This window comes from Haemaphysalis longicornis, unplaced genomic scaffold (genome assembly GCF_048455015.1).
Source record: "Haemaphysalis longicornis isolate Haplotype H1 unplaced genomic scaffold, Haemaphysalis longicornis Haplotype H1 scaffold_6, whole genome shotgun sequence".
Taxonomy (NCBI): Eukaryota; Metazoa; Arthropoda; class Arachnida; order Ixodida; family Ixodidae; genus Haemaphysalis; species Haemaphysalis longicornis.
This window is the reverse complement of record NW_027526407.1, coordinates 30336038-30480216: the sequence shown is the minus strand read 5'-3', so window position 1 is coordinate 30480216 and position 144179 is coordinate 30336038. Positions and strand designations below refer to the sequence as shown.

The following is a 144179-nucleotide window of genomic DNA, read 5'->3' as shown; positions in this document are numbered from 1 at the left end:
AGTTGGTAACTAAGAAGTTGTTGCTGTTGTGATGGCGTCAGGTTGCGGTTTATGTCAACTTGCGTAGCTTTTCCGGCTTAGTTCGGTGCAGACAACAGTGCTAGGTCTGGTGCCGTGTTCTTGTCACTTACTGCTTCCAGGAATCGCCGGCTGTTGTGTCCGTCAAACGCTGGTGTTCTGTGTTCGTTATGAGTATTTTCGATCTCCCGTTGCGGACGTGAACAAGTCCCTGCGTTACACAGATTTGTCGGGCAAGCAGCAAGGGGGGGGGGGGGTGGGGGGGGGTTGTTTGGCGATACCCTGAGTAAAATTGATCGCTCACACTCGGCAGTAACAAACTTGCGAGACGAGAAGGTAGGGTAACCCTGTCGCGCAAATACATAACGCAGGTATAGACGTCCAGTCCATCTCGTTGACAGGACGCGGGGTCGAAAATGTAACAAGCAGTTCCGGTAACTTGATAACAGCTCCGTATTCCCGAAGGAAGTCCAAATCAAGTATTAGCGGTTTTGAGCATTCCCGCAGCACAACAAAACAACCGGGGATGGTCGCATCTATAATTCTGATTCGGGTGGTACTGACGCCAGTTGGTGCAACAAGGTTGCCACCACCTGTGCGTATCTGGGGCCCACACCACGCCGTCGTGCCTTTGCGTAGCTTGCTTGTGAGTGACCAGCTTACGTCGGAATACTCAGCGCCGGTATCGACGAGAGCATTTGCCCGCTGATTGCCGAGCAGGACTGGAATATCGGCGGAAATCAGTTCTTTTTTTCCAAAAGCGGTTTGAATCCAATGATCGTGCGGGTGTCGTGTCGGTGGAGGACCTTCAACTAGCTCCGCACCGGCCTTACCTACGCAGGTCGCTGGTCTCAGTTTCCCCGGCGCTGGCTCGGGGGCCGGTTCCCTGGGGGTGGAGGAGAGAGGTTACGGCTAGGCGAAGAGCACCTGCGGGGTGAAGACGATCTGGGCTAATAAGTTACGGGAGAATGCGGCGACAGCTCCTCGATTTCTTGGGGTCCTTCCCAGTGGCGCGGTCGAGGAGGTGCATCGGACGGCAAGCCACGATGCCCCATCCGGAGGTAGGGATAGTGACGGATCCCGTGACAGGGGGCCCGCAATCGTAGCAGGGGAGATTGTCAGACGTGCGTTACACAGTCGCTCTGTGGTCGAGGCGTCTTGGCTCATACCGCGTGGCCGAGTTCAAGGTGCGTCTGAACGGCCGCGTCGTAGCAGGCGGAGGCTGGGGCGGCACCGAAACCGGAGTTCGGCGCACATGTGTACAAACTGGGGAATTCTTCTGTAGTAGCCGGAATGTGAGGTACATCCGTGTACGTTGGTACAAGGTGCTAAACCGTGTGGTACCAAGGCAGTTTGTATTCGTCGAACTTTGTCACGGATGCCGTTGGTAACGGCAGCGAATGTTGGTCGGTTGTCGCCCTGATAGATCATCCGTAGTTCTTCGCGCACGACGCTTCGCGCAAGCTCCCGAAAGGCCGTTTCGTCGTTTAGTGCGGAAGAACAACTAGGCAAAATGGCTCGACCTATGTACTGCATAGTGCACTGGTGCAGTTTCTGTTCCATTGCTGTCGCTTCCCGAATGAAGTCAGAAACCGTGGTTGCTGGGCTATTAACACGACCAGCAAAGACCTGCTCTTCCAAACCTCCCATTATGTGGCACACTTTTTTCCTTCACTCATACCACGATCAGCTCCCCCAAAACAAGTGCAACAGGTCCGCGGCGAGCACTGAGGCGCTCTCATTCAGTTTTTGATCCCTGGATTGCAGAGAATCTTCGGTTTTTTTCTTCCGCTCGCTGCTTTTGAAGGTGTCGAGCAGTGACCGCCGTAACTCTGGCCAGCTTGTCATGGATCTCTCGTGGTTTTCGAACCACGGTCTTAGGAAACCTTCGACTTAGAAGTTGACATTCTGTAGCATCCGTCCATCATCCCAGTCGTTGAACACAGCTACGCGGCCAAAATGATCGAGCCAGCCCTCAACGTCGTCGAAAGAACCACCGTGGAGTGACCACGGTGTACGTGGAGAATGAAGGACCAGCTGCGAGCTATTCACTGCACTGGTTGGTTTGGAAAGGTGTAGTGTTTGTCGTGATGCGTTGAGATGCCACTAGCAGTCCAAATTCTGGTTGCAGACCTCGAAGGTGGCGACTTCACTTGTGCACTGGTGTTGTCCCCAGATTGCAATCGCGTTGGTCGACATGTTCGCCTGCTTTGAAGTGCATGGGATAACCCCATATCTCCACCAGAAATACCACTAATGAATTCACAAAAAAGAGTATTTACTGGGGCAGCAGGTGTTGTGGACGACACACAAGCTGACATTGGAACCTAAGCACCAAAAGCTGAATCGCTAGCTCGTCAACCTCTTCTTCTCTGACCCCCATTGTTGTACAATCGTGCATACCCGGATAGGCAAAACGGGCTGTGCCACAGTTCAATAATCAGGAAAACCGGCGGCAATATTACCTAAGGGTCAAACTGTCACGCACGGCGAATCTGGACTGGGCGAATCTGGCGAATCGTTGTGACCCTAAAAAGGTCATAACAATTGCCTGGATCATGATACGCTGGCATGTGCCCCCAGGCTGGAATCGGGATGTGCGTTGATTGTTGTCGCCTTTATTCAATTGTATAAATGCATTTCATACTGCTTATAACGAGCGTAAATTCGCCGTCCACTGCAGCTGCTGTTGAGTCATAGCCTCCTCTAAACCTTGAAGTTGTAGAGGAGAATATAAACCAGTATGCTGGACGCTGGTGCGTTCCACGTTTCGACATGTGGTGTGCCATCCTCGCGTCACCACACAGTCATCTAGACGATGTTGCACTCTTGTTTGTTATTGGTAGGTTTGGTGATGATTGCTGCCGGTCGGACGTTATTTAAAGGGAGTGTATAAAGTTCAGGACAAATGGTTAACGCGCCCCACACTCCCAATGTTGCGCGACGCCTGCGTTAGATTCTGGCCCGTTGTGCCTTTTTATTCGTGGTCGTCCACGTATGCACGTCGCCACAATACGCACCACCAAAAGGTAGGCCTTCCTTGCGCAGCTGGCGACGAACTGCGCAGGTGGAGACAAACACCGACTGGAACCGAACTTCCAGTCGATGTTCCACTCTTGCTTTCAGTCTTGATATGGGCAGTTGAGAGTAATGCGAGAAAAGTTCTGTAAAGGCATTGCGAAATGCTTACAACAGCCGATATGCGCGTAGTCCACTGCAGCTGCTATGTGAGTAGGTGTAGAGGCCTCTATAGATTCAAGGTCATAGAGGAGGCTGTGGACCATTATGCTTCCTGCTGCTTCAGGCAAACTACTATTTCCTATGGGTCTGGCGCCGGCACGTTTGAGAAAGGAACCCCCCCCCCCCCGTTAGGTGGCACAGAACTGTGTCGAGCCATCAAGACGTTGTTCCACTATGATGTGGCCTCCAAAAGCACTCTTCATGCGGTATGTAATGTTTAACACGAACGGTAAACACGTCATGGCCTGCATCTGCGGTGCGACTGCCTGAAGCTCCATTTGAAACAATGCAAATTTTATGGGTGCATGGTGGCCATTCTGGGGTTAAACTCGTCCTTCCTATGAGCGAAAATTTGTTTGCAAAAGCAAAGCGACACACAAACGAATGGCATTCTTAGAAGCAAAAAAAAACATCGCGTGCTACTCGTATTTGTTATGTGTACGTGCACTGATTAGATTTCTAAATGATACACAATATGGCTGTGAAATCGGGGCACTTTTACGCTTTTTAAACCAGGAGTGCATTGTCATCACCGCTCATAGAGTGCTAATAAACTTCGACTACTGGTTGCTGAAGTGAACGCCGCTACGTATGATTGGACATAAATCTCAGCAAACGCAAATATTCTGGCGAAAAGGTAACTACACAGCAGCAACTTTGTATAACAGGTATACACAAAAACCGTATACAAAAGACAAATGAACTTTTCAATGAAATGTATTCACTGGAAAAACAAAAACTGCCGATGTCTCTGCTTGTTTTGCAGCAAATGTCAACGCTGCTGCCAGTGCACGTAAACCTTCCTCCGCTCTCCGCTGCCACCCCCTACGCTCTCCTCCATCAAGAGCTTGTTGGGTGGCTAATATGTGCGATAATATCAAACGAATAATATGCAAATATCATCCGTTTATTAAACACTTTCTCTATCACTTCATACATCACGCTCCCCTCTAGACGAATTGAATGGGGCTTGTTCAATGCAATTCACTTGTTTATCTTCGCCAAGCTCGCGTGACATCTGTTGGGACAGGGCACGTTTTTAAAGAAAAGCTTTTTAGCTCCCGCAGCCAACGGTTCTTTTGTGGCATCCGGGGCAACAAACGCCAACACGGTGGAGGTAGCGGCGGGGGGACGGGAGGCGGAGGGTTTTATTGATGAAGCACACTGTAGATGGCGCAGCGAATTTATCCAGCGTAAGTAATCCAGCGTTCCCGCGCGGAAGTGCCTGCTCGCCGGCGCAGGCGGTGGTGGTATATGGCTTTGTTGTCTGCTTTAGCGACGGTTGTGTTTTGCCTTTTTTGGCGCAGCTTCGCGTCCATTGCGCGCTGCCTTCGCACGGCTTGATGAATGTGTTCGACACCACCTCCAGGGTAACCCGCACCCGACGGAATTAAGTGGTCGTACGGCAAACATACGTTAAGGATTGGTTTACAGGGCGGGAAAAAATGTACAAACTACATACAGACAGCTGGTCGCTGGAGAAAGGCTACCTTTTGCGCACTGCTGGCCACGAATGGGACTCCGTTTTCTAAATTAGTGAATGCCAATTGCTTCTGTATTAAGAAATATTACGAAATTCGGAAGTAGCAAGTAGTCGTCATAAATAGCGATTATAAAATCTCCCTCCTTCCTCGCAAATCTCAAACTTGCTAAACTAACTAGTTTAAATCGGTATAAATGGGAATCACTAAGCTCACAAGCCGAATTGTTTCGGTGCCTGCGCTTGTGTCGCACGGTGGTGTAGCCCCAAGCTACCACATCAGGATGGCTGCGTTCCGCTGTCTCCCCCTTCGAAAGACGCTCCTCTACGTTTTCTTTCTTACCGCGCACGGCCGGGCTACAGCGGCCGCGTCCGCCGCTCTAGCCCCGGCCGTAGCCGACGCCGCTCCCACGAAGTGCAAGCAATGGCTGGCAGAATCTCTAATTTCACCCTTTGTAGAGCCACGCGTGTAAATTCAAGTTACGTCGCATGGGCAATTATTGTGGGTGTCGTTTAAAGCTCCGATTTCCAACTTTGTTTTGCTGTCTAGAGCGGCCAACGCCGCCGCTGTAGCACGGCCGTCAGTTGGGAGAAAGAAAACGTTGAAGAGCGTCTTTCGAAGGGTGAGAAAGCGGAACCTAGGCATCCTGATGTGCTAGCTTAGGGCTACACCACCGCGCGACACAAGCGCAGACACCGAAACAAATCGGCTGGTGAGCGTAGTGATTCCAATTTATACCGATTTAAAATAGTTTAGTAAGCTTCAGAATTGCGAGAAAGCTGAGAGAACTTTTATAATCGCTATTTATCATTACCAGTGGCTACTTTCGGCTTTTGTAGTACCACTTAAAACAAAACCGAATTGGAGCCCTATTCGGGGCAAGCAGTACGCAAAAGGTAGCGTTTTTCTAGCGACCAGATGTGTGTACGTGGTTTGTACATTTTGTTTTCCCTCCCTTCAAACAAATCCTTAACTTATGTTTGTCGTACGACCACTTAATTCCGTCGGGTGCGGGTTACCCTGGAGGTGCTGTCGAACAAAGCCGTGTGAAGGCAGCGCGCAATGGGCTCGAAGCTGCACCGAAACATGCCCAAAACAACCGTCACTAAAGCACATGATAAAGCCGCACCGCCGACGCCGCCTGCGAGCAGGCACTTCCGCGCGGGGAATGCTGGGTAAGTTCGCCGCGCCATCTACAGTGTGTTCCGTGAATGAAAACCTCCGCCCCTCCTCCCCCCGCCACCGCCTCCGCACCATTGGGAGTTTGTTGTCCCGCAAGCCGCGAAAGAACTTTTGGTTGGTACAGCTGGAAAGCTTTGCTTTAAAACTATCGTGTTCAAATAGCTTGAATGCAAAGCTCCCGCTTAGGAAAGGAGAGTGTATCAAGTGGAGTAGAACCCCAATTATACGAACCTTCTCGAGACTGTGAAAGACCATCGTAAAATGCGTGCGTCTTAAAATTCGAATAAGAACAACTTTGCGTATAGACAGAGTTTAGTGCGACAGATTTGCAAGAAACCTTAACGTAAGCTACAAACTAATGCTTCGCAGGGCTGAAAACGTGAATTACAAACAAAGTAAATGCGAAAGGAATAATGCAGTACCGGCGCAAATAATGCTGTATGAAATCAACACTTGAAGCCCATACCACTCCCGCGATTCCCGCCAGCCATTGCCAATGGCGAAGACAAGAAGAGGAAGACAAACACATCTGGAAGCCTGAATGCGCGTTTATACCCCAACACAGAGTAGGCGCGCGCGGACGCGTGACATGGTAACGCTGGGTGTAGGAAAAAATGGTCCCGGAAAAAATGTCCCCGGAAAAAATGGTCCTGGAAAAAATGGTTCCGGAAGAAATGGTCCCGGAAAAAAATGGTCCCAAATCCAAGGTAGGAAAAAATGGTCCCGGCAAAATTGGTCCCGAAGCCAAGGCAGGAAAAAGTAGTCTTGTTCGAGTAAATCCGGTTAATCGCACCAAGAACGTTTTACCCAAATTCAGGTTGGGCTGCTTTCATGGCCTCTCCCATATTAATTTTCTAATTTGCCGTTACGCTAGCTTAATGCACAGATGTTTCGCATTGATGACGTCTCAACCACATGTAGCATGCATAAATCTCAGCACATCTCTGTTTTGAACCCGCACGTTGTGAGGAGGGTAAACCTCTTCCACACAGCCTCGACAGGTGAAGGTACCGACACGAAAAACAGGATCCTGGTATGTGTAGTGAAAGGAACGAGCGTCAGAGGGGCCTGCCCAGGGAGCTAATCAGGAGTAGACGGGGCTTTCGTACAAACTTTCGTAAAGTTCGCACGGAAGTTCAAGGCATATCAACAGAAAATTTCGCCTTCACATTCTCAGAGTTGTAAGCACCCCCTGCAATTTTTACATGTTTTTTCCCTTAACTTTTCTTTACACTTTTTGTTGCTATTTGTTTCTCTTGAATGCTTTTTTCTTTTGTTTAATCATGCTTTGGAGTTAAAGATTGTATGTTTTAATTGTATTTACATTCACATCTCGGTGGCCGGACATTTCGGTGCACGGAAATTTCGGTGCACGGACTTTTCAGCGCACGGACGTTTCAGCGCACGGACGTTTCGGTGCACGATGTCTCGGTGCGATCATTTTGGTGCATGGGATGTCCCAGACATTAACTTAAAGCTTTAGCTTTAATATTTTAATTTCGATATGACTTTACGTTCGAAAGTTGGGTTTGGGCCGCACTGCGCAGAAACGAAGGCTAAACCAAGGCGGAACATCAGCGTTGAAATCCCCGTTTCAATTTACACCGATTCTGACGAAACCTCGCAGCGTAGAGCTTTAATGACCTTCCAGACACTGAGATAGTTGTGTCTGACTAAGCTTCTAAACCGGCGGTTCCAGGCCTCGCAGTTATTTATGCGGTTTTAATCCATTTACTTGCACTAAATTTTTAATCGATGCTCAGCCCTACCATCCATTCATCCATCCATCCATCCATCCATCTGTACATACATCGCCCACCCATCCATCCAGATTTTAGCCTCCACAGGGGTTAATTTCTGTCCCTCGTAGGAATATTAAAGCATTCCATCTCTTTCACAACCCTTTAACTAAAACGCAAACGCACAAAAGCAAAGCCGCAAAAAAGTTCAGATCTGAATAACTTGAAGGGAAACACGTCGACTGGAGCATAGGACCATTTTTTCCTAGATGGTCACTGGGACCATTTTTTCCGGGACCATTTTTTCCGTTTCCGGATAACGCTACGTAGCCAAATTCTGGGAGTCCTATACCCCAACGTCACATAAGTGAGGGCCGATTCGCCAGAGCTCGGCACACTTCGCCGGCACGGGCGTTCAGATAGGACATGCCTCTTTTCGCCGCGGACCGCGTCAGGCACGTCTTACAGTGAGCGCACGCAACCACTCGCTCGCCCACGGCCGGGCTAGAGTAGAGGCTCGACCATTTCTTGAATTTTACTATAGTCGGCGCACTGGTACCAAAATCTTCGGCGCATGCGCTATCTGGAGTGCACACTGGCTACCCTAGGGCTACGCCCTGCTACGCGGCGTCGGCCTTGTTGGAGTGTACAGGGGTATAAATTGCCGCTGGTGCAGCCTGGGCTACGTGCCATCGCCGACCGGGTGGAAGCGCGCCTCTGCGGGCGTAAACGTCCGACTAAACTCATTGGCGATTGCTGTGTGGAAGAAAGAAACACCTGCACACCGCCCCGCGACCCCTGCGCAACAAGAGGAGACGCCAGCAAAGAGAGGGAGGAAGCAATTGTTCAAAGGAGCAGGCGGCTGCTGGAGGTGAAAAAAACGAAAGATAAGACGGATAAGGAAGCTGTGCCGTGGAGAACCAATTAAGTGGGCTCAATGTCAGCAGAACAAGCTCTCGGCGCTTTCCTTTTGTCCGTCGATCGATCGCGAGCTTGGGTGGGTCGTCGATAAGGAGCTGGGGTAAGAAACCACGTTGGATAACGGAGGTTCCTAACACATTATTAAAGCGGATAGTTTCAAAGACGATAGTCTTTCTTGGGCTACTTAAACCCGGAAATTTTTGTCTGTCTGTATGTCTGTCTGTCCGTCTGTCTGTCTGTACCCCGCACGGGGCACCTTGAGTAATCTTGGTGACGGTACTGGCGATACCGCGGACCCCGAGCCCCCCAACATAAGCTGTGACCTACCATGGTGATGTGTTTTTAAGGTGAAGGGTAGAAACCTCTAACGGTGGCCGTCGGAGCCTTGGTCAAGCTCCGGCCGATGGGCTCCCTGCCTGTCTACCAGGCAGGGAGCTCCGGAACCTCTTTGACTACCAGGGTAAGGTCAAAGAAATTTGTACCCCCGTCTCCCTGCTTTTTCCTATGCCATATGGATAATTCAACCCCCCCCAGACGTGATCGGCCCCCGAAAAGGGGCCAAACCGAAGTTTCCTTTTCATCCCTTCAAACAATCCACATTCGGAAACCTGACAACTATCCTCGATTCTTGGTTATCGAGGCAGTTGACAAAACAAACCCTGTTTCTTCCATGTCCATATTCTTGATCACTAAGTTCCTTGAAGGCATCCTCGGAAAATCGTTCGATGCTAAGAAACTCCGTACCGGTGAAGTCCTAGTCAATGTCAAGACGCAGCAACAAGCCACTAACCTCCTGTCGCAAACCTGCATGGCAGATCTGGCCATCAGAGTCACTCCCCATCGTAGCCTCAACAGCTCTCAGGGTGTTATTTCGGAGACCGATTTGTTGAATGAGACCGAAGCTGATCTGTTGGAAGGCCTGAAAGATCAGGGTGTAACTGCAGTGAGGCGTATCACCATCAGACGAGACAAGCACGAAATCCCCACAAAGCATATAATCTTGACTTTCAACCACTCCACACTTCCTGAATCCATTAAAGCAGGCTTCATCTCGTGCTCCGTCCGAGCGTACATCCCGAATCCGCGTCGCTGCTACAAGTACCACCGGTTCGGGCACGGTACTAACTCGTGCCGGGGCCAGCCAACCTGCGCTAAATGTGCCCAAAACCATCTCACTGATGACTGTTCATCCAATCAATTGCTCTCTGTCAATTGCCAAGGACTTCACGCTGCATATTCGCGAACCTGCGAGCGGTTCAAGCTTGAGAAAAAAATAAACATCAAGGTCACTGAAAACATCACATTCCCAGAGGCGCGAAAGAGGTTCGCCTCTTTCCCCCTGGGGAGGTACGCCGACGCGGCTCGCCGGGGGGCGGAGCAGCGTCTGGTTTCGGCGGGGACCCAGCACCGCGAGTCGGACTTGGTCCCGCCCCCGCCCCCTCCTGGGTTGCCTCTGGCAGCCCAACCCGCCTCCGCACCGCTCGCTGAGCCAGCAGCGGTTGTGGTGGCAACCTCTTCCGTCGGGACCGCTGCCGCTCCCGTCCCTGCCTCACCATCGTCCAGTGCGTTGGAGGGTGCCGTGGACACCACGGGCCCCGAACCGGCTCCCACCGCCACTGCACCGCCCGTGCCACTTCTGGTGTCTCCGATACCTGCGGCAGTGGCGGGTCAAACGAAGGGCCCTCGAAGGGGGGCCAAGTCCGGGGGGCCCGGTTCGACGGGCACACCCAGGAAATCGGACGACGAGATGGACGTCGTGCCATTCTTGCCTGCAACGCAGCGCAAGGATCGGCCTCCGACGTCCAAGCCTACAGAAAGGCCCAGAAAGCCCAATACAAGAGTCACAGCCCCGAAAGACAACACATAACACATACACTCCAGTAGCTCTCACACTAAATAATGGGAAGAGAAAATATTGTTCAATGGAACTGCAGAGGCCTTCTGAGTAATCTTGACGACGTGTATGAGATTCTGCATACCAATCAGCCAAGTGTAATGTGTGTTCAGGAAACACATTTGAATTCTAAACACACAAATTTCTTGAATAGTTACCTCGTATACAGGAAAGACAGGGATGGCTGCACACACTCTTCTGGCGGTGTGGCCATAATCGCCCGAAAATCCTTAGCATGCCACGCTGTCACCTTGAATACCGTCCTTGAGGCTGTAGCAATACGCCTAATAATATTTAATAGGTTGATAACGGTATGCTCCATATACATTCCTCCTGATGTCACACTTTTGAGCTCTGACTTCGAGGCGCTGGTTGACCAGCTGCCCGAACCGTGCATTCTAACAGGCGACCTTAATGCTCACAATTCTCTTTGGCGCTCTTCTCGTACGGATGCCCGGGGTCGCCTAATAGAGAGGCTTCTTACATCCTCTGGAGCATGTCTTTTCAACAATAAACAGCCTACATATCATAACATAGGACACAACACATACTCATGTCTTGACTTGGCTATTGGCTCCGCAGTTCTCTTTCCTCTTCTCGAGTGGGGTGTGGGAACTGACCCATATGGCAGTGACCACTTCCCCACCTCACTTACATATATAGGTAAAGGCCCAAGTAGTTCATCTTCCCATAATAGGTTCAATGACGCACGAGCTAACTGGAATACATTTACAGAGACATCCAAACTACATCACACATCTATAGGAGACCTACACGTTGAAGAAGCTACCCAACTCCTCACGGCGCACATCCTCGACGCCGCCGAAAAGTCCATTCCCCACGCCTCTGGTGCCCCGCGCAACCAGCGGAGGCCGTGGTGGAATGAGGACTGTAGGCGGGCGCGAGAGGCCCAGAACAAGGCGTGGGGTATCCTTCGTTGGTACCCCACGTCGGGAAACCTCCTCTTGTTTAACGGGCCAAGGCATTAGGAAAACGTGTGCGCCGTGAGGCAAAACGAGAGAGTTGGTGTACATTTATAACATCAATAAACTGCTACACAGACACACGGAAAGTATGGACACGTATACGCAAACTCAAAGGACAACAGACACACAGCTTGCCCCTCGTCAGTACAACAGGGAACACTCTGGAAGACCATGCTGACACACTCGCACAACACTTCCAACACGTGTCCAGTTCAGCACACTACACGAACACTTTCCTGAAACATAAAGCCTCTTGTGAAAAGTCCCTACACGACAACAACAAATCACAGACTTCTTACAACTCCCTGTTTTCACCACATGAGCTGAGGGCTGGTCTGAGCACGTGTAAACCCTCAGCTCCAGGCCCAGACAACATTACATACACAATGATACAACACCTACACGCAGACACACTTGAAGCACTTCTACATCTATATAATAAAATATGGCTTTCGGGGCACATTCCACACTCTTGGAGGGAGGCCATTGTAGTGGCTTTCTTGAAGGAGGGAAAGGACCCGTCGTCCCCCTCAAGTTACCGTCCGATAGCCCTGACGAGCTGCCTGTGCAAGCTCTTCGAGAAGATGATCAATCGCAGGCTCGTGTACTTCTTCGAGTACAATGGTCTTCTCGAGAGCTGCCAGGCAGGCTTTAGGGTGGGGCGATCGACAAACGATCAGCTGGTTGCACTTGACTCATACATCAAGGATGCCTTCGTGCATTTAGCAGTACTGTTTAACTGTCTTTTTCGATCTCGAGAAGGCCTACGACACCGCTTAGCGTTATGTGATACTTAGTGACCTCAGGTCATTCGGTGTTTAGGGTAATATGTTGAACACCCTTGTAAGTGTTTTGTCGGAGAGAACGTTCAGAGTAAGAGTTGGTTGTGCACTTTCAAAGGTTCACGTCCAAGAAAATGGCGTGCCGAAAGGTGGCGTGTTGAGTTGCACTCTCTTTATAGTAAAGATGAACTCTCTTGGAAAGGGACTGCCACCAACAATCTCTTATTCTATGTATGTAGACGACGTGCAAATATCTTTTAAATCATGTAATATGTCAATATGCGAACGTCAAGTCCAGCTTGGTGTCACGAAGCTTGCCGGCTGGGCAGAAAACAATGGGTTTAATGGGTTTAAATTGAATCATGCAAAAACCTCCTGCGTTGTGTTCTCCAGGAAGCGCGGGGTCCATCCGGACCCAGACATTATTCTGAATGGCGTGTCGCTTCCTAAGGAGCACAAGTTCTTAGGTGTTGTGTTTGACCAGAAACTCACATTCATTCCACACATCAAGGAACTTAAACATAAATGTCTAAAAACAATGAATATACTTAAGGTTCTCTCCCACCAGTCGTATGGTTCCGACAAAGAACTCCTACTACGGCTCTATACTGCTTTGGTTGGGTCTCGTTTAGACTATGGCAGTGTGGTATATGGGTCGGCGACTAAAACAGCGTTGCGAATGCTTGACCCAGTGCTATACTGGGGCTACGGCTTGCGTCAGGTGCTTTTCGCAATAGCCCTGTCGAGAGTCTGTATGCCGAGTGTAATAAGTGGAGCCTTGAGTACCAACGGACGTACACGGACTTACTTTATGCTTTTAAATTTTCATCGCTGAATAACCATCTTTTTTATCCTGTCTTTAACGACACATCCCCATCTGTGCTTTTTGTAAATCGCCCATCCGTTCCGCTGCCCTTTTCACTTAGAGTGAAAGAGCGAGCCTCGGATCTGAGCGCTTCGTTTTTAGATGTGTACCGATCATCCTTTTCAGACATTTTACCGCCGTGGAAAGTTCGTCCTGTGTCCTCGGACCTTTCTTTTATGAAACTTGACAAAAATCGGGTACCGCGAGCTGCAATACTGCAGCACTTTCTTTCTTTGCAATTTAAATACCCACGTGCAGAATTCTACAGTGACGCTTCTAAAACCTACACTATGGTGTCGTGCGCTCCTCATGGTCCGAATTTCAATGCAGCCAGAACCATGAGCGTGCACGCAACAATTTTTTCGGCAGAAGCGTATGGAATTTTACTTATTGTACGACACATTCTTGAGAACCAGATTCCCAATTCCATCATCTATACAGATTCTTTGAGTGTTGTTCGCGCACTGGCATCGCACAAGCCCTCCAAAAACCACATAGTTAATGTTGTATTCAACACTATTATGTCCGCGTATGCACAAAAGCATGAGATGCTCCTCTGCTGGGTCCCAGGACACGCAGGGATCGCTGGGAACGAGTTGGGAGACGAGAGGGCCGCTGCTGCTGCACTCAGGAACACTGTAGACATTACAACGATACCCTACACAGACCTCAAGCCACACATAAGACAACACCTGCGCAGAACATAGCAAACACACTGGGATGAACAGACAGACAACAAACTACATGTAATAAAGCCACACTTGGGACGGTACACAGATGACTCACACAACAGACACACGGAAGTCGCCTTGGGTAGGCTGCGGATAGGGCACACCCATGCAACGCACTCGTATCTGCTGACGGGATCTTCTAGACCCCAGTGCAGCAGGTGCGGAGAGGCCCTATCCATAGTGCACATACTAATCACATGCAAGGCACTTCACACAACACGACACAAACACTTCAGAGAACTCTACAGACAACATATCCCACTACATCCATCGCTGTTTATAGGTGACGATGCCATAGTTTCCGTGAAACGTGTGTTTGAGTATTTATCAGACGTAAAGTTTTTAAACCTCATTTCCTATCACGCATAATCAAATCTGGCCCTAAACACCAGCCATCACCATTGCCGTTAATTGATTTTATTGTTGTTCTGACTTTAGTAGCCATTTTTTTAAGATACTTTTGTTTGGCGCTCTTTGCCCCAGCTGGCCTTGCGCCAAAAAACTCCAAGCATCATCCTCATCTGTCTGTCTGTAACTCGATTCAGCCACCCGGCCAAAGTAAAATACTTACTGCACAATAGTCTTATATACTCACAGCCAAATGTAAACGTCTAAGCCCCGTTTATGTGTTCACACTTGTAAACTTTGTTGAACAAGAACAATGCCTTACGCAAATATAAGACAGCAAGTTAGCACACAAGGGATATATACAGTGTTGCTTTATTAAAAAATTCCTGGATGTTTGGTTTTTCGATAGCAAATGATATTCTACATCTACTGCAGAACAACGCGTACCGCCTGCTGTTGCCCGCGCCACCTCCGGGCGGCATTTGAGAAATCACGCGGCAACAGCAAAGAAATGTACCACTAGCTAGGTTTCACGTTCTGCTTGGAACGCATGTGGAGTACGGCCACGCGGCTCTGTAAACCTTGTAGTCGGCCGCACGCGTCTCCGCCGTACTGCAGCGCTGGCATCGAGGAACCCAGCCTGTAGCAGTGGAACGAGGTAAATTCCAATCGCCTTGAGCAAACCTTTAGTGTGTTTACCTTGGGATGAGCGCGACGGAACAGGAACAGCATGAGAGGTGCGCGGGAAAGTGAAGGAAGGCATTTCCTTGGCAAATTTCTGCAAAGGCTATCGTCTTTTGACGACATTTGCAACGGAAGGAGCAGATACGCGGTTAATTTTTTCTACGGGGACTTCGCAGATACTCGAGAAGTCTTCCGTGAAACACGGGTTGGCCAAAAACCCGAGAACGTATAACCGGTGTTTCACTGTAAATTTATTAAGACTGAAGGGAACATAAAATATTGCTGTCTTTTATTATATACAAAAATAAAACTTGCAGCAAAATTCCAAAGTTTTAATTTTTTGTTTATCATTGCTGTTGTTTCTTCTCTGTAGGTTATTTACATTGCTCCATTTGTAAATGGCAGCAACAGATATGTTGTTTTAGACGCTTAAAAGTATAGTTAAAAACCGGAATTTTTAATAAGCATCGCCGTAGAAAAACCATTCATAAAATTTATTCTAACAGAAAGTCCGATGGAAGCCTTTTTTTCTAGTCTCTGCATTACAGCTGTATGTATATAAACGTAAAATAGACCGCATAGGGTACGAGAAAAAATTACATTAGCTTCCCGTAGGGGAACCCTGAATAGTATGCGAAGCAGCCGTGGGATCGACTAAAGTTCCCATCAGTTTTCAGTTCGTCGTTTCCGTTGACGTTCAGCTTCTCGTGCCTTCGTTGTATCAGTAGCTTCTTGACGTCGTTTGAATGAGTTAAGGACATAAGGCGCGTTCGTAGCACATGCTCCCGTCTCGGTTTGTAGCGCAGTGGGAAGAGCGCCACGTACCTCCCGTTGCGGCCAGAGAGGCGTAGGATCGAAACCGAGCGCCGCCTAACTACTTCTTTTTATAGTAGACTGCGTTGACGTCATCCCAAATGCTGACGGCGCTGAAGAGACGCGCATGCGCAGTAGAGTGCGGACAGCGACAACGATGGAGGGAGGGACACAGCCCCGAGCATGAGATGCTTCGCTTATACAATCTCCTGTGTGCTACTAAATAAGCCTCAATAGTTAGTCATACGCCTCACTTCTCCCATAAATGATGTGCCATATAAAGCATTTAACTGAAATAAGTAAACCACCATATATGGGTGTCACATAATTCGTAAGGTTCATGTGAAGGCCTTGCACAATGGACATCATTTGCGGGTCAATTTCTTTCGAGAAGAAATATTTTTCATACCCCTGTATTTTTACTTTACAGATAATAAAAAATCCTGGTGTGAACTATGGTCAACATCTTTCGAAAAAACCGATGGAAAATGTTTGGAGGCCTTCGCAGGGCCGACTTGCAACGGCACAATTGTTATGGAAATCGATGAGACTTCGTGCAAAACGGCAGCTTGATGTTGTCAAACGAGGAAAGGGAAGCCCATGATAAAGTATAGTTAATATATTTGTAAGTATAGAGTAGACTAGGCTAACTGTGGAATCTTTGCAGAAAGATAACCATGCTTTCTGAGAAGAAAAAAGCATTACTATTTTAGTCAAACTGTATGTAGGGCTTCTTGTGTCACTGAAGGTAGCCAAGGGTGAAACCGCTCGCAGTATTACGTAATTCAATATGGAAATAAAGTATTTGTTATTGTTCACCCGTGTACTCTGAATGCTTTTCGGCGCAGCTTTTTGATAAGTATTTCTTCGAACTGTAATTTCTCTGCAGTTCAGGTCACCATGGCCGGCGGTTTCCAAATTTGGGACCGTTCGTTGTATTTTCGGAAACAAGCTTTGACTCCTTACACGTTGAGACGTCTAGCACTTTTTGTATTCATTTACACTAACGGCCCTTAGCGTTTTACATAGTGGTGGGAGTGAAAAAGAAAACACATTGTAACATTAAAAACAGCAACACTCATGGAAATGCAATTACATATACGTTCATTTCGTGATGCATACTTACAAAATAAGGGTACACAAATAGAACAACAAAAATAATAGAATTGCAAAAGATGACAAGGTTAAAAATGACACAAATTCAAAATGATACAAACATTGAAGATTGAACAAATCGAAAAGCTTAAAAAATTACACCAACATTGATAAAAGACTGATACACTGAGGAATAATTGTAACTCCTTGATTAATGAGTCATGGTTAAGGAGGGTGACGGTGTTACCTGGGAGCTCATTCCAGTGACGAATAGCAAGCAAGAGAGGGGAGAAAAAATGGGTTGGTACGTGCGAATTTTGGCTGGACTTTGAATGCATGATGTAAACGGGAAAAACACGACCAGCGGGTTTTAAAGTGGGAGACAGCGAAAGAAGACTGGCTGCGGTACAGCCTGTAGAAAACCGATAAAAGATTATGAAGCCGGCAATGTTGTAAAAGTGGTGAGTTCAGGGATTTTGATCAGCCATTCACGAGGGCAGAACTTGATGCTGCACTGGCCAAGCTTACCAGAAACACCTCCCTGGGAAAAGACAGAATAACAAACAAGATGCTACGCAATACCAGCGAAAAGATGAAGGTTGATCTCTTGGGGAAAATAAACCTGATTTGGGACCGCGGCAGGCTTCCGGCTATGTGGAAACACGCAGATGTCACCATGCTTCCAAACCCAACAAACCCTTGGGCATATCCAACCTTAGGCCGATATCTCTGACTTCGTGCGCGGGCAAAATAATGGAACACTTGGTGGTAGACAGGCTTAAATCTCACATGGAGGAAACAGCAGAGGGACGAAAAGGATTCCCTGACACCTTGTATGGATTCCGCCCCAACTTGTCCACTCAGGAAATCCTCTTACAAATTAAAGAAGAGGTTATCGACAATCTAAACACCTCACAAACAAGCGCCATCCTCGCTTTGGACGTCAAAGGGGCTTTTGACAACGTGTCGCACGCGGCCATACTTGAAACCCTGAGGACTACCCATTGCGAAGAGAAAGCCTATAATTACATCAGGGATTTCCCCTCGCATTGCACGGCAACCGTGGGACTTGGCAAATTACGGAGCGACAAATTTGACGTCACCGCGAAGGACACTACGCAGGGCTCCGTCATCTCGCCATTACTATTCAATTTATCAATGATGCACCTACCTGATCAGCTAAATGCTATCCCAGGTCTCAGGCATGCCATCTACGCCGACGACCTGACCTTTTGGACTACCAAAGGTCCAGCAGGCATACAACAGGACGCCCTGCAGGAAGCCGTTAACTGTACGGAAACCTCTATGAAAAGATGTGGGCTCTCTATTGCACCGGAAAAATCTGAACTTCTCATACTCAAGAAGTGAACAAGACGTAGACCCCCCGCCGAGACCACAGACCCAGAAGTGACGCTTCATGGCGCTACACTCCGAGTATTGGCTCTGACGTTTCAAAAAAACGGGGCAGGGGCTGCCACCCTCCAGAAACTACAAAACACTGTCACCCAGTTAACCCATTTAATCAGGCGAGTAACAAGAAAAAAAAAACGGGTTGAAAGAAGAGGACACAATCAGAAAAGTACAAGCCCTGGTAATTAGCAGAATCACCTACGGTACCCCTTACTTGGGGCTCAAAATTGCTGAAATAAAAAAACTCGACATTGTAATTCGTCAAATCTACAAATTAGCACTGGGACTGCCAGCCAAGACCTCCACAGAGAAACTTTTTCAGTTAGGAATTCACAACACATGGAAAGAACTCACCGAGGCGCATAAAGCCAGCCAAATGGAGCGACTCAAGCTTACCCCGACCGACCGAGCTACCTTGTACCGCCTCGGTTACGAGCCAAGCATGGGACCTCAAAACCAAAAACGACGCATCCCCCATGCCTTGAGGGAATACGTCATGGTTGAAAACATCCCACGCAACATGCACCCGGTTCACCACAAGGGGCGAAGGGAAGCCAGGGTTAAGGCCTTGCGAAAAGCCTACAGCAAGGACAGCTCAACAAGATACGTCGACGCTGCGAGGTACCCGGCACGAACCAAGTAGGCATACGCGGTTAGTGTGACAAGCAGTAAAGGAAATGAGTTGTGCTCAGAAACAGTCAATACAAATGACATTGACTCTGCGGAGGAGACAGCTGTCGTGCTTGCCACCACCACAGTACCAGATGCCCAACGCCAGGTGACCGTCATCACCGACTCGCAAGCGGCCTGCCGTAATTTTCAAAAGGGCCGTATCTCAGCGATGGCACTTGATCTACTACATAAGGCTTTAAAACCACGAAAAACTCCACTGGACATTTATGTCATTTGGACACCAGGTCACGAGTCCTTAGAGGGTAATGAAGCGGCAGATACCGCAGCCCGAGGCCACTCACACCGGGCTTCAACCCTCATAGGCACTCACCACTCTGCCGACAACCACCCGTCCATCCCCAAGCGCAGCAGAGACATATTAGAGCACTACAGGCTATCAAGAAGACGATACCCGCCACCCCACCCGAAGCTAACCAAAGAAGAAGCCACACAATTCCGGATACTGCAGACAAATTCATTTCCGCACGCCACACAGCTGTCCAAAATATACCCCACGCTCTTCATCTACCACTGCAACTTCTGCTCTGGGACGCCCAACACCCTGTGCCACATGGTGTGGGAGTGCAAAGGCGTCACCGAACTACCTGAAGTCATCGCACCGACACAGGAGCAGTGGGAGATCCTGCTAAGTAGCGATGCCCTGTAACACCCAGCGTGGCCTGGTGACCACGGCCATTCGAGCTGCAGCTGGCGATGGCATCCCGGACTAGGGACGCCACCCGCCATAGATGACCGACAACCATCCCGCGCTCCTTTCTTCCCGTTCAATGGGAGCAATAAACGTTTTTTTCCTCCTCCTCCTTCTTATACTTGATGTTCGTGAGTAGTTCCTACGAATGAATCGAGCATCTAGCGGCTTTGTTTAGAGTGCTTTAAGTTTGCTTACGAGATACAACTGATGGGGGTTACCGATTAGTGCTGCATATTCTATTTTTGATCCAACTAATGATTGGAAGACCAGAAGCTTGCTGGATTTGTGAACTGGATGCAGATTGCGCTAAGTAAATACGAGTGATTTAAATGCTTTGCTCCTTATTGTACCGATAGGATGGTCCCAGGTTATATCAGACGTTATCTGGGACCCAAATATTCTACCATGTGTACAGTTTGTACAGGCATACTATTGAGAAATAGTGACAGGGCTATGACCTGCTAGTTATGGTAAACAATATGACATTAGGTTTGAGCGCATTTACTTCTACCTGTAAATCCCTACACCATTTCGTCAACTGATTAAGGTGTGCGTGCATGGATAAGGAATCTCAAAGTTCTTTTATTGCGCCTTTAAATTACGCTGCCACTCGCACATAACCGGATAGTAAAACTGATGTTACTATGAAAGTCGTTGATATACATCAAAAATAAGATAGGGCCAAAGACTGAGTCTTGTTGGACACCGGACATTATTCGACCTAAGGGGAGGAAATGTTGTGAATAGTACTGATTCCGATGAAGCAGGAAGTTATTAATCCACCTGTTAACCATAGTGTTACATGTTTTCATTAGGCGGATGTCCGGAACCTTCTCGAAGGCCTTGGCGACATATACGAATATAGCATCGTTTTGTGCGGACGAATGTAATGCATTATGGAAATCAGTAATTGATTCGAATAACTGAGGTTCCCAAGAACGGCCTGTACAAAAACCATGATAATTGAAAAAAAAGAAGCTGTGTTTTGTTAGGTAGCTCATTACGGCAGATGATATTAAGTGTTCACGAAGCTTGCAAAATAAGCTGGTTAAAGAAATCGGTCTGCAATTAACAGACACATATGGGTCACCTGACTTGAAGATGGGGACGACACGGGCTATTTTCCACGCAAATGGTACGAATCTAGTGCCTATCGGGGATATGGCCACTAAGGTTGGGGATATGGCCTTTTTAGTGATTCCTAGTAGTTGAATGCACATTTCATCTGGGCGTGGGGCTTAAAGGATATCTATGGCTGCAGCAACACTCTCATGAGGTATACGCAAGTCATACATTCTGCGGGCCTAATGCTATGAGCGGGTGGTGGTTGGCTTTTATTCGTAAACTCAGAACAAAAAACAGATTTGAATTCCTCTGCGGCGTCTGACAAAAAACAGAGTGAACCTTCTTTGGATAATGATATGGGCGATGATGATAAGTATTTTCGAGTTATATCTTTGAAACGTTTGTCCTGTTTCTCCACAGCAAGTTTGATATATCGTTGTTGAATATTTTTTTTCGCCGACTAGACTTGTCATTTGCCCAGTTTAGATTGTTCTTCATAGCGCTTCCAGTCACCGGCTCAGTCAGATCTTTTGGCCTTTGAATGAAGACGTTTTTTCTTATTGATTTAGGGTTTAACACCGGTCGTAAGCTACGTACTTTACGTCAATGGCATGATACTGATTTTTAGAAAGTAATTTCCCTCAGTTCCAGAAGCTTAGGACGCTGAATTTGTAATTTATCGTTTACATTTCCTCACAAAGCTGTTCCGGCGTAAGAATTTACACCATGCGGTAAATACACTAGCTTGTCAATGCCTTTGGAAGAATTAAACTCCATTACGGATCTTCCATCAGGAGAAACATGTCCTGCCTACTGCTGCGCTGGAGGGATATCAACGGCGTACCACTAGGTTCATTTACCACTATATACCATTAACGTCATCATATAACTAGTAGATATAAAAGTTGCATTCCAGTACTCTTTTCCACGGCAATGCCACCCTTTCCTTGCTTCATTAGCACTTTAACACTTCACTTCAAAAATGACCATATCCCCTCGGCCCCATTTTGCCCAGAGGCTACACAAAGTGAACAGTCTTCCTCCGCCATCGCAAGCTTGCTTTTTTCGGGTACCCTAGCATGGAATCTACGTTTGCAAAACTTAACAGCGCAGCTCTGATAGGTAACGCTGTGTTGACAACCCGGCGAGACAGTCCTTTGCGGACAATTTCCACGTTCTAATTGTCTTGATGAAAGCGCCACTGACTTATTCGTCCACGCATTTATTCACAAGGGTGCACATCTGCCATTGCCACTCATACCTGCCGATGGTTCGATAAAGACCCCACCACTGCGCCCTCCGGTTGTCGTGTGGGTGGCCGATGGGGGCACGCTTTCCGTTTTAGCATGCGTGCCACAGGAGTACACTCGTCCACAGGCCTACCTGGAGAATCACATTTATTTTAGCGTGAAATATATCAAAACTGTATAGTAAAAACTGTTCAAACAAATGTGAAGGCCTTAACAGATCCCCTAAACATGGAAAAAGTTCAGCAGTTTTGGCTAAATTAAGTTACACCAAAGCAGCACGAGACGATAAGTGGGTAAAGCGTTGCTCCAGATGATCCTGTGGACGACCGTACCAACGCAGATTATCAGCTTTCCTGCTGCGGTTTGCTAAGATCCTTTTTTGGGAACAATGCCTTTACCAAAGCTTCTAATTTTATGATGTTTCAGGGACTAAGTGTATTAAACTTGAACTATAACCCCCATGTCACTGAAAAGTGCAATGATACCTCTTCCAGAGAAGGTCTTTCACTTGCCCAAAAAGTATGATGCAATTTGCTTTTGGTTTCTGCTGTTTAATCAGATTCACTACTGCAGGTTTTGACTTCTTTTGGTTACACGAAGGGATCTTTCCTCATCCTTACATCACTGTTATCGAAAGTCAAGCAAAACATTTTAATTTTGAGTTTTGGCTCACCCCTACCGCTTTTCACGGGAAAACTCTTGGTGGCCCCCACGCCTTTTCCCGACACCTGCCAAATTGTCACCTCATGAACGGCTGAGTGCTCTGATGGTTTATTATTATGAGCAACCACAACACCAATTCCACTAAAATCGTCTTAACGATGAAGCGTAACCGCTGCGCAACCTCAAGATCTCGGGCGCTTTTAACTCGCTTACAAAATTTTGCACTTCGACAACCACCACTTACGAGAAATAACATTGGTCGAATATCGCATCAGTGGCGTTAACGCGAACCCTCGGAAATACTTGAGGGAACCTTGCACTCACGCGGAAGACTTGAATGCCTAAGCCGTTGTAGGTGAGCATTGCCAGGCACATGGTTACGTTTCAGTGTCGTTGTTTATTTGCATGGTTGCGGTGCGAGTAGCCGTCGTCATATGCATCGAAGGTGTCATCGTCTCCTTCACTGCGAGTGGAGGATGCAAACTCCTTCTTAGCATTGCAGACTTCCACCAGCTCTTCGTCATCGACTCGATGCAGCTGTGGTGGGATTTTGGAAGTCATCTCGGGAAGGATTTACACACGTGTAGCCATGTCTCCAATTATTCATAATGGCTTATAGAAAAAGCGGCGGCCGCGGGGACGACTACCATGCAGGGTGTCCTTTCACGTTAGCATTAGCGCCCGAGTCTTTTTTTATATGCGTGTTTGCGCTTTACAACAGCGGCGGAGTTTTTTTTTCTTGCTAGAGCCAGTGCGAGCCGTGGACTCGGTGGCTGCCGCAAGACACGCGCTCACAAGCACTGGGCATTTTCTTTGTAATTTTGCATGCAACGGTAAACTTGCGGTTTGCACAGCAGCTCCGCTGTAATAGGCGACGATGCCGCATTTCTGGCACTGCAAACCGATATTCCGGAAGAGGGGAGAAAAATCTTTCAAAAAGTTGCAAGATCGTCTTCTTCTAGGCGTAGGGCATCGTAAATACTATTTATAAAACAGAAAAAATACACATGAAGATTCTGGGTCGGCTACCCCCAACAAAACAGCATTACGAAAACCACGTCTACCCACATGCGTGAACGATCCAATCGACTGCCTTCATCTACAGAATTCTTTATACTGATAGCTTTTTCTTACCAGTGTGCTCATTACCTCGTGCTTAATTTTACGAATGTATAGTTTTGCCACGCAGCTTTCATATTCCTCACGCAAATTTAAACACATGATAGGCCCGCTCCTCCCCTCTCATGTTGGTTCACGGGACTGTTTTAAAGGGTCTATATGTCACCGTTTTCTTATCTGCGTTTGTTACTTTTAATGCTAGAACTTCCCACCATCCCCACAATTTTCGCGGAACCCGACTGTCACCTTAGGCCTTAGAACTAAGAGTTCTATGTCCGCCAATCCACGCCCAGCTTCCCACCTTAAGATCAACTAATGCTGGGCGAGAGGGCCAGTCGAGCCAAGACGGCGCACGGATTCCTGAAATAAGAGACTACATACACGCGCACGCACACACACACACACACACACACACACACACAGAGAGAGAGAGAGAGAGAGAGAGAGAGAGAGAGAGACTCACACCTACAGCCTAATAAAACGTTTTCTCTGTATCTCTTTCTTCGCGACCACAATATCAACGTGTACGCATAAGGACTTCCTACATCACAAATATGAAGTCAGAAAAAAATAGTTCATTAGGGCGGACACTAGGACACACTGGGCACTGGCTGCCATGTATCCCCTGAACAAGAGAGCTTTATTGATCACCATGATTTACGGTTCAAGTAAAGACAATAACGTAAAGTTTGTATTGCATTAATTCGTGATAACCACAAAATTGCATAATTTTGATTATCTGTCTACTTCATTGAGCCACCCTGGCTCAATGCTGGTTGGCACGCGTACACAATATTTTTGGTGCACGAAAGTACGTGCTGCCTTCTGCCCTCTCTTCTTTAAATTTTAAAGGTCCGGCATCGTTTGTGTGTCGATAGATGGTGTTAAATGTCCAAAAAAACACAAAGGGCAAGAGAACAAGAAGATTGTTTGGGTTGTTGCTCCTGAGCTGCACTTGGCATTAAAGGGTTAACAACGCCTTACGTTTTTCAAGCATGAAAATAACGTGGAGCGTGTCTATTTTGTGCTCCGAACCTATACCCGCACTGCTGCTTGTGGCCGTGGCACCGGACTGGTTGGTGCAGCGCCATGTCACATATATTGGACCGGCTCTGCAAGTCGCTCAATATCTTACCGAACAGCGAAACAATTCCCTTACCAATCGCGAGCTTCTTGTTCTGATACCAGCTTTTTCCGTACCTCTTCGTTCCGCCTCCTCCGCGAGCACAGAGCACAGCGCTATATGGTGGCCTTGTGGTTTAACTGGTTTATTGATTGGAGAGATTGGGAGCGAATGTGCACCCGACTACTCTGTTTCATCAATAAAGGCTCATAGACCCGGCTATACAAATCAGCTGTGCACGACAATTTCGTGAGTTCTAATAGTCGTCTATAAAATGTACTCCTAGGTTCACAGATTCACGGTAAAAAGCTAACACGCCACCTAATACTTTGACGCTATTTCTGTCGAGGTATAAAACACATTCAAGAAACGAATATCCTTATTTTGAAGACTCGCATTAGGCCTTGGTCCTAGTAAAGATGCTAAACACATCACACGACGGTTATCTAAATCTAACGGCAGTTTGTTGAAGAGTGCGCGTCTTTGCGGAGTTCGCGTCTGACCATGCCTATAATGGGAAGTCTAACGTCACGTGGAAAACATCTTCTTCGGGCAAATTTTGAATAGAAAGGAATCGGTATAGTTTACGCCCAGTCGCATACGAGGGAACCGAGTTTCCACTTTTCGGGGCACCTCCATATTCAGTCGGACCTGTAAGGCTGGCCCAGGCGGCACAGAAGGTGTGCCATAAGACCGGCCCGTCTATGGCTGCTTTCTGGCATATCCGGCCAGCACCCAGGTTGTGGCAGCCACGGTTCATACGTTAAATAGCCAATATTCGGCAACCAGCGCTTCAGTATTTCTCCGGCCGCACGTGTTCAGACACACAATGACAGGTACCCGGCTGCCAGATATTCAGTTTACTTTCGGCTGCAAATGTTCACAAAGATAACGGCCGAAGTACGGCCTTAGGGCATCCGTTCTTCCTTTGGTGAACGGTGTTCAGCCGAAGCACGGCAAGTGACTGACCACAGAATATTCGTATTCTTGTGGCAGTTGGTGTTCGGAAGGAGACCGGCCGTAGTGCGGCTGCCGCGCATTCACACTTTCAACGATGAACCGCGCGTCCGGCGGCAGAATATTCGTTTTGTTCTGGCAACCGGCGTTATGAATAAGACCGGCCGACGTACGGCCCTAGTATGTACGTCTTTCATTCGGTTAACGGTCTTCGGCCAAATTACGACAAGCGAACGGCCGCAGAATATTTAGCAACCGGTGCTCAGGAGGATACCAGCCGACGTAAGGTCTCAGGGTATACGTCATTCTGTCCGTAAGCGGTGTACAGCCCAATAATGGCATGCGTCTGCGCGTCCGAGCTCATTCACTATTGGTGGGGAGGAGATCGGCCCGTGTACGACCGGTTTATCCCTGTGGGAAGAAAAAGCCCTTAGGGAGCCAAACGACGCCGACGCATTTTTCATCCGCTCCGTGTTTCTACGTTCTAAATGAACGAACTTCGCTTGTCAAACAGTGTCACAAACGCTTGGCCAGAATACCAGTATATATTTGTTGGCGTTCCCGCCATTACGACTGCCTTTTCCCGGTGTCCATATTTGGATGGCTTCTTCCTTGCCGCGAGAACACGGGGAACCATGTTTGGGTGATTAGTGACGCGTCGCTCAATTCGCCTCGCGAAGGACATAGGATCGCCTGAGAGGTTCTCGATCGGATCCCACGTGCTTGGGAACCCGTGTCGCGCGCGGGCTGGTGCGCCAGGTGTTCGGATGAGTCAGGGAACTTGAGAACTTGTTGAAACCAGCCGAGAATTGCCACCCCCTCGTCGGCCAAAAGGGACAGAAAGGGAAGCGCCTCAGGGTCGTCTCCATCCAGTCGTTCTGGGGGTCTCACATCTCGTCGCAGGGGTCACCGGGAAGGGGGCATCGTCTTTAGTGGAGTTCGCATCGGTAGGCTCGTCATCCACCTTCACAACTGCAAGCGTTCCTGATCGTCTTCGTCAGCCACAGGCGATTTCGTCCCGCACCTCTCTGGGCCCCAAATGCGTAAGCGAACTGCACGGCGAAGAAGACACGTCTTCGTCGAAGGTTGGTCTTGAAAGCCAGCCGGGATACGTTTGAGGACGCTTTGTTTGTTGTTTTGGTTTGAGGATGGGGATTACGTAGAGCAGAGTTGCTTGTCGTAGAGTCCTCTAAAACATGTCGTGAGTGTGTTAGGTGCGCCAAAGGTACGTCAGCGTATATCCCGCGTTGGGCTAGAGCTCCGGGTGAGCATTTGGTTTGTATCGAGCTGAACCGAGAGTAGGTCAGACGGTAGTACGTGTAGGGTGAGAGCTCCAAGGTGAGCGTTTGAGTCGTACTCGTACAGCCGTGTAGAGACCTGAGTGTCCGTTTAAGTTGTGCGGCGTCAGCGAGCGGCGACCGTGAGAATTCCTGTATGGAATTGCCTGTTCATGTGCGCTCGTGTAGAGCCTTAGTAGTGCGTTGTGTGCTGTTTGTTTCGACCTGTTGTCAGTTGAGGCTTAGTGGGCACGTATTATTCCTCTGTCGTGCGCCCCGCCCTAAGCGTCTGCGCAAGCAAGCCGTCGTGCGGTTGTCCTTTGTTAGAATCTCTGGTCCATTTGTTTTGTTTTTTTGTTCCTTGCCAGTCAATTAAATGCTATTTTTTCTGTAACACCGTCTTACGTGTGAACTCTCTCGTCTCCAAAGCTTAGGTACACGTGCAAACGCACGGGCCTACCGAACTCCATATAAATAACTGTTGCCGCGCCTCCTGGTTGCGCAAGCGGGCAGGGGGTTGTGACAAACAGTAATGAGTGGTTTTAGGTGAACGGGCAAGGTGCAAGGACTCACTGGACATTACCAGGTAACATTTTAGGTCATCGGAATGCCATTTACTGCCCAACAGGATTGTACCACATCGACGGGTGAGCTAGCCTCGCAAGTCACAAAGCTACCACGCTACCACTCCTTGCCCACCGGCTTCGTCGACGTATCAGCTCGAGGCTATTCACCCCTTGAGAATTGGAGAGCATTGAAAACGTCGACCCGGCAGATATGACCGACCGAGATGCCGCTGGTTCACCGAAAACTACTGGCCTTAAAGGGCGTCGAGCAAGCGGCCACCACGCAGGAGCTCAACCGGTGCCGTATCAAGGACTCAATAAAATTGACAGTTGGGCTAGTTGGTTTTGATTCATCGTAAGTAGCGCAAGAGACGGGACACAGAAGAGGAGACACACACGACGGCGCTAACTCGCAACTGACTTTATTAGGCGAAAACACAAATATATACCCAAAAGAAAGAACACGTGCCCAGGTCAAACCCGAAAATGCAGTTTGATAAACACAAAGGTCACAGGATTACGATTCGAAAAAACACACAAGATTACACTGCACATAGTCAATAACCAACCAGCGAAACATCTAAGTTAATGCATTTGACAAGAACAGAAATTCCTTTTCATGAAGTGCTACCGACGCGTGGCTGATACACTTATCCTCGTGTATTCTTATATAAAAAGCTTCGATTACCTCGCGTGTCAATTGGTGCCTGTGTCGCCATAACACACTGGTGTTTTCAAAAAGTGGACAGCATTGCGCCTGGGTCTTATCTTTGTGGGTCGCGCAATGTCGAGTGATATGTGCATGAGAGTTGTTTTTGAGCGAACTCCGGTGTTCCATCAGACGAACATTGATGCATCTGCCTGATTGGCCGATATAAACGTTGTCACATGATAATGGCAATGAGTACACAATTCCTGTCTTGCACGGGACAAAAGGCGAAGCATGCTTAACATTGCAATATCTGTCAGACTTCTGACCGGACAACCTTCTTTCCACCATGTTACACAACTTACCAAGTTTATTCGGAGCGGAAAAAAGGACTCTAACCCCGAAACGCCCGGCAACATTCTTCAAACCATGTGATAAACGGTGGATATATGGAATCACAGCAGTTTTCATTTTTCTGCCCCGAGCCCATCTTTTCTACATTGTGCTGCCGCACCCACTACTTTAATTAACTTCTGGACAGTCTTGTGCATTATGTGCACCGGAAAACCGGAGGCGTCCAGCCTGGCAATTTGCGCCTCGAAACTATTTTCAGTTTTATGCAAACAGGACTTCAACACCGCAGCCATTAACACAGAAAAGGCTATTCCACTTTTTACCAATTTGGAGTGCCCTGACCTGAAATTTAGAAGTGGTTTCGCAGATCTAGGGCCATACTCCCAGCAGACATGCCGAGGTTTCAAATGTAAGCGCAAATCAAGGAATTGTGGCACCCCTTTGTCGGAAGCTCACACGTGAAATTAAGTCCAAGACTGTACTCTTTAAACAATTTAAGCACATCAACGGCTTGGCGCGAAACATTACAGTTCTCCACAAACACAAGAAAGTCATCCACGTATCTCACTATTTTGAAAGCCAATCCGCACAGGTTTTGCTGTATATGTCTGTCAATTGCACTCAGGAAAATATTGCTGAGGACGGGAGCCACCCTGGAACCTATACATATTCCAGTTTTCTGCAAATGCAACCCCCCGTTCCACTCTACAAAGGTGGACTGTAAGTAAAAAGACAGGATTTCGAGAAAACCACTTATAGGAACACCGCAATTACTCGCAAACCGCATTTCATCATTTTCCTCGGTAATGCACCTTTTCACACTGTCCATCAGTTCATCGTGAGGAATAGAGTAATACAAATCTTCAACATCTATGCTGAACATTTGGCACGTGCCGGGGTTGTTCGAACTCAAAAATTCTACAAGGCTGCCCGAATTCTGGATCAAAAACGGATCATCAAACCGTAGGCAGTTCAAGTGCTTTTGCAAATACCCCGACACTAACATCTGCCGGGAGCTCCGCTCAGAAACAATGGCTCGAAAAGGCACATCGGGCTTATGCGTTTTAGCGGAAAAGAACAAATCTAGCGTCAGACATTTTTCATGCCTTACTTTGCCCGCAAGACGCTCAAGGTTGTGCGTATTTAGTAGGGAAATCGCCCTTTCTTTTACCTTTGAGGCTTTAACATTTACGGGGCGAAAATTCTTACGAACGGCGTCTAAAGCTTTCTTGGAAAACATTTTGTCTGGAACGATGACAAAACACCCTTCCTTATCAGAGGTCATCACGTGCAACCGGTTACTCACAGCAAACTCGACACACTCGCGTACCGGCTGGGGCTTGCGCCGTGCGCCTTGAGCCCTGTAGATGACATCAACGGTTTCCGCGATGAATCGTCGACGGTCTTCTTCCGGAACGCACCTCGAAATAGACCTGTTAAGGGCAATCTTCTCAGCTGGGCCATATGTAAGTTCGACGCAGAACTTCGGGCCGAGTCCCAAGAGCTTCTTGTGGCGGTCGGGTAGTATCTGGTCCCCGAGGACGATGACTCTGCCTTCCGCAGCTTTAGCCCTGTCTGGCCGAGGAAGGTGCGGTAAGGCGTTATTCCAAAGCCAATCAACTGTTTTCTCCGACGTTTTGCACCAGTCCAAGAAGAGCTTCCTACCGCACCCATCTCCTTGGATTTGAGCGCAGGTCACCCTCAAGCAGTCCTTGAAATGTCGGGCCTGACTCCACAGCTCCCCTCTCAAAATGAGGCATAACCGTCTGCAGTGTCCTCTGGAAGGCGTCATGAAACCGCACAAGGCCTGAACTTCTTGGGGGCATACGCCGTACCTCAAGTGCCACGAAACAATCCTCGCTTTAAACTCGCAAACTGCGGTCAACGAGGCAAGAACACTGGGGTTACGTAGTTCATGATTGTTAGCACACAGAAAAGGGCCCGATGTAATAGAAATGTAGTTCAATAAAACTGACAGTTGGGCTAGTTGGTTTTGATTCATCGTAAGTAGCGCAAGAGACGGGACACAGAAGAGGAGACACACAAGACGGCGCTAACTCGCAACTGACTTTATTAGGCGAAAACACAAATATATACCCAAAAGAAGGAACACGTGCCTAGGTCAAACCCGAAAATGCAGTTTGATAAACACAAAGGTCACAGGAATACGATTCGAAAAAACACACAAGATTACACTGCACATAGTCAACAACCAACCAGCGAAACATCTAAGTTAATGCATTTGACAAGAACAGAAATTCTTTTTCATTTTCAGTAATTGCGGTGTTCCTATAAGTGGTTTTCTCGAAATCCTGTCTTTTTACTTACAGTCCACCTTTGTAGAGTGGAACGGGGGGTTGCATTTGCAGAAAACTGGAATATGTATACGTTCCAGGGTGGCTCCCGTCCTCAGCAATATTTTCCTGACTGCAATTGACAGACATATACAGCAAAACCTGTGCGGATTGGCTTTCAAAATAGTGAGATACATGGATGACTTTCTTGTGTTTGTGGAGAACTGTAATGTTTCGCGCCAAGCCGTTGATGTGCTTAAATTGTTTAAAGAGTACAGTCTTGGACTTAATTTCACGTGTGAGCTTCCGACAAAGGGGTGTCTACAATTCCTTGATTTGCGCTTACATTTGAAACCTGGGCATGTCTGCTGGGAGTATTGCCCTAGATCTGCGAAACCACTTCTAAATTTCAGTTCAGGGCACTCCAAATTGGTAAAAAGTGGAATAGCATTTTCTTTGTTAAGGTCTGCGGTGTTGAAGTCCTGTTTGCATAAAACTGATAATAGTTTCCAGGCGCAAATTACCAGGCTGGACGCCTGCGGTTTTCCGGTGCACATAATGCACAAGACTGTCCAGAAGTTAATTAAAGTAGTGGGTGCGGCAGCGCACTCTAGAAAAGATGGGCTCGGGGCAGAAAAATGAAAACTGCTGTGATTCCATATATCCACCGTTTATCACATGGTTTGAAGAATGTTGCCGGGCGTTTCGGGGTTAGAGTCCTTTTTTCCGCTCCGAATAAACTTGGTAAGTTGTGTAACATGGTGGAAAGAAGGTTGTCCGGTCAGAAGTCTGACAGATATTGCAATGTTAAGCATGCTTCGCCTTTTGTCCCGTGCAAGACAGGAATTGTGTACTCATTGCCATTATCATGTGACAACGTTTATATCGGCCAATCAGGCAGATGCATCAATGTTCGTCTGATGGAACACCGGAGTTCGCTCAAAAACAACTCTCATGCACATATCACTCGACATTGCGCGACCCACAAAGATAAGACCCAGGCGCAATGCTGTCCACTTTTTGAAAACACCAGTGTGTTATGGCGACACAGGCACCAATTGACACGCGAGGTAATCGAAGCTTTTTATATAAGAATACACGAGGATATGTGTATCAGCCACGCGTCGGTAGCACTTCATGAAAAGGAATTTCTGTTCTTGTCAAATGCATTAACTTAGATGTTTCGCTGGTTGGTTGTTGACTATGTGCAGTGTAATCTTGTGTGTTTTTTCGAATCGTAATCCTGTGACCTTTGTGTTTATCAAACTGCATTTTCGGGCTTGACCTGGGCAAGTGTTCTTTCTTTTGGGTATATATTTGTGTTTTCGCCTAATAAAGTCAGTTGCGAGTTAGTGCCGTCGTGTGTGTCTCCTCTTCTGTGTCCCGTCTCTTGCGCTACTTACGATGTATCAAGGACTCCCCACCAAACAAAAGCGAGGGCGCGCAAAAGCACAAGTTTGCGGCTATTCTTCTGACAATAATACTGCAAAAAACAATGTTCCTATATTTTGTTTGTGATGAACGTAGAAGAGCCTAAGCTTGTGCATTTCTAGGCTCAACTTCGTTCCCGGCACTATGTTACTTTATCGGATTTTATGACTGCCTATTTAGAAACAAGTGTTATTTTAAATTTGCGATAACAAGAGAGCATTGTCAATGTCGAAGTCTGAATGTAATTTATTTTTGGTGTGCCAATGTGAGCTTAGCTACACTTGGGATACGACTCATTTGGTTAAACATAATCGCCAGCATCCTAGCAAACACGGATTTCGTCAGGTTTTTCTTTCTCAACGCAGCTTGTTGAGTTAACGCATGATTTGGCTCAAGCAATGTATAAGCTCAAAGTAGTTGAAAGTATTCTATTGGACTGCAAAAAAGCATTTGACAGTGTTCTATATTACCTTCCTGTTAGTACATTGCGCGCTATAAACTGATTAATCGGTTATTTTATGGATAGCCCAGTATCTCTCTCTAAGAGAGCAGTCGGTCGCTCTTAATTGTTGTTCTTCCGAATATGTTCCCGTGATCTCCGGAATTCCCCAAGGTATAACCGTGTGCCCTCTTTTGTTTCAGTTATGCATAAATGTTATTCCTATTGGCCCCAAATCTTTGTTGAAAATGTTCGCGAATGACTGTGTAGTTTACAGGACTAAACAGGATGAACGTGATTCGGAATGAACGTAATTCGAATTTAATGACATCCTGGTGTGCTGATTTTGAAAAGTCGTTGAATGCTAAAAAGTGTGTTAACGTCACCTTTACAAGAAAATATTCATACATATAAATACGTATATCGTAAATTGCGCTGCTTTAAGAATGGCCGGGGAATATAAATAAATAGGAGTTTATTTAACGACTGGTTAGGGGTGACCTAGGCACGTTCACAACATAACAGTTACGGCTGCACGTGTTTTTGGCTTTCTGAAAAAAAATTTCAGCGAACGTCACCTAACTTAAAAGAACAACCGTATTTCATTCATGTGCGCTCAATGTTGCAGTACGCATGTGTTTGCTGGAATTCCTACACCGAAGAGCTGGTTGATACACTCAAAAACGTACAGAATAGGGCAGTGCGATTTGTTTTAGGTAATTGGGACCATCGAATTAGCATGAGGGAAAGAAAGAGTAAACTAAATGGTAATAATTAAGACCTGAAAGATCACTGACGAAACCTCGGGTTGAAATTTTTTCGTAATATCTATCATTCGAAGCCTGGAATCGAAGAGGAGAAATATATCCAAGTGCCATTCCCCATATGCCAAAGTGGGACCGCAATCTCAAAGCAAATTAACTTTCCTTTAAAGGTGACGCCTTGCGCAATTCATTTTATCTTAGATCAATACGAGAGTGTAATTATCTTCCACGTATGATAGTATCTGTTGTTTATAATGACTATTTTCACCACGCTTTGTAGAACTATTTTGTTATTCTGTCTCAAATTTGATGCTTAGTGATGCATTTCCCTGCTGTAAGGCATGCAATTGCGAAGCTGGTATCAAATAAATAAATAAATAAATAAATAAATAAATAAATAAATAAATAAATAAATAAAGACCCGTTGAAAATTTCGTCTTTAGGGCATCGTTTAGCAAATGGGAATAGCAGGGTAGAAAAATTGTTTTCCCTGAGGATCAAGTGCGGTAACAAAGAAGGACTAACACGTAGCCATTGACGCTGCTGAAAGTGCGAAAACATGGTCACTGGAACGGTTAGAGTGCAAAGCACGGCTGGTGCTGTTTTCGAAGGGCGTGCTAGAAATGCCATGTTAGGCTCGAAAGCTGGAGGAAGGTGTCTATACAAAGGGCCGAGCCGCAAGTTCTACTCCGAGTGCTTGAGAGCCTTACACATTCAAGCTCGACCAATGACATATTTATCATGCTTTATTTGTTGCAGTATGCAAGGTTTGCTCTATGCATACTACCATCGCTATGTTATTAGTTTTTAACAGGTTATGAAACTCTAGTCTTGCGCCTTTCCTTGCGTGAACACAGAAGGATACAACTGCAGCCACCAGAAGCAGGGCGTCATTCGCAACGCCTCTAGCATGCTTTAACGATGTACGACATTAGAGAAAGATTAAGTTCTTTCGGACTATTAAGCTGTGTGCACGTAACTAATGAAATCAACATGAAAAATGGATTCAAAATGAAAGTCCATGTTCGATCTCTCCTAGGACCACCCTTGTGAAAGATGATCAGAAAAGATGATCGAGTAGAACATTTATTTGAAAAGAATAATGGTCAACAACTAGACGAAATTATGTTGAATGCTCCTGAGTGTTTTCTGGACTGCCAAAACGCTTCCTAAAGGCATTCGCGCCGGTTTTATATAAGCTAAACTGGTCAAGCAGCTGTTGTAAATATAGTTGATTTAGTCAGAGCATGGGAGTGTTCGGGAAGATTGTCCTAAAAGAAATTGGCTAAAAGCGGCACTTTCATCTTTGTGAAATTCAATCCACTAATGTAAGCGTCCTCCTCCTCCCCCCCCTCTCTTCCCTATTTATTACAGGTGAGCCGCCCACAGAAGATAGGAGGACCTGCACAATTCAACAATTCCAGCTCTGTAAAGTGAATATTTTCTGCATCCGACAATAAAAGAGACACAGCATTTATAGGAACACCCATTTGTGAGCAGTGTTTAATAAATTAAATTTGCTGTCAACTGACGCTAATATTAAGCAAGGCTGGGCTGAAGCCTGGACGGCTGGTGGTTGCGCGCGGGCTCACTTTGATGTGGGTGCAGTGGACCCAAAATGGCGGGTATGTGCTGCTGCACAGCGCGACTGGGTCATCTGCTTGCGCTGCATGCAGTGGTCGTCCACCGGCCTCAGTACAGTTAACGTATTGTGGCTGAATTCCAATGCTCGTAGCATGGCCGAACTTCCAGCAGCTTTAGACCGGAGACCGACGACCGACGACCGCATCTCGGCTGTCCTCCGGTGGCCGTACTTCGGCCGTACACGGGTGGCTTTGGAATGTCCGGAGCCCTACGGCTGGAATCTGACCGTATAAACGTAAGCCGGTCAACTGGCCGACGGGCACTGGCCGTTGGATGGCCATGGTAGTACGGCCGTACACGGCCAAAAGGCCCACATTTGGACACGGGCCGAGCACGTCTGCCGGAAAAGGTCATACTGAAAATCACTGGGTAAAGTACAGCGGCTTGAGTTAGGCCAACCAGTCCTGCGCTTCCTTGGAGGTTTATTGCGTACAGCAATGACCGCTTCGTGTCCTGATCAAACCCCGCCTCTCAGTTTTCTTATGATAAACCTTATGTCATCGGCGAGTAGAGGAACGGTGAACTCGTCGCCGTAGTCGTGCCCCTGTTTTGCTGATCTGTCTGCTCTTTCCCTTTAGGCCGCCCTGGGTCGGTACCCATTGGAAGTCTACGGCATGGCCTTTATCACGGGCTGGCCTTCATATTTGAAAAACTGAACAGGGTGGATTGGCCGCTGGACTAACTCTGAACTGGCACTCCTTATGTGTTGTCAAAAACACCAAATGAGTCTATTTTTAAATGAACGAGTCTGTGACATTTTGTTAACGGTGTGAAATTTATTAAATCCAGCGGAACACCGTTGCTTGCATGAGCCCGAAAAAAGCAACAGGCATTTATCAGCGGCACTAAGATATCTTCACTTGGCTTGCCCTCCACCAACAAAATTTAACTTTGCGCTATCCGTGCTTACAGCTTGAAGCGTCAGAACTCTTGCAATCTACTCCTAATTGAAACTGTGCAGGTCTCCTAGGTGAATACGCTTCTATTGTGAAAGCAACTGTTCCAAAAAACATCATTCCTCTCACATCAGCCCCAGCCCCTTCACACACAAAATATCTGTGTCAAATATAGCTATTTAACATGTACCGTTCAGAACCGGAATCCAATGCCTGTCAGCGGTTCCTTTATAAACTTATAGCATTTTACAACGGCGATTGAATCCTCGAGTTGCACCTTCACGCGTAATTTAAAGGGCTTTGACCATATAGAATGCACAAACCGTGACTACAGAAATAAAGAAGAACGGGGTTCCACCTATCTAGATGCTGCGTGTCTTCTTTTACCGCTTGTCTGGGAAGGATTAAGCGTGGACAACACGGGCGGATGCCGTTTCCTTGGAATCCAGAACTTCCACTTTCGTTAATAATGCCGTTTGCAATTACATTGGAGAGGAATTGGTAGGGACTGGTCCCCTCCTGAAGCGAAGCTTTAGAGTCCTCACTGATGCCGTTGTCCGCACAATGCGCCCTGCAGAAAAGCGAACTTTCTTTGGCAATGACCAAGAATGATCGTGCTGAAATGAAAGAAAAAGCGCTTCGCGTGGCCGGAATTCAACCTGGGTTCTTCGCGTTACGAAGCCGGCGTTTATCCGATTTCTTTAAACAAACAACCAAATATTTAAATACAGGGTAGTTTGTTGCTTCACAGTGCATAAGTACAACCTACTGCGAAATCATTTTTGTCAACCTTTTTCTGTGGTTCATTGCATGCAGTGTACCATTGTATTGCGATGAAACTTTCGAAATGTCCGCAGGGAAAGAAATTTGTACCAAGTAGCGCAGTTCCAAAGCCGCACACAAAGCCAGTGAACGAATAGGAATAGAATAGAGGACAGAAGACAGAAGCTATGAATCTGCTTCACTATGCAGCCAGATGGCGGAAACGCCCTGTATATTCTCTGCGCAGCCGTCGACTTTTGCTAGTAATCTGCCCAACATGTCGGCGGAAATTAAAACCTGTACATCACTTCCAAAAGTCGAAAAAGCTGACCACCTCGCAACAAAAACAGAAAGCTTCACACATCTGGCTGCACAGTGCAGCAACTTCATGGATATGCACCTTGTCGCACTTGCGTCGTCTATTCCAGTCCTCGTACTTTCCAATACTGTGGCTGCCAATTTCAAGTCCTCGTACTTCCCAACCACCTGAGAATCCTGAGAATCGGGCTGGAGTTGCGTAATAAGTCTTCTTTCATCTTTCTCTCTATCATGTAAAACATTAAAGTACGAACTGGAAATGGCACATGTAGCCTTGAATCTGCATAAGGTGACTAGTAAGTTCTAAACAGGACTGTGCTTAGATATATTAAACCCGCGTAATCTGCTTTCTTGCCTTCCCGAACATTTAGGCCCGCTCCACAGCGTCGGCAATGGATTACCTGGGACTGCAAACTGCAATTTTTTCTGCATAGCTTGTACATTTATTTTAGGAGCATAGGGTAGGAAATCGCCCTTGTTTGTAACTGGTTTCAGTAAATCAAGTAAAGACGTCCTAAATTTCAAATCCGTTTAAATTAGGAAAACGTAATGTGCCTAGCAAGACTGAAAAAAATGTCAAGCTGTGGCTCCTAAAACACTTCCAAAACCCAGCAATTATGCCGGTAATGTTTACTCCCGTAGTTTCCGCAGCATTTTTATAACAAAGATGAAGCCGTTGACAAAACCTTGTGCATCGAATAAAGTAATCATTTTACATTTGCACTTCAGAGCTAGAGATGTCCCTGGTATTGTTGCATCAAGTTTCCTACAATCCGTAATTTATCACAACGTTGAAGCCGACGAAAAACGTGGAATATATATATAATTTTTGTCGCAACCAAGCACGCTTCATCAATAACCAAATATGGGGCACCTTTACTTCGCTGCTTCCCAACGCATTGGGACAATAGATCGCGAAATTTGTTTTGTTAATTTTCGCCCGCCGTTCTATGTACCGAATCTCCCATTGTTTTCGATCTCGACAAAAGCAATGGCACTCAGAAAAAAAACTATTTTTGAGTACACTGGTGCTAGATTGTTTTCGGATATTTTTATAGATCACTACGCAAATGGGAGCCGTCCTCCCATATGCCCTCCTGTTTACAGTGGAACACCTGTTGGTGTCCCGCATATAATCAGCTGCAAAATTTTAAGCAATTCTGGCATATTCAGTGCATGCTTAGCAGTACTGTTCACTTCAACCGCGCCTTCAGGGGCTTTCTATACCGCCTCCTTTAAGCCTGCACAAATTCCTATTCTTGAGGGCTCTGCAGAACTATGCGCCCAGTTTTTCAGAAGTCTTGCGCTGTATTGACTACCTTTGCACAAAATAATATAAGTTTCAAAGAAGAATTTTCTTCTAACAACAGATGCAGCTGATTGGCTATAGGCTTTTTGCCTGTGGCCTGTTGATTCAAATAACGCAATTACAGCGTAACGGCTGCTAAAAATGCTTCTGTTTCTTATCTCTTCTACGTTATTTGATTATAGTAGATTTTTCATTGCAATGTAATAAAACTCAACGCCGCTCCGGTGAATCCTACAAAGCTTAAACGTGAATATAACTGATGTGACCAGCTGTGTGTGGCCACAGTGTTTGTCAAGGGAAAAAATTGAAATATTGCTGCTTTTATAAACCCGCCGATCAATATTTTGATTCTCTTTTTCTAGCATAAACGGCTGTACCGAATCGCAGCAAATCTGCAATTTCCACGCGCAAAAGTCCGTGGGTTTAAATCTCAACGGCGGGATCAAAATTCCTCCATTAGTGAACTCTAGGACACCAATGCATGTGCACATTTCATGACTGTACTGCATTCATGGTCAGTACATCATTTATTTTTTTCTTTAGTAATCCGTACTTACAAGTAATTATACATTTTTGATACGAACCACTTTTAAACCGTGCTTTTTGGTACGTAAACTACAATTTGGTCAGCCAGAGCGTTTTTTAAATTAGTCAGAGAAATTACCAAATGACGTTTGGAAGGCGGTCAATCCCCAAAGTATGCTGAGCCCCGATATATATAAAGATCCGCTCTGAAGTCACCACGTTTCTCGTAACCTTTTTTTGGGCTAATTAAGATTTGAATATGAATGAACTTCGAGACTAGTCGTTCAAGGCGCATGACAAACATGCGAATTTTAGGTGGTTCAATTTAGGCGGCTAAAAAAAAGAAAAAAAGTATTATCTGGGAATCGCTAGCCCGTGAGAAAAGAAATTTCGGTTAAAAATATGTGACGTGCGTATATTAAAGGGACACTGAAGTGAATTTGTCAAGCTCCTGTTTTTGCTTGCACTGCATAGACTGGCTCAAATTAGCACACTTTTCATCGTTTATCCGGTTGACAAATCGGTAATTATTTTACAAAGCGCGAAAGAAGAAAAACTATCATGCGCGGTTTGCGACGGCCGCACCAACTAAGCTGTGACGTTGGGAGGAGGGGGCACCGTGATTGGACGATGCCCAAGGTTAGCAATCAAACAAATTTCGGCTTCGGTTTCGGTTCTGTAAAACAACATGTTTTACATCCCATGGCGTCGTTGGATGGGCACTCTCAATATCCTAGTAATCGTAATACCGCACTTCTGTCATGTTGTCGGCTGTAAAATGCATAAGATAAGCCTCCCACGACGACTTGAAATCGTAGCATTCACTAGCCGAGGCCTACGCAGTGCATGAATGCCCTCCGCGTCCCCGCAGACGCACAAATGCATGCGCTTTTCCCCCATATTTGGAGCTTGCCTCACTCATGCCTGTATCGTAAAAAGCGTGGTCGCACCAGGCCAAAGGTCTGTTGATTATGGCCTGTGCCCACTGCCCGCAAGCAGTCGGTGCCTAGGCAACAGCACGCCAACGAGAACTCGCTAGCGCGCCAGTGCCAGGCTGCGCGAGTTCTGCGAACTAGTTTGTGGAGCAGTGAACGTTGCGGCCCAAAAATGGTGAACTCAGTATAGAAAACATCGACGAAAAACTAAAGTTACCTTATAAAAAAAAAGCTTGCACCCGCGGGGATTCGAACTTGTGACGGGCAACAAAACACTTGCGATAATAAACCTAGCGCTCCACACCTTCCGGCCAGGGTCAAGAGCGCTGCCGGCAATGGAAATATAAGGTTTATAATGTATAACCCGTTTACACTTTTATTTAGTTTTAGTATTTCAAGCAGCTTAGGTGACTATTTGTTGTATTGCGCTCGTGCAGTAAGCGTCCCCCGAGTTTCCACAATAGCTCACGTCGAGCAATTGTATTTCTTAGACGGAAAAGCGTTCGCAGATGCGTAGTCGTGCTGCTGACCGCTGTGCTCGTTCGCCCAGCGCAAAAAAAGTTCTTCCCCAACCCTAGTTTACGCTGTACGGTAAAAATATCAGTTGATTTTATTTCCTCAGCACCTATATTGACTTCGCTGACTCTTTTACCCCTTCAAGAGGCCTTATATTTTCCTACTGGATTACCAGTCAGCGAAGCGTCACATGTGCGCTTGTTCAGCGCTTGTGTGAAGCGACCTTGACTTGGAGCTAGATATAGAGTACAAACTAACGAAGTAAAGAAAGGCACATTCTTCCATTCACAAACGTATTGTGGCTTGGTTTCAACTAATCGAGCGAATTGCGCCATGACCCGTCGGCGGCCGGAGGACTAAACGTTGGGCCGACTGACTCGGTCGCGGAAGGTCGGGGAGCCGTGCGGTAGCGCAGCCAATTGCCAGCTCCTCTCCTGCTGACTTCACACGAAAACGCCAAAGAAAATGGGCGAGAGTGCAGAGAGGAGGACAGCATTTTCGAATTGATTTTTCTACTAAATAAATTCGCGTAAACATGCTCAGAGTGGTCGAAACAGGGGCTAGGGACTCCGGACTACAATTTCCGCACGTAATACCACATTGTTTACAAATCACTTCAGTGTCCCTTTAAGGGGTGATTTCCCGTCAAGGCCAATAAAAATTTGTGCATCAGTTATGAGGCTCAAGCTGCTGCTGTAAAAGAAAAGCCACAAGCGCGCTTCCTCACTGCAATTCAAACTCAAGTGGCCAGGTCGCATGGAATTATTGAAAAAAATGCGCTAAAAAGGACAAGACTAACACAAAGAAGACGCACTACACAGAGCAGTGGAATGAGACTTCTTTCGGCTCGTCCTGTCCTTTTTAGCGCTATTTGTTTCCATGATGTCACACCAATTAGCCCGTCAGATTCCTTTCGAGCGCCTTGAAGGTTGGTGGATCCTATATGGGCATATATAATGCATGCATGCTACAAGGCCTGTATTTACGAGATGCCACAACGGAATGCAGTGCGGCTCCACCTTGGAACGTGCACGGTAACTGGCTGCCACCAAAACAAGCCACCCACAATGTTAACAGGAACAAGTAACACAGAACGGCGTGGCGTATATCTGCGGTGCTGGTTGAGAAGGTATTCCCGCCGCGATGCTTCGTAGTATCTGGAACAGTAGACAAGAGCGTGAAATTCTCGGCACCATTTATTATGCACGTATTTATGATTAACAACTGCATCTGTCGTTGACTGAAGACATCGTCATGGTGTTCGCACAAAATAACTTCCCTGAACGCTATTGCCTGTGTTGCTACAATACCAATAACCCTCAGAAGCTGCGTGCAATAAAAGGCAAAAGCAGATTTTGGCGATGAAATTCATCCCACACAATAAAACATGCAGCAAGAATTTTTCTCCCCTTAATTATTCGAATTATCTTGGTTGAAATGAACCCGGTGGGTGATGCTGCTTAGAAAAAAGAACTGAAGAAATATATGAACAATAGTCGTGTGCGGTCATAAGCGCGGCCTGCTAACCCACGCAGTGTATACTCTGCGCGGGACCAATTCAGGTAAACAATCAATTTTATTGCATCGAAGCAGGTCTATGGGCTGCGCCATTTGTGCGACAGCTGGGACCAGCGGTAGTGGCCCGCATAATTAAACGGGCTCGAAAAAGAAATCAAGGATAACACAAATTCTACTGAGAGAAAGTATGCAGGTGTCACAGCTGATGTTCGTAAGAGCACGCCTAGCCTGTTTGATCAGATTTACGCGAACATTGGGGACAGAAGTGAACTAGGTATTTGCTATTTTCAAGCCGTGCCAACCAAAGCCGGCTTAACCACTCCAGAATGTGCATTCTCGTAATATAACTACTTCATTAGGAATCTCTTATTTCCATACCTCTCTGAGGTGGTTAACGCGAAGGGTAACAAGTACACGTGAAACAGATTTGATCACACATTACCTGGTAAATTCGATGGTTCCTCAATTACGAAGAAAGCTGGGATATGTTTATATTGAATAAAATACTGATAATTTCATTCATTACATATATAATAAATAATTGCAAAATATAAATTAAATAATTTTGTATTGAAATAACAATAATCTACATTGCATACAGATCGATCCACAGGCGCACGTGGGAGTCTAAAATATTCACACCTACTCACTACATCCCGAAGCTGAGACCGCATAATACTGATATTGTCTCCGAAATTGACCAATGGATGAGCTTTGCCTCCATACCGAAGATAAAAACTCACAAAATAAAATTCCTCGGGGGAATCGGTAACAATGTTGCCACAATAGGTTTGTTTTAGAAATTATTATCGAAAGAAAGTAAATCCCACAACCGTCTCTCTTTGTGCCTGGCCAGCGAAGCTCTTTCGTGGATATCAGAATTATTACACCATACAGACACCCCTACATTCAAGATCTTAGTCCCATTTCCCCTCGCTAGACCGAGGCATACCGACCCCAACACGTTCTGCCCTTTGCGTACACCGCCACTCTACCTCATTGCGTCCGCGTTTTTGCCACGAGAGATTCCGCTGTAACGGTCGACGCGAAGCAATGGATTTTCTACCTTTGTGAAAGATCGAGAATAAGTATCTCTCAATTCACGGCATAGTGAGCCAGCTCGACACCATGACAACTATCCATCATCCCGCCATGCACATAATGCGAACAGCTGCAAAACCTTTTAATGAAGGATACGCAATAACTTGCTTGCTCTTTTTACTATAAGGATTGTTGTGGAGACATTCCACGACAACCAATGCCAGTACAGCTTCGTTGTAATAGCCTAACTGCAACGGCGGTTTTATTTTTGTCCTACTGACTGACAACACAAAATTTGATTCATTTAAATCACACCTAACTGTCAACTGCTAAGTAGCCTGATAGTTTAACAATGTCCCTTCAACGTTCAAATAAAAATATTATCGCTTCCAAAAATATTATGTCTGTTGAATTCGCTCCAGCGTAACCAAAAAGCTCATTGTTTGCCTCCAGCAAAGTTTAAAATAGCACCACTTTCTATATTGGAAAACCATATGAAAAACAACATACATAGCCACATATGCATCTGTACAAGCGTCCAAGGCATCTGCACTGACAATGGGCAGGTGCTACCGGTATTGTTAAAATTATTCATCGCCACACCTCCAAGGCCCGTTCCCCCTTTGTATCACTGCGTTATATATAAGGGAAACTTTTCACTGTCGTTGTAACAAAGTATGGCATGTTTGGCACTTCAATATGTACTCGCCGTTTCCTGCGTGTTTCTGGCTTCAGAAGTGCGCTCGGAAGAGTATAAAATCCGAAGAGTACGTAAGCCTTCTTTCTTGGCAATTTTTGATAGGGAAAATTAGGTGGCTCTAAACATTTAAACTAGCATTCAGTAAAAGGTTTAATTGACTTGAGGTTGAAAAATGTTTGTAACTAGATATTTCAAGCATGTTTTCTTGTATATGGGCTGCTGCGGGCACGAGTGTTGTCATCTGTAACTCCGACAAGCCGCGTTTGTGAGTTTCGGTATCTTTCGAAGATACCCGTGCAAATATACTTGTTTTGCTCCAACTCTAATGATATGGCCGCCTTCAAGAATAGCTGCGCGACAACGCACCTACTATCGGAGACACAAAGACAAACACTCTGCAAAAATATTGAAGGCAATCAAGCCAATACGTTTATTTTGAGCAGTTTAAACGTGCATTAGTCGATTTACAACCACTCGAGTCACCATCCAGGTGACCCACATTCATAGAAGTAGCCTACCATGGTAAAACTACATCAATACACAGCGTGCATTCAACGCTGGATCATATAGCTAAGGCTGAGTACCTTCACTTTACTGGAGCTTTTAATGTCGGAAAAATGGCTGCCCTTCATCTTCCAAAGTAGGCGAACGTCCGCCAACTCACTAGACTGTTGTGAAGATTGGTATGTTACTATCCTTCACAGTTTCTTCGTAATCGCATCAGCGCCCATTCATTCGAGATGAAAGAAAAACTGCGCCTTTAAGGTCTTCACTTAATGCCCGCCGGGACAGAGTGGGAAACATATGGGCTACCCTGCCTCCATCAGAAAAGCGGCCACCGCGGCCGGGAATCGAGCGCGCGCCCTCATGCTCAGCAGCGCAACGCCTTAGCCACTGAGTCACCGCGGCGGGTAATAATTTGGGCTTAACCACGGTGATCACTTTTACCAAAAAGTGAAGCACCGTTTTATTTTACGAACATTTCCAACGATAACAAACTACTGAAGTTTCAGGAATTTAAATATCTTGGGGCGAGCCCGCTAGGGGACGCGGGTGGTGTAAGGTGTGTTGGTTTAAGATGGTGGTGTGTGGTCGTCGAAGGAAGCAAAGACATACTTACCCGGTGCCGGGGGCTTTTTGATCACCAAGGAAGAGCCCCAATAGGAGGCGCGGGAATTGCACTGCACTCGCGATGACCCCTGCCATTAACCCAAACATGAGCAGATGGGCTATGCAAATTGCTTAAATCCGGCTCAGACCAAAAGGGTGCGCCACCAGCTCAGCAAGCGTGTGATTGCTCCTTCCCTGGCGCTTCTCGGGCGCCCAATCAGCGCCCGCTGTGTTGTAAGAGAGGGACTTACAATGAATACACTTATACACCGCATGCTTCGCCTCATTCCAGCTTTCTCGTTAGTAGAGATGGCCTGTTTTTTTTTTCCTTTTTGTCAAAATATGTCTGTTTCTTTATTGCCAGTTCCTTCTACGCCCTTTACAGTGCTGTTGAGCCAGAATATTGGCTCTGCTTTTGTATAAATGGCTTTAAATTAATACTGGTTTTACAGCTGATGTTAACTGTCTTTTTTTGACTCCAACTATACCTGCCCAGGGGCTGAAGCATGTCGTAACAAAAATGTTTATGCCCTTTAAAAACAAGCAATATTTTTCTGCCTAGTTTTTCTCAGTACTTTGCAGCGAACACAGTACCAAATAGGCAGGTGATACGGCAAGATAGAAATAGCATTGCGTTTTTAAGATTTCTGCGACGCAATGCGAGGAGATTTTGGGGCTCGTTTCTAGACTTTTATGCTTGTTGGAAAAACTTGGGCCTTTAGGGAGATAACCGCGAAGGCATTGCTGTTGCACTACCACCTTTTCCTGCTACATGCAGCTGAGCGACTGGGAGGCTTCCTGGAGGCTTGCAAAAAGTAGCCAGATGGAAAAGTTTTTTCTTCGCTGTTTGGTCAACAAAAAAATGGTAATATGAAATTCTTTCTTTTAATTTTCAGTTTGTAACCGTTCCTGCAAAATTTCGAGTACTGCTCTCAACTGAGCAGCCCCCTCCTGGCAAGTGCCTGCGCTACAGAACCTTTGATCTTGTCGGCAACGCGTTTAACATCAATCGAATACACGGAAACAGAACGTGAGTGTCGAAAGATTTTTTGTTTTAAAAGGCGACTTTTTTATCATGTCAAACACTTATATTCTCCCCTCATTTTCTTGAATCCAGTTTTTAGGTAGAGCTATGTCCTTTTCTGAATAAAAGCGCATTGAATGACCATATTTTCAGTCATTTATTACATTGAATTCATTGAGTTGAAAACAAACAGTAAGCGCAGGACAATATGTACACTGTGAAGGTTTTATTGTTGCGGGTTGCAAGGTGCGTGCAGCACTCAGAGGTTCACTTAACCAAGAACGCCTGCCAAGCTAGCAGACGATGACTGAACCAATGATGAAGCCGAGCTAGTTTTACTGGAAATGTACCATTGGATGCGTTGCAAGCATACACATTTCTGAAGTAAAAGGGCAGTAGTGTGGGGCACCACTTGACCTTGCTGCCCTACTTAAGTATGGTGATGTCCGTGTCATTGTTTATTCCCGCTGGGAAAATAGCCCGACAACGGCAAAATGTTATAGTGAAATGTTTTGTTATTCAGGTTTTGTCGCGAGCAAAGCCGGGCGTAATTTCTGTCCTGTTAGTAGAGAATTAGCGGTGCACTTTCTCTGCGTCACCCCACGTCATGAACCACAGTATTGTATCGCAATAATATAATTCAAACATCGGTAAAAATGGTGATGGCGTTGACGGTCACTATGACAAAAAAGCTGACAGCCTGACAGTGCCAGAGCGCTCGGTCAGCTGCGGGAACGTGGCTCGCAAACGACATATTGGACAATTTCGCTAATAGCAGATAATTATATTAATTTACAGAAACAATCGGATGTCTTACTTTAAAAGAAAAATTTACAACTACTGAATAATGGCTATAAAGTATAAAGGACTTTATAAAAATCATACAGATGTGCAAGAAAACATTTTTACCAAATGAATACTTTAAGCATTGCCTAAATACACACCGCCCTATTATTTGTTAAATATTTATGACGCAGTTGCTCGCGAGTAATCATGTTACATCCAGGGATATGTTGGTGCAGTGGGTGACGTATCACGGGTATGAGGGAGTTGAGCTGATACACGAGGCTACAGTTCGAAGCTTCCTGAAGTTGATTATGTTGTGTTGCTGCAATACCAGTTTGGTGGAATGCATAAAGCGTCATTTATAATGCCGACAATGGTTTTTATTCAAGGAGTAGGAGTATAATACTGTTTTTTTAGTTGCGAAGCAGCTTATGGTCGAGCCTGTTCCCTCCGCCGTTGTGTGGGCGCCGTTGTGCGGCGTCCACACCCCCACTGCGCATGCCTGGCCAGGCACCGCTGATGATGATTGTGGCAGGATGCCCCCCCTGTCGGAAAACCCCGCGTTTTCCAGCATTTTGAGAGCGATGGAATACGCCGGAAAGAACGGAAAACACTAGAAAACGCCGAACCGAACGACAGTAACGCGGGGACCGCATTTTCCAGCGTTAGGAGAGCGATGTAATACGCCGGAAAGAACGGAAAGCACTGGAAAACGCCGCGCTGGAAGACATCAACGCGGGGAGGTTGCTGGAAAGCATCGAATAACACGGGGACGTTGCCTTTGGAGACTGGGATTCAGACATGGCGAACGGGTCAGTACGTTCTCACGGCGCCACTGCTTGGCTGGACACAGCAATGCCTCGCGCCGGTTACGTGGTCGACTGACTGTAATCCAGCGCCGCGATCGACGCAAGTGCTCCGAAACTTGGCGTTTGCGGCCCGTGCGGTGCCACAAAATCCCACTTTTTTAGCCTGCCCTTCGCGGAAACAATGCTCCGTACGAGCGACGATCATGTCGTTCAATTGCGTTGCAAGCGTCTGTCATAATGAAAGTTTCTTGTATTGCTGCCATTAGCATTCCGGTCGTGTTTAAAAAAACCTTCGATACAAATTTGCAGTTAAAACCGCAACTTATCGCAGATCCCGGTAATGTTGGAAAATCTAAGCGCAGCCAGATAACCAAACTAATGGATAAATAAAGCCCTTCACAAATTCGTGGGGTTGTTTGAGTGAATTGCAATTGCATATATTGTACCTTGAACAACCTTTGATGAAAGAATCAGGCAATAAGGGTAGCCCGTTGGCAAAGCGGACGCATAAAGGGCAAGCAAGACTTGCTTTTTGAGGACGTGGTGTAATTATGGCAGTTCACATTCTGACATGTATTTTTCGGTCTTTGAGAGCCCCATTTTCTCAATCTGTGCTGTTGTATTATTTTTTTAGCAAGCAAACTGTTTATTTTAACGCGAACCGTGTGTCCAGTCAAGCTTACATAGAGAAAAAAAAGATTTTAAAACCAGCTAACCAGTTGCCGCTACCGTGTTAAAAGGAAAAAAAATGGCGCCAGTGAACCCATTACAATACAAAGATGTGTTAAAAAAGAATAAATGTAGAAAGAAAGAAAACGCCCGCCTTTGCTCCAGCAGGGCCGCTCTGAAGAAAGTCCGGGGATGCACCGTCACTGACGAAAACCTGTCGCGCGACAGCACTCGCGGGGCGGGGTGAGCCCACAATACGGAGAATCGAGAGGGGTGCGGAGGGGTCGCGGCGCGGAACAAGCTCTCGTGATCGGCCGAGGGGCACTTCGTTCCTCCCTGCTTGTCGTCTTTCGGTCAAAATTCGTATGTGGCTGCGTGGCTGAGTGGCCCGTCCACATTTCACACCGGTGCTGTGCCATGTTGAAGTTACGCGTAACGTTTTTGCAAAAACGTGCATCTTATGTCTCCGGGAAGTGCCAGCAGCAACATGTGAAGCTACGAAAGCTGTGGTAGAAGCAAGAACAGCGGTCCGGATTCCAAGCACCTCGAAGTGACGACTCCTCTAGCGACGATACACCGTGGTGCTTGGGATTATTGGCACTTTGATGCGAGTGAATACGACGACTCTCGGAGGCAGCGTGATTTGGAATACATGCGATGTGCTTCGACAATCGACTGAAATTGCAAAGACCCCTGCATGACTTGGGCAGGTATCGTGCGCGCGTACTCTTCGTGATAGTGCTGCTCCACGGAGACGTGCGCTTTTCGTCACAGGATACCCTTCCAAGCCTTGCTGTACGAATGCATTGTCAACGGATCAAGGTTCACCAAGTCAAGGAATCCAGCTAAGGATTGACTTTCAATTTTAATTCTCACGTTTTGCTGTTAAAATAAAAGAGGTTCAAGAAATATGTGTTTGCTTGTGTTTTAATGGCCCTAAAATTATAAGGAACGAATTTTCGAACGGTTACTGTCGATGCTCGTTTAATATTTTTTTTTTATCCGGGAGAATAAATTTGTTTTTATGAACAGATTGAGCGCTACTGACGGAACGCGATGATGAGACAATGCATTCAGCAAGGAGAAATCAGCTGAAAAGTGCCCAAGTGAGTCTAGCTAAATTTTGTAGCGCTACTTACGTTTCCCCGAAGGAAGGAATTCTGTATGTCTCGTTAACAGCCATGCGGGTTTGTAATTACACGGCTATTAACGAAAAAAGGCCTAGCGCGAGCACCGCTGGAGACGGCGTAGTCTCCGGCGTGTTCCTGCGTCACGTGCCAGCGCGCGCCGGATCCACGCGTTTCCGCGTCCGGAGTGTTCCAGCGGCCAGGGTCCGGCGCGCTCCAGCGTTTCCGCGTCCGGCGTATTTCAGCGTTAGGTAGTCCCATAATCAGGCATTCGGTGGAAGCGGAGCTCCAGCGCCGCTGGGTTTTCCGATAGGGCCTAGGGATTGGCTAACCAAAGAATCCATCACGAGATAGCTTCGCGTTCAACCACCATCGTCATCTTCCCGTAAGGGAACCCTGAGTAGTATGCCAGGCATTCCTCCGCTCCTCTCCGACGCTCCTCTTCTCTCCGGCATTCCTCCTCTCCTCTACGAAGCTCCTCTCCTATCAGGGATTGCAGAACGAACGGCAACACCTGCGGCTCCGCGGGCGATAATGCGAAGCAGCTTAGGGTTAGAGACGCGACGGTGGCCGCTGCATACTCCGCTGGGGGCGCCACTGTAGCTCCGCGGTATAAATGACGCGCGCGCGCGCTCCGCTCCCCTCATTCTCCTCCCGCAACGCCGCCAGCGAAGTGAAAACTAAAGGAAACTTGACTCGACCCCATGGCTGCTTCGCATACTACTCAGGGTTTCCCTGCAAGAAGATGGTGAAATTTTTTTCTACGTTATACATCTCCAACTCACCCGAAAAAAAAATAAAACGATTTGTTGAAATACATGAATATTCTCAGCCTACCACTCACTGAAAAATTTCCTGACAACGACATTCCGCGCCAACAGAAAAGATAACGGTTGCACTAACAATTCACCGTTGCTATACGTTGTCACGATGTGGGATAATACCACTTGTGAAATCTTATGCATTTCTATTATATTGACGAGCCTCTCTCTGCAAACGCTTACAACCACCATTCGACGCAAAGTATTTTACAAACTTTTTTGCTGTTAACGCTGTTGATCATAGCACAAGTCGGGTTTTCTTAAGAAAACGAAATTTTGCGAGTGAATTGCAGTACCTTATGTCATCCTCAAAAAAAAATATCGTTGCATTCAAATAAGGAAGTAATACCAGAAAGTATCCAGCCGCCGAATGCCTTAAGTGTCCTGTTCCTGTTTCTATATCGACCTCATGACAGGGGTCGTAGGTATTCCGCATGGAATGAACGACAACCCCGACTAGCTATTCGCAGCGGCTCAGGACATATTCTCGAACCTTGTAATTAGGTGGGGCGTTTTCCGCAATTTTCGCGGATGCAAGACTCTCAAAAATGCTGTGCGACACCCTTTCCACAAACTCGCCTGCCAATTCTGCGCACGCCGCAAACTGCCGCCAGTGCACATTGCTAATTGTGGCCTCGCCAACCTACAAGCTTGTAGCTCTAAGTACCGTCATCACGACTGCCATGGGTGTAGCTATAACTTGTTTTTCTCAATCAGAAAAGACAGGAACTGGAGGCCTTGCGTTTACAACAGCCGAGGCACCTCTCATGGTTGGTACAGGGGAACCATGGGTCACTTTTATGATTAAGCATATCCAGCACCTGCCTCTAAACGATAAAAACATGAGTCAAAGTTTCAGACAGAGAAAACAGCCGTATGATGGACCTGGTACCAAACTAAATGCACTAAAGCTTTCTTCAATAAATGAAAGAGTACACTAACAATGAAATTGAAACGGCTGGTTTACCAAGGAGAGTAAGAACACTACCTCCTTAAATGCAGAGAATAATCGGTGTCCAATCTTGCACATGCCGTGCAAGTAATGTGTAGTTGCGGTTTCGTTGCTTTTTAACGACTGATCATCTCAAGAACTTTTGCCTTCCTGGGGCCATAAAGTGCTTCAACCTTCCTGTTCCGCAAGGCTTCAACATTCCTGCGCCATCGGTTCGTTGCTGCAGTCAGCGGAGAACCGATTCCCCTTTCTGAACGCATTGTTTTCGTTCGGTGGGATACCCAGGCAGGCCTCGGAGTGCCCCAAACACCACGAACACCACACTACACCCCAAACACCACAGTACACGCGACTCGTTGCCATTTCGTCTCCTCTGAGGAATGTCATCAGCGTGTCCCCAACGCCTAGGCGAATGCACCCCATCCACTATAAGGAACGCCGTGAGGCAAGAACGAAGGCTATTGCCAAACAACACCCAACCGGGGTCTCCTGTGGTATACACCGATGCCGCCTCATATCAAGACAGGAACGCATCGGTACTAGCGGTGGTCGACTCCAAGGGGAGCCCCATCGCTACAGCATCTGTAAGCTGCACTTCCTGCACAAAGGCAGAGGAAATGACAATCGGTCTAGCCATAGCCCACAGCCGGTCTCCGCATCTTAACATCATAACCGATTCTAAATCGGCCATACTAAATTTTTTAAACGGCAGGGTATCATCTAGAACCTTGGCAACCCTCTCGCAAGGGCCCACACCTCGTAGCCGGACCTTCCGCATCATCTGGTCACGGGCACATTCTGGCCTCTGGGAGTCTCATTGGCTCTCTGGGGAATGAGAGAGCCAATGAGACTGCTCGAGATATGGTTCGCTGAGAGCCTCATAGGATCCCTCAAGATATCCCGCAACCTTTCGGCTATAAGGAGCGCCTCCATATTTTCGGCGATGTCCTTGACCATTTCCGCCATGATCGGTCAATTTTTCCAAAACCGCATCCATCGCTCAGTCGAAGGATGCAGTCCTTCTCAGGCAGCTCCAAACATTATCATTCCCCGCTCCACATCTCATGTCCATCATAAATCCTGGCGAATATAAGGACGCTTGCCCCTTTTGTTCTATGGAAAGAGCATCACTTCACCACATCATTTGGTCATGTCCATTAATACCCGCATCACGTAGAAGAAATCATCCCATCCTTCATAACATATCATCCTTAACATAATGGGAGGCTGCCATATCTAGCCCGGCTGCCCACGTGCAAGAAGCCCTCGCCCAGTTGGCTGAAGACACCGAGCTCCCAAAAAACCGGGAGCCCCGCTGTCTAGGTGACTGAGCGAACAGCTCAGTGGTGCAATCACCACAACTTTTGGGCAAAATAAAGCTACTACTATTACTACTACTCGAAGCGCCCCGGATCAACTGGATCTACTTTGGATGCAACTTCCAAGGAAACCCTCCTGCGCATTCGGACCATCTGCAGGAGCTTTCCTGAGTTTTGCCAAGCATCGTTGTCATTCCCGGGTGCCATCTTCACGAGTAGAAGCCCCGCGACATCTGCCAGAGCCTATGTATACGACATCGGATCTACGCTTTTAAATGCAGCGCATTTCTTTAACTCACGATGTCACCCGGCGTTGTCGGCGTGCCTCGGCGTCCGCAACAGCCGTTCCAGGTGCGCCCTCTCCCCCACTCCTCCTCTCCCGCATCACGCTACCCTCCTCGCTCTCAACAACAGGTCCGCACCCCTCCCCCTACACTATATAAAAAATAATACTTACCGGCGCCTGGTTTCGATCCCACGACCATGGGGGCGGAACGCAAGGTACATGGTGCTCTACCCACTGCGCCACAAAGCCGACACAGAATGGAAGGCTACGAACCCGCCTTATATCCTTGACTCATTCAAACTACGTCAAGAAGCTGCTGATACAACGCATTCACTACCTGTGGGCGGAACGCGAGGTACATGGTGCTCATCCCACTGCGCCACAAAACCGACCCAGAATGAAAGGCTACGAACGCGCCTTATATCCTTGACTCATTCAAACTACGTCAAGAAGCTGCTGATACAACGCATTCACTACCACCAACTCCCCAAACACTAAACGTTAACGCAATACACCCACCCCCTATGCGACGCATTTACTCCAGTCCCCCTCGCGGGGAGATGGGCCCTTTTGTCATTTTTTCTGCGGTCATCGGCGAACCGATTCCTGTTTTGTAACGCATTGTTTTCACTCGGCAAGATTCCCAAGCGGGCCAGGGGGCACCCCGGATCAAGTGGACATACTTTGTATTCCACTTTCAAGGAAACCCTTCTGGGCATGCGGACCTTCTTCAGGCGCTTTCTTGAGCTTGCCCAAGTACCGTCTTCATTCCTGGGTGCCAGTTCACCAGTACAAGCCACGTGATACCTGACTGCGCCTGCCGAAACGGCATCTGATCTACGCTTCTACGCAGTACCGGCAAACGGATTCCCGGTTCTGAACGTATTGTTTTCTCTAGGCAGGTGAAACCGTCTAACCAATGCCTGTATCTTTATGGTTATGGCCGCTGGCTCTATCTCAGTGCATTACAATGTCTTCCTTGTGCCTTGTATGCTCGCAGTGCTTAAATGCAAAGTTCCGTAATGGTTGAGCTTGCAAAAAAGGTTATCATATTGCTAAAAACCGCTCGAGCGTTACCGGTGCTGGTGCTGCGTATAACAAGATGTCCCCATCCAAACGCGATACTTGGATTTGCCAAGCTTGTGGGTCTAACACAGATGGTTCATCAACTTCAGCACCTACCCTGGATGAGCCATCGTGTACGCATCTATCGAGTGTCATGGCTAAGTTGGATCAACTGTCCGCCACTGCCGCGACATCCGCGGAGAAGAACGGAAGTGATGATAGTCTTTAAGCTGACAAGTGAAAAGCTTGTGTAATAAGTGAGGTTTCTCTCGGACAAGTACGACAACGTCCTTGAAACAGCTACCACCAACAAGGCAGAATTGACTGAGTTAAAGGCAGACGTTGCTTCCCTTTTTTTGACTGTAGCGTGGAAAACGACGCCATTCATAAGATAACCACAGAAATCAATGACAGAAAAATAAACAAGGCACGCCAACTTCGAAATACGTGGTTTTCCGGTCACAGGGCGAAGATCTAATTGCATTTATGACTGACCTTGCCACCAAAGTCAACACTGCCGACTTCCAGCAAGTTTCTATGGCAACAGTGCATCGCTTGCGAGAGAGAAAATATGCCATTCCGTCCATCCTTGTCCAGATGAAAACTGCTGCTAGGAAGCAAGGGAGGATGAACATCCGAGAGGGCCTTGCAGCTCAAGAGACAGCTACCTTCCCAGGGCTCTTCAATGAGAAACTGACACGGACTGGCCGCGAGCTATATTGATCAGCTCGATTTTGAGGCAAAGAAAAACGCTTCAAGTTTATCGGAAAGGGAAACTGGAAGGTTCTGGCAGAAAAAGATGTGAAGGTGCTCCTGTCATTCGCATCGACACGTTTTCTGACATTGAAAAGATCGCTTAAAGGAGTACTTACACTAAATTGCTCGCTTTCGGTTTTTATGCTGTAAAGAATACCTAGTGGTCCAGTAATTACAAAAATCGAACCAAAAGCGGTCAGCCACGCGCGAAGAATTATAACGGATTTATTCCAGTCAGTTTCACATTCGGTCGTCGCTCGCAAAACCGCCGTTCAAATGCAGGACGGAGAATGTGACCTCACGTTTTCTGTGACGTCAGGGACGTTTGCCGCATCGTCTGCTACGTCTGCACATGGTCCGAACTCGCCCGCGCAGTCGACATGTCGTCTGAATCGTCAGACACGGATGAGTCGTTGCCACCGGACAGACAGACACATAGATAACAACTTTATTTGGCCGGGCGATAAGGCCGGCGACGTCTTCGCCGTCGTCCGTTTTAAAATAAAGCTTTTTACCTCTACACCCCCCCCCCCCAAGGGTTGTTTCGCAACCGTTGGTGTCATCAGAAAACTCCCGCGACCAAATAAAATAAGCCGCTGGCACCGCCAGGAATCGAACCCGGAACTAATATAGTAACGAAACGTAGCCCGTTCTCTTACCGATTGAGCTATGAGCCCCCCCTTTTTTTCTTTATTGCCAGTTTCAGACAAAATCCAGAAACAGCGCTACATATAATAAAAGCGCTGACTTCACTTAAGCCAGCCTAACATGTCTAAAAACGGGGCATAGATTTCAAATTCATGAAACCATTCAGTAGTACTTTGTTGACTCCCCCACATTTCTGCAATACGTTGAACCCTCTCGCAGAAATACTGCCTTGCCGGCCTTCCATCGACGTCACAGTGCCGAGCCGCCATTCGTGACCCCCATATTCCATGGAGGACGAGCAACATCACTAGGTCATAAGGCACTCCCTTATCGTTTTCCACCGCTAAAAACAGGATGCCATAAGGGCTCAATGGAAACTCCTTTTTAAAGGTTCGCTGAAGAACGTCCCAGAAAAACACTCCATCCGAAAAATCCAAAAAGACATGTTCCACCGTCTCGGGCTTTTTGCACAAAGAACAGTCCGCACCCCATGGCACAAACAGACCCTTCTCCGACATCTATGTTATAACTGGTAACACTCCAGCATGCAGTTTAAAGAAAAAAGTTTTTACACCAGGGGGAATGGCCATAGCTTTTACCCGTTTCAAAACGTTATGCCCGGGGCCCACCGGAAACATGGATCGGTATAAAGGAACCGGAAAACAGATATCAGCTAGGTCTTTGTACAACTTTTTCTTCGACACGGCACTCAAGTATTCCATCGAGAACCGTACGCAAAGAAATTGTGTCGCTTGTACCACTTCTTTTAAATACCCGTGAATTCCTCCGTTGTAGCTTTGTCACGACGTAACAATGAATTGGGGCAATAGTCGGCCTAACTTGACTTGAAGAACAGTGCGCAGGAAGGAGTCCTTTACCTCGCGCAAGAAATAAAAACGATTCACAACTTGTCTCAAAAAAAGATGCGAGAGCGATAACCCTCCTTCGCGTACTCTTCGGAAAAGATTCGTTCTACTCGTCCTTTCCCAGGACGAGCCCCAAACAAAAACCGCACAAACGCGTAGCAGCCGCTAAACATTGGCGCGAGAACAGTTGATCACTTGCAAAACGTACCAAAGTTTTCCGAACAAAAACATGTTGCACACCGTTGCGCGCGCAAACATCGACAGCGCACGTCCCTTCCCTTCTCACTTTTCCGCTTTATCACGCATCGCAGCCGTCTGGCTTCGCCAGTACGGGTCGCAATCTCTGCAGTTTTCAAGTGGAACGCCTAAGTATTTGACCGGCACAACCGGCAGTTAATACCTTCAAAGACACTAGCGGTTACGTCCCAATTGCCGTGCTTCTGTGTACAGGCTTCTGTGTTCTTCTGTGTACAGGCTTCTGTGTACAGGCTTCTGTGTACAGGTCACATAAAACTGGACTTAGGTCATTGCGGAAAACTTTGTAGAACGCCGTGCACAACCCGTCAGGGCCTGGAGACTTTCCCAGACTTAATTCGTCGATAGCCTTTTTAACCTCTTCCACTGAAATTGGTACGTCTAAATTTTGTTTTACCGCTTCATCTATCGTCGACAAGAATCTTAAAAAATTGTCCTTAAATCCCTCTAGGCTGACAGGATGGCACGAAAACAAACCATCATAAAAATCACAAAAAGCATAGCTAACTGCTTGTTGTTCATCAAGAACCTGACCTTTATACTCTATTTCCGCAATAGAGTTGCGGGTCGCGTATCTCTTTTCAGAGCTAAGTGCTCTCTTTGTAGGGGCTTCCCCTAACATGAACTTTTCCGTACGGGCTCGCACTATCGCACCATGATAATTCTCTTGTTCTATAGCTTCTAACTGATGTTTCAAAGTTTTAATATCGTCCTTGACCTGTCCGGGTGACTTGCACTCTAGTGCAGAAAGAGTCTCCAGGTTTCCTCTAAGAAGAACTTCCTTTTTTCTTCTATCATAATTTAAGGCAGTTGACCTTTCGAATGCTGTCATCTTAATATCTGCTGTCAAAATCTCCCACTTAGAGGCACAGTCACATGTATCCTGTTCAAGGTTCCTAATCTTTTTCGTTACTTCTTTTACAAATTCTTCATCCTTAAACAATAAGCTGTTTATTTTCCATAAATCCCAGTTAAACGTATTTTTATCTTTGCGCTTTCCAATCAAGAACGACACTAGGCAATGGTCGCTGAACTACAGAGGTGTAACACTGTACTCAGAGCACTCCGGCACAAGTTCTAACAAAACATAAGCTCGGTATAATCTAGCGTGGCTCGTTCCTTGAAAGTGGGTGTCCTGAGTGAAAGAAGACGAAAACAAAGAAGACGCAAGGCACGCGGCTCGAAGGTCATCGAAACCGGCTACGGCGCCGAAGGCTCGCGACCCCGGTACGAGCTTCCGCCGGCGACCAGCCAATGGGACGCGGCCAGCGAGAGCAGCTGGCGGGAGAAGCGGCCGAAGAAGAACACCGAGAGAGAGCTCAGGGAGGCTTGAGTGTAGAGCGAGACAGGGATGCGCGGCGGTCGGGCGACCGGACCCGTGTCGTGCCCCAAGAGGTCCTCCTCAACTGCAACCCCCAGAACTTCACCACCGCAAGAAAGTCGTCTCGCCGTGCGTCGGTAGGAGACCGCGACGCCCCAAGAGAGCTGCGTTCCCCACAACGGTGCAACGGGAGCTCGGTGCGCGCGCTACCACCCCGGCATTGACACGCCACCTCGACCTTTCAACACCGAAGCATCACGACGGCGCCTCCGCAACGAGAGGTAGGGCAACTCCGTTCAGCAGCGGACACGTGTTGTGGACTTTTCATTACCGTGCTTTGCCCTCGCCCGTCATTACAGGACTTTGACTGTTCCCTGTATGCTTGAACTTATTACTGTGTTCTATACCACTTTGTTGCCGTTCCCCAGTGTTTAGAAGTTCCCCACCATTCTTTAGTTTCCCTACTTCGCTATGTATTTCCTTTGGGGTTTTGGGTATAACATCATAAACTAGTCTCGTTTTCAAAGCTTCCTCTTCTATGTATTATTGTCCACCGAACCTGACAATAATTGGCGTCCACGGCAGGACGAGGCTAGTTCGTTTGGCATACCCCTAAAAAACAAACTCATAATGGACACGACAGAGTTACATGAACTAGGGAAGAGGATAGGCTTGAGCGGCGACGAACTTAAACTGTGGGTGCTCGAGCAGCAAATTATCTGGCTCGAGGGAACAGTTCTAGAGCTCGAGGCGGCCAAAGAGCTAGCCGAGATAAAAAAAGAGATTGCCGCAAAACAGAAAGAAACTTTTCAGCTGCGGTTACGGCTCGCGGAACTAGAAACGACGCGAAAGGCAGCATCTCAATCAGATGAAATTCGAGAAGAAACTGATCTAATCCAACCTGTCGTACCTTCTAGCTTTAGCTCAGAGCAATTTCTGCCACTTTTTGAAGAGACACAAGATGCCAAACAACAGTGGAAGCCTGATCTACTAGCGAAACGTCAGATGGTTCTTCAATCAGACCATACAAGCGAAACATATTTTCAACCCCATGCAGCAACATCAAACTTGATTGTTTGCAGGCCCCTGGAAACTAAGTTTGATAATGAAGGCAATCCGGAGACGCAGGACATCACGCCTCCGAAGCACCACTCTGTAGTAAAAAAGACACCGACTAAAGACACAGATGTCAAAGGCCCCCCTACTTTAATCCGACCAGACCGCGTAGTGTCCCGAATGAAGCAACAGCCACGTAAGCAAAGGAGGTGCTACTCCAGTCGGACTAAGGAGTGGAAATTGAAATCCAAGAGAAGCTATAGGACCGCACAGAGGGCTACATGTAAAGGCACTGGTAGTTTGCCAAGGTCTAAAACCACTAAAAGAAATGTTGCTCGGTATGTGCCATGCTCACAGCCTGGCCGAGAGTTAGCGTGTGCGTGCGTAGTTTGTGATGTAACGGGAAAACTGTATGACTATGCTGCACGACGTGTTTACGTTAGAGGCAGAGAGTGGCATCGGAGCCACTGTTGGAAAAGGAAAGAAATATCTGCCCGATTGCCTGTTTGGACGATTCTGGACTGGCTGTTCCACTTGGACCTGGCGTATATAGTATAGATTAACTTGGTGTGTCGGTTTATGATATACTTTGATCGGTTTTTAGGGGCGAAGCTCCTTAAGGCGTGGGTCTGTCCATCCTCGACGTATGTATGTAGCCACCTCTAGTTTAGTTCTTGGATTGTTTACTAGATGGCGTGGCTACCTCTAGTTTAGTTCTTGGATTGTTTACTAGATGGCGGGGAGCAATGTAAAAAAAATCCGTTCGCTGTTGGCGCGCGCTCGGAGTCGCCCGATGGATAAGGCTGCAGATGTGCGAGCCCGCGAGGCAGAAGCGCTCCGTGAAGCTGCGTGACGCCGCCGCCAAGATCCCAGCGTTCGAGAACGAGAGGCCCAAGCGTCACGGCAACGGCGCGAGGACCCTGCCGTACGCGAAGCGGCACGGCTGCGGCGCGAAGAGGATCTCCAAAACGTCAGAGAACGGGAAGCGGCGAGAAAGCGCGCGTATCGGCAGGCAGACCCCGATGCAGTGAGAGCTCGTGAGGCGTCTGCAAAACGCATCAGGCGAGCTCAGCCCCAAGGTGCCGACGCGCGGTTTAAGCGAGACTTTCTAGACTTTACGTTCGGACACAGATGTAGTGGGCGAACTTTCACTGAAGAGTCACGGTTTTACCGATGATGTCCCCTCAGGAGCTTCGCCCACTCATCATCATTCACCCCGTGGATATGCTGTGAATTTTTGTGCAGTTGTGCTTTTTCACGGGGAGGTTTCAGGTGCAGTGATGAGGACTAAATAGTGTGTGACAATTCATCTCCAGCACTATGTGTTCGGTGGGGTGTAGGACTGTGAAGAGACATTTTTCAGAGAAAAATGCTTAAGTGGGGGGATATTGTCACGAGTGAAAGAAGACGAAAACAAAGAAGACGCAAGGCACGCGGCTCGAAGGTCATCGAAACCGGCTACGGCGCCGAAGGCTCGCGACCCCGGCACGAGCTTGCCACGGCGACCAGCCAATGGGACGCGGCCAGCGAGAGCAGCTGGCGGGAGAAGCGGCCGAAGAACACCGAGAGAGAGCTCAGGGAGGCTTGAGTGTAGAGCGAGACAGGGATGCGCGGCGGTCGGGCGACCGGACCCGTGTCGTGCCCCAAGAGGTCCTCCTCAACTGCAACCCCCAGAACTTCACCACCGCAAGAAAGTCGTCTCGCCGTGCGTCGGTAGGAGACCGCGACGCCCCAAGAGAGCTGCGTTCCCCACAACGGTGCAACGGGAGCTCGGTGCGCGCGCTACCACCCCGGCATTGACACGCCACCTCGACCTTTCAACACCGAAGCATCACGACGGCGCCTCCGCAACGAGAGGTAGGGCAACTCCGTTCAGCAGCGGACACGTGTGGTGGACTTTTCATTACCGTGCTTTGCCCTCGCCCGTCATTACAGGACTTTGACTGTTCCCTGTATGCTTGAACTTATTACCGTGTTCTATACCACTTTGTTGCCGTTCCCCAGTGTTTAGAAGTTCCCCAACATTCTTTAGTTTCCCTACTTCGCTATGTATTTCTTTTGGGGTTTTGGGTATAACATCATAAACTAGTCTCGTTTTCAAAGCGTCCTCTTCTATGTATTATTGTCCACCGAACCTGACAGTGGGTGAACTGGATATGCGTCTTGCATTCCAACATATCCCCCACATCTTCCAAACCAAAATCTGCCGTGATACCATTCAATGCAATCGTGCTTCCGTCGCAATAAGGAGTGCCGCTTGATTTATCGTGAGCCGAGCACACACAATTAAAATCTCCCAATATCACAAGAGTCCGTTCTGTGTCAAGCAACGCCCGAAACTCTGCAAAAACACTTTTCTTTCGTCGCTCTTTGTAGGCGCGTACACACAAACAATCCGCCATTCTTTGAGGCTAAAATAAAATCACAAATAACAAAGCGCCCAGTTAAACTAGACGTCACGTGTTGCACTACTACGCCGCAGCTCCGACGTATTAAAATCAGACAACCAGCCGATAATCCCACCGCATGGCTGACACAGACTTCATAACTAGGACTGAACACACCCACCATCTTTTCCGTGCTTTGCTCGGTCTCTACTTTCATCTCCTGGGAGGCTACGACGTCTAACTCCCTCTTCTTGATGAGTCTCTACAATTGACTCTGTTGTTTACGCTCGGAAAGGCCGCGCACATTAAGGGTGGCACAACGCAGATGATGATATGAACACCGCATCAATGGAAGATGAAGGCAAGTAACACACTCTTAACACACGTTTCAGCAACACTAGCCCCGCCCCCTTCTCTACCCCTCGAAAAAAATAAAAAAATGTTGTGCGTGCCTTAACGCTCATTGGAAGACCTCGCCAAAAAAGCTGCAAACGTTTCGCTTACGGAGGCTTCCCCGCCGCATGTCCTCTGTCGTAGGGCTTGGTGTTGGGCTTGCTTGGGCGCCTCACCATAACCCCACCCACAGTTGTCTTGACGTTGCCGGATTCAGCAGTGTCCTCCTGCTTGTCTTCTCCCTCACGCGTCCTCTTGGCGGTGGCTTCTGCGTCGTCGCCGTCGCCGGCTTCACGGACTTCACGAGTTTCGGCGGTGTACGTCGAACCCGTCCCAACACACACCTCACTTTTCGCGTCCAGCGCAGCTACCACCCGCGCTGAGTCGTTTTTGGAGGTAGCCTGCTGCTCCGCGGGACCAGCATTTACGTCCTTCGCTTGCACGCCGGGTTCCACCAAAGGGTCCCTTGGTTCGGCCGCACCACCTCCTCCGGCCGCAGCCGCTTCTGCCTTCTTCTCGTCCATACGGTTTTCGGCCACGTCCACGTCTCCGACAGGTCCGGTGACATGTGCATACGTCAGCACGCACTGTGTCGCTTCGTGGCCGAAGCGGCGGCACACAGTGCAGCGCGGCACATTGCAGTCGCGCCTAGTGTGCCCCGTCGCCGAGCAGCGGAGGCACTGCGGGGCCTTGCCTGGCACGACCACGAGCGCCTGGCCACCCTCAACCCGGAGCTCATACGGAAGGTCGTCGATCCTCACGCCGGCGTTGAGCTTGAGGGTCACCCACCGCGTCGTCAAACCTTTCTCGTTCATGCCCTTGACCCGCCACCTGTCGTGTCCGATGTAGACGATGCGCCCGTACGGCAGCCAGCGCCGCACGCACCTCGTCATCCGGCACGTTGTACAGAATCCAGTGAAGTTTCATCCGCACATCCTGGTTCGCCGGATCGATGACGAGGCACCGGCGCTCCTTCACCTTCAAGTCGGTGGCCGCGAGCATGCGCTTTACGCCGCTTTCGTCCCTGAATGTCAGGGCCACGGAGCAAGTGGTCAGGTCCCATACGTGGTTCATTTGATACGCCCCCAAGGCAAGCACCTCGGGGAGCAGTTCCAAACGAGCCAAAGTGTCCCTGAAATCATCGACGCGATAAGGCCTCGCACGAACGTCCGCTTGAAAAAAAAAATGGTGTTTAAAACACACCGACCTGTTGGCAGAACTGGTAAACTGACGGGGTAATCTCCTGAATCCTGGCCAAAAAACATGTTTCTGCGGCCAAACATGGCCGCATTCACCGCTCCTGAGGAGCCAAGCATCCTGCGTCCGCACACTAGCGCGGGTGGAAGCAGAGATTGAGCTACGAGCCCACGTGGAAACGGGCAAGACAGGCTGTGCACTCACCAAGTACATCTGCGAGTTTACCCCCCCACCCCGCGTTCTCGCTGAAGGCCACGTGATAGCGTGACATGACCTCTCGCGCCGCTGTGCGCTCCGCCCACTGCATGTGTAGCGGCGGTGTGCGCACCTTGATTCATGCGTTAGGACTTACAAAAATTAAAGGAAGCTCACATCAACGTATCCGCAACCTCACTTCTAGTACGCGAATGAGCTCAATCCTGTGGGCTCCAGTGCTCACGTAAAAAAATCACAGCTCCTTGTTGTCTGTCCTCACGCCAAACGACACATCAAGGAACACATTCAAATACTGCTTGATTGTCAGACCATCACTCCAAGCCCCAGCATCCAGATACTGGGCCTACATCTCCAGTCCGCCACCAAGAGTGACGATCCTTGCAGCGCCTCAAACACTGCATCAATCAAATCATACACATGATCAGGCGAGTTTCCAACAACAAGCGAGGCCTCAAGGAAGCAAATGCCCTTCGATTAATTCAAGCTTTTGTCCTTTAAACAATCGCTTACGTCACACCCTATCTTCTTCTCGGCAAGGAAAACAAAGATGCTTGATATAATGATTATAAATTTGGTTAAGCGGGCTATTGGTCCTCGCTAGAGTGTGTCCACGGAAAAGCTGCTTAGGATGGGGCTCCACAACACGGTAGAAGAGCTGATAGAGGGCCACCTTTCTGACTAAAAGCTACGATTTAGCGGACCTGCAGTGAGTCGCCGAATCTTTGAACAGATTAGCTGGGCAGCACAAAATGTCACTCCGCGTGATGTGCTCCCGAACTCTTGAGGACAAGAACTAAGATGCTCCCCCCTTTACCTAGAAATATGATCCCCTCACACCGCGAGGGTCGCCGACAAGCGCGGGTTCAAGCGCTCAGACCACCCTCCGCGGGGATCATGCAGCTATCTACACAGACGCCTCCCAACATCGAGGGCTGCAGTGCGCCATCATTGCGGTTACCATTACAATCAACCTCCTTGCGTGTGCCTCACTCAAGACCTAAGATATGACGGAAGCAGAAGAGGCAGCCATCGCCTTGGCTCTAGCTCAGCCATGGGTTCAGAAGGTAGCCACCGATTACCAACATGCCTAGAAGAATTACTAGTTAGGGTGGGTGCTTCGAGCTGCACTGCGTGTGCCAAAGAAACACTGCCCTAGCAGTTCCATTCAGCTCATCTTGACGCCTGCTCACGCTTCCATGAAGGGGAACGAATACGCGCACCAACAGGCCTGCGCTAGTACCCCGCCCCCCTATGCTATGGAGCTGCGCAAGGACAGTCACCCGCTTGTCGCGCTCAGGGACATAACCCAGCATTATCGACTTCAGAGACGGACCCTACCCTCGCCGCCCCTGAACTTGCGACGGAACAACTACACTACGGGTAGTGCTATATCACGCGTCTTCCATCAATGAATCCGAATCGCTAGGACGCTAAATATAAATTTTACTCAGAAATAGAAACACTCCGCCACATAATCGGGGTGTGCGACTTTACCCCTGAGCACCCTCCCCTCTTCCCGTCAATTACCCAACAACAGCAATGGGAGATTCTGCTGTCCAGCTCTCTCTGCCTAACCAGCTTCAGCTTGTGGACAGATCACAGGCGCGCGGAATGCATATGGGCTCCAATGAAGGAACCGCTCTATTTCCTCCTGGTCGTCCTCCTCCATCTCTCCCCGATTTAGTCGCCTCTGTCGAGAGCGGCAGAGACGCAGAAGTGAGATCGTCTAACTGCGGGTTTGAGCTTCCTTGAATTTTATAAAAAATACAAGTTTCCACTCATGTGCTTCCCCAATACAACTCAACAAAACACCGTTCGTGAATCACGCATTCAGTTAACCTCAGCCAAGAATATCTCTTTGAAGTAATAAACGGTGTGGTTAAGTGCATTTCACTTGTCCCTTATTTCACTATTTGTAGAGCCACGTGAGTGAATTTAAGCGATGTCGCATTAGTAATTGTTGTGGGTGCCGCTTACAGCTTTGCTTTCCAAGCACGTTCACAGGGTGGATTGGCGCGAATTTTTTTTAATATCGCTGCGGCTCGAACCGGCGCAGACAGTGATAGCATTAGCTTGTCTCCACTCTTCTTATCAATCTGATCGCGAAAAAGAAGTTCCACATCCAAGAAAGTAGATGTTAGTATGGTAATAAATTGTGCTAGAGGTTGTTATCAGCGCTGAATTTAAAAGCGGCGATCAGATATTTGCGCGATGGTAAGCCTACGCTGACCGGCAGCGGAGGTTCGGCGCTCCGACCCAGCACTACCGGCACCGCGGTGCGGCGAGCGGCCGACTGATGGCGCCACCTGCTCGGTAGAATCAAAACAGGTCACGGCAGATTTCTTGGTCACCGGTCGCTCAAACGGCAATTATCGCCAAAATATCTCCACGTGCGAAAAAGAGGATGATAGTGTGGTGAAAAGTTGTGGAAGGGATGGTCATTCGCAATTGTACAGATAGCGGCGATCAAATATTCAACAGGATACCAAGGGCCCTATTCTCGACTGCACAAATTGCCGGCAATTCGGCCATGTTTTTAGCGTAAGCACGACGTAAGCAATCAGTGACGTGCTGCACCTATAGCTCTGACGACATGCAGTGTAATTTGACGATTCACTCATAAAGATCGCAACCAAGGTATCAAATATTGTGCAAGAAAGATGTAAAAACACTTGGCGTGTACTATAAAAATTCAGACGGTAGCTGACGGTGATAAGAAAAACAAATTTCTGAAGGTCAAATTTGGCGTCAACACCACAAGGCGATCGAGTAACGTTGATCCAAAAGCGAGCGAAAGGCGGATGTCGAGCTAAAGAACATCACACAATTCTTTTACCGTATCTATTTATTTCTTTCAATCACTTTTAGTAACATAGCTGGGCTCTCTGCTTCAATGCAAGCTTTGTTGCGTTATCACCTTCCCTGCCGCCACCGCCGCCACGCCATCCTCTACTGCTATGTTACAAGTTTATGGCGTGATCACAGAAAAAGACGGCCGCGACCATCGCTTGTATGACACATTAGAGCAGCGAAGCGCTACGCCTGATAACCGCGGAGCGCACGGATGTCGCCCATTCACTCATTCGTCAAGCTCGACTTGAATCAGCGCTGTAATGAACCAAATAGTCACTTTTCTTTGTTATTTTTCTCTTGAGTTCGATCATGTGACCCAACAGCTTACTAGGATGAGTGTGGACAAATGCCATGCATTGGGTTCTCTTTGTCATGGAAAGGCTTGTACTGCCCTCTTATGTTACGGTTACGCCAAACAAACAATTTTTATTTTATTGCCAAACATAAAAGCAAAATACTGCACGTTATTTGTATGCTCCATGATTGCTGACTTGGAAGCAGTTGAAACTATAATTTGTTTCGGTAGGAAACATGCTTTAAACAGCGCGCATGTGAAACTGCGCCTGCTGCAAATTGCCGCACATTTCGCGGCGCCGTAAGCCGGGGCAATTTTTTGCCCTAATTTGCTTGTATTTTGTGACAAAAACAGCCGCCATTTTCAAGCTGTACGTAGCATTACGTCACTTTTACGCAAGCTGAAGTTGCCAATGCATGACGTAATCGTTCCCGCCAACTGTTTAAAATACGTCACGCCTTCTCAGCCAATCACAGAGGGGGTGTGTATTACAAGTAGTATTGTTGTTGAATAGCAAAGACAGGCTTACGTTGTCATGTCCGGTGCATTTAGTCTGGTTTTTCATTGCCGACCAAGAATTATGTGCCTTTAGTACGAGAAATAAGGTAAACTTTAGAGCTGGCGTCGGTAAACGACATGAAACGTCAAAATGACGACAGCACACACAACCGCTTTATGAACCGGAAGCACGTGACAGAAATTGAAAGTTAATCAGAAAAGACCTCCGGCAAATTGCCAGAATTGCCGGCAATTTGTGCAGTTGAGAATAGGGCCCCAAGCCTAAAGTTCCCAACACCCAAGCTGACCCGAGCTACGCCGAGCTCGCTGGCTTAGGGGACAGTTCTTGCTCACAGAGGTACACCTACTCTCCTGCCCAAACGAAGACCACCGACAACCGCAGCGCAGGCTATCGTTTTCGGTTCCGAAAACGACTATATAACGTCACCTTGAACCGGCCAGACACGACGACCAATGTGTCGTCACGCGGCCTATAGCGATTTTGATAGCGCTGCCGATTTGTGGAAGCTCGCGGCCGGGACAGTCAAAATCGATTTTCGAAGTGATTCCAGTCTCGGATCGCTGCAAAAATTTCTGTGAGGCATCTGTACAAACTACTGAAGCCAATTATATCATTTTTAGGCGTCCAAATTTGGTATCAGTACTCCTTTGAAGCGACGACCCTTGCAGGAGCTAAACAGTTGTTTATTTTTTCGGCCACTTGCGGCACTGCTTTTAGGGCTTGATGTGGAAGCATCCGAGTCTGCACAACACCTCTGATCCATTCGGACTACTAACCTCGGCGTTCCAGATATTCTACGACCGTTTTATCGTGACAGAGAATATTTTAGTTCAGATGGCAGGTCACAATTTGTCTTCCCGTGTTACCAAGTGCTGGCCTACATCCATCCAGTGGGGAGAGGAGGAGGAATTGCTGTGTTCGCTAAACAGACTTGAGCTGTAGCAGAACAAGCTCTGTCATTTACTAAGGCCAAAAAAGTTGCGTTGTGATTAAGCACGTCCACGTTTTCTTCAACTGTTTTCTCTCTGCCGCCGACCCTGCTGCAATGGGCGAATTTTTTGTCGGAGCTTGATTCAGCTCTATCAGAGCAGTCCCTCGAAAAAAATGTAATTATGACAGGTGATGTTATTGACCTCCTTCGTCCAACTCTCGGCTTGGATTCCGATTATATCTTGACGTCATTTCTAAATGAGGGCTGCGTAAATTACTCAAAAAGTAACTCGTTCTCAGTCCCTGTGTGGCCTCGTGGAATCGTGCCTTCATCATATCAACGTTCGAACTCAGAGGTGTTCTCTCCCATGTGCAATCTCCAATGTGCAGTCAGTCATCGTCATTATAATCAAGAGCCTACTGAAGTCCACTGCAGGACAAAGGCCTCAACCCAATTTTGTTCCCTGACTCAGAAAGCTCGTTTTCTGTCCCTAAGTGTTACTCCTATCATTCTTCGTTCCATAGCCCGTTGAGCCGACCGAAGTTTGCTTTCGAGTTGTTTAGTAAGCAGCCAAGTTTCGGCGTCATACGTGGTCACCGGGAGTATGTATTGGTTATATATTCATTTTTTAGTAGAGGGGTAGCTCAATTTTTTAGTGCTTGCCGATTGCAGCCACGTCCATTGCTGATTCTGCGCCGGATTTCTCTCTCGTGCTTGGGGTCAGCACTGACCACCTGTCCGAGGTAGTTATATTGAACTTGTTCTACCGTTTCAGTACTTATGCTTGAAAAGCGGCTTACTGCATGTTTGTTCATCATTATTTTGGAGTTATACATACCTATTTTTAGACCCACCAACGTACTTTCTTATTGCAGTTACTCAAGGACTTTCGCAGGTGTTCTGCAGTCTCAATTAGTAAGGCTATGGCTTCTTACAGTGAGATATGCCATGGACCCCAAAGCATGCTACACGGACGCCGCAAGCTACCCCTTACGACATGCACATGCGGCTGCAGTGTCAGGGCGGTTGGTAGCACACCGGAAACAGCAACATTTTATAAAAGCTCTCCAATTACAGCTGAAGAAGCGGCCATCGCATTAGCGTTGGTGCACGCCCTGACGTCCAGCATTACCGAGCTCACCGACTCGCAAACAGCCTGCCGTCGGTTTGCAACAGGGAACATCACCGGCCTTTATGCTGCCATCCTCCAACAATGACAACTGCCAGGGACCCGCATTGTATGTATTCCAGCCCATACGTCCCTAACTGGGAATGAGGTGGCGCATGCCACTGCCTGCAACCTTACCCACCGGGCATTCCCAGAAGGGTAAGAAGACGAGCCACTTCGCGGCCCTCCGGTCCGGCACCCACTCTCACAGAATTACTCCAACATCCTTAATCACTACAGAGCTTCCCGCAGGGCTCTACCGCCCCCACATTCATACCTGGGCTGGCCGACTCACACATTCGGTGACGACTCCAGACCGAGACTTACCACAACCACACCTTCCTCCATTGGATTTCCCCAACAGCATACCCCCTACTGCTCATACTACCCCGGCACCCCAAATACAACTCAGTTGGTTTGGATGTGCCTTGATAACCCTTCACTCCCACAACCACACACCCTTGAGCAGTGGGAGGGCTTGCTGCGCAGTGGCCACCTCGCGGATCAGGAGTTTCTTGTGACGCCTGTTCGGGCCACCGCAGCACAGCGAGGACTACCGGACGTCCACCCACCGCCTACGTTTGCACTGTTTTGCACTGTTGCACTGTTTGCACTCCACTGTCGCCTGGAAAGCTGAAATGGCGCAAGTATTGTCCGTTTATTATTAGTGCTCTGTTTTGCCACTCAAGCTTTCTGAATACCCCCTCCAGACATCCCGTGAACAGTTTTGGCGAGGTTGTATCTAGATGTCTTAGTCGCTTCTGGATCGGGAATTTCTCTTTTCGAATTTCGCTTTTCTTTTGAAGCATCATCGTGCCTGTACATCTTTCTTATGTGTCGTTTAGAACACTTGTGCAGGTCTCGCCTATTCCTTGGTCTCTGAATGCTTCCCGCACGGCTCAGACGTGTGCTGAGTGAAATGATTTCTCATAGTCTGGGAATTCCATGTAAAAGGGTTAAAGTTATACTGACACCAATTTTTGGTGTTAGTGTCATTGCACTCAACAGAATACGCTGACTGAAATATGAGCGGCCTGCCACACGTGGAACATAGTTCAATTTGGTCTGATTTATCGCGCCTACGGAAAGGCACGCGAAGCGGTGCGCAGGAAATGGACCTCAGCGTGACATCACCACGTGAAAGGGAAAAGAAGAGACGGAGCCGTCTTCCTCCAACGCTCGTCAGAAATTCGTGACGTCACTTCACGCACGAGGCCCGACGAGCGGCGATTGAACGCTGGCGCATTCACGAAGTGATACATGTAGCCAGATCTAGAGGCATAAACGCTGCCCAGAAAGCCACTCTCGCCAAATATAAAGTTCCACACGCGGGAAAGGGACCGATAATAAATTCCAAAATCACAACAAAAGCTGCCATCAGGCGTTTTATTGAAAGCGGTCATCAAATATCCACCGCAATGCTAGGTATAACGCCTTCAGGCATGTCATACGCTCAGCTCCGGCGGCGGGGTGGTCGAAACAACGCCTCCTCCTACCATTGCGGTGTTTTGACGTCCGCACAAAACGGTGCGGTTATTCCGTGATTCTGTCAAACGCACCCTCCGGGCTGGAAGCGCGGTAAACCAAAACGGACGATGTTCAGGCCGTTCAATGTAATTAATTATCGCGCGCTCAAGTATCTACGTGCTGTGTCGGGTTCGCCAGGCCATTAAGCATTGATAAAATTAATAAAAAAGAAACAAAATTATGGTGTCAATACTCGGCAATACAATGCCGAGCTTCCTGCGTCCGTCACACCAAAAAACCTCGAAGCCCCCAGGAAAAAAGGGTAGTTAAGGAGCTTCCGGAAATCCAACCCAGCACCACTACGCCGCGAAGCTGGCAACCTAACAACTGGCCCACCTTATACGCCCGAGGGGCGCGGTTGGGAACAATTGAATCTGCAGCCAATTGCAAAGAGAAAAGAACGCTTCCCGTGGCGGGAACTGAACCTTGGTCTCTTGTGTTGTGAACAGCACTTCCTTTGCATTCGTAGCGCAGGCATTGGCCTTGGATGCTCCCGCGGGATCCGGCGGTGGCTAACGCGGTACGCTTTGGGAGGGATGGGAAATCCTGCGCACAAAACGATCCGCGCCCACGAGTCATACAGATATTTCAGGGACAAGTTGGGAAATCACTGTGAGGTGCAACAGCCAGGTCTCCGACGAAGGGAGAGGGGCCGCTAGCTTTGCTGTTTCTACAGCCTTGCACCACTAGTTCAAAGTGCGCGACTTTTTTTCTAATATTTGACTGACGAAACGGATGTGGTTCATTAGTAAGTACTGTTTCCTAAACTCGCCTGCTCCTTTCACTGTCGGTAATCTTGGCTGTCTGGATTTTAAGCAGTTAGCATTTACTTCGCTAAAGAGCTTGTAGGCGACTGCGAGTAGGCTGAGGCGTCGGCCTACTTCTGAATCAGAATTATGGTTTAGTTTGTTCAGGCCATGGGCACGTTAAAGTCCTTAATCATTCTGAAAATAGCAAAGAAAGCTTTTCTAGCTCAGTATTTCCCCGTGTGTTTAAAATATTCGTCGTTATGTTATTGTTACCTACAGGGTCGCCTGTTTTCTTGCCATAAAAAGCCCTGTCCCACTTCCTCTTTTGTTACTAGTGCGACATCTCTAGCTAAGCTTCAACACTCAGTAGTTTCCCCTGGTCCAACGTCGGGAAAGCCAGCATTGCGTAGGCATCGTGCATGGAGCTGAAAGCTACACGCAACCTGATGGCCACGGAACGTTTTTGAGAGCAGCGCGATTGCAGTTTTTGATGATACTCTTTTGCCAAGCTTTGAATGGGCCGGATCTTAGCTAAGGTTTGGTTTTGGAGACCGGGGATGGTATCTCCCGCACACGCGACCCTCATGAAAAAATACGCTTATCTCGAGGAAATTAGCTACGATCTGTTCTATTCCCAAGCTGTGAAAAGGGGTATCGCAGAAAACTGCATGGGCACTGCTCTGAAAAAGTCCTGTGACCCTAAAGTTGCGTATAGCCTTCAGATCCAAGCAGCTCGTCTGTACAGTGCTCGCTTTCCCGACGAATTGTTGCCTTTCATGGCAAGAAGCATGATTAAAGATTCAAATTGAAAGAACCAGGCAAGCTTGAATCAGCCTCAACGCAAGAAGGCTGGCCCTGTGGTTGTGCCATACGCACAGAATCAGCTGTCCCACCATCTAAAAAAAGTGCCGGGAAGATGCGGCATCCACGTTGTTTTTTCGGTGTCAGTCAAGCTTGGACAGACGCGCAGAATTCTCAACAGCGAAGTTGAAACGGCTGGCTGCACAACAAAGGAATCTGTGCATTTCGTGGAATGTAAGGTCTCTGTGGTGTACAGCATTCTACTATATTGTGGAAAATGTTACGTCGGACAGACCGGACGCTGCGTTAATGAGCGATTAAGAGATCATGGCGCTGCGGTAAATTCAGTGTCGGGGGGTGGACATTTAGCAGATCATTGCCGGTGTGCTTTTGCACGCCTGACTTTCAGGACACACGCATCCTGCACAGCAATGGGAGGCAGCAGCGACGAGAAATCTTCGAGGCGTTTTGTGTATACACAGAAAATATTGAATGCGTGAGCACACCCTCTCTGGCCTTGCACACAAATTAAAAATCTAATCTACAGAAACAATCCCATTATATGTGAAAGTTGCACCATCCGCGTCATTTCACAGCGTTTTCGCCCATTTTTATGTATGCTTCCTTTTTTCGTCAATAAAGTGTAAGTGTGTCTTTTTGTGTCCCACTCTTGTCACGATTTTTACCGTGGTGAAGTTTTGCCTTCTCTGGGTGGCATCCTGCGTACGCTTGCAGACCTGCTTTCACGTCCATCTACCTTCTCGGATCCTCCATCATTACAGTTTGTCACGGACTTGGTGCTGGTTGAGCCGAATGAGCTAGTGTCGGACGTGTAACTGTGGTCTTGCCTATTGGTATTCCTTCACATCTTGACGAAGTACGGAATCCTATTCCTAGGTATTGCCTTTTCCCTTTTCCTTGCGTTCACTTTGTCCTGTGCCATTTCTTCGTCTTCTGCCCCAATGGATAGCCGCGTGTGTGGTGGTTTGCCTGTCACCCTCTAAACCAGGAATAAACGCCAGGAGAAAAGAAAAGGAACAACAAGAAAAACATAACGAAAAGAAAAAAGAGAAACAAAGAGAAGAAAAAAAAGGGCGCAAAAGGGGGGCCGATGCAGACTAGGCTACAACTAGAACAAGGGGCCTGATGTAGACTAGACTAGACTACAACTAGAACTAGACCAGAATGGCACGAGGCCTGGTTGCGTGAGGCAAGATTGTGAGGGGTTGGGTCTAGATCACTGTGGAAGCCTCGCAGATAAAACTCCACAGTGAGAGAAGTCTCTTTTTGGCATCAGTTCGTGGCCGTATCCGTTGTTCGTAGCACACCACCGACACGGGCCGCTGGTTGTTGCGGATAGACTTGAGACCGTGTAACTTCTAAACCAGGTGCAGCCCGTCAGGGGACACTTCCCTGGCACATCGGTAGCGCTTTATTGGCATTGGTAATAGCGGGCTATCGGAGACGCTTCGTTTCCGTCGGCATTCCCACAAAGCGATCAGATCATCTGTTGTGGCGTAGCCAGAGAGGGGTTTATTCATGAACACCTGGGCTACCCGAGACAGTCCTTTAAGTAACGGGTCATCGGCTTTGGAATAGTAACTAGAAGATGTATGAGAGGAGGCCCTGCACCTAGCAGCCGTGCTAGTCTGCTGTGAATCGCCAGCGATTCACCTCTCTTTGTAGGCCACCCGGGCCATAACATGTTTGTTTTCTCGAATTCATCCAAACCCAGTGGCTTACTGTAAAGGTTCGCGAATTGCGGGCAACGCTGTACTTCACTAAAGTCCAGACACCATGGTGCAGCTTGAGGAGTAAAAAAACTTCTATTTTCTAAACTTTTACATAAAAAATACGCGTGTAGCCCTTGAGGTACTGTGGTTACAATGACAGGTTATACGTGCCTGTCTGCCAATATTTCTTAGTGATATCAAAGTTTTGTTGTGCGCCAACCTGTACTACTTTTGATCGTGCCCTACTGGAAGGGAATAGCAAATAAATAAGTGCGTGTTGAAAACAATGTTTTGACTAAAATACTAAACATTTCGGGGCCAAGCCCTGATGTTGTGGCGGCATATTAAGTCCAAGACAAACTACAGGTTCCAATGCATGGCACGTGAGCTGAGGACGCGGTAAAATGGAATTCACTTGAGCATACCACCACCGTGTTTACCGTGGCAGGAGGGAGTGGAAGAGCGTGAGAAATAGACGGGGCCAAAGTCTATAGTTCATCTCACAAGCTACCTGCAGTACTGTGGAGGCTACATTGTTATCAATAGTGCGCCCACTGAGGGCGCCTAATCCGCCGTGAAGGGGGTCCTGAAAGGACACTCCCTTCTCCCCTCTCGGCAAGTGGCACCGCACGGCCCCGGTGCCTTTTGTCGCTTCCTTCGTGGTGAGTTAGGCGCCCTGAGGGGGACAACAATGTAGCCTCCACAGTGCTGCAGCTAGCTTGTGAGATGAACTATAGTGAGATATTTACGTGGTTCGGCGGGCAAAAGACTGTCATTTGTCGACTACATTTCCAGCGAACTCAGCGGATATTTGGCCAATCAGCTGTGCTAAAAAAGCTAGCACAAAGTAATAAAATTTTGAAGAGCGTTTCCGCCAGTCTTCTTTGTAATGTTACTCAAGGTGGATGACTGGCTGCAGGCAAAGATGAAAGACAACTTAGTTCTCAAAAGGCACTCAAAGTGTCGTTTTTACTGAATTGGAATAAGCTTCCGGAAAACGACGTTTGCGCCTCTGGTGTTAGATTTGACATTGCTCTAAAGTGTTACCCGCGTGGCGACATGGATATCGATGTTTCTTGAATTGCCGTTTTTTGTTACTGTCAATCATTTGTTTTTTTATTCATAATTGCAGCTGCTAGCTGCTGCCCACTGCAATGTTTGATGACCGCTGAGACTCGTTTTATCGAATGTCCATTTTTTATTTCGCCTTTCGTCTTGTTTTCCTTTTTTCTCTTTTATTTTATTGTATTTTTCCCTCAGTTGTGTTGTCGTTTGATGTACAATGCTCTTGCTGCAGGGTTTTAAAAAATGCGTCTGTTGATTTTTATTTTTGTATTTTACGAGATTCATGATTCTGTTTCTGCACTGAACGCTTTTTTATTCATCTCCTACAACAATGCCCCCTGTACGAATGTAGTAAACTGAATTCATAAAACAAAAAATAACTAATGCCTTAAATACATTGGGAAAGAAGGCTTCAAGCTTTTTAACGCAAATCGTTTTCAGTCCGTCGTATATACTGGAATGTAATGCCAAGAAATCACACACTACGCTAAATCCATACGATGTCAATATGTCCAATCAATTTGTGATTAAATTGAAGATGATTCATTTTTATAAGTTTGCAAGGTATGCTGAGAACGGCCCAATTTTGTTTTCAGAAGGACAAGTCTGAAATACATAGTAATGTTTCTTTTTGCCACCATCCGTTTCATTCGTGTTTTCTTTTCTTTCTTTGTACATTTCGGAGCGTTTAATGTCTGCGCGTTTTGTGCAGACTGTTGAATATGTTGACGAGAACACAATAGACAGTAGTGCCGAAGCACAGCCGTTTATTTTGCAACTCCCAAAGCATGCGAGAACAACGCTCGATGGTTTACACAAATCACGCCGTCTTAGTCGTATATCGCGAACGGGAAGCTGGCACTTAGGGCGCGAGACAACAACATTTCCCACCTGAGATACATGGTCGCCGCCGCCGCCGCGCTGTTCCACGGATCCAACCCCAACCGGACCTCCGGTCAGACTCTCCGTCCGTCTTCCTCGCGCACACATTTGTTCGCCCGGCGAGAGCGCGGTACGATGGTGCCATCTCTCAAGGGAAGACTCGCCGCACCGGGACGTGAGGCGGTCGAACGTAACAGCGAGTGTTTTTTCCCATTTCTCTCGATAGAAGTGCCTAATCTGATTGATTTTTAACCGAGTTTACGCAAGTAATGTTCAGGATCACACTGGATCCAGCATTTCTGGGTGCCTGTGATCCCGTACATCGTGCTATCGAGCTGCAGTGTGTGTCGACTGTGTACCCGGGGGAGCTCCGCGCCGGGATACCGATGGCCGTTGTCATCGCCCTGGTCGACGCTGGCCTCACGGCTGTTTTTTGACATCTAGAAGCAACGCACACTGCTGCTGCCATCAGCGCCTACCACGTAAAATCGACAAGGGGGCCGTATTGCAGGTGAGACGTTCGCATTACAATCCCGCGATAGCACCCAGCCCGTCAGCATGATGCTACCAAAGAGAAACCGTCGCCCTACCGCAAAAAAAAAAGCAAAAGCAGATGCCAGAGGTAGCAGGGTGCAATGCGGCGGCTGTGACAGCTGGGTCTACTCCTCGGACACGTCATCCCCGACCCTCGAGGAAGCAGACGGAGCAGATTTCAAGTGCAAAATATGCACAACGCTGCACACCATACAGGCGAACATCACGCTCCACGAAAAGAAACTGAGGGGCGATCTCCAACTGGAAATCGACAGCCTAAAATCACAGTTTCGAGAAATGGAAGCCCCCAACAAAGAGGAAGTAGAAAAACTCGCGCAGAGCCTACGAACTGAGAGCGACCGTTGCAAGGTGCTAGAATCGGAGGTGAAGGTACTCCGAAACGACATTCAACTCACCGGGAAATCAACCGACAACGTGCCAGAAACCCCAGTTCGCCCACGCAATACGCAGACACCCACCCCAACTTCCTACTGCCTCGACTCTGCTCCTGAAAGCCCCAAGACCCCAAAGCCGAATAACCAAACGCCATAGCCGGGAAAACCACCAGGGTCACTTAACACCGGAACTCTGTGGTTCAATGTGGCGGGAACAAAGCAGCGCAAAACAACAGCTAAGGACCCAGCTGAAAGGTGCCCCCCTCCTGAAGGTACTCACGACACGTCCTGCAGCCGACCCATGTCAGGCGGTGGGCACCAGCTGCAACAGCAGCAGCAAGGGCCCACGCGTCGGTTCTGTGTGATCCTGGGTGACTCAAATGCCCACCGTCTGAAGAGGACAACGTACCAGACAGTGAAGGACCGACGGGTGCGCATCACCACCATATCCGGGGCCAAAGTCAAGGAAACGCTGGTCCGGGCAGAGGAAGAGATCGCCCGTGCCAACTCGACCAGCACAACACTGCAGCTAGTGCTCCATGTGGGTACCACAGATATCCTTCAAAACAAGGATACAACAAAGTTAGCAGAAGTGCTCCACCAAAAACTCGCGTCATGGAGCGAGAATGCACCGCAGCACTCGCACTGTGTCTGTGCTATCCCTGAAGTTAACACACGGGGAGCAGAGATCGAGAGGGAGTGCTGCGAGTGGAACGCCAAAGTAGCTTCCATGTGCAACACCTTGGGTCGTGCGGTGGAGTTCCTCCGACTTGCGGAGGCATCAACGCAGGGGAACATGGATGACATCCACTACGACCGTCGCCTGGCAGATGACATTGGGCACCAACTAGCCCAAAAAGTAGCGTTTTGGGCAGTTGACGAAGCGCAGTCAATGGCGGTAAGCCCAGTCATGCCTCGTACTCTTGTGCCTGCTGATGTCAAGAACAACGCCTACATACGCTACCTCAAATCAACACCAACTTGCAGCCAAATGAAAAACACAAGAAAAAGACACCAACACACCAGGCACAAGCACGAAAAAGGTAAACAAAACTAACTATATGCCTTCTTAACATTCAAGTAAACAATAAGCTAAAATGGGAAGAAATCCAAAACCAAATGACGAAACAGCACATTGACCTATATGCATTGACACAAACCCATCTGAGGGAAATAGAGGAACCAAATTTGGCAGAAGAATTCAAATGGCACGGGCAAAACAGGACCAAGGGAGAAAAGAGAGGAGGGGGAGTCGGCTTTATATGCCGTACCCCAAACCTAAAATAAAACTAGAGCACACCCCCAACAAATGTAAGGAGCACACACGGGTAAATATATATCTGGCAGATTGCTGCCTACATGTAGGTGTTATTTACATGGCCACAAGCCAAGAAGACCCACAGTGAAACGACATCTATGAATGTATCGTGAAAGATATCGAAGATGAGCGCCACGGCCAGCCTGTGCTCCTGCTCGGAGACTTTAACTCTCATATAGCAGAACAAGAAGGTAAAGACAAGAATGCCTCAGGCTTTCGTAACTTAATTGAACGCTGCAACCTACGAATTGCCAATTTGGATGAAACGAGCCAAGGAACGTACACGTGGTCAAAAAATACCCAAAAAAGAGCCATTGATTACGCCCTGTATAACAACCTTGCAGTCCAACACAATATAAATATTACGTCACTACATATAAACGAGGAGAAGCTAGACAGTTGCGGTAGTGACCACAACCGGATAACGCCCTGCCTAGAGGCAGATCGACCTCGACAAACAGAGAAGAAATGCAACCGCACAGGGACAACAACTGCACACTGGAAAACACAAGCTACGAATGCACTGACAGACTTTGCATCCCAGCTAGAAACAGAACTTGACGAATATTGCACATATGAGGAATTTATTGAAAAATGCATAAAGACAGCAGAGGAAACCATTGGACGAAAGAAGAAGCACTTGTTCCACAGAGCCACTCCTTGGTTCCATACTGAGGTCAAAAAGCAAATAGCAGAAAGAAAAAGACTCTCCAAAAACCACCGTCATATACAGCAACATGACGCTGCAGCTAAGGAAGTAACCTGGAAGGGCTGCATAGAACGAAAAGAAAATTAAAACGATTGGTTGCAGAAAAAAATCGACGAGACGCACAGAAAACAACAGATCAACATCACGCAAGAGCGCAAACACCTCAGCAAAAGATTCTGGTCGTACATCCATTCATTAGGCCCCAAAGAAACAACACAGAAAGCGACAAGCCTAAAAACAGCAACCGGTATTGTTATTCGATGCGAAGACAAAATAGAAGCACATATGACAGAGTACTTCAACAACCTTCAAAAAGAGGTGCAGACAGAGGAGCGCCCAAAAGCGGATAGGTCTCACACAATGCAAAACAGACCAGAAGAGTCTCTGCTCCAAGAAATCTCACTTACAGAGCTGAAGCGCCATATCAGCTGCCTAAAAAATCAGAACGTGGCCGGCCCGGATGAAATTCCCAATGAATTCATAAAGCAATGCAATCAAAAGCACTCGAAGCACTCCTTCAATACTTAAACAAAACTCTGGAAACCCTGCAGGTGCCACAAAAATGGAAGAAGGCACGGATAAAACTTCTACACAAGGGAAAATGAAAACCCATTGATAAACTTGAGTCGTACCGACAAATAGCTGTTCTCAGCACAGTGCTAAAGCTCTTATGCACCGTAATAAATAGCAGAATTCAAAAATATTGTGAGGACAACAACAAATTAGCAGATGCCCAAATTGGTTTTCGCCCTAACCGAAGAACAAGTGACCACATCTTCACGTTAACCCAAGCCATAGATATGAAACATAAAGAGAAATCACAACTATTCCTGGCATTTCTTGAAATGGAAAAGGCATACGACACTGTGCCCCATTGCAAATCTTTGGGACAAACTTGAAAAACTAAACCTAGAAGATGAGCTGAATGAACTAATAAAGGAGATGTACAAAGACTGCACTGGCAGATACGAATTGGACGAATGCAATTCACAGGAAGTCAATATCAACATCGGACTAAAGCAAGGCTGCCCGTTATCTCCAACGCTTTTCAACATCTATATTAACGAACTCTTAAACACCCTCGACAAGGAGGGAGCAGGCCTACGCCTGTCGACCATCACGAAAGACGGAGAGGAAGAATATACCAAAATAGCATGCCTCGTCTTTGCCGATGACATTGTTCTTCTAGCAGAATCCGCAACAGACCTACAAGACCTGCTCGAAATCTGCTCAAAGATAGCAACAAAAGACCAGTTGAAATTTAACACATCAATAACGCAGTGGATGGGCATAAATGTAAATAACGAGGAGATCAAAGGTCCATTCACGCTCCAAAATGAAAAGCTAGACGGCACAAATTCATACAAGTAAGTACCTGGGCATCACCATCGGCAGTCAAACGAACTACCTCGAACCGCACGAGAAGGACACCGTGAAAATATCAAACAAATTGAAAGGGCTAACATGGCACCTCGCAAGACATTCATACAACCCCTACACTGTAGGGCGCACACTGTGGAAGGCCTTCGGAGTACCAGCCGTAACATACGTAGATGATGTGCTGCGCCTACTCCAAACCAACGCTGAAATGCATGGAGCAACACCAAATCGAGCTGGGCCGGTGGCTGCTTGGAGGCAACTGTGCGACCCCAAACGCAGCCATCACAGGCGAAATGGGCTGGTCCCCCTACGAAGTCAGAGAGGCGAGGGCAAAACTACACTATGCTGGCAGGATCAAATTCATGGCGACCACAAACTACTGCAAACGCATATACATGCATCTTCGATACAGAAATCTGAAAACTGAATGGATAAAAAGGCTCACCAGCCCCGAAATGAAATACAGCCAAAATTCGACAAAACATGAAGCTAAATCTGTACAAAAGTGGCAACAAATCGTCGATAAAGAGCTAGCAAGCGCGAGCAAATTAACCTGGTGCGTAGCGGTCTCCAGAAAGCAAAGCCTTGCCGAGTACTACAAACATAGGGAAGAACCAGCGCCGATGCCATATTACCGTGGCGACAGAGACAGTGCCCTGCTGTTCCAGGCACGCACGGGATCCCTGCTCACGCAGGTGACACGAGCTATTCGGCGCGGACGCAACGTGTCGGCTGTGCGGAGCGCAGAGCGAGACGATACAGCATGTGATCCAGGAATGTACAAAACTAAACGACGGACATCAGAAAGCGACGACATTAGCCGATAGCCTGGCATTCACGGGCACCTCCGAAAAAACAAAAGAGCAGCAGGCATCGCACACCAAACGACGACTGCGTCGTTGGGAGCAGTACTGCCGAAGTTTAGAAAAGGTCCCCACTCGGCGTATTTCCTGCACAGATCAAGTGGGGAGCTAAGTGGACCGACCCGCCGGACCTACCGATGGCCTCACTTCTCTGCTACAACCGGACCGGCCGTGGTGGGACCGGCTTTCCACGCGTGTGTGCCAGCGCGCGCGTGCTCGGTGTGTACGTGTGTAGTGTGTATACTGTGTACTCTGACACCCGTGGTGTGCTTCCTAACGGTACAAAAGAAAACTACTGTGCCAGGGGAAGCTCTGGTGGCGCTGGTGCAAATACTCGATCCCAAACACCACGCCACGGGTGGCAACAATTTCTTAACAATTTCTCCGTATGTGCAAACATATGTTCGAACTTCCTGTGGCGCTTGATGCGCCTGCTCTGTGTCAAAAGGGATTACGACCACGAACTTACTTACCAGCGCAGCGCCAGACCGTTTCACCGCACTCGTGTCTCCCCGATGCGCGCGGCGGCTCGGGATTGGGGGTAGTGGTTCTCCACGATTCCCGCAAGACCTATCTGTGTAACTAGCGATGTCATGACGTATACACAACCCTAATGAAAACGTCCCCTTCACATGCATTTTTTTGTTGCGCATGTTCAAATGAAATAAATGTTACCCAAAAAATGTTTCACATTGTTGGCGGCACAAATTCAAAACGTTTTTGAAGCATGCCGTAGGTGTACGTCTGTATCAGCGAAAACAATTACGGCATTTTTCGCGACGAGGAAACCGGTAAAGTGCAAACAGAGGTTAACTTGGGAACAACGTTAGTCGCAGCAGTGTAGGCCAAATATATTTCTCAGACGCACTTGAATACTCTTATAAAAAATTAAATTCCATTGAAATCAGCCGCACTGAATTTTGGTGACTTATTTGAAGGGTTTGTGACTTATTGTAACTATCCAGGTGACTTATTTGAAGGGTTTGTACGCGTAAAACTTTTTAGCGCCAGTTAGCGTAGGAAAGTTAGCAGCTTTAGATATTTCGCTCATTCCAAGTAATCTAAATCCCTGCAATTACATCTCATGTGTGTTCATTGATTGCTTTATTATAGGAAAGAGAGATTTCAAGGAAACTATGTGGCCCCAAACGCAATGTTCCTGAAGGAACTGTGTAAGTGTCGCAATACAGTTGATTCATTGCTCTTGAACTTTCATTAGAGGAGTAAATATTGTAAAAATTTTGGTTTTATGCTTCATTGCTAAGAACTATGAAATATGAAATAACAAACGGTAGAAAATGCAAAACAACAGACTACATAAAACTTCTGGTACTGGATTGAGAAATGCCTAAAAGTGTTATTCTGCACTTTCATTCTTTGAACTCAAGTGGTGGAATAGAAATCAGGTGCCTACACTCTTCCATTTTTTCTTATTTATTGATGAAGCACTCCCACCTTTTTATTAAGACAAACGTGTTTAGCTTCCCCTCCGTTTTACTTCTAATCATAAAAACTCCAACATTCATCAGATAATTTTCACTTACGGTTCACTACTCTTCTAGGGTGTTTGTCAAGCCATTATATCTCGCATTTAACGTGAAAAGGAAAAAGCGCACACATACTTAATTATTCGTCAGGATTTTGCATGTAGGTGAAGTGGAATTTTACGCCTTTTTCATATAAAATGGAGAAATTTGCTTACATTTTCAAAGCAATACTCATAAAACCCGTTCAAATGTTTGAAAACAGAAGATCAAAACTTAATAGTTCATTTACGCTGACAATACGTGCGGCTTACTAAAAAATTCCCCGCATTTCCCAGAGGGGAAGAATGTGAAAGTGCGAATGCACGAGTTGAATTTGCGCGGTTCGGTAATGTTCGCGAAAGAGAGATCACACACACACACACACACAACTACAAAGAAAGAAAGATGCATTTATTCACAGACACCTATTTGTGTTGTCGTTGTACTTGATTGCTAGAGCGGATCTCAGCTTTGAAATTTCGTGTCAGTACTCCTTTAAGCAGGTGCATTAGCCCTTCTCACGCCCGATTCTTGGCCAATCCACCACGTGGGTATGTGCCATGTCAGCGGCCAGGCAGCGCGCGCCCATCTCCCCCCGTTGCCAAGGAAGACGAGGAGATTCCTGGCCAATCCCCCACGTGGGTATGTGCTATATCAGCGGCCAGGCTGCGCGCGCCCATCTCCACGTGCGCGGACATCGCCGGTGGACGCAGGATCAGGGTCGCTTAAGAAGTGCATTGCACTTAAAAAACAATTTGCGTTTTGCACACGCAACCGTTGCGCGAGAGAATTGCGTGGATGAACCCTGACAACTCAGTGAAAATGCAAAAGAGATAAGTTGAGAATAACAAGTGCATAAATTTAACATGCATACTGATCTAAGTCCGTAAAGGCACTTAACCATGCCTGCATGGACTATGGACTGCATGGGTCCCCACGTTGCACAGCGGCTGCTAAGGACGACAGTTCACAGTCCATCGCTGCACAGATAGCTCGCACACGGAAACGTGTCTAGAGGGGAGATTGCAAGGATTATCTTTTTCCTGTCGCGTTATTTTATTCACGACACTAATTCTTCGGCTGCTCTTACGCGAAAATTTTGGTTTGTATGTATGTATGTATGTATGTATGTATGTATGTATGTATGTATGTATGTATGTATGTATGTATGTATGTATGTATGTATGTATGAAATAATACTTTGGAGAAGGTAGTGGCCTCAGGCCTCTGCCATCGTTTCGACAAGGGGATTTGTCTTTTTCAAGGCATCAGGGTTCATCTCTGGCACACTGTTTTATAGAAACAAATTGAGTAGGAGAGAGAGGGGGTAGTTGGTACGAGCGGGGCCTGAAGGGGGACAGCAGAGTGCGTCAACGGTCGGTTGAAAGGAGCGAAATAGTGAGAGAGAAACGGTGGTGTGGTTATTGCGACAGGACCCCGCCAGAGAGAAAGAGGGAAGACTACGAGAGGGTCGGGAGAAACAGGGTGGAATGGTTCAAGCTGCGGTGGTGCCGGGCGACCTCAAAGGAGGCTTCCGGGAAGTTTGGGGCCGAGAGGGGCGTCTTGGGGGTGCAATTGCAAGGTTACTGAACCGTGTGTAAGAGAGAAAACTCGTAAACAACAACAGCCCGTATAGTCCGAAGAATTCCGGCAGGGGAGGCCAGTGTTCACAGAATAGAAGGAGTATGCGCAGGTACAATCCACGGGTAGCTTTGCGTAGATTCAAGGACTTCTTTTCTGTTTTCTTTTTTTTTACTTTTTCCTTTTTTCGTGTGTATGTAAAGCAGGCAGTAAGACGAAATGCGGAAGGTCGAGGGACAAAAAAATAGACAAGAAAAAAAGCACAGAGATTGTATTCAACTATAAGCTGTGGGGATGTGCAGGCAGGAATATTGCGAACGGAGATGCCCACTTTTTGTAAGAGCAATATTTTTCTGTTCGATTCAGATACCGTAAGGTTTCTAAGCTGCCTTCGAAGCATTGATTCCAGCCGGCTCCAGGCAGTTGAATGTATGGATTAAGTACGCTTCTCTGTATTTCCGGTCCCTTGGAGACCTAAAGTTTGGCTACAGAATATAGAGCTTGATATCATCGAAATTGTGGTTCGACTGGTTGAAGTGTTGCGCGACATCTATGGAGGCACTTTTATGAGTGTAGGCCGATGTCCATTCAGGCGTAAGTTCATAGGCTGACTCGTATCTCCAAAGTACTGCTTTTTACAGAATGAGCATTCTAGCATATACACTATGTTAGAAGAATTGCACAGGAAGCTTGAATTAATCTTGTGAATGTATTGGCTGGCAGTGCTATTGACAATGCGGTCCATCTGCAGATGTCTGCAGGTCTTGCATCTAGGGCGGAGGCAAGGACTGATGACTGGTTCCTCGGAAGCGCCAATTTTGGCATTCACTAAAATGTCTTTTAGGTTCTTATTTCTTCTGTAGGTAACTCTTGGGGCTTCCGGGAACGTAATTTAAGTCGGGCATTACTGGCTAGAATGGGGTAGTATTTCCGTAGGATGTTGTTTATGTTAAGGAGCACGTTTGAGAATTTGGTTATTAAGGCTGGTGGTCGGACGCTTTCGTTTCGGCGTTGTTGCTTGAGCGCTTCGTCCCTTTTTAGCCTGGATGCTCTTTCGTAAGCCGTATCCAGTGAGCTGACTGGGTGATTCCTGCTTGCCAGGGGGGACTTTAGTTCATTAAGGTTTTTTATATAGTCTGTGTTATCACGGCATACTCCTCTTAGTGTGGTAGCCTGTCCTATAAAGATACCTTGTTTGCAGTGTCGTGGGTGATGACTAGTGTAGTCTAGGTACTGTTGCCTGTCCGTTCGTTTCCTATAAAGCGTGGTTTTCAGTTTATCACTGTCAAGAACTACAGTGGTGTATAGAAAGCCCACTTGTTTATCCGAGTGCTGGCATGAGAACTTAATGGTCGGATGCGAGGAATTAAGATGCCAAATGAAACTTTCTATGGCTGTGCGGCCGTGCTCCCAAATAATGAAGATGTCATCTATGTATCGCAGGTAAACTTTTGGTTTGAGGGGGGAAAGACTCTAAGAGGGAAGCTTCAAGTGGCTTAGGTGGGTGCGAAAGGAGTGCCCATGCTGGTTCCAAAAACTTGCAAGTAGTAAGATGAGTCGAACTCGAAATAGTTGAGAGTTAGAACTAATTTAAGTAAAGTGATGGAGACTTCGAATGCATGTTGGTGCGGGTTTTCTTCCAAGGCCTTTGATGTAGCTTCTATTCCTTCGGTGGTGGGCATGTTCGTATAGAGGACAGAGACGTCGAGCGTGACCAGAAGGGCGTTTGCCCACCATCGTTTATTGCTTCTGTTATGCGGAGGAAGTGTGGGGTGTCCTGAACAAATGAAGGAAGAGAAGTCGGGAAGTCTGCCAAATGGTGATTCTCGAAACACAGACAATGCTTACGAAGGGGTGTTGTTGTTAGAAACTATGGGTCTGCCCGGAATGTCAGCTGAGAATAATGCTTCTGTGGGGACTTTATGGTATTTGGGGAGGAGGTAGAAACGTCCTGCTTGCTTCTTCGTCGGTCTCATGAAGTTTAGTTCTGTTGTGGTGATTAATTCTCTGGCCAGCATATCTGTGAGAGTGCGAAGGATCGTTTAACTGCATTCGTTGCTGGGATCACGGTCTAAAGGCTCGTAGTGGCCATGGTTGTTAAGCTGCCTATAGGCCTCATCTTTATATTTTCCGATTGGTAAGATGACAACGCTACATTCTTTGTCTGCAGGTTTAATGATTATGTCCGTTCTGGCTGCTAGGTTATTTAGAGTGACTTCTTCTGAGGAGGTCAAGTTTTTGCGTTTATTTTAGTTTTTGCGTTTAATATTTCTTTTGACTGCGCGGGAAATTTTTAAAAATCGAATTTTGGTGACAAACTTCAAGGGTGCGATCATTGCCCGAGTGCAATCATTATGCGAGTAAATAGGGTAATCGGTGCTATGCATTTGCTTGCGTTTTTTCTGTCACGACTCCACGAGCATCGCTTGGAATTTGCGGAAGAGCTCCAGCGCAGGGTCAAAATTCTTATCTGCGTCAGAATTCTCACGTGCTGCAACTTCCAGCCTCGACGCTGCTTTGCATGCATCTCTAGTAAATTTGGTTTGGTTTGGATTTGCAACACAGTGTAATCACTCTGGGCGGACTTCTGCGAAGAGCGATGGAAACCAGTGGATCCCAGTTCGACTTAACCGTTCTGGATACCGGCGGGTTTGAATTACCAGGAGTTTTCCACCATTGAAATATACAGGGCTGCACTGGGACCACGGCGTCAGTTCGAATAAACCAAAAATTCGAATTAACCGGTTCGAGTTAACGAGCTTTAACTGTATACGCAAACGTGATTTAGGGAGAACTGCATTCCAGGTCCGGTGCTCAACTTCAGCGTACGTGCTGAGCATGTGTCGATTGTTTTGTTTAGCACTTCCGTCGAGGCTTTAGACTGAGGGTGGTACGCTCTGGATTTTTGTTGAGACGTGCCACTGAGTGTGAATACTTTCTGCAGCAGTTTCGCGGTAACTGCGGTTCCCCGGTCCGTAATAATACCTGTGGGATGCTCTTGTCGGAGAACTGTCCTTTGTAAGAAAAAACTGTGCCACTTCCATCGCGGTGGCCTTTGGAAGGGCTTTTGTTTCCGCGTGCCTAATCAAGTAGTCAGTGGCGACTGCAATCCACCTGTTTTTCGCTGTAGAGGCGGCGAAGGGGCTCAGCAGGTCCACTACGACTTCGGAAATTTCAACCGGTCGAAGAAATCTGGCTGGTCTGCCGGACTTGGCCTTGCATATCTGACAGTCCCGACAAGTTCGGACGTATTGCCTCACGATCGCCGACAAATTGAGCCGGTAATACGTCTTCTTGTTTCTTGAAGGCTTGCGTGCGTAACCAAAGTGACCAGCGGACGGCTCATCATGACAAGCCGGCAAGATGGCGTTTTGTAAGGGTGAGGGGACGACAACAAGGTACCGCCGGCCATTTTGACCGATATTTCACGCCGCTGTGAAGGCAGAATGTTGGCCGACCTCTAATAAAACACTTGGGCGGGCTGGTGGCGTGGCCTTGTAAGAAGTAAATCAGCGGTAGCAGTTCTTGGCCTCAGTTAAACCTTTGTTGGTAGGTTTGTAGGTTTGTTTTCGGGGGCGAAGAAACCCTTTGCCTGAAGAATTCGGCGGTGTGGGCGGTGAAGCCGAAGAGATGAGAAGACGGTGACGGGACGAAGAGATGACGACAAACAAAAACTGTATTCACGGTATTTTACAAGGATTGGTTACAGAAAGTTGATTACAGAGTTGGTTAAGAATGGCTGTCTTAGCGATCGACCCCCCGAGTTACGCCCTAGGTGTCATACCTTAGCGATGGACTCTGGGTTACGCCCTAGACGGCAAGGATTACGTGCACTAAGCATAGAGGCTCGATGGTCCTTGATGACCTCAATGATTACAGCGAAGTCTCCCGCTGGCCGTTATGCCCGGGAGTATAATCCCTCGGGTCCATTGTAAGCCTGACAGCACACCTGATTGGTCAGAGCGACATCTCGAATCCCACCAATCGTCGGGCCAAACGCCGCCTCCCAAACTTCGCGCACTTCCCACCTCTCTCCAGTCGGGAGTTTGGCCTCGGTCGTCGTGGGGTGCGGACGTGTTTTTCGTTCGCTCCTGCGCGGCCGGGGCGGCATCGCGATTATTCCAGCCACGCGTCGCGAGCCATGGGTGTTTCGTTCGGGCGTCGAGCGCTCTGCTGCGTTGGGCCGTCGAGCGCCTGCTCCCGCTCGCCAGTAATCGCTTTACTACCACGAACATCACCCAGCAAGCTCCCCTCACGTGGGACCTCCGCGCACGACTCATCGCAGCACAGCCTCGCCTCTACGCTCCACCGCTCCCGTCGAGAACTTCTCCCGGACGCAGCATGACGCCAGGACCTGTGTTTGTGATGTGTACTGTGCTCGGTGGCCCCCAGTGACTGTGGCAACGCTTCTTTTCGTCGCGGCGCCTAAACTTTTCTTTTTACCTATCTCCTTTTTTCTCTACCCTATCCTATTCATCTCCTTCTATATTCCCTACCCCCCGGACTGGGTTGTATGCCGGTGAGCCCCCAGCTGGGCTCAATAATATCCTCAGTCCATTTCTTTTCCTTTTCCATCAAACCACTACTACTACTACTACTCTCTCCAGACGGAGCGGACGCAGGAAGGCGCGTACACGTCCACGGGGCAGCTTCGCCACGGTCAGGGTGGCAATTAGGCGCCGCGGCACTTTCAAAAGCCGCCGCCCGGGCTTACGCACTCTAAGCGTAACACGGTGGCCCCGATGCACGCAACCCCAAAACGGCGTTTTATTGCCCTAATTGGGCGCGCCCTATCGACGCATCTGAAGACGGGAGCCGGGCTCTTCCGAACTAGGCCGGCGGCCACAAAGGGAAGCAGGGGTGGCGCTTACAAAGGACGTCGTCCTGGCCTAGACACTGTGAGAGTGACACGGTGACCTCTGAAGTACTCACGCGCCCGTCATTCCGAGGAGTCCAAAAAGAGGAGCCGCACTCCCCCCAAGAAAAACCAGTTACGGCGGCGGCCATTAGGAGAAGCGGGGGCGGCAATGCGCGCAGCCTCTCAGCGCACGCATCTTATCTCTCAATCTCCCTTCCTCCGCTATGCCCAAAGGCGGTAGCAGTCCCACAGCCTCCTTGCTACTGTTCCGAAATTGTGGCCGCACTGAGGAATCAAATCAATTGGTTATCGTCGATGTCGTCGTAATCTGCTGGTGAGTTACAAACCGGTGCTCTCGAGAGGCAGCCTGCATCAGAATGTCGCTTGCAAGATTTGTATAGGACGGTCATATCAAAGTCTTAAAGTCTGAGACTCCTGCGTGCGAAGCGTTCAAACGCGTTTCTCGGGTTCGCAAGCCAACACAATGATGGTCACTTACGACGTTGAACGCCCGGCCATAACGATACGGTCGAAATTTTAGGGCTGCTCACACAACAGCTAGGCATTCCATTTCGGTTTACGAGTACGACGTGTGAAAGGGGCTGCAATGTGGGCAAAATTCGCAATGAATCAATGAATCGCCGATAGCTACGGACAGAGGCCAAGAAAACGCCGAACGAATTTCTTGTCCGTAGGTGTTTAGAAGCAAGAACACTGGAAGCTTGTCGCGGTCGCCGCGAATGCCAGCGCTGCTAACGACGTGGAAGAGAAAGAGCAGCTGCTCATAGCCAAAGTGACGCTTTTCTGGTTTGAATGGAAGCGAAGCGGATCGTATGGCCTGGAGGACGGATGGTAGCCGCTCTTGGTGCTCCCCGAATGCATTTGAGAACACAACGACGTAACCTATCTACACAGGGCATGTTTGCCATTTCAAGCCAGATGAAACAGTGTCCATCATGCGTTTAAAAGTTGCGGGAGCGCAGCACAAGCGGAACGGAAGGACCCTAATCTCGTACAGTTCATCGGCAGGAACGAAGCCGGTCTGCTCTCAATCGCGCTCGTCGACCTTTATTTGCCAATACCGCTCTTCAAATTCATGAACGAAAACAAATGAGCGTGCCGCGGTCGGTCAAAGAAGTCGCCTATCGGAGGCAACGCACATATGTCCTTTTTCGTCACCTGATTGAGCTTGCGATAGTCAACACAGAATCGCAAGATGCCATTTTTCTTTTTCATTAGAACGACTGGCGACACCCAGGGGCTTTTCGAAGGCTGAATGGCGTCATCAGCGAGCATCTGTTGCACCTACCGCCGTATCGCGTCACCCTCCTTTGGTGACACGCAGTAGGGATGTTGGTGAACGGGTCGCTCACATTGGTCCGTGATGATGCGGTGTTTGGTAAGCGGAGTTTGTCCGACGCGTGAGGTTGACGAGAAGCAGTCGCTGAATCTGTGTAACAGTTCCAGGAACTTCTCTCGCTTTGTGTGCTGTAAGCTCGGGTTAACGCCAAGTGAAAACTTGCGCTTTCTCCTCGCCTTAGGAGTCGGGTTGCTCCGAAGCACAAAGCAATCCGTCGTGTCGGGGACATTCTCAAGGACTGCGACAGTAGTGCCTTCGGCGATTTCCCTACGCTGGTTTGAGAAATTGCTCAGCAGAACCTCTGTAACACCGCCTGTCATGGTGACCAATCCCCACGCGATATCCATGCTGAACTGGTAGCGTGCCGACAGCTTCCGCGATTCCGTGGCCACTCGAGAGATCGTCACGCTTAATCCGAGCGAGCACGCATGACCGTGAGGGCACGCAAGTGACACCGATGGTGCGCAGAGGTACGCATTGCTCACGACTTTCCTGGGGTAGTCTCCTCTCTCAAAAAACTTACGAACTGTTCGCGGTTGTTTATCACAGCCTAGTGCTCATGAAGGAAGTCTATGCCCAGAATCACGTCCTTACAGCACTGCGAAAGAGTTACGGAGGTCGCGACGTAATCACCGTCCCCGATTTGAACTCTAGCGAGCACACGGGTGTCATCAGGTGGCCGCTCCCCGTTCTATTCGTGGGTCCGTCCCATGGTGTCTTTAATTTCCTTATCCGGTCCACGAGCTGCTAGCTACCTATTAAATAACTTCCTCCAGTGTCCACAAGTGCCTTTACCTCGTGTTCGTCGAGGATGACTGAAAAATTTGCACTCATAACAGCGTAGACGTCCTTGTTTGCCGCCGTGACATTGTGACCCATCGATGGTACTTGAAAGTCTTCAGTGCCGCCGCCGCTAGCAACCTTGCCTCTCAACTTTTCCCTCTCTAGTTTCCCCGCCGTGGACCTCAAGACCGCTTCGTCAGCGAGCGCCTGTAATCGCGACGGTTCGGTGAAGCATAGCGGGCTGGGGACGGCGAACAAGCCTGGCGACTCTGTTCGGAAGACTGTCACTTGGCGAAATACTCAACAATGGTGGTGGACCGTTCGCCAGAATGAAAACGACGAGTGGTCGGTGCAAATCCTGGTAGCCTGATCTCGCGGTATGAGCATCGCCGATAAACATGCCCTGGCTCGCGAAAGTGATAGCACAAGGGATAGTGGTCCTCGGTGCACCACACGCGGGTCTTGCGGATATGCGGATGATGCGGGGATTCCCTTTGTGTCCAAGATAGAGGAGTGTGTGGTCGGGAGTACGATGAAGGGGACAGTCACTGCAGTCGGCACGGTGGGCATTTGGCAGCGGAGAGCAGTCGCGTAGTCCATTTGGAGCATAAGATGGGGTCAAGGCTCACGAGAGGAGATTTCCTGGTGAATTCCTTGCCACAAAACATCCGCAACCCAGATGACAGATGGCTGAGACAGCGCTATTCCACAATTTGCCACCTCCTCACGAACAACCGAGGGAACAATTTCGCGCCGCTTGTTGTCGCCCATGGAGGTGAACAGTGATGCAGAGGACGGGCTTTGAGCTTTGATCGCTATTTGGTCGTACTGACGTCCCCACTCTTGCACAGCTCGCTCCATGGCAGTCGCCTCTCAATAAACTTTTGAACAGTACGCGGTGGGTTGCGCAAAAGGCCTGGAAAAGCTGTTTTTTGATGCCGTGCATCAGATACCGAAGTTTTTGGGCTCGGACATATCCGGGTCCGCGCGCCGAAACAGGCGGACCATGTCATCAACGAACATCGCGACGCTCTCATTCAGCTTTTGGATGCGTATTTCCAGAAAGGTTTGTGCACGGTGGTTTCGGCGGTCGGTGCTGGTGAAGCTGACGTGCAGTTCCCAACGGAAGTCGTCCCAAGTCCGTAACCTTCCTTCAAGGTTCTCAAATTTGGTCTGCGCACCGTCTTCTAAGGAGTAGTACACAATTTGAAGCTTTTGTTCAGGCGTCCTCTGGTGAAAACTGGCAACGCGCTCGCATTGTTCCAGCCAGTCATCTATTTCCTTGAAAGCGGCCCCGTGAAAGCTGCTGAAAGAGCGGGACTGCTGAAGCATCAGCTCAGGCGGCACTGACAATTGAGCAAATATGTCTGGTTCAGAAACCTGGCGGTTTCGTGCGGAGTTAAGCAGGGTGCTGTGTTTTGAGGTACGCCTATCTTGCGGCAGCTCCAACGATGTACAGGGGTTCACACGCTGGGAGGTCTCTCAGGGCCGTCCGAGGGAGACCTGGGCGTGAGACGCTCCTGTACCCAGCTCGTCCACCAGTGTCATGGTGCAACAACAAATTAGGGCAGTAGAACAGCGGAAAAGGGATGTATTTCAGCGATCTTGTGCCTCATTTCTGGTAGCAGTCACACAAACACGCGCTCACAAAGGGGCCCGTCCTCCTCTTCTTCACGGCTTAGGCGGTAACGATTAAGCTTCTCATCTCCATGATGATGTCGAGAATAATGGAGACCTACGCCGGCACGGCGCGCACCGGCTCCGGACGATTGACTTGGCCAACAGAGAAAGCTGCGCCGGTGCCGCCGGCACTCTGTCGCAGATTACACGCGCATCAGCATATCTGCTGTCTGTCTGTCTGTCTGTCTGTCTGTCTGTCTGTCTGTCTGTCTGTTCGACCATTCAACATTTCGAACAAAAGTGAAAGGAATACTAGCAAATCTTTTTCATGCAGATCAGTCTAGACAAATGCGTCACAGTTTTTCAACACTCTTCACCAAGAAGAAAACATAAGCCACATTTGAGGCAATACATCAATGCACAATGTGGTATCGCTGTGTCCCTTTAATTGAGAATTAATGTGTGCTCAATATTTGCGAGAGCAAAAAGAAAATGCACGTTGTTAAAACTATTTCGACCGGAAAATAGAAGACCTTGCTCAAGCCTGGACCTCGTAGCAGTGTTTGAATTTCAATAGTAAGGCGTCTCGCGCCGCCTACAGAATTTCAATCTGTAGGCGGTGCGAGCAGTAGACCGCGGGAATCTTAAATTGACTTCAGAAAACCTCGCCTCTGTTCATTGCAGGAGGATCAAAAGTGAGGCGGAGCGCATGAGTGGTGGGAGGGGAGAAAAGAGAATATTTACGTGCCACAGGCGGCAGAGACTAGCTTCTTTCATCGACCTTTGCAGCGAAGTGAGCATATACGCAGCTATTTTTTTCTCTGTCATTATGACTGAGAGGCTCTGCAAGTTGTCGTTTTTAGTGGCACATAGAAGCTATTAGGGCACACGTACATCGTGCTAATGCACGCCCAGATTTCTTATGTAGTCCCTCAGCGGTGAAATTTTGTTGTCCCATTACCGTAGTCGTCATGCTTTTTTTTCGTCGTTTTCTTCTACTCTTGTTTACCATGAATGAAAGACTCGGTCGAACACTCTGGTTAGCCGCACGGAACGCTGTTACCAGAAACATGGTCTGCTGCATTTGTAACAAGCAAGCTCCAAATACTTCTGTAGGCATCCATGGTGATGGGACTGTGTCCTCTCATTACCTTCTTGATGGTCATTTTCTTTGTGCTATGTCTTCGCCGCTTCGGTTTCTTCGTCTCTTTTATGGTATGGGAAAGAGAGCGAGAGAAAACTGTATTCTCTAAACAGCCCTAGCCCGGGCCGTCGTGCCACAGTCTCCTCATTTGGAGACGGCTGGTCCGTAGAACTCCCAGAGGTCCGCACTAACACGAAGGCAGTGGGCCGCCAGAAGTTCTTGCGTCGATTGGACATCTACGCCAGGACCCGGGTTCAACCAGTCCTTCCAGGAAGGGATGCGGAAACGTAGGTGTGGTGGTAGGTCTGGCGGATGGCACTCCCAGTAAAGGTGTCGTACTGATGGGTAGGAAGGGCAGTTGGGTGTAGGGCAAGTGGTACTCGAGAGGCTGCCATGCATGCAGTGGATACGGGATGGAGTGATAAGAGAGGAGGTTTGTGCTTTCCGGACCACAGATGCGGCTTCACGGGAGAGGGTGAGGTGGGGGACCACGAAACACTGCCTGCTAGCGCGTCGCGCGCAGCTGTCGGTGTGCCTGATGTTGTAAAATCTTTTGAGTGCCAGTGTGGTACACATGTGGCCACAACGTGGACGTACCCTGGGAGGGTACTCAGGTAAGCTCGTGTGCTCAAGCATTTCCGCCCAAGTTGGAGTGGCCGGGGACCAATACCAGCGTTATCTTGTGGGGAGTATGGGCGCGAGGGGCGCAGTTGAGGGTGTCAGAGGTAAGAGGGTGTGTGGTGTATCGAGAAATATTTCGTAGCGCCTACTGCGAGTCACTAAACACGAAGATTGTGGTGGCAGGGGGCTCGAATTTCAAAGCGTACTTGACGCCGGCAGCTATGGAGAATTCTTCCAGGGTTGTACAAGTTGGGGCGTTTTTGAGGCGGAGAGTGGTGTCTGCGGGGCGGGTAGGGCTATGGAGGGCGATAGCTCCATCTCTAGAAGTTTGGTCAAAACTGGCTTCCGTGAAGTAGATTGCCACAGCATTCTGTTTAAGCCAATTAATGCGCGTGTTCAATGCTTTTGTGCGTTGTTGCCTGCGGTCTAAGTTGTCAGCAGTGTGCATGTGGCGAGGAATACGCTCAATTACTAGGTTTGGGAAAAAGGACCAGGGAGGAGGGAGGTTCTAGAGGGATTGGGGAAAGAGTGTCTGTTGGGTAGTTTAAGAGGGTGAGAATCGTCCGACCTAAAGCCGAGAGCTTTAAGCGCTCTAGCTGGGCCTGGAGGTGACATGCGATCCGCTCCACCATGGTATTGTGGATGCTTAAGGCTAAGACGCCTTGTGTGGCGCCATAGTGAGGTATCACTATTGCCAAGCGGTACAGAACACGCAGGGCTCCTTCAAGGTGGTTTGTCTGGGCAAGTGAGAGGCGGAGGTAGGGCACAGTGTACAGGAACCGAGATGTCGCGAGAGTCCACAATGCAGAGAAGGTAAGAGCGGCCTTTTGTGCGCTTAGAAACACGCGTGAGGAGATGAGAGACCTGATAGATCTGGGAGCGGAGTATTGGTAGTTGAGGAACAGCAGATCCTCTGCGTGTAAGGGTGAGGCCAAACATTTTTAGTGAATCCACTTGTGGTATGGAGGCTGCGCCAATCGACAGCTGTAATAAAGAGCGATCCGGGTCACGGACTCGTCGGTTAGACACCACTAAAGGCCAGATTTAGATTCTGATATGTTAAGCCCGATGGAAGATGCATGTTCGAGAATGGTGTCGCAGGCCAATTGTAAGGTTTCCTCGATATGTGCCGGACTACCGGAGTTCACCTAAACGGTAATGTCGTCCGCGTAGATGGAATGGTTGAGGCAGGGGATCCTGGCTAGTCGCGGGGGCAGTGATGACAGGGCAATGTTAAAAAGAGTGGGGGAGAGTATAGAGCCCTGCGGGGCCCTTGATGTGAGATAAAAAGGGGTACCCTGTGAACCGGGAATCGAATAAGCGGCGGTGCGGTTCGAGAGGAAATCTCGAATGTATTTGTACATGCAGCGGCCGCACCCGGTTGATGCCAATGTGTCGAGGATGGGTGCATAAGCAACGCGATCGAAGGCCTTTTATAACTTTAGGGCTAGAATTGCCCGCAGTTGGGCTGAGCTCGAAATTTTGTACACATCCTCTTTGAGGCGGAGTAGGGTGTCTTGGGTGAAGAGGTGGGCTTGGAAGCCAGTCTGGGTGACAGGCAAGAGAGCATGATGTGTGAGATGCCACTCAAGACGAGTGAGATCCCTACGGTCGAGTAGCTTCCCGACACACGAGGTAAGCGAAATGGCCCGTAAGTTGTTGGGCGTATGGGGCTTACCAGGTTTAGGAAGAAGAACAATTTTTGAATGTTTTCAATCTCCCTAAATTCGGGCAGTTTCCCCTATGCTATTGAAAAGGCGGAGAAAATCTTAAATACTCATCTGGGAAGTTTTGTAGCAGCTTATATTGCATACCATCCTCCCCACGAACGATATCTCGTCGTAGGCGGTCCAGAGCAGTGAGTTGTTCGGTCAATGTAAAGGGAGTATCCAAAGGAGTTAGGGAAAATATGTGAATTAGAAGAGCGGGCGGTGGGTTATCTGAACTGGCAGGGAAGTGGAGGAGTCGCAGACGATTAGCGAGTTCTGTAGGAGAAGCCCCAGTGTTGCGCAGAATACGAGAGATAGGTTGAGAAGGGCAGGAGGGGTTAATAATGACACGGAGGAGGAGGCGCTAAGCACGTTTAGTGTGCATTCGTGGGTAAAGTTCAGCACAGGGATTCCACCAGTTGGAGCGAACAAGTTCACCACCATACGTTTGGGACTCCTGGGTCCAGGTATTTATACGGGGGCGCAGTTTTCGATAGTGTTTCTACGATGGAGAACTACGGGCTTACCATAGGTGCAGGAGGTAGGTGTCGATGTAGGGCGCCTCCGTGTTCGAGTAGACGCGCGTAGTGTGCCGCTGACAAAGGTCCTGTATCGGTTGAATCCAGGAATCTGGGTCCGCGGCGACTAAAGGGGGAAAGGAGGTCGGCCTGACTGCATGCGAAACTGGTAATTATGTAGGCTTATGCGCTCGGCGGCGTAGACGAGTGGATGATAACGTTATTTCGAAGATGGCATGGTCACTGGAGAGGAACGCATGCGCGTGTGACCATGTTGCGCAGCCTGGGCCTACGTAAAAAGCCAAATCCGGACTTGTGTCTCGGGCAGCACTGTGGCCAATGCATGTGGGAATATCAGGATCTGTGAGGAGGGAGTACGATTTGCGCTGTACTATTTCCGCTAGAGAACGGCCGCCAATCCCGATTGGAGGGTAACCCCAAAGGGGGTGGGGGCAATTCAAGTTCCCCAGGACTAGACGTGGTGGTGTCTGACGAGTGCTTGTGGGGAACAGTGAATCTAGGGGCGGAACCCTCTTGCCTGGGCAGTGGTACACATGAAGGAGTTACATGGGGGCGATAAGTGTAGCAAATGATACGGCTACCCCGTGGGTCATCAAATCTGAGAAAGACAGGAAGCAGTCGACAAGCGGAATAAATGGACTGTGAGAGGCTATAAGAGTGATAAGGCAGAGTGAGCTAGGATCCGTGGAGTTCCTTGGGTTATAGACTGCTCAGCCAGGGATTCCCGGCAGGCAGAAAGCTTCTCGTAAGAGAATTGCGTCCGGGGTGGGGGGGGGGTTAGCGCGAGTTTGATTAAATGTTCTAAGAGAAGAGAGTTTCCGTTTAATACCCCCACAGTTCCATTGCCACACTTAGATTACAAAGGATGGGGAGAGAAAGGTGGATGCTTGCCCATTAGTCGACTTCGTAGAAGATGATGTTGATATCCTCAGTTTCGGCAGTGAGGCTGTGCAGATGAGCTGGGCGTTTTCCAGCGCTGCTGGAGTCGGCGTCCAAATAGGGCCTGTAGGTCGACGCTGGAGCTATGATGAGGCGGGGGTCGTTTTCCAGTCTGGAGACAGTGGGCGTCTTCTACTCGTTGCAGGCGCTCTCCTAGGGCGTTAACAGCCTGGATGAGTGCCACTAGCAATGGAAATAAATCGACCACCGTTTCGGGAGCTTTCGCAGGGACAGTAATACGGCAAGTGGCAGCGGACTGGGGCGCTGCCAGGGCTGCGCGGTAGACGGGTGATTCAGTGATCGGGGATTACAAAATTTGGTCGGTGCTCCTTGATGGGACGCTGGAGGAGTTGACGTGCTCAAATTGGTGTGTTGGGACATCGCTTGCGTCCCTGCCTGACCTGGTGGCGGGAGCTTCGGCCATTGGACATGACCATTGTTTTTGGTAGGGGTCGAGGCGGTGGAGCTAGGTTTTTTCTGCATTTGGATGAGGAGCGTTGACGTACTTTGGAGCGCGAACGGGATCGGTGGCCTGAAGTGTGCTTTGTTCGGACGGCCTGGATGCGTTTCATGGCTTGTTTGGCCATGAAATTGTCTGCTTGCTATCGGGTAGGGCAGTTGGTGGAGGTGCTGGCGTGATATCTCTTACAAATGCATTACTTCCGTACGCAGTCATGTGTCGTCGTTGGGGTCAACTTGGTGATGTCCAAGGAGCACACAGGACAGAGCCGGGTGGTGTGTGGCAAGGGCCAAACGTCCTCCCGGTGGCCTAGTGTGTGGCACCGGGCACATAACTGTGCCTTTGGCCGGTGCGGGTAACATCGGTAGCGGCCGCTGCGGTAAATGATGCAGTGGGGTACGGAAGTACCTTCAAAGGTGATGAGAGTCGACTTCGTAGCGCCCATCATGCGACGGGCAGGACTCGGGCAGGCGTGGTTTGGGCAAGGTCTCGCATCTGTGATTCCGCGGCGGTATTTTGTGCCACACCGTGAATGACACCCCGGCATAAATTTGCTGGAGAAGCCTCGTGAGGACGAAGGTGGACAACCGTACCGTTGAGTACCCGGCTGGAGAGCTTCAGCAGCTTTGGTGCTGCATATTCCCGAAGGGTTCGTACGCTGATGATATTTTTGGCGGGGAACAGCTCCACCACAGTGCGCGATATCTTACTATCGGTCAGTTGTGCGGAAGAGGTAATGAATTCGGCGATGGCGTAAGTGTCACATTTGGATAGATTTATCCCTGATGCGCGGAAGATTATCGTCTTTAAGATCAGGCGTGGGACGTGGGGAGCGGTGGACCTCTGTCCATGGTTGTTCACCGTCGTCTTCAGTAGGTGCACTCATCATGGCACGTTATGAGGGCAAGCAGTTTTTGTGCAGCACCCATTTGGTTCCGAACACGGCGGCCGACGCGGTAGCTTCCGTTAGGGCTAGCTCCACAGCGGTGGAGCTAGAACCATAAGATCGCTTCCGAGTTGCGTAAAGGCTTGACTCGGGTGGAAAGCCGTACCTGGCGACTTCCTGTACAGGATGTCAAGCTTGGGCGACCGTCCAGAGGGCAGGAACGCTGTGCCAGGCGAAAATTCGGAACCTTGATGTGACCGCGGAGGGAGTTGCTTTCTTCTTTTCTGCTTCTTTTTTCGTCATTGTATATTTGCAATTAGTTTAAGCGTCTTCGCTACGTCAGTATATACCAGGCTTACATTGTCTTGGAAGCATCAACACATATGACCCACATAAACCAGTTGTTTTTAACAGTTGTTTTAACAGTTGTGTTTATATATCAAAGGTCACAACGCATTCCCGATATCTACGTTATCTTCTGTAGAGCCAAGGCTCGGCGATGTTTCAAGGGATACAAGTTGGGCTCTCATTCCGCACTACCTGCGTTCGAATCGCCAGATTCAGACATTTTCTTTTGTTTATCTGTTTGCGCTGTTCACTAATTTTTGAACCCCCTATTGGTCGCTCCGCTGCCAGACACCTCATTTTCGCATAGTGGTTTATTTGTGGTCCCGCATGTAAGCAATTCAAATTAAATACAGACGGCAAGTACAGACGCACGGTTCTGGTATTGGATCTTGTACTTGCGCAGTTTGCATTGCACCTACTGCCCCTCGTCAAGCTTCGGCTGCTAAATATAGCAGTTCGAAGGAAACCGAGAAAAGGAGGTACAGCGGAACCCTGATAATACGACTTTCAAGGAACCGCGAGAAAGCGTCGTATGACCGGGGTGTCGCAAGACCGGCGTGCGGGTAAATACCGACCTACTAGACGGTCTCACGCGACAGGTGGGCTACGAACGCATTTAAACAATTATATTTAGCACGTTCTTGCATAATTCGGAAAACTATCTGAAATCCCAAGTTTAAAAAAAAGAAACGCCTATGTTGTGACCCCCTAACCTCCACGGCGTCCGAGCAAGTCCTCCAGCCCCGCGCCTTGCACGCGCGTGGTCTAGCAAATTGAGTGGGGAAAAAGCGAGTGTGAAACTGCCAAGGCTAAGCGCAACGAAGCATAGTACAAGACGGGGATGAAAACACAAAACAAAAAAAGGGCCCATCTGCCCTCGAGGGGGACTCGAGTAAATGCGTCGCATAGGGGGTGGGTGTATTGCGTTAACGTTTAGTGTTTGGGGAGTTGGTGGTAGTGAATGCGTTGTATCAGCAGCTTCTTGACCTAGTTTGAATGAGTCAAGGATATAAGGCCCGTTTGTAGCCTTTCATTCTGTGTCGGTTTTGTGGCGCAGTGGGAAGAGCACCATGTACCTCGCGTTCCGCCCACAGGTAGTGAATGCGTTGTATCAGCAGCTTCTTGACGTAGTTTGAATGAGTCAAGGATATAAGGCGCGTTCGTAGCCTTCCATTCTGTGTCGGCTTTGTGGCGCGGTGGGTAGAGCACCATGTGCCTTGCGTTCCGCCCGCAGGGTCGCGGGATCGAAACCAGGCGCCGGTAAGTATTATTTTTTATATAGTGTAGGGGAAGGGGTGCGGACCTGTTGTTGAGAGCGAGGAGGGTAGCGTGATGCGGGAGAGGAGGAGTGGCGGAGAGGGCGCACCTGGAACGGCTTTTGCGGACGCCGAGGCACGCCGACAACGCCGGGTGACATCGTGAGTTAAAGAAATGCTCTGCATTTAAAACGGACTTCCCGTACAGGGTGGAGACACCCTCTGAACGGTCCCGTGTTGCGGCTTAAATTATAGCCCGGTCTTGCTACAGTGACTTGCGGCGGCGGCCAGCGAGTGGCCCAAAACGGCGGTACCAGCGTATACCTGTCTCCACCCTTGCGGCGGACGCGTGTAAATGTAGGCACCTTAGCAAGGAAAGCAGCGGAGTGGCAATGCCGCCAACGCCGCTTCGAAAGACACTGATAAGCAGAGAACAGACAGAGGGGGAGAGAGCGTGGTGAAAGGAAGAACCTTGGATCGAGAGGGCGAGGAAAGCGGTTGGTCAGTCATCGCCCTGGCGTTGCGTCGTAGTCGTATTAGTGTTTTCGCATGGGTCGGCGGCTCGGTAGGAGCTTCAAATTCACGTTCCGCCAGCCACCTGAACCCTGAACTTGAGCTTGTCACGGTTGTCGCGTTGTTGTAATGCTGCCCCGTAGCGCCGTCGAAGGTTAACTCCCGTTTACGAGTACCCGCCTGCCTGCTTAAGTCTGTTCAGGAAGTGTTCTCCTCTTCGTGCGGACCTTTGCACATCCAACAGCATCGAACGGGGTTAAGAATGAAGTTCGCGACGAGGTGGCGAAGTGGTGTGAAATATGGCAAAAACGCCGGTTTATTTGCGCCGAAATCGTTGTATGAAGCGCACTGCGTACACCCGAGCGTCCTATCATCGGGGTTTTTAATGCATTTTTTCTATGGGGCATTTGCTAGGACCGCGGTAATCCGTCGTAAGAAGCGGGTCGTCGCAAGTCCGAGGGATGTACCATCGGGGTTCCACTGTAGTAATTTTTTCTCCATTTTTTTCCGCATAGTGAGCTAAAGCGTTTTATTTACACCCAGTAGCGACTCGCTTCTTAGAAGTCGGACGGTCGGTAGTCTCATTCGTTGAGTTTCTTGTATAAATATACAATTTTCAAATTTTCGTTTCTACAACATTTAAGTAATGCCTACGACACGTTTTACTAGCGTGATCTCCGACTCCGGCTCGCGAGTTTGTTAAATCCCATCTTCCTTTTATTGAGCTATTCTCGTGAATGAGTGAGTGAGTGAGTGACAATGTCAACCTTAAAGGGAAGAAAGCACAGGGACGAGAAAGGGTGTATCGCAACTCTTATGAATATATGTGAGGAATTTGGGCAAGGATGTTGAGCGGAGGCGCATATGACGTGTTTGAGGTCAGCCCCGGCCGGGCAGAAATTACGAGCGCAGGAGCAATCGACTCAAGACAGGTGATGTGGCGCAAGGTAGAAAAAAAAAAGGGGGGGGGGCATGCGAGCCTGAAGGTGGCGCCACAAAATCTCGTGACGCGGAAAGGTTTAGCGGTGACATATATATCGTGCCGGACGAGGAGGCGGTCCCGCCCATTAAACGGAGCCACGTCGTCGGAAATTGCCTCCGCGGTTGGCCCTATGAAACACACATCGGGCGGAGATGTATGCGTGATTTTTACCAGCTAGCAGCACCTGTGCGGGTTTATATATAATTTTGATATAGTGAGTACGAGGGTGGGTTAATAAAAGGTGTCGCCTGGATATCCGACCCGCGCTGAAACGCGGATGGCTGATTTGGGACGGCTGATAATACTGGCAGTACCATAGGTGGCTGGTTAGTTGGTTGGAGCAATAAGAAGAATGGGACGTACCCACTCTGGGGGATCGGCCAAGTCTGATTGTAGTTTCATTGTTGAAGAAGCTTATGAATTAGTTTCAAACTAAGGGAAAATATACGTGGGGTAATAGTGGGTACAGTGATGATAACAATTTGCGAACCAAAAAAAGTTCAACACTGCTGTAACAACAGGCATTTTAATAAAAGATTAAAAATTGGTTAACACAATTTATTAACAAGGCAGGCGACCTGATTCGGCAAAAAATGATTGAACAGCGCGGCAAATATCCCCGTTTCACCAACGAAGCCCGACTGCCCGAAATGACAATAAATTAGGCACTGACAAGGCGAGAACCAGGCGCCGGAGGGGAGCCTCAAGGTAACGATTTCGCAGGAGGAGAACCGCCGGCAAGACAGCAGGAAGTGGTCAATTGTTTCCTCCTCTTGACAGAAGCCGCACATGGCCGGTGGCGCTATGCGTGCGCGGTTTAGATAAAAATTCAGATTAGGTTTTTGGCAGCGAAACCAAGTCAGTGTGACCTCGCACAGTCGAGACTGCGCAAAGTCACACTTCCAAGAGTACCGGAAATGCTCAATGTCAGAGTAGCCAGCGATACTGTCTGGTGGGGAGCTGTCCAGTGAACTGTACCTTCCTAGTTGCAACAACGTAGGCTATCGGAGGCACAGTATCAACGAGAGGGCCATTCAGTGCTACTCCTGCCAGATAATCAGCGGTTTCCTTCAGTTCAATACCTCGGTGCCCTGGGACCCATACCAGACACATTTCCCTGACATATGCCGGTATAAGTATCGACAGCGATCGACGAGGTAGAGTAACGATTGGAGAAGATAAAGCGGAGCAGACCGAAAAAGAATCCGTCACAATGATCACCTGCAAATGCTCTTCGCTGAGATGTCAAAAAGCGAGCGCGATTCCCAAAAATTCTGCCAAATATATTGATGTGAAATTCGGAATACCCAGAGGAAATGTCCAGTCAAGCACAGTTGAAAATAAAATATACCTACACCAGCTTTTTTGTCCCGAACAGCACCATCTGTACCACATGGGTTGGGAACTCTTCTAGGTGGTTTGCTAAAAGGGTAAATATCATCCTCTCCGGCAACCATTTGGCATTGGAGGAAAACATGTCGAAATCAATGTTCACCATCGCATTGCGATAGTCAAACGTGGGTACAGATAACATGTTGATATTTAAAGGAGCGAGCAAAGACTAGACGAACGCCACCTGTGGACGCTTGTACGCGGGCCATGGCTGGGCAAAAAAGGACGCTGGGGAGTGTACAAAAACCATTTGTGATCGTGATATAGGCAATTCCATTGATCGAAGGTATGCTTCTACTGTCAACACCTTGAAGCGAGATATCAGAGGGAGAATTGGAGCCTCCCGCAACAATACCCGAATAGGGACGTGCCTTGGCAATCCCAAACCCAATCGCAATGCTTGTGTTTCTAAAGTAATCAATGGTCGGAGCCTGTTTAACGGGTAACTGGAAAAAAGGATGCAGCCTAATTCCAGAGTAGGGCGCACATACAGACGATAGAGCATAAGAAGGACGTCTCAGCGCATACCCGACTTCTTATTACCGAATCTCTTTAACAGGGAAACCGCTCTCCCCCCTTCCCCGCAATGAAGTTGTAAGGAGCAGTCTCGATTGGTGATGCTGACGAAGCTTCCTACATTTATTCAGGTCGCGTAGGCCAGGCCAGAACGGGCGGCCGCCCAGCTGCTGAGTCGACGTTCCATCTGTGTCCCATGGAACTGCTCACGTGCCAGTACCAGGACCGCTGATGATGATCGTGGTAATGATAGGGACGATGGCGATGGTGTCACTACAGGGCTCCCCCCTAGCGCGTAGCGCGTTAAGATGAAAAATTTGTGACATGGGTTGCGCGGAACAAAAATGCTACAGGGAATTCGCGAGCTATGTCCGGATTCAAGATATGACATTAAGCAGTCCTGTTCAGTTCCGTGAGAGCATCAGGTGAATAGGTAATTCTGCGGCGGCCTTGGCTGGGAATGCAGCATGGGACGAGTCGCGATAGAAACGTGACTGCGTTGGGTCACAGTTAAGACCAACAAAGACTGGTGGCTTCGCCGTGCAAACAGGCCATTGCACGTGGTCAAGCGTTTCAGCTTGTCCATGTAGCGCAAACTGTGGCAGCGTAGAGATTGACCACGCATATGTCAGTTCTGGAACTGAGATTCTGGCTCATATCGATGGCAGAGTTGGTGAGCCTGGCGATTGGTGGAAACCGGAATGCAAGACGGTCGTTTGAGCTGAGCATAATGGCGAGGCCGGCGTTTATGAACTGGCGCTGGACGTCGTTGAAGTGCTGACAAGGCAAGACGTCCGGTCGAGAAGGGCTTGTGGTGTCGCTTTCGAAACCACCTGCGACATCAACACCGGAGAGCAAGAATGTCTGTCAAATGCATGCCCGAGCCCTCGAAAATGACGTCTTGAGCACGTGGCTTCCAATACTGAGCGGCTCGACTTGGGAACGACCAGTACTTGTGTCACGCCCTGCTGCCGTCGATTCATCCGCGACTGCCGTGTCAATGATGTATTCGGGTGGGCTGAGTACTGGCGTGGACGCTGGGACTTCAGAGGTGCCGATGACGTCGTCCTTAATGTGAGCGTCAGGAACACGGCAACTGGCACGTGATGGCGTCAGTAGCGTGTCAAAAACCGGGATATTGCAGCAGCGTATAGCTGACGAAACAGGGGCCGTGTCTTGCTCGGCAGGTGACCCTTGTGGTGGAGAACCAACTTTTGTGGTTGATGGTGCTGGGGCTGCTTCTGTCTCGACGCCGCTCGAGGTCGTGGTCCCTGTGGAGGCTAGCTAAGTGCCGCTGGAGGTGAAACCACGTTGGAGTCATAACCAGTTGTGGATGACAGTTGTGTAGGCGCCTGAGGAGGAAAGGAGGTCGCCGCCACGGTAGTGGGTGCCTCACCGGTGTCTGCGCGTAGGGTGACAGCAGCGGGCGAGGCGGGCGGTGGTCGGCGGGTGCCCGTGATGTTGGCCGCCAGTCCTCTCGTGCAAGGTGCGGCCGCCGCGCTGGAAATGAAGAGTAGGGTGTCGGCGTTGGTGAGAGAAGACGTCGCCGTGCTGCGTAGTATGGAGGGTACCGCGTTCCGCTGCTGAGCACGAATTCGCGGGTTCGATTCCCAGCCGCGGCGGCCGCTTTTCTGATGAAGGCGAAAAGCAAAAACGCCCGTGTGTACGAGATTTCGGCGCACGGTAAAGATCCCCGGGTGGTCAAAATTAATCCGGAGCCTTCCACTACGGTGCGCCTCATGGCCTGCGTTGCGTCGGCGCGTTAAACCCTACAATTAATCAGCATGGAGGGTACCGTGTATGGTGGCGTAGCGTGTTCAAGCCGTGCGGGTACCTCGTGTGCTGCAGGCGGCGGCGGGTCATCTCGGTAGCCGCACGGCTCGAGCATGGCAGCCCGAAGGTCGGCTATACGACTTGTCGTTGTAGGTGTGGCTGCCGCGCTGGAGATGGTGTCTAGGGGGCCGACACTAGATGCCGCGGACGATGGCGATGGCGCAGAGGGTACCACGTGCAGCTGCGAAGCGTTCGCAAAGGATGTGCGTACATCTTTAACTGCAGGCCGAACCAGGTCGTCCGTGAGGCCGTAGTGCGCGAGCACGGCCGCGCGAAGGTCAACGTAGGGGGTAGCGCTCGGCTGTGGCAGGGCGAGGACACAGCAGAGCTCCAGCGGAAGCGGATGGAGGGCTTCAGAGGCTGTATGCTCACTTGGTTGAGCCAGAGGGAAGCCTCAAACTAGAGGAACCATCCTCTGAGGTTCCGTGGCTCGAACGCTGGTATCGGCGGGTCCCCCCACGTCTCCATGTCGGTGTGCCGCTGGCCGGGTATAAGGCGCGATACTCCCGGGTCACCACTTGTAGAGAGCAGACTCGGTTGGTGACGCTGACGAAGCTTCCTACATTTATTCAGGTCACGTAGGCCCGGCCAGGCCGAGCGGCCGCCCAGCTGCTGAGTCAACGTTCCATCTGTGTCCCGTGGAACTGCTCACGTGCCACTACCAGGACCACGTATGATGGTCGTGGTGATGATGGGGACGATGGCGATGGTGTCGCTACAAAGTCAATATAAGGGCGCCAATTCAGACTGCTCTCATACATCACTCCAAGATATTTCAGAGAGGCAACCTGCGGTATTATTTTCTGTCTGTATGTCAGACCAATCGAAACTGGGTCAGACCAATCGAAACTTGTCGACATTTAAGGATAGGCAAAGGCCATCCAGTCATGATTCCAAGGTTGACATATAAAGCTGCAGTGACTGGAACAAGACATTTATATTACTTAAAGAGCTGAAAAATGCCAGATCATCAGCACACAATTACGACTGTACGCCCACCATAACGGGAACCTCGCTGAGTAACGAATGCGTTAAAATAAACAGGAGGCAGAACGGACCCTTGAGGTGAGCCTCGCAGTTGATTGTAATTTGGGGAGGTTACTCCGCACTGGGCAACAAAGAATTTGCGACAGCCTAAAAACCCACGAAGTAATATATTCTGGAAAACATAATCGAACCATCTCTTCTAAAAGTATGCCATGTTCCACGCAACCATAAGCTTTGGCCACATCTAATGTCACAAGCGCTGCGGCCTCTTTGGTACGACGAGCAAGATGTAGGCGTCTCTCTAGGTCTATGTGCGCCGACCATATCGAGCAGCCTGTCTTGAAGCCCACCTGCCGAGGGCTCAAAATGTTAGCACTATTTAAAACTTTTCAATTCTCGCAAAACAAAATCCTCTAAACAATTTTTACAAGGTTAGAAGTTAGACTTATCGGCCTAGTATTATTCAATAGAAAACTAACCCGGGTTTTTAGGCAAGGGAACAACTTTCAACAGACGCCAATCAAGAGAAACCCAGCAGGCGCGCAGAGAGTGGTTGACAATACGCAGGAGGTCTTCAGGCGACTCCGTAAACATCATCTTTATCATTGGGACAGTCATACAATCTCAGCTGGTGCTGCATCGGGTACGCGCTGTAACACATCGTATAGCTCTCCCTTTGTAACCTCTTCAAAGTTCAGAGGAGCAGTTACCGAGAGCCAGCGGCCGGTGGGGCCAGTACTGGGTTGCGGAAAGTGAAACGAGTCTGCAACCTTACAGCAAATTGATCAAGAAGAATTCTTAAGGCTGTTGGCGTGTGTATGAAGGAATCAAGGTTTGGTGATCTATGGCCGTTTTTCCTAATCCGCAACAAGGTGAAGAGCGCCCGCCTATTACAAGTTTTTGATAAAAAAGAGAAGCGACTAATTCTCTTTTGCCCGGCCACAGTACGTTTACACAAAGCGCGAGAATACTTAAAATTGCTCCAATTTTCGGGACAGTGGTTATACTGTAATTTTTTTCCACGCTGCTTTTCTTTGGTGGAAATCCCTCGTTCATTCCTTATTCCACCAAGGACTGCTTGGCTTCCCTTGAACTGAAGAAACCGTAAATTTAGCTCGAGTGGCCGAATCCTGAAGTATTGATACCAGCTCCTTGGCACGAGCGTCATTTTCTTGAGTGTGTATTGAAGCTATGGTTGAACTCATTAAATTTCCATACCGTTTCATATTGAAAAAGGAGTGCTCCTTACGGGTAACGTGTTTCCTTGCGCGGATATCAAAAACCACGGGGATGTGGTGACTAGATGTTGCACAGTCTGCTGTAGACCACGCAGCAGCAAGACCCGGCTTCGCAAACGTCAAGTCCTATACCGACTTACTTTGGCCGCGCAGGCATGTAGCTGCTCTCGAGTTCTGACAGAAGAGACAGTGGTCGCTACTTCATTCCCATAACCGCCTCCCGGAAGCATCAGTACGATATCCCCTGTCCACAACATGAGAATTGAAATCCCTTGCGTATATGACATGATTTTTACAAGCCGCCAAAGCTGCATCCAGTGAAGCAGTCGATGTCACCCCACATAGAAAGTATGCATTTACAAGAGAAACAAAGGACATGTCTGCACTATGGCAGAATTTCAGTGATACTAAAATCAACAACCCTCCACCTGCACCTTGCCTGTCCAAACGAAACGAGCGGAAATTTGGAATGAAAAATGATTTCTGAGGAGAAAGCCAAGTTTCGTGAAGTAGGATAACGTCAGCGGGTATTGGGCCACAAGCCAATTAAGATTAGGAGAAGCAGAGAAAACAGAGCGGCAATTTCACTGGAGTGCCGTATAATGATGATGGTTGGATGTTTATGGCGCAAGGCCAACTGGGGCAAAGAGCGCCAAAACAATAGTCGTGTATGAGGGGTGAAACCTTAAACACTACGAAAAGTCAGCAAAAACAAAAGTAAAATCACAAAACGACAATGAGCATGGCTGGTGTATAGGGCCAGGGAGTGATCACGCGTTGTATGAAATGAGGTCTAAAAATTGAACTTCTTCTAAATATTTAAAAACGCACTTGATAGAAAACATGGGATTGTCAGAGAGGAAAAACGCTGGGTGTAGTGGGACGAGTAGTCTGTATAGCTGTGGGAAGTGTTTGCGTCGTGTTGTGTGAAGTGCGTTGCATTGAATGAGTATGTGAACTACAGATAGGGCCTCTCCACACCTGCCACACTGGGGTCTTGAAGACCCCGTGAGGAGGTACGAGTGTGTGACATGTGTGTGCCCTATCCGTAGCCTAGCAAGGGCAACTTCTGTGTATCTGTTGCGTGTGTCAGTAGTGTATGGTCCCAAGCGTGGTTTAATAACGTGTAATTTGTTATCTGTTTGTTCACTCCAGTGTGTTTGCCATTTGTTGCGAAGTTGGTGTCTGATGTGCGGCTTCATGTCTGTGTATGGCACTGTTGCTATGTCCATTGTATTCAAGAGTGTAGCTGCAGTGGCCATTCGATCTGCGCTTTCGTTCCCGGCAATTCCAGAGTGCCCTGGAACCCAACAGAAAGTTATTTGAAGGCTTGATGCATATGCAGACATGATAGCCTTCAAAACATGATTGATGACAAAGTTTTTAGAATGCTTTCCTGATGCAAGTGCTTGTACAACGCTAAGAGAGTCCGTGTACACGATGGATTTTACGATTTGATGTTGGACTATGTGATTTATTACCATTAAAATACCGTATGCTTCCGCTGTGAATATACTGCTACAAAGGTTCATTGTTTTACTGACGTTACAGTTTGGCCCATGCGCAGCACAAGCCACAGCAGTTGCAGTCTTAGACGCATCGCTGTAAAACTCTTCACAGCGGTACTTATGCTGCACAAACAAGAAATGCTGCAGAATCGCAATCCTTGGCGACCTGTTCTTGCTAAATTGCATAAAAGAAAGGTCACATGACACAGGGCGGAGATGCCATGGTGGAATTGAATCAATGATGGGCGTCTTGTGAATGCCTGAAAACGAGACTTCTAGCTCAGAGGCTTCTTCTCCCACTCTTAGATGAAACGGCATGGAGATTGATGGACGATTTAAAAAGAGTTGCTGTGAGGATGCATCATTAATGGTCGGAGTAAAAGGATGATTTGTCTTAGACATGATTTTTGAGGCATATAAAACGTCCATGTACATCCTCTGGTGATCTAGGGACCATTTATTGCATTCTACATAGAGACTTTCGACAGGGCTAGTGCCAAAAGCACCGCATGCGAGGCGTAGCCCTAAATGCAGCACCGGGTCCAGCATTTTTAGTGCCGTTTTTGTTGCGCACCCATATACAACACTGCCGTAGTCCAAGCGGGATCCCACTAGGGCGCTATAAACCCGAAGAAGGAGTTGCCTGTCTGCACCATATGACTGGTGGGAGAGAACTTTGAGAATATTCATAGTTTTTAGGCATTTTTGCTTAAGATGTTTCAAGTGTGGGACAAATGTTAGCTTGTTATCGAATATTATGCCTAAAAACTTGTGCTCCTTTTTGACAGGAATTGAAACGCCATTCAGAGTAATATCTGGGTCCGGATGAATCCCGCGCTTTTTGGAGAACACAACACAAGAACTTTTTCCTGGATTGACTTTAAAACCATTCATGTCTGCCCAGATGGCAAGTTTTTTAGCACCAAGCTGGACCTGACGTTCACAGATTGACATATTACAAGATTTAAAAGATATCTGTACGTCGTCTACATACATAGAGTAAGAAATGGTAGGTGGCAATGCCTTCCCAAGAGAGTTCATTTTAATTATAAAAAGAGTACAGCTTAGAACTTCACCTTGCGGCACGCCGTTTTCTTGCACATGAATCGTTGACAGTGCGCTACCAACTCTCACGCGAAACGTTCTGTGGGACAGATAACCAGCCAGAGTGTTGAGCATATGGCCCCAAACACTGAAAGCCTTCAGGTCACTGAGGACCCCGTAGCGCCAAGCGGTGTCGTAGGCCTTCTCGAGGTCGAAAAACACAGTTACGACATACTGTTTATGCACGAAGGCATCCTTAATATACGATTCAAGAGCTACGAGTTGATCATTCGTGGATCGCCCCGCCCTGAAGCATGCCTGGCAGCCCTCGAGAAGACCGTTGTACTCAAGGAAGTACACCAGCCTGCGATTTATCATCTTCTCGAAGAGCTTGCACAGGCAGCTCGTCAGGGCAATAGGACGGTAACTTGAGGGGGACGACGGGTCCTTTCCCTCCTTCAGGAAAGCTACAACTATAGCCTCCTTCCAAGAGTTTGGAATGTGCCCCGAAAGCCAAATCTTGTTATATAGGTGTAAGAGTCTTAGAAGAGTGTCTGCGTGCAGGTGTTGTATCATTGTGTATGTGATGTTGTCTGGTCCTGGAGCTGAGGGTTTACACGTGCTCAGAGCAGCCCTCAGCTCATGTAGTGAAAACAGGGAGTTGTAAGAAGTCTGTGATTTGTTGTTGTCGTGTAGGGACTTCTTTTCACAACAGGCTTTATACTTCAGGAAAGTGTTCGTGTAGTGTGCAGAACTGGACACGTGTTGGAAGTGTTGTGCGAGTGTGTCAGCCTGGTCTTCCAGTGTGTCCCCTGTTGTACTGACCAGGGGCAGGCTGTGTGTATGTTGTCCTTTGAGTTTGCGTATACGTGTCCATACCTTGCGTGTGTCTGTGTAGGAGTTTATTGATGTTTCGAATGTACGCCAACTCTCTCGTTTTGCCTCACGGTGCACACGTTTTCCGTATGCCTTGGCCCGTTTGAACAAGAGGAGGTTTCCCGACGTGGGGTACCGACGAAGGATACCCAACGCCTTGTTCTGGGCCTCTCGCGCCCGCCTACAGTCCTCATTCCACCACGGCCTCCGCTAGTTGCGCGGGGCACCAGAGGCGTGGGGAATGGACCTTTCGGCGGCGTCGAGGATGTGCGCCGTGAGCAGTTGGGTAGCTTCTTCAACGTGTAGGTGTCCTATGGATGTGTGGTGTAGTTTGGATGTCTCTGTAAATGTATTCCAGTTAGCTCGTGCTTCATTGAACCTATTATGGGAAGATGGACTGCATGGGCCTTTACCTATGTATGTTAGTGAGGTGGGGAAGTGGTCACTGCCATATGGGTCAGTGCCCACACCCCACTCGAGAAGAGGAAAGAGAACTGCAGAGCCAATCGCCAAGTCAAGATATGAGTATGTGTTGTGTCCTATGTGATGGTATGTAGGCTGTTTATTGTTGAAAAGGCATGCTCCTGAAGATGTAAGAAATTTTTCTATCAGGCGACCTCGGGCATCCGTGCGAGAAGAGCCCCAAAGAGAGTTGTGAGCATTAAAGTCGCCTGTAAGAATGTATGGTTCGGGCAGCTGGTCAACCAGTGCCTCGAAGTCAGAGCTTGAAAGTGCAACATCAGGCGGAATGTATATGGAGCCTACCGTTATTAACCTAATAAATATTATTGTTCGAATTGCCACAGCCTCAAGGACAGTGTTCAGAGCGACAGGGTGGCATGCTAAGGATTTCCGGGCAATTATGGCCACACCCCCAGAAGAGTGTGTGCAGCCATCCCTGTCCTTTCTGTATATCAAGTAACTGTTCAAGAAATTTGTGTTCTTGGAATTCAGGTGTGTTTCCTGAACACACATTACACTTGGCTGATTGGCATGCAGAATTTCATACACGTCATCAAGATTATTCAGAAGGCATCTGCAGTTCCATTGAACAATATTTTCTCTTCCCATTATGATGTGTTCGGAGCTACTGGAGTGTGACTATTTATGTGGGGTCTTTTGGGGCTTGGACTCTTGGAAGGGGTTTTCTAGCCTTCTCTACTGACCTGGACGTCGCAGCCCGTTCCTTCCGCTGGGATGGAAGCCGGAAGGGCTCGACGTCCATGTCGTCATCTGAAGGCAAGGGGGTGCCCAGTGGACTGGGCCCCCTTGACTTGGTACTCTGTCGGGTGTTCTTTGCCTGCGCCGCGGGTGGGGCAGGCGGTGGAGCTAGGATGGGCGCTGCTGTGGGCCCTCCCGTCTCCATCTCCCTGCCCTCAATTGTCCCTAGGGCAGGTGAAGAGAAAACAGTGAGAGCGGGAGAGCTCCCAGCGGCGATCGCAATCGCCACATTTGCTGGAGTCGCCACACTGGGCGACTACCGCTGGACTACCGAAGGCAGTCCAGCAAGAGACGGGGTCCCCGCAGCCTCTACAGGTGTTGGAGAGGCAGCAGGTGGCTGCTCAGCTGGGGGCTGGGACAGCAACACATCAGCAGCAAGGCTGCACTGTGTCGCTGTACTGACCAAACGCCACCCCAGCCCCCGGCGGGCAGCGTCTGCATAAGATGTGGCCGAAAGCAGCTTGTGCTTTTGGCGTGCCTCAGCAAAGGTGATGTTTTCTGCTACTTTCATCTGTAGAATTTCTTTTTCTGCTTTGAATTTTGGGCAGGTTCCCGAATAAGCAGCGTGTGGGCCACTGCAATTCGGGCACTTCACTGTGCTGTTTGGACAGTCATCCGACGAATGGTCAGACTCTGAACATTTAGGACAAGTCAGCTTTCCTCGACATGATAGAGTTCCATGGCCGTATCGTTGGCATTTGAAGCATCGCCTGGGATTAGGGACATATGGTCGTACATTGCAGCTTAGGAAGCCCACTTTGACCTTTTCAGGTGGGGTTGTGAAATCAAATGTTAGGACAAGATGCTTTGTTGGGATTTCTTCATTTGCTCTACGGATTACAATTCGTTTGACAGAGGTTACTCCTTGAGGTTGATGCGCCTGAAGAAGTTCCACCTCTGTCTCAGACTGTAATTCTTTTTCTGAGATTACACCTTGAGAGGAGTTGAGAGTTGTATGTGGAGTCACAGTAACAGCCAGGTCAGCCAACGTGGTCTGTTTCAGGAGGTTTTCGCTTTGATTTTTCCTTTTTACTCGAACAAGTAGGTCACCGGATGAAAGCTTCTTAGCATCATAGTCTGAGCCGACAACCGACTCAATGCATTTAGCCAAAAGAATGACTGACTTCTTGCCAACAGGGGTGTCCCCTGTGGAATGAACTACAAGATGTTTATAGAAATGTTCTGCCTTCTCTTTAGCAAGTACTTCGGTGCGGCCTCTTTTGGGAGGCCGATCATTGGAGGGGGGGGGGTTGAGAAAATATCATACAGTATGTATAAAAGCAGGGAGACGGGGGTACTTTCTTCTTTGACGTTACCCTGGTAGTCAAAGAGGTCCCGGAGCTCCCTGCCTGGTAGACAGGCAGGGAGCCCATCGGCCGGAGCTTGACCAAAGCTCCGACGGCCACCGTTAGAGGTGTCTACCCTTCACCTTAAAAACACATCACCACGGTAGGTCACAGCTTATGTTGGGGGGCTCTGGATCCGCGGTATCGCCAGTACCGTCACCATGAATACTCAAGGTGCCCCGTGCGGGGTGGAGTGCCGTATACTTGTCATGGTTAGCCAAGCTGCGCCGAAAGATATGGCCTGTTGTAGTATGTCGTGCGGTAGATTGGTGGACTGCACAGAACTTTGTGTATTTTTGATATTCTATGGTTTGGAAGCTTTAATGACCTCCTCATCGGTGGGGGAGAGCCTGCGCTTTTGGGCCAGGGAGAGTGCTGGCCTACCGCCATCTCATCCGTGTCCTCAACACAATCGGACGACATTTCTGGGAGCACAGGAAACTCTCCTAGATCAGTGACTGCCGCATTTCCATCAGAAGGGGATGGCATGTTTACAAGATGAGTCGGCGGGTAGTCCCGAGGGCCGCCCGGTAGCGATGCCGAAGGTGGTAATGGGGCCAAATGAGCCGATGGTGAGGAAGCTGCTGCCAAGTCTGCATTATTCAGTGAAGGTGGTTTCCCTCTTGCGGCACCTACAATGGAGGCAACTCTTGCAGGATGAAGCTGAAAGGTGGAGGAAATCGCCGAGAACATTTGCGAAAACTCTGCCATTTTCTGAGTCATGGCTTGCTTTTACTCGTGCATTCTGACAGAGACCCTACAAGTGGCTGTACAATGGTAGTCATGGAGTTGACTAGCGAAGCATTGATCATGTCAGAGATGGACTGCTCGCTGACAAGGCCCTGGCGGCAGACCACAGTAGCATAACCACGCGCTCGGACCCAGTAGCATAACCAAGGTGTTCGGACCCAGTACTCGAAGCAAAATAGTTGGGTGCTGACCAAAGTATAGGACGACCATTGCTGGTGGTGGCAAGACGGGCGTAGTGGGGAGTGATATTAGCTTCTACCATATGATAGGGAGTTTAAGATGCCGTTATGAAGGCTATCGGTGGAGAAATTACTGACAATACAAAGAGAGAAATATTGGAGGTGCTAAACACGAACATCTACGGTGTCCACTTCCCCTCGCGAGAGATGGAGGAGGAATTGTCGTGAGTACGAAACTTTTCTGAGTACGAATGATTGCACAAGATGAAAAGTTCGAGTTCAAGAGGACCGCCGTGCTTCTTAGGCACACGTCCTATGCGGCGGAGTGTAAGAATGGCAGTTGGAATGCTTAGCTTGCCAAACGTGCACAGGGGACGCTCGGCGGTCGCCGCAAGGTACAGACACACGAGCACTAGTACGGTACGGTACGACTTTCTTGGTTTTGGTAACTGTCGGGCGGTCACCGCGAGGCCCGGGCTCACGAGGTGGCGCTCGGGTATTGCATGGTACTTTTAAATGCGGACACAAAAAATTACGATTTTCTAAACAGCTACGCTGTTAAAAAAACAAACACAATCTGAATGCAATAACCACAAAACAAAACCTAAAGCACTTCTATAAAGAATTCAATCAATTTAAACATCGTGAGGTATAAAAATCCCCCCGCTTGACGAAAATGGTAGAGTCCGCCCATGTAAACAGGTACAACATACCTCAAATGTTTCAGGTCACTTACACCGGTTTTCTCAGTTGACGGTCTTTTCTTACACCCTTTTTTCTTACACCCATTTACCCTTTTTTAACCATTTACACCATTTTTTTCTTAACGCCCTAATATGTGGCTTCACACCCCTGTTGGAAAAAGGGTGTTGAAAAATTGCCCCCATCTCCCCGCGAGGGAACCCTGGTGTGATGCGGCGCATGCATACGCGAAATGAGAGAGTACACGTGTTTTAGCGACCACCACCCAGCTCTTTATTACATTTAAGAATGATGACTTCATGGTCAGTAAAGTGCACAGTGAGCGGTTGCCGCAGCAGTGGTCGAATCTTGGTTTCATCGTCGATGTTCGAGAAGAACGAGAGCGAGCGCTGACTGAACCGCCGCGGAGCGATACCCGCTTACAATTCAGAGCGCTTGAAGGAGAGGAGACCGCGGGAGAGAGTCGCGCATGCGCGCACATGCGCACCGGAGCAGCTGTGAACGCAGCGAAGCGCGCGCCAATTAAGCGCGTCAGCTGTCGTTATGCTAATGCGCCGGAGTGAGAGTGTTGCGCACAGCTGTGGGAGAGACGAACGGAGGAGAGTCGCGCATGCGCAGGTGGCGTGCAGACGGACGCCGACGACGCAGGAGGGACATGCCTCAGAGCAAGAGATGCGCCGCATCTAATAATGAACACCCTGCTTGAAGGGTGTTGAGATGGCGAGGAATACCGTATTTACTCGCAAATGATCGCACTCGCGTAAAGATCGCACCCCTGAAGTTTGTCCTCAAAAGTCGATTTTTTTATTTCCCGCGTAATGAACGTCCTTCAACTTGCGCAGAAATGTGTCGTATGTGTGCCAAGTCTAGCTAATGATGCTCGTGCTTACCTCTGTTTCCTAATTTTTCAAAGTGGACATGGCTACGTTACTGCCGCTGACTTTCCGATATTCGCGATATGGGCAAGCATGCGTTCAATATTGATGAGGAAGGAACTCTCACTAAAGGGACATAATGTACTCACAAGACAAAAAAAAATCGCGCTCAGCTTTCTGCGTCGGCAGCCATATGTCTCTTTCGATATCCCGCCCTGACAGTGGCAGGCAGTTATTGGTCGACCTGTTGTCCCCTCGCAGCAAACTCGTTCCGGGGCATTCCGTAATTTATGAAAACACCGCATTTTGCGTGACCTCGCAAAACGGCTGGCGGCGGTAGGCACACTTTTTTTATATATTTATTTATTATTGTTATTATATTCATGACCATTACCGTGAAAATTGTGGCCCCAACTTGCTTGCGTTTCTTGTGCTCAAAAGGTTTTCGCAAAAATTTATCCCGCGTAATGAACGCACCCTTAAAGTGCATCAACACGGTATTTGTTTGCTAATAATAAAATTATATGACTTCTTGAACACTATAACCACCTCGCGATTAAAAGGTTTTGGAAATCCGCACGCTGATTTATATATGATCACATTAAAGAGCATAAGCCCAAAATTAGCGCTATATCTCCTTTTTCCGACAAGGCCACCGACTTTATGGAAGGCGTTCCTCTGCTGGATATAAAAGCAAGAGCACTTATATTTCTACGTATGCACTCGCTGTACCAATGCATCCAGTTTGTATTCTTGCTCAACTCATTTGTGGTCTATGTGGGACTTGTGCGTGTTGGATGTCTCTGTACCTCATGTTGCCCGCGCCGCCGATCCACATTGGCACGCGGAGTAGTTCTGCCCACACCCCAATTTTAGGGTGTTAAACAACCTTACACCCTTTTTATAGGGTGTTCACACAAACATCGTTTTTTCTTCCTTACACTCTTGTTTAGCCAAAACACATTTTAAAGGTGTTCGCCATTGGACAAGATTTTTACGCCTTTTTTGGCCTAAAAGGGTCGAAGAATGTTTAGTGTCTACGGGGCTGTACCGTGGGAAAACGATGACGAAATGGATGACGACGATTGCTTCCGAACAAAACACTGGACATACTTTAATGGTCTTTGCTTTACAGTGCAGTCCAAAACGATTTGGCGCTGATGGGGTCGGGCTTCTCCTCTCTCCTGGGATCTGTTGTCGGTGTGGGAGAATCTAGGTTGACCCCCTGCTCTGCTCCTTCTCCAGCCTTGCACTGCTAGTGCAAGCTGCGTCAACTTTTCACGAATCGACCGCCTCAAGTGGTAACGCGCACAAAACTCTTCAAGGGCGTTAGCATCATCATCGTCATTAAAGTACGTGAAATTGTCTTTGCCATCGACTGCACAAGTCAGTCAACACAAGCTTCGCTTGAATAAAAAAGAAATACAGAGGGAAAAAGACCCTGCCTCTGGTAATGCAAACATTTTCCAGGTTACCGGAGTACGGGTGTTCCGAACCAAAGACGAGGGTGGCAGTGCAAGACGACCAGAAGCTTCTGATGTAAAGTAGGCTTTGCTGCCATGCGAAATGTCTTTAAGGCCAGCGTATACTGTTGCGTGGGCCCCGTTGTCGAATACGCTATGCAAGTCGAGTCGAAAGTTTCGTATCCATGCTGTGATTTAAACAAGAATGTCATATTTGAGACAGAGCATGACAACTTGGCATGGAGGCAGTTGGGGAAACCAACCATTTCAGGGGATTATTAAAGGTTCTCCTCCACTTGTTTTTAAGACGCATTATTATAACATGCTCAGCCGAGAGAAACAGGCCTGACATTGTCAAGACGGAAGGATTTTGTAGAACGTACGGATAATGAAATCTCCATGTCCTTCCACGAGGAATGGGATAGGCCGGGATGAACACAGGGGTGTAAATATTCAGTTAGAGCCTTATTAGCGGAACCATCAAGAGTTCTGATAATTTTATTGGTAACTAGGTGAATCATCACGGTATAGACATTACTTTGAGTGTCGCGACTAGCAAGGGAATATCGAACCTCTGGCTCTCCGACAGGCGCATGAAATAGCTAAGTAGCGCATGAAGAGACAGGCTGTGATTGGAAGGGGGTCGGTTGTTAGGCACAGAGGGTTGTGAAGGCGTAATTGAGCCGATTAGTGTACTGGTTGAAATGTTTGTGTTATGGTTATTGCATGCGAGATTTGGGCTGGGAGTAAAGGAGGTAAAGAGAATAACACTGATGGTGGTAACACAGTGGACAACTGCACACTTAAGGAACGTCGAGTATGTAAGATGAAAGATTTGAGTGGAGGATTTCAAGAGCGTGGCGCCCTAATGCGAAGTCGTCAAATATAGAGTAGGTATCCGTGCAGTGCTTCTGCACAAGAAAGGCTATGGTATGAGTATCCGGGTCTGAATCTTGGAACACACGGTATCCAGACAGGCGGAAGGTACCATAGGTTTCTTGTAGCGCATAGATGGCGGAGTTGCCTGCCCTGATTGTAGATACTGCTGGACGGGGGCATCCCTGCGCCGAACTCCTCGATACCACGGCCAGAGAATCAATAGCTCAGGGGTGGGAAGGGGGAATGAAAGAGGGGGGAGATTGGGGTTGTGCTTTCCCTATAATATGATGTGAGGAAGAGCACCGGGTTGTTACGAGAACTTGAATTCAGCCGGAAATTGCGTTCGGAACATGCGATGAAGGTGGACTGGGTGAGGGACAGTATTGCTCTGCAGTCGGCGAAGTGAGGATTCATCTTCGTTTGAAAGTTTAGGATGTGGAGGAGGGATGTGCTGTCGTTCGAACCGGTAATATTGTGTAATATCTTGAAAAGTGAGTAGAAGGATGGACGGTCCGGTATCCTCAGTAGCCTGGAAGGATGGGGGCAGGCTTCCTGCTAAGCAAAGTTATTGTCCGTCAGTGTGAAATGGCCAGGAGTCCATATGAGGATGACTTTCAGGCAGAGGTGATGCTGCGACAGTAGAACACCTCTTCCTTCCCCCTTCCCACCCCTGAGCTGTCGGAGAACCTGGTGACCAGCAGCGATATGGATGTCCAGACACTTTTGGTCTCCCGAGTGAAGGCGCCCCGCTTATCAGATGACTTCCTGGAATAGGGAACCACTCCTGCTTCACCGGCTCAATGAAACGTTTTTTACTGACTTACTCACTGAAAAATTCCCTGCATTTCCCCGAGGGGAAGAATGTGAAAGTGCGAATGCACGAGTTGAATTTGCGCGGTTCGGTAATGTTCGCGAAAGAGAGATCACACACACACACGCAACTACAAAGAAAGAAAGATGCATTTATTCACAGACACCTATTTGTGTTGTCGTTGTACTTGATTGCTAGAGCGGATCTCAGCTTTGAAATTTCGTGTCAGTACTCCTTTAAGCAGGTGCATTAGCCCTTCTCACGCCCGATTCTTGGCCAATCCCCCACGTGGGTATGTGCCATGTCAGCGGCCAGGCAGCGCGCGCCCATCTCCCCCCGTTGCCAAGGAAGACGAGGAGATTCCTGGCCAATCCCCCACGTGGGTATGTGCCATGTCAGCGGCCAGGCTGCGCGCGCCCGTCTCCACGTGCGCGGACATCGCCGGTGGACGCAGGTTCAGGGTCGCTTAAGAAGTACATTGCACTTAAAAAACCGGTGCGGCTACGGATCGGAACCATCACAAAAAGTGGTTGTATTGGGAGGGGTTTCGCGAGGTGGAGATGATTAGACTTTAACTGGTGGTCGAGGTTTTCAGTTGGAGAACAGCTTGCGGCGGAGACTGATTCAACTGAGTATATGAATAGAGCCACAGCGTGCCCCCAATAGACCTACTAGGACAGCGGGCTTTTATAGCATGCAGCACCATTAGCGAAAAAGGACGAAGCTATACTCCAGCACATACGTTTCGCGATTAAAAAATTAGAGAATCGGAAAGAAAGAGAGAAAGAGAGAGAACGAAAAAATTGGCTTACGATTACGATAGTACCCAACAAAGAATTTGACGGCAGCTGTTTAGCTGTTTGAACTTTCGAAAATATGTTGAGGTGGGAATTTTAGAGAGATATATGTCAGGGCTGTTACAGTAAGCCTCTGCGCCGGCGGCGCGAACTGCAGAGCCTTCTCAGCGACGGCGCATAGCTGCTGCTTCGGCGGCGCGCACTTCTGGTTTGTGGCGTCTGCGGCGCCGAGCCTCTTCTGCGACAGTTATTTTACTTGCAGGTGATTTCCTTCGTGTAAACAAGTGATCACGCCATCGCCGAATGCCCAACGGTGAACACTACTGAGGCGTTATCTCGTAGCGGGTCACCGCCACAGAGGACGTCTCGCGCGGCACCCTTGCCATTCGGTTAACCTGCTCACACCTTAGCCATACTTTCCTCCTTTGCTCTATACGTCCTTTGTTTTGGGTGTACCCCTCCATTACTCGATTACAACTATCGAAGGACGCCGTGGGATGTCGCTAAATCATTGGAGCGACGCTTAAGAGCTGGACTCTTCAATGGCCACGTATATGCTCACTTTGCTGCTAATGTTGCAGAAAGACGATAGTATTCTGCACCTATGTCGCGTAAACTCCTGTCACCTATCCCACCCCTCTCCCCGCCCACCTAATCCACTCTTCCTTTACCGTCTTTCTCCTCCCATGATACACTCAGTAGAGGTTTGCTCAAGCCAATGCAATTTTCAAGCCTTCCACTGCTCGCGCGTCATCTCTTGGAACCCTAATTAATTGTTGGACTTTGATTGCCGCACGAAGTGTATGGACGATAGCGCGCACTTTATGAATTGTTGGGTAAAAATTGTTTTTCACTCGAATCAAATTCCTTTTTTTCACCATACCAACACGGATTTCGTAAATATCATTCCTGTGAGACCCAATTAATAGCCTTCACCAATTACCTATTTTCGGCGTTAGATCACTCATTGCTCATTGACTGCATCTTCATCGATTTTGCAAAAGCTTTCGACCCCGTATCCCATCAACTTCTTCTCTTTAAGCTGAGCACACTTTACCTAGACGCGAGCGTACTTAAATGGATTGATATTTCCTACTTTACTGTACCCAACATGTCAGTGTCAATGGTTAAGAATCCGACCTTCACCCAATGACATCCGGTGTGCCACAGGGGTCAGTTTTAGCCCCCTTCTGTTTCTCATATATATTAATGATCTTCCTGAATCTGTTTCTTCTTCCATACGGCTGTTCGCTGATGATTGGGTAATATTCAGACAAATTACTAACCAATTCGTTGTTTCTTGCCTCCAATCTGACCTTAACAACATCTCTGCATCGTGTGACCGCTGGATGATGAAACTTAATACTACCAAGTGCAAACCAATGAGAATTTCACGGAAGACTAATCCTCATAACCCCGTTTATTTTCTGAATGACTTGCCTTTATCCCCCGTCAGGAGTTATAAATACCTTGGTGTCTGCATTACTAATGACCTCACCTGGCACACTCACATTCAGCACATAACAAACAATGGCAACCGGATGCTTGGTTTTATTCGTCGAAACTTTTCTCTCGCACCCACCGCACTAAAACTGTTGCTTTATAAAACGCTGGTGCGGTGAAAAGTAGAATACACATCATTAGTTTGGGATACACCAACTAATACGCTCAATTCCACACTCGAATCCCACCAGAATCGCGCTGCACGACTTATACTTTCAAATTATTCCCGTTTTGCTAGTGTCACGCAAATGAAATCTTCATTACATCTTCCAGATCTTTCGGCCCGCTGACAAATATCTAGTTTATCACTCTTCTAAAAAAATTGTTATACAAATGTAATCCTAAAAGAAAGTCTATTCACTCGTCCCAGCTACCTATCATCTCGCATAGACCAGAACTGATTCTTTTGTATCCGGAAACGGCAGGGACTGTAAGCACCTTCCGGCCTCTGTTGTCTCAATCACAGATCATTCCACTTCCACAAACGCACTTCTTGGCTGTATAACCTGAGATTTTTTGCCATTTTCACCTATTATTTGCTTGCTATTTGATTATTATTTTTGAAGTATGTGTCCTGTCCTCACTGTAACGCCTGAATGGCCCTGAGAGTATGTAAATAAATAAATAAATAAATAAATATATAAACGAGTATTTTGGTAACTCTAGCAAATATCAATACGTATTTATTTGCAAATAAAATAACACGGCGTACTACAAGTTATATAATGATGGGTTGCCTCCAATACGCCTTATGTTTCCTTTTTACACTGCAATATTTACGGGCATAATGTTGTGCATCAGATATTTGGTGGTTTGGAAGGGTTTTTCCCATATAAACTTCTCGTTTCAGAATTTGTTTATATTAACCGGGTGGGTGAATCGAGGGCCAAGTCGACAGGCAGACATACCATAGCTCAAAATAGGAAAGCGCAGTTGGCCTGGGACTGCAATTACGAGATTCATACAACAGCGACACCATCCATAAAATGAAGAGGTTACCGAGATGCGAGACTAGAGATGGATGCAAAACAATTGTTCGAACAACGCGTGAAGAAAAGTTGAAGCGAAAATGAATTAAGTCAACTGAAGGCGAACGTGGTTGAGGTTGTATTGTAGAAGCCTTTATTTTGTTTTGCTGTGAACATTGATAAGATTATCACGACATCAAGGACGACAATGATGATTATGTGGATGTAGAGTGAAAGAGATACACCCCCTCTGCAATATAATCGCCGTACCAGTAACTTAATTTGCTCACTAAACTATTTTCTTTTCTCAATCATCAATCTGGCTATCATAAAAAAAATAACAACAGGTGCTTTAATTTTTGCAGGGTAGGACTTAGACAAAAACGGTGTATTTTTGCTGACATATTTACAAAAAGTTTAGAGGGCTTGTGATTGCCACTTTCATATTAATAATAATAATATTCATGTTAAACAAGCACACAAACGGAAATCCAGTATGACTATTTTAGGCGAACAACTCAACTCATAAAGCGATCGGTGGATATCATAAGTTGAGTACGAAAACATTGCTCAAATGCTACTTTTCCGGTAATTTCAACTTTATACCAAATTCAAAAAAGGCAAGCACTTAACAGCATATTATTCGCTTATTCTTGCAGCCTGCTTTGGAAGTGTAATACTGCATAAATTGTCCATGACATGATCGTTGCTTTATGTTTACTTGTTATACAGAAAAAAGACTAACATGCACATTTTTTTACAGTTCGCCGGACATATTTTTACACTTACGTATTGATGTACGCAGATATGCACTACAAATGTGGACTTTTTCGCATATTTCCTAGGGAAGGTAAAACAATTCACTCTGTGATTTTCCTATTACACTGTGTAAAATATTATCACTAGAATAGTTGTTCTTTTGTATTACTTGTCTTTCTGTATTATGCGAATCGCGTACTTTATGCTTTCAACGTGTCAAAAGAAACCATTTTCTGCTATCCACACATATTTTTCCAGCATTGTGAAGGAATTCCTCAGTCAGCCTGACGCCCCTTATGAAACTGAAGCTTTTATGTTGCTAAGCAAGACATTACTTTGCATGCAATCCTGTCTAGACTGATGCAGTTCTGTTCAAGCAGAAAGCCTGCGCCTCCTCCCTCTGCTGAGTGTTCCTACTGGGTTATCGGTACCCCAGCGTCAGCGGATGAAAGCTATAATTTGCAATACGTCGCCCGCGTTTCCACGTGGCTCTTTGAAAGCATTCTGTATTCCATATAGGCATAAATAGGCATACATTCCCAATAGGCATACCCCTTTAATATTATTGCTTTGTGCAATCTGCACCCATAGTCGTTACAGACGACGTGTATACAAGAAATTTGTCCTAAATTGGGCAGGCGCCTAAAAACACGCGTCAGTAATTTGATGGCTTTTTTTTAAGCGCACTTTGGCTTGCCACGACGACACTCTCTGCTAATATTGTGTCACGCTCTCTGCAGCAGGTTTCTCGAGCGCGTGACAGCGGGCTCCCAGTGCACACAAAAGTAATAAAGAAATGAAAAATTGAAGCTGTTACACTCAATTCGAAAGCTGTCGGAAGTGCAGAGCAGTGATTCGCCCTAATGGACTATGGCGCCGTTATCCGCTCACTGCTACCACCCAATGAAATTCAAATTTCATCCTTCGCAGTGTTCGCGCGCCCCCTGCCTGGAACTGCGCCAGCCGGAGTTCTGTTCGTTTTGTGCTTGCTTTTCCTCCCACACGTGCCGGCGTTGCACTGCCACTTTTTTCGCTTATCGTAAAAACCAACCCAATGAGCGTTCCTAACTAAATGAACGTGGGTGCGGCCGGTTATTACGTAAATTTTGCCTCAAATGTACCTGCAGTGGTATTTGCGCTAAACAACGGGGAGATGTATGACAAGCGCCAGAGGTTCACGAGTTTCGAACGCTTATTACTATATAAATTGCTTGGCTTTCGAAGCCTCCGGGTTACGCCACGGTGACAGCCGCTACGACGGAACGCCGTGTGCTCTACTTGGTTCCAGCAAACGAGCTAGGATGACAAAGCGAAAATGCCATATGCCTTCATTTGCTAATATAATACGGCCAACATATAATCTAGAATAAGTTCTTACGCAATGCACTCGTGTTCCAAGTGGGAGCCCAGTTTGAAACTAGCAGTGAGAGAGCGAGAGAAAATTTTTAATGACACCGAAGAGGTCATCGCTGCATAATGCTGGGCTTGCTACTTCAGATAGTTGGTGAACACGCGATGATGGTTGAATGCTAAATAGGATAATACAAATTAGAAAAGAAAAAAGCGAAAGAAAACATCGCTAGACGGAGACGCGCACACACAAAAAAGGCAGAGGCCGTCACAGGCTGGAGTCGCGTCTAGAGTCTTTGAGAAAACGCACAAGAGTTTCACAACCCCGCACCGCACTGTCTTCGCTATTCAAGGGGCCTAAAAGTCCTTCATGCTGAGAGTTCTCACCCGTAATAAACTTCGCGCTGTCATTTGGGCCGAGTCGAAACGTGGACAAACACAGAACAGGTGTTCAGTGTCTTCTCGTACACCACAAAGGGGACACAGAGGTGATACCATCAGACCGCTTTTGTTAAGAAAGCTTTTGGTATAGGCTACTTTGAGACGCAGGCAATGTATAACACACTCTGTTTGCCTCGATAAACCATGAGGTATGCGAAACGTACACTGCGGGTCGAGAGCATACTTCAGGTCAGGGTTCCGGCAGTGCTGCATTTGCATGCGCCATCGGAGAGTTGTGGCTATTCGGTTGACGCCTTCCTTGGATAAAGGGAGTTGTGCTGGTTACCTCGTGGAATGCCCCTCGCGCGCGAGCTGATGAGATATCACATTGCCCGTGATGCCACAGTGTCGTGGCAACCACTGCAACGAAATAGTGTGTCCTTTGCACTCTGCCTCTGTTTGTGTTACTTCCTCTCTTCAGAAGCGCTTGTAGCGCAGAGCGGGAGTACAGGAAAATTATCCAGGGTTTTTAAGGGCAGTGCTTGACAATCTGCAGCGCAGCTCTTACTGCTACCAGCTCGGTTTTTGTAGCCTATGTCTTCTGACTGAGCTTCTGGCTCACAGAGGCCCCCGAAGATGGTACCTATACACTTATGGCGGAAGATTCGGACGTCACAGACCCATAAGCATATATGTGGGTATACCCGCCATAGCAACGAAATATATGCTGAAGTGTGTAGTAATTCAAGGCCGGTGGAGGCATCGCTGAATCTTTCCTGATTCCTGGCACTGTTGAATTGTTATTCACCACGCAGAAAACTGCCAAGTTGGTAACTCGGGTTTAATAAGCCGTTGATAGTAAAGCGGCAGGAATTCCTGCTCACGATTTGTGGGGCTATCAGCGAAAGGATGGGCAAACGAACCGCTAGCATGGCGGAGGCAGACACGGATACTTTCTTGTCCTAATATTACCCTGGCCGAGAGGCATCTCGCTGCACAAAGTGTTCCGGTCCTTGAAGTGCACTTAGGGAGTCCAAGGCAAATACACAGAGCTTGCACTTGTAGTTGCTTGAGTTACTCTTGGACATTGAACTGAGGGCAGGCAGGCTGTAGCGAAGCCGAGCAATACAGAGTGCCTAGTAGAGTCGTAGCAGCGAAGCAACCGAGCAACCCCATGCAGTGCCTCCAAGCATCCGTAGGATGTGCCCGAAAGACGGTAGTTTGTCTTTGAGGCATCGAATATATGTGTAGACATTGACCCACCAAATACAATTCCGAAGAATCGATGGCATCGCATGTATGGTATGTTGCAGCCTGCTATAGTCTGGGCATAACGAGACATGTCGCGTCTTGTAAATGCAATCGCACCGCATTTTTCAGGAGAAAGAACCAGACCAAAATTTTTCGTGAATCGCACAAATTTGCGGATCGCCAGTTGCAGCTTCGCTCGTATGCTTCGGCGATTTCTTCCTCAGCACCAGACACATATGCCGTCAGCATACAATAATATATTACTCAAGAAGTTAATACTTTCGGGAGACCAACAAGACAGATGTTAAAGAGAGTGGCGCTAAGGACACCGCCTTGCGGAACCCCCTGTCTTATAGTGTAGCGGGCAGTAACTCAACTAGTAGGGGTCATATATACCATCCTGTCTTGAAGATGGTTCCTTAGCCACGTAAACATCTCTCCCCTGATACCTGCAGCTATCATTTCCCGGCAAATAGCATCATGGGCGACACTGTCAAAGGCAGCTTTGATGTCTAGAAAGACAGCTACGACAATGTTCATTAACGCCACCTATTGGGTTATATCCCATAATAACATAAGAACTATCCGTGATACTTTTTCGACGCATGAAGCCCGACATCTGTGATGGATATATTGCCCTGTTTTCAAGGTCCCAGACCAGGCGCTCCAAAACCATCTTCTCCATAACCTTGCCAAAGCAGCTCAAAAGTTTTATTGGTGCGTAGGGGTTCATGTCCACTGGTGACTTGCCCGGTTTGAGAACTGGTCTCACAATCCCGATCTTCCAGCTGGCAACGAGGCGCCCTGAGCGACAGGAGGAGTTGAAAATGGAAAATAACTGCTCAAGGGCCTTCTTACCAAGATGGGCTAAGGTGAAATAGGTAATCTTGTCGGAGCCTGGTGCTGACTATCGGTCCACAGACACCAAGGAATTAAGGAGCTCGGCCATGGTGAAAGGACAGTCCAAAATCACAGCATTTGACGTGGAAAGTCGAGACATCATGAAAATAGACACTACGCTGGAGGTGGAAGGGAAAGTGATCTTCTTGCAGTACGCTTCCGCCACTTCAATCTCACTGAGTCCGCTACGTAGAGCCACTGATGGAAATGGGCGCATCTGACACGTTTCCGATTTCAAGCTTCTGACTACGCGCCAGATGTATGAGAGAGGCTTGCGTGGGTCCAGCCATGAGCAGAACAGCCTCCATTGCTCCTTGCCAAACTTCTCGATGTGTTTTCTCACGTGTGGGAGCTTGGTCTTTTACCCGGCTTTCCCAAATTGTGTTTCGCGTAGTAAGGATCTACATCTGCGGAGGGTGTATGATTCTAGAAAACCCACGCAACTCTTCTGTTTTCGAAAGTATCCCCCAATATACATGACAATTGGCCGCTGAGGCGACTATACCATTACGCTGAGTTTCATTTAATTTCACGATTAAGTTTTTGAGAGCATTTATTTTGGCACAGGGAATAGATAAGGGGTAGGAGTTGATGAGCATGATGAACACAAACATTCATAAAGATGAATACAAAAATGTTTGCTTCGTGGATGAAGTTTAGGAGAAAACGATAATGTCGCCTATGTATCCATACGTTCCATGCGGATGCGTCGTCTACGCAGAGGCCCGTCGCTGCAAGATGTCGCAGTCTCATTGGAAGCAAGGGTAGGCAAGTTTATTCCCACTAAAGTTGCAAACATTACATAATTACTCTCTCCTGTCGTTGCACAGCAAGCCCTAGAACAGCTCGCTGTTAAAAGTGCCCTTTTAAAAAAGAAAGACATCAAATTACTGACGCATGCTTTTAGGAAATTGTCAAATTTATGACCCCTTTTTTGTATACTCGTCCTCTGTAACGACCGTGGGTGCAGTTTGCAGAAATGGTCACATACGCAGCGAGTAGCGTTGCAGAAAACGGCGGTAACTATTGTTTTACGGGAACCACCAAGAAACGAATTGTCTGTCAATGAGCCGCTAAGACGACTCTCACATTACGCACCAAGGCTTTGCTCCTCAGGTCAACCTTCTTCGCAGAAATGAAGGGCACTAAATATTATATCCTGATTCACAACAATACCTTTGCAAAGCGCTTCGACGACACCAACAAATAAACGAGGAACTACATTTACGTCTATGTTCACACTTATCTGCCATGGTGGTGAGCCCATTGATAATGAAGCAATTCTGTTACCCCGAAGTTTGTAATTCTTCAGTGCGGGAAATCTGTATTGTATAAAAAAAATCACTATTTCCCTGCACAGGTGCATAAAGTACGCTTTATTTTTGAGGCTAGAATTGATGATGCTCACCCTGTAAAAAGTTTCCCTCAATCGTTATGTGAATAACTTTGGGGGAGGAGAGGGTATATAAAAGTTGTTTTTCACTTTGCGAGTAGGTATTCGAGCGATAGCTTTGTCAATGTTGTTTTGTCTATCCTTTACTTTGTTGCTCAAAAGAATTACAGTGCTTGAAAATATTCTGTAGAGAGACACCTTCGCGGACAGTTTAGATGACACAGACCGCTTGGTTCTACAGTATCGTGGCAATTACCAGTGCAAAAGAGTTTACGGACACGTGCGGAGTTTTATTTTTTCTGCCTTTCCTTTCTGTCTTCCCTTGTTCGTAAATATTAGGGAATTATTTAGATTACTTTCCCTATTCTAGTCAACCTGAGACGAAGAAGAACTTGACTGTAACTTCGTAGACTGTTTGTGGTTCATGAGGTTTACATTGTGTGTGTTCCCGCGACTACTGCAGAACTCAGGAAACGCAGCATTATTAGTCTTCCTGTGCTCAGTGCAATTTCTTTATTGCGTTTTGTAACTATCATCGTGTGCTACAGTCACAAAACGTTCTGATAAATACTATTAGAGATAAGAGAACTCCTTGTATGAAAGCATTGCAGTCTTTGCGGATACTGGAGTATGCGCATACGTGAAGGCTACAGTATGCGCATAACAAACAGTATGAGTAAATGTATAAGCAACAGTAAGAATACACCACATACATGCGTATATCCTTACAGCGCCGAAAGCACATCAATGCACTATTATCTGCTTCTCTATATTTAAAGGCAAAAGCTTTAACATCATTGTTTTGATACCGGGAATTTTGAGGTGCTGAAAATCGGTGGCACAAAAAAGTTATTTTTCTCGCTGCAAGCGCAAGTGGGGAATAACAAGTGGGTAATTGCGTGTAGGTAAACAAACACAGCAGTGCGTTAGAATGGTCGGAAGCGTGCTTTGAGAAGCGGTACTCCTTTCCGAGATAGGTACAACCCTGGCACTCTCGATGTAATAAGAAAATAAGTAAATCTGTTGATATGCCGTTCCCCACCCCGACCTAAAATATACCGAACTACCCTTGCTTACACTTGGCGCGCGAAGAATTGAGGAAGCAGAAATTTTCACAGTAAGGCAATCACGGGTCTTGGAAACACATTTGTCTCTACTGGAGGCGGAACGGAGGTCGTTGGGTGTGTGCAGGAGATGGAAGGCTTGTACTCACAGGGAAACGGAATGTCGCCTATCAGAATGGGCGACGCAGGCCGCGCAGAAAAATTGGAACTGTAGCTCCAAAAAAGGCTGGAAGGCTGCTGCACGTGGAATAGGAGCCGTCTTGAGAAGTGAAGGTACCGACGGGCAAACAGGATGCTCCACGACATGGCTAGTGGGGGAACCAACCTTGGAGTTCAGACCCGCGGCCTGGTCTCGTAATAACAGGCGCGCTGCCATAGTTCAACAGAAATTCAACTGCGGAGCAACAGAAGTCCTAGTAGTTTTTCGGGTTGCCTGTTTCTCGTATCCAATCATTGCAAAGTCCTGAGTTTTGGGAGCCTAATGGTTATTTTAACCAACTTATTTTCTATCACATACCATTTTTTATTTTACAAAGAAGTATCCACTAATTTTTGCAGTAGAATTAAAAATCATTGGTAGAAAATTATATAAAAGATAACAAATGGTGGCAGTACTTTTAGTGATTCTTCATTTAGGGCCACCCATATCATTAAAGAGGAATATATTGCCCACAATACTAGCGATTCACAATCGCTAGTGTTTAAGCATTAATGCAACAAGCTTTAGTGAATGCGGATATAATTGCAGTTCGGTGCTTTTTTATATTAGCACTAAACATAAGACCACAGTTGACACAATTAAAGTCAAGGTACACTGGACACCTGTGAAACTAAAGTGAAGTACACTGAAGTCAGCACTAAGTATACTGTGACGCAGGGGTACTGTGCAACTGAAGTGACTACACTGTGAAACTGAATAAAACTAAGGATGTTCTTTTCTGTTTTTTTTGTGCTTCTTTTAATTTTGTATGCCTGAGCTGTTTTGCGCAATTTCGAACGCGCAATTTTTTCCTTGCGTGGCTGGAGCCTTTCTCCGTCATTTCGAACACGCCATTTTTTTATTGCGGCGCCACTTTTTGTAAAAACCCAACGAGCGTTCCTAACTAAATGAACGTGGAGGCGGCCGGTTATACACACAAATTTTGCCTGAAATGTACCTGCAGTTTTCTTTGCTTTAAACAACGGGGAGATGTATGACAGGCGCCAGCGGTTCACGAGGTTGAAACGGTTATGACTATTTAAACCGTGTAGCTTTCGAAGCTTCAGCGTGACCCCCTGACGACAGTACACCAGGCTCTACTTGGGTCTGTTATCTCGCTGCGCTGCCTGATGCCGGCAGTCGCGTGACATCGACCGTTAGCGAGCTACGGCGACAAGGCGAGCCCCTAACGGGTTCTGCACTTCAAAAAAGCTGTAACATTGCCGAAGAATACATTATGTTCATTTTTATGCGAATTTTATGAGGGAGACCGCAGGCTGCGCTCCGAGAAGCCATCTGATCACCTCAGCGGTTGGTTCCAGCATTTCTTTGTCAACAGCGTTTGTCGGAACGTACGTTGCGTCTACATTTTTGTGGCTGCCCTGGCACACAGGAACGTCAGCAAAACCGCAATTCACATCGCGAATTCGTGCGGGTACCTTTTTCGGGTGAACTGTACACTAATTGCGATGTTCGACAGTTTCAATAGCGCTCATCGTGCTAACATTTGAATAACCGTTTTATCTGCTGCTATGTGTCCTGCGTTGCACGCATAGATGGGTTATCTCACGCGCGCGGCAACTCCGTGAACAATTTTTTCTCGGCGCACGTGGCTACTCATGTAAACAGCCACCGCCACCGTGTGTTAGCCCCCACCGCGGCAGACAGCCTTCCAGCAGCTTCCTCGGGGAAAACACGCACGCTGGGTTCGCTGAAAATTACAGAAACAAAACAAAGGATAACATACGGGAAACATCAACAAAATTCGAGAAATTTAGAGACTTCTACGTCTGCCGTGTATGAATACCTACGCCGCTTCTGTTCATCTTGAGGTTTTTAATTGCAGCCAGATTGGTGCTTTTGTGATTTTTTTCGTTTTCCTGTTTGCTTTTGCTGGTTTATGTTATTATGGAATCGGTACACAACCGAGTGCGGGGCATTGGCTTTTTTTGCTTCATTAGGTAATTTTTAGCTCTTTTGATATTTTTAGTTTTTTTTTTCAACAAATAACATACATTTACGCTATTATACGAAAAATATCTTAAATTCACTAATTATGCCGTTTCGTGCAAATGCAAGGCATTTAGCGTTTGGTGCGTTTTAATATTTTTTTTTGTTCGGGTTGTATTTCCTGGTTTTTTATAATGTTGTTCTATTAATCGTGTGATTCTTGGGAATCAGGTAGACTTTTCGATATAGCAAGTTCATTTTTATACTTTTTACTTTATGTCTTCCCAATTTCTTTCGACAAATGGTCTACACTTACACTATTACAACTAAACGCCATAACTTCGATTTCCCGTTGTGCGTTATCGTGCAAATGCCAGGCATTACACAGATTGTGCTCTTGGGTATTGGAGAAAAATTATGGCGTATCAAAATTTATATTCAATATTTGTGGCTTACGCCCAACTACACTTGTATTCAAACTATTCTTTTCAATCATCCAGTGCTGTATAGACAACCCTATTTAGGTCTGAATTTCTTCTTTAAACCAAATACGTGGTTGCTGGCGTCTAGATTCTTTTTCCGCGGGTGAAGTACATTTTAATTTTTAGTGTTTGTTAGGGCTTCCTATTCATTAAAAACCGCAGAACAGTTCACGCACGGCCCGCTTTGCGCGTCATGCTGGCCCGGCGCACGGGATACGAGGTCCTGCGTAGCACGTAACAAGCAAAAGATGCGGCAAAGATCGACAGGGGCTCCACTGCTTCAAATTCAGTGGCGCCACCATAGCAGCGCACGACGCCTATAGCCAGATATTGTAAGTGTAGCAAAATTGGGGTATTCTTTGGACTTCCGGCCTATGTCTGCTTCACAGCGCGACTTTTCTGTCGGACAATTTTAGGGGCGAAGCTCCTCTTGCTCGGGCCCTGTCCCGTCCCTCGTTGCTGCTGTATACGGCACGGCACGGCACATTAATACTGCTTGAGGCAGGATCCCCTTAGGGATTGGCCAACTAAAGATTTGCAGAAGAGGTCAAAACGTTCAACGCGTTCGTTGCTACCCAACAAGGAAAAGAGGAAGAAGAAGAGGTTGTCGTTCGTCGCCTGCGAGCTCAAGACACGTACCGGGGGTACACGACACAAAACGCTCTGCAGAAGGCGACGGACAAGGTGCCTAAAATGTCACACACCGAATTCGCAAACTTACCCATGGAGATTCTCATCATCCAAAACAACCCCTACATAAGCACCACAAACATTGACGAAAGCCGAATGCACGGTGGTTCCTCCCACTGCCATCGCCGCCTTTCCCGTACTCGCGCAGATGACGAACGTGTTGTGGGGGCCCGCGTTGTTGTAGCGGTTGTAAACGTCCATGAACAGGCGTAGGACGAACTACGAATGCACCTTATCCCAGGCAGCACAGGACTGTTCGGCCTTACTCAAGCCGGAGTATTTTGGCCGGTGATTTTCTGCCCAGCCTTTCTCCGGCAGCCATGTTCGGCCCGCGTCCAAATGTGGCCTTTTGGCCGTATACGGCCGTACTCCCATCACTGTACAACGGCCAGTGTCCGTCGGCTAGTCGACCGGCTTACGTTCATACGGCCAGATTTCAGCCGTAGGGCTCCGGCCATCCCAAAGCCACCCGTGTGCGGCCGAAGTACGGCCACCGGACGACAGCCGAGATGCGGTCGTCGGACTCCAGCCGGACTAAAGCTGCCGGAAATTCGGCCGTGCTACGGGCATCGTAGTTCAGCCACAGTACGTTAACAGTACTAAGGCCGGTGGACGACCACTGCATGCAGCGCAAGCAGATGACTCAATCGCGCTGTACAGCAGCACAAACCCACCATTTTGGGTCCACTGCACTCACATCAAAGTGAGCCCGTGCGCAACCACCAGCCGTCCAGCCTTCAGCGCAGCCTGGCTTAATTATCAGTGTCAGTTAACATCAAAACAATTTATTCAACAGTGCTCACAAATGGTCGTTCCTTTAATTGTTGTGCCTCTTTTACTGTCGAATACAGCAAATATTCATTTCTTTGCAGAGCTGGAATAGATGTATTGTCCAGGTCCTGATATCTTCTCTGGGGCGGATTACCTGTAATAAACAAGGAAGGATGGGGGAGGGGGGCGGAAGGCGCATACTTTAGTGGGTTGAATTTCACAAAGATGAAGGGCCGGTTTTAGGCAATTTCTTTTAAGACAACACTTTCATGCTCTGACTAAACCAACTATTTTTACAACAGCTGGTTAACCAGTTTTTTTGTACATAAAACCGGTGCGAATGCCTTTACGAAGCGGTTCAGTACTCCGCAAAACACTCAGCAGCATTCAATATAATTTACTTCGCACAGAACGTATGTCCAGTATTTGCCCATTATTTTTGCCAAGAAATTTTCTACTCGATCAACTTTTCTGATGATCTTTCACAGGGCTGATCCTAGAAGAGATCAAAGAAGTACTTTGAGTTTCAATATATTTTTATGTTGTTTTCATGAGTTACGTTCACACTCCCTAATGGTCCAAAAGAACTTAATTTTCCTCTAAAGTCGTACTATGTTAAGAAAATTCTAGACGTGTTGCGAATGGCGCCCTTATTCAGATGGCTGCAGTTGTATCCCTCTGTGTTCACGCACGGAAAGGCGTAAGACAAGAGTTTCAGATTTTCTTTCAAACACATAACTTAGCAATTGTAGTATTCATACAGCAAACCTTGCATACTGCAACGAATAAAGCAAGAAATATTTCATTGGTCAAGTTTGAATGCGTAAGGTTCTCAACCCGCCGGAGCCGAACTTGCGGCTCCGCAAGTTTATTTATTTATTTATTTGTTTATTTATTTGTTTATTTATTGATTTATTCAGTTATTTATTTATTTATTTATTTATTTGATACCTGTTTGCCCTTGCATGCATTACAGCAGGGAGATACATAATACTAAGCATCAAATATGAGACCAAATAACAAAATAATTCTACAAAGCGCGGCAAAAATCGTCATTATAAACAGTGGATAAAGTCATACTTGGAAGATAATTACGCTCTCATCTTGATCTAAAATAAAACGAATCGCGCAAGGCGTCACCTAAAGGAAAGTTAATAATTTGCTTCAAGCTAGCGATGCCACTTTGGGATATGTAGAATGGCGCTTGCATACACTTCTCCACTTCTATTCCAGTTTTCGAATGATACATATTACGAAAAACATTCAACCCCAGGTTTCGTCTATGATCTTTCCCGTCTTACCATTTAGGTTTACTTTTACCTGCCATCATCCTAAGTTCACCGTGCCAATACCTAACACGAATTGCACTGCCCTATTCTGTATGTTTTCGAGCGTATCAACCAGCTCTTTGCTGTAGGGATCCCAGAAAACACATGCGTAATCCTACATTGAGCACACATGAGTGAAATACGGTTGTTCTTTTAAGTTAGGTTGAGGTTCGCTGAAATTTTATCTCGGAAAGCCAAAAACACGTGCAACCGTAACTTTTATGTCGCGAACGTGCCTATTTCGCTAACAACTTGTAAAATAAACTCCTCGTTATTTATATTCCCCGGCCGTTCTTAAAGCAGTGTAATTTACTGTATACGCATTCAATAGGTATGAAGGTTTTCTTGTAAAGTTGACGTTAACACACTTTTTAAGATTCAACGACTTTTCTGAATTAGCACACCAGGATGTTATTTATTTGAATCATGCTGCAAGTATTTTGAATCACGTTCTTTCGCTACAGTCCTGTAAAAACACAGTCATTCGCGAACATTTTTGACAAAGATTTGAGGCCACACAAACAAAAAAGGGCCCGAAACTGAGCCGTGGGGACTTCCTGCGGTCGCGATCCGGACGAACAACCATTGAGAGCGACCAGCTGCTGTCTTAGAGAGATATACTCGGCTATCCATGCAATAACCGATTAATTCAGTTTATTGCCCGCAATGTACTAACAAGAAGGTGATATGAAACACCGTAAAATGCATTTTTTGCCGCACAAGAAAATAGCTACTTTAAGCTTATCTATTGCTAGAGCCAAATCGTGTGTGAACTCAACAAGCTGCGTTGAGCAAGAAAAACCCGACGAAATCCGTGTTTGCTAGGATGCTGGCGATTATGTTTAACCAAATGAGTTATATCCCAAGTGTAACTATTCTCAATTTCAAACACCGCAACTAAATTAACATCCAGGCTTCGTCATCCACAGGGCTCTGTTGTTATGGCAAATTCAAAATAACACTTGTTTCTAAATAGGCAGTCATAAACCCATGAAGTAACATTGGTAACGTAGTGCAGGGCACGAAGTTGAGCCTACCAATGCACGAGCTTAGCCTCTTTTACGTTTATCACAAACAATGTAGTGCACATTGTTTTTCGCGGTATTATTGAGAGAAGAATAGCCGGAAACTTGCTCTTTTGCGCGCGCTTGCCTTTCTTTGGTGGGGAGTCCTTGACATGGCGCCGGTTGAGCTCCTGCGTGGTGGCCGCTTGCTCGACACCCTTTAAGGCCACTTATTTTGGTGAACCACCGCCATGTCGGGTCGGACATCGCTGCCGGGTCGATGTCTCGAATGGTCTCCATTTCTTGAAGGGGCGAATAGCCTCGAGCTGATCCGTCGGCGAAGGCGACGGGCCAGGCGTTGTAGCGGCTATGACTGGCGAGGCTTAGCTCACCCTTCGGTGTGGCACAGTTTTCTTGTGGCAATAAATGGCATTTCGAAGGTCTAAACGTTTTCCTGGTAATGTCCAGTGAGCCCTTGCGCCTTGCCCGTTCACCTAGAACACTGATTACTGTTTGACAAACGTAGTTCGTTCATTTAAAACGTAGAAACACCGAGCGGATGAAAAACGTGTCTGCGCCATTCGACTGCCTAACGGCTCTTTCTTCACCCAAAGAAAAACCGACCCTATATCGGCGGGTCTTTTTCCAAGCACGTCTGTGCATGAATTCTCGGCGCCCAAACGCGCGCCGTTGTTCTAATAATGACGTATAACCTGATAACTTACGATGGCCGGTCTCCTCTTCAACACCGGTTGCCGAAAATTCGGCGGCCGTTCGCTTGCCGTAATTCGGCCGAGGACCGCTAACCAAATGATAAACGTACATTCTGAGGCCGTAAGTCGGCCAGTCTCCTTTATAACACTGGCTGCCCGAAGAAAACGAATATTCTGCCGCCGGACGCACGGTTCACCGTTGAAAAAGCGGATGCGCGGCAGCCGTGCTACGGCCGGTCTCCTTTCGAACACCAACTGCCACAAGAACACGGATATCCTGTGCCCGGTCGCTTGCCGTGCTTCGGCTGCACATCGCTTCCCGAAGGATAAACGGATGCCCTAAAGCCGTACACTGGCCGATTTATTTCTCAACATCGGCAGCCGAAAGGCAACTGAATATCTGGCAGCCGGGCAGCTGTCATTGTGCGTCTGAACACGGGCGGCCGGAGCAATACCGAAGCGCTGGTTGCCGAATGTTGGCCGCTCGTCGTATGGTCAGCGGCTGCCAAAACCTGGATGCTGGCCGGACATGCCAGAAAGCGGCCGTAGACGGGCCCGTCTTCGGACACACTTTCTGTGCCGCCTGGGATGTCCTTCACTCATTCAGATGTTGCGCGCCGTCAAGAAGACCTATAACATTGTTTAACGGTTTCACCGATAAGCATTTTAGCTTTGCCCCTCTCATCATCATTCACTGCGTGGAGATGGCGGTATTTTTTTTTGTTTTTTTTACCAATCCAATTCTCACGATGGACTGTTGATTAGAAAATAGATCGCAGTGCCTACGCTACTTTCATGATCGAGGCCAGAAGCAGACAAAAGAAAGACCTTTATGTGAAGAGGCAAATTTGCCTGAATGGCTACGTGCCATGTCTGTTTGGGCCATCATCAATAACATGTACAGTCGGCAAACGCTTGTCTATAACACTCGATAGGCGAGTTTCGGACTATGCGGAAGACATCTATGCGGAGAGACACTCGTTTGAGGACGGGAGAATGCGAGCATGCGGGACCCGTATCAGCGCGATGGCCGTGTCCGTTCTCGCTGTGCCCGTCACCTTGACTTCCGCGCCTTCTTTAGCCGGGAGAAACGCTGCCTGCTGTGCCGGGCAAGGAAACAAAAGCGCTGATTACCCGCCTTAGCACCCGCTGCGCCGTTTTCCTTTCTGCATTTGTAGCTTTGGCTCAGAGCTGTTCACTGCATGATCTTCCTGGCAATACGGTGCATCGGTACGGAATCTGCTCCTATAAGTGACGCTTAGAGCGTGGATTAAAAGAAACAGGCCGTTCCGCATGGTTCTTTTGAGCTGTCGCATTCTGTGAAGAGCTCGGGCAATAAATGTATGCGTGTGATTAGCGGAACCGTATCACACATATGTGTGCTGTTTAGCAACGGAAGCCCACCAGGCCCAGTCATGCGAACTTAATTTTCTTTGTGCGAGCTTGCATAATTTTGCCATTTTTACTGCCATATTCCCAGCATTTATATCGTTCTCAATAAGTCACACTAAATTCGGTATGTTCTGATATTTTGTTGTTTCAGTTGTCTACGTGTAAAAAACGGGCAACAATCGTTGAAACCGCATCGCTGACGGTGTTCTTGACTGACTAGACATCGGTGAATGGCGGATTGCACAGTGCATAGAGTTGTTTGGCTCGCCGGCCGTGGAGTGCCCAGAAACTAGATTAGGGTGCACGCGATACCCATGCACCGTATTGCCAGAACGATGATGCAGTGAACAGCTGCGAGCCAAAGCTACAAATGCAGACAAGAAACTGTCGCAGCGAATGCTAAGGTGGGTAATCCGCGCTTTTGTTTCCTTGTCCGTCACCGCAGGCAGCGCTCCTCCCGGCGAAAGAAGGTGCGGAAGCCAAGGTGACGGGCACAGCGAGAACGGACACGGCCATCGCGCTGATACGGGTCGCGTATGCTTACCTCCAACTGGCCTCAAACGAGGGTATATCCGCATAGATGTCTTCCGGGTGGTCCGGAGCCCGCCGCTCCAGCGTTATAGACAAGCGTTTTGCCGACTGCACAGCCAACCGCCCATGCGGGTTTGGCCAGTGCTATTCGAACGATCGCCTGATTGCGTATGCGCCATTAAAAGAGGAACAACAACAACAAAAACAACGGGGGGTTTATGCGAAATCCACCTGGATCTCCCAACTACGCGCTGTGGCTGCAGTGCTCGTTAATAATTTTTAAATGGCTTATTTGTGTGCATAACTTGTCAATATTGAAGGTGAAAGACCAAGACGCCGACCACGAGTTCTTTCGAGTTAAAAAAAAAAATTAACGTTTCGCCTTCCACACGGAAGCCGTGGTCAAAATAAAATGTTGAAGGGAAATAATTGCCTAAGTTCGTTTCACAACGCTCCGCAGACAACTTACGTAGATTGGCGGTTGATTTCCGGTGTTCTTATTCAGCGTGTGTTCCGTCGTCTGTATGGGAAGTGATTCCTGTAGCAGGCGTGAGGTAGCATTATGGTCGGCGTCTTGGTCTCTCTTTTTCAAAATGCATGCCGACCAGACGGGCTTCCGTCCTACCCTTGACTTCAAGTTGTAAATATTTTGCCGGTGTGACAATTTATAGTTCCGCTGCACTGCGAAACGGTATTGTGTTGGTGCTTTTTCTTATTTTTTTGCTTCTTGCTGTTCCGAATTTCGGAGTTTCTTATTTGTCTCCGCACACTTATTGGCTGTATTCTCTTTATTATTTTATTTAAAATTCGACAATTTCGCTATGCTAACATGGCATGTGTTAACTTTGCTAATTATCTATTTATGGGCAAATTAAACCATAGGCGACATTTTCTGTTGATTTATTTCTACTTTTCTATTTTAGCCTTCATGAAATGCAAATGGTGAATCAGGCCTTTGTGATGTAGCTATTATTTCCAAGTTTTTTACCAATATTTTGACTTTATTTATGAGACAGCCCTCATAACATGATAATACAGACAACGAAACCGATGACACACCATGCTGATTTAGCCTATTTATTATATGGATATATTTTCTTGATTAAAATTGCCTCGACCAAATTTTGTATTTACAGTGTCTAGTGGGTAGATGAAGTGACGTGGTCAATGAGGAATTTATGTGAAATGCAAAGTGTTACAGCTTTTTTCTAAATGTAGTCGTTGTGTTTCCTATTCTTAGGGAGCGTTAAAACCCCGTGAGAAACACGAATACAACAGGCAGTATAAAGTCGTTAGTTTCTTTTATATGATGTCTCTTTTATTTTATTTTTGCTGTTATTCTTCTTACATTCATCACATTCAGTCGACCGTCCCCCCGACATCTACATCATCTGGACCCCTGGCCACTCGTCATTTGACGAAAATGAGGTGCCTCCATCGAGTGACGGCTCAACGACGACCGTTTGCTCGAATAAACACTCATTCTCTCTTTCTCTCCCGCCGCAGCCCGCGCCCTTGCACACCGAGCATGTACCCCAAGGTCAAAATCCACTTTCCAGCCACCCCCACCTCCCGCTGCTCCAGCACGCTACATCCCCTACTCACCACCCCCCTTATCGCAACCTTCACCTTAGCGTGAATCAGTGCTTCATCGACTAACCAGGGAGGAACCATTCATCTGGCGTCGTTTAAGAAAACTATTACAACATCCATCCTCCCCTCTATCTTCCTCACTCAATATGCTTTCAACTGTCACTTCTGCCCCGCTCTGAATTCTATTTACCACATGGTGTGGGATTTTCAAAACACTCCATCGCTTACTGAATCCCAATTCTTTGCCAGAGGAGTGGGAGGGCCTGCTGACCAGCTCCCATCACGCCGAGTGTATCTTTCTGGTCACCAGTGCGTGGGCTGCAGCCAATGCCCAAGCGTACCCACACTCAAGCCAACCTGCCCCGCCGAAAGAAGCTCAGCAACTACCGAATGCTCTTTTAAACGTTAATTCTCTTCCTCCATTACTTTTTTTTTATTTTACAATTACACTACTACAATGATTATATTTCATTTTTGCTTTTTGGGCAAACGCAAGGCTTTGTAGGGTGAGTGTTGTGGGTAGTATGGTAAAGAAAGCTTACGCATAGCTATGAGCTTTGGGAAAAGAACAATAGTCAGGCTTTTGAAACAAACTTACAAACGGCTGATTATTGTTGTGTAATGGTGCAGTTCCTAGATTCCTGGAATTTATTTAAACGGTCTGATTTTTAAACAGGAAAGAATATAGTGCGTTTCATTGTAGCATTTTGTCGTTGTATATGAGAGTTGCCAATTCGAGGGCCTAAGTGCGTTAATTTTTTTTGGCTCGTTCTAATGAAGAAACAAATTTCACAAAATAACCACTGATACACGAGAAATTTTCTTCTTCATTAATAAATATTCAGTGTCTGTTTGGTCGGAATAGCTTCCTGTCCAGAAAATAATCAAGAATAATTTGCAATAAGAATTCATTTTCTCATTATTCCCGACTGAAAAAGTGCCGTGTGACTTGCGCAAGTATTCTTGGTAGGCATGTATACAGACTTTAAACGTGGGTGCGAAGAGAAGGTGCCAAAATAGGCGTATTACTTTATTGAGGCGTTTTTGTTATGATATTTTGTGCCCCTGTTTTTTTTTCAGATAGATATCCCAACAAAGCTCCCTGGTGGGAACTATGGAAGAAAGGTTCAAAAGATAAAGAATACCCCCGCGGAGACTGCGTGAGGAAATTCATGACGCTGGCCAACGCCAGTAGTGATTACCCACTTGACCTTCCTGAATGCAAACTAAGAAATTAAAGCATTTCAAGAAGTACAATGAACCGCCCAATGATATTTATTTCAGAAGCCAGAACAAAAGATAGAGCTGATGTGAAGCACTTAGTGTTAAAGTAATTACGTTTTGGGAGTACCAAAATATGTCTGCGTTAAGTGTAACGGGCAAGAGGTACTTGTTTTAAAAGCAAAAGCAACATTTCTGGATTCTGTAGAATTACTGTGCAGCAGATTCTTCTCTATAATAATCGTACTGTTTTCTTTGCTAGAAAAAGGTCGATTTTTAAAGCTACCCACAGCACATAACTTGTGCTACCGGGTTTAGGCCACTACATTTTCTTACTTTATCTGCACCTTGAGTCATGCCCGAAGCCAGAAATTTTTTGCGGTGGGTTGGTGGGTATGACTTACTAGAAGAGAGACGTTAACTCAACGAAACTCGGAACTATGTGCCGCATAGTTAACCGCTGCGGGCCTGGGCCTCCTGTCTGCACCAAGAAGCACCCCACTACGTTTGTGGAGTGTACAAAAAATGTAGTGTATCAGATTCCACTGAAGTGCGGCCGTGTATACGTAGGACAGACGGGGCGCTGCCTCAACGACCGGTTACGGCAGCACGCGGCGACGCTGAAGGCGGGAACAAGAAGCACACTGGCGCTTCACTGTAAGAATGAATGCAAGCCAAGGGGCTGCGTGCCAGCGTTCGATAGGACCCGAGTGCTTCATTCATGCCGCAAAAAAGAACGGGAAGTGTTTGAGGCCTGCGTCATAAAAAAGATGGGGGACCGATGTGTCAGCAAGCCTTCAGTTGATCTTCTTTCGAGCGAGGTGGATTCATTAGTAAGGAGTGTACTGCAGCTGTAATCGCTTTCACACGTGGTGCAACTAATATTGCATGGTGTTTTTTCGTGCCTTTATAATCGCTTTCGGAGCGAGTAAAGCTCAGTTGTTAGTGCGCCCCTTTCCTGTCACTTTTCCTTCCTCCAGTTGTGCGTGGCGCTTAACCTGTTCCCACGATGAAGTAGCAACTAGCTCGCATCGACACATTAATTCACCAGTCCCCAGCACGTGCTATTTCCTTGGCCTCAATAATCTCGCGGGTCGTCTGGTTCCTGTTCGGCGCTATAGCACTTATCAAACAGGAGGTACATTTACAATCTCGATAGTGGATAGCCAAATGCCCTTAGGAGGTGGCATCTTTTACATTGTTAGCATGTTCGCGCAGGCGATCATTGATACACCTCCCCGTTTTCCTCACGTTTATCTTTTTGCCGTCTTACGGAGTGATGTACACCCGCCCAATTTTTTACCAATATCACGGGAGCGTCGACCGTTCCGCCGATCAGCGCCGTATGATGGGGTGATACGACAAACTCGGCGAGAGTAACCGCATGCGCACTAAGCGAAGGCCGCTGCTGCCGTCGTCTGCTAGGCTGTTCCAAGAGCCGACCGCCACCCCATACTGCTCTTACCACTCGCTTTCACTTGCTCTCTTCGCCCCGTTAACGGCGGGTTGGGGGGCAGTGTGAAAAGCGAATAAAATCATCGGGGGTGGTTGTCTGCTCTTGGAACAGCATAGCACAAGACGATAGCAGCGGTCTTTGCTAATGCGCATGCGGTTACTCTCGCCGAGTTTGTCGTATCGCTCCATCATACGGCGCTGATCGACGGAGCGGTCGACGCTCCCGTGATATTGGTAAAAAATTGGGCGGGTGTACACTACACACATAGCGCAGCCAACAAACGTAACCCTGAGCTTGACTTCACAAGATGGTTCATTAGGCAAATCTGTTGGGCAAGTTGGTGCATTATGCTTCAAAAAATAGAGCGCGACTAGGACAACTGCAGTAAAGATGGACGACGGGACAAGGGACAAGCGCTCACTTGCAACTAACATTTATGGAGGTATCGTCTCATATTTATACATGAATAATCAGGAGCATGCGCACGCGCACTACGGTACACTACATGGAACGCATCAAGCAAAAAACATGATCAAAGTGACGTTTTCAAAATTTCAAACTCGCTGGCACGCAAAAACACAGAAGTATCGCTTGCGCACTTGTCCCCTTTCTGCTTAATATGAAACGCTTCCAAGAGCTCCCTCGCCACTGTAATATCACTCCTGCCGAGAATTCTAATCTGCTCAAAGAAAGGTCTGCATTTTTCCAAAGGACTGACAGGCCTGCAATCTTGGCAATGCGCGGGTAAATGCGCGCGCGTATTACTGTTAAGAGAAGAACTATGCTCGCGTGCCCGGTCATTCACACATCTGCCCGTCTGGCCGATGTAGGCCTCCCCGCATGAAAGGGGTATCTCGTAGACTACCCCGACGTCACAGGGCACAAAGCGCTTGGCATGCTTCTTGTCACCCTTCTTCGGTTTGAGCTTGCCGGAAATTTGCGCACACAGATGGCCAAGTTTTTGTGGAGCAGAAAACACCACCGTCACTTGGTACCGTTCTGCCACTTTCTTTAGGTTGTGAATAACTCTATGTATATAGGGCAGAACAACGGGCTTGGCCTTAAGTTGTTCTGGCCGCTTCGCACCTACTTGGCCTTTGGCTTTTCGCAGCAAGGCTTCGGCAACACCCACCAGGACATAGCTCAGGTAACCGACCGACAGAAGTGTCTTCAGTTGAGAGTCAAAGCTCTTTTGAACAGCATGTGCACAGGACTTCTTGAGTGCATATTCTAAAACCAGAGACGCTATGGCCCTTTTAACAGT

The 144179-nt window shown here is 47.9% G+C and overlaps 1 long non-coding RNA gene across 1 annotated transcript; it reads left to right on the top strand.

Moving 5' to 3' along the window:
• Positions 1 to 43664: 43664 nt before the first annotated feature.
• Positions 43665 to 141495, top strand: LOC144141456 (uncharacterized). Its single transcript, XR_013316611.1, has 5 exons — positions 43665 to 43755; positions 45695 to 45828; positions 81588 to 81646; positions 123251 to 123337; positions 141319 to 141495. It is a non-coding gene; the product is annotated as an uncharacterized LOC144141456 (long non-coding RNA).
• Positions 141496 to 144179: the final 2684 nt, after the last annotated feature.